The sequence below is a fragment of the Odocoileus virginianus genome, chromosome 17 (genome assembly GCF_023699985.2).
Source record: "Odocoileus virginianus isolate 20LAN1187 ecotype Illinois chromosome 17, Ovbor_1.2, whole genome shotgun sequence".
NCBI classification, from domain to species: Eukaryota; Metazoa; Chordata; class Mammalia; order Artiodactyla; family Cervidae; genus Odocoileus; species Odocoileus virginianus.
Window position 1 is genome coordinate 9,572,785 of NC_069690.1, and position 121,896 is coordinate 9,694,680.

Sequence of the window (121,896 nt, forward strand, 5' to 3'; positions counted from 1 at the left end):
GAGAAATACGTGTGAGCTTTGGGCTTTCATTTACCCAAATATGAGGAATTTATGTGCTCGAGTCAACAGACTGATAGTGGATGGAAAAGATTAGTGCAGGTCCTGTTTGGCAGGCGTCTGGGTAGAAACCCATATGCTCTATGACATTGATTTTAATTATTTTTCCATCATTCCAGGTTACATTCTTAGCAGGAATGTGAGCCAACTCTTTCCCTAGGAAGGCTCCTGCTGTGAAACCATCTTTGGCAATGAATCTTTAACAAAAGATCAGGAACTTGACATTTATTTTTAAGCCTGAGAAGAAAATGTGTGCAGTGCTGGAAGCAAATATAGGGATAGGAAAATCTTCTCAACGGTTGCAGGGAGTTGCAGTGGAACAAGAAGAAATGTTATATGCCATGCCAGTGGCTTTACTTTTGTGAAAGAGCAACTGATGACTAGGTATGGAATCTGTCAACTATGTATATAATGTTAAGCTTTAATGTCTTTTTGAAGTAGAAGATGTGGAAGGCAATGTGTTTAACTGTTCTTTTGGATCAGGTGTGTCTTTATGATTTTATATTCAACTGATCATCAAGGAGATTGTTAGGACACTGGTTGTAACAGAAGTTTAGGATGATATATTAAGAAATCCAACGGACAGAGGAGCCTGGTGGGAAATAGTTCATGGGGTCACAAAGAGTTGGACACAACTGAGCGTCTGAGCAAGTATTAAGAAACAGGAAGAGCAATCATTTTCATTCCAATTGACTAAATTGGAGTGTTTTTTTTTAAATTTTTTTCAGAAAAAGCATGTGCATTCCAATTTGTGAATTCATTCATCTGAGTTGGGGGGTGAGTTCTTGGTGGAAAGGCTAAATAAAGTACGCTGGATGTTCCCATGAGGGGAGAAGCTTTCATCCTCATGCTGCCCACCAACAGTAAGGAAATTTCTTCAAAATTAATTGAAAAAGCAACAGAGGCAGAAAATGGCATGGCTGTCAGAAAATTACCAAGTTAAACATAAAAGAGTGCCAGCTTTCCTCTAAAGGATGGTTATTTCTATCTCATGGCTTACTGCACTGTAATGACTGGTTTCTCCATTAAAATTAAATGCAGAATATAATTAAGTAAATCATTCAGGTTACATGTCTTTTAAAATTCCACTAGCTGAAAGACTCACCAGAGGAAGTAATAAGCACTTTAATAAATGCCCTGTACCATAAATTTAGTTCAGCTGTGACAAAGAATAAACCTCAATCATAGACAAGTTATAGGCACTGGACTGGTAAATTTTTTTTTCTGAGTTAGAATTTTCTAACCTTTTGAATGTAGTTTCTAATGGTATTCTTCTTCCTACCTTTGTGAAAACTTTGGCCCAAATAGATGTACACATGTTTATACATGAGAATAAGGTCAAATGAAAAATTTTGATTTAAAAAGGAAACCACATGTTATTGAAAACTGAAATATATCACAGTAATGGACCTGTGAATGCTACATCCAAACTCATTGCAGGAGGATAAATTACTCACCCTTGTAATAGAGTTTTTAGATACAGAAAATGTGTCGTGTTCCTCATGTTCTAACATGTAGATTTACCTTTGGTTACATAATCACAATTCAGTTTCCATCTCACTTTTGATGGTCATGATCGTATCAATACAAAATCTCATTTCTAGAAACCATTACCATTACTTGTATGTGGGCCCTATTTTTTTTTTTTTTTTTTTGGTCTCCACTAGCTTTATTTTTGTTTTATTTGCTTCTTTTTAGCTGCACTGGGCCTTCTTTTCTATGCTCAGGCTTTCTAGCTGCTGCGGGCAGGCTGGTCTCCACAGGTCTCTCATTGTGGTGGTTTCTGTTGTTGCCGAGCTCGGGCTCTAGGGCGAGCAGGCTTCCGTAGTTGCAGCTTATGGTCTAGAGCACAGGCTCAGAAGTCATGGCACAGCATTTAGTTGCTTTGCGGCGTGTGGGATCTTCCCAGACTAGGGATCAAACTCGTGTCTGCTGAATTGGCAGGTGGACTCCTAACCACTGGGGTCAGTAGGGAAGCCCTGGGCTCTGATTTTTTAAAAACCTTCTTGGCTTAGCATAGGTGAAGATGTTAATGGTATAGGAAATAACAATAACAGTCCTCTCTACTCCTAGGCAAATGAATATATTCCCCCAGGATGGAGGAAAACTAAAGAGTTCCCATTCATAGTCTGCCTTAGCTCTTCATTAGCATAAGAGCTAACATTTACCAAATGTGCCGAGTTGTCTGCTAAACATTTTACATGCATTCTCTCATTTAATTCTCATAAAACTCTTAAATATTTTATATATTTAAGCACCACCCCCCCAACAATGAGAGAGATAATAAAAGCCCCATTTCATGTGAGAAAACTGAAGCTTAGAGAGTTTAAGTTATTTGCCCAAAATCACATAGGGAGGAAGTCATCTCTCACAACCATCTGTGTCAGTCGTGCCTTCTAAGAAGCTAAGAGTACAAGGGTTGGTTTGGGAAAAATGCCTGTGAAATTAAAAAATGGGGAGGAAGCAGGATAAGATAAGCAAAGCCCTTTGGACCATGATTTGAACCTGAAGCTTCTCAAAGAAAAGTGGGGAGAAAAGAAGATGGAACAAGGAGTGACTCAGAACATAATGCAGGTCTGACAGCTTTGACCCACTCAGCGGGAGGCTCCAGAGCAAAGATGGCCAATTAGAGGAGATTCAGGCTGGGGACCAAGAGTTCAGGCTCTAGTCAAACAACCATGTTCAGTTATTGTCTAAGGGGCTGTTCAGCAAGAGTATGGCCTCAGCTCAAAAACTGGGGCTGCAGCTGGAGGTGGTCAAATCAGTCATTCTCCCAGCAGCTGGATGCATGGAAGCTCTTTCTTCATGAGCGATCCAAGTGGCTCATCTTCCTGACTGCCGGAGCCCACCCCCTTGGATTGTGCAGATCCACTTCTTTCCCATCTGGGGATCGGCTCCTCCCGGGTTCTCGTGCACCTTCCTTCTTGTAGAGAAACTTAGAAAAGGATGTTATGGGGTAAACTATAGCCCTCAGCACTGCAGTTGGTCTTGGGGCCACAGCTGGTATTCAGGCTCTCCCCTCTTCACCACCCATTCTAATTTTCCTTGCCCCCGGCCATCATCTCTCTTTGTCTCCATGTCTTCTCTGGTGTTGGAACACAACCTTCCTTTCTCAGGGGTCTGACCCACTGGTAATCATACCTTTCTCAGGCTAAGCATGTTCTACTTGTCCATATACATTCCTGCTTGGGCAAAGGAGTACCATAAAGCACCCAAGTGGGTCACCTGAGCTCCATACATACTCTTCCTCGCCCCTATTTTAGAGCAACAAACACCTCTTCTCCTCCTCCTACTAATCAGAGCTGTTATTATTTTTTTTTTTAATTTTGACTATGCTGGGTCTTCATTGCTGCTCGTGGGCTTTCTCTAGTTTTGGCAAGCAGGGGCTGTTCTCTAGTTGTGGTGCTTGGGCTTCTCATTGGGGCGGCCTCTCTTGTGGTGGTGCATGGGCTTAGTTGCCCCATGGCATGTGGAATCTTCCCAGCCCGGAGGTCGAACCCGTGTCCTTCGTCTGCATTGGCAAGTGGGTTCTTAACCAGTGCACCACCAGCAAAGTCTCAAAGGAGCTCTTGTTGGTTCTCCATCCATGACTTTTTGTTAGGACGACTGATCTCAGCCTCCTGCTTCTCCATTCTTGCTTTCTTCTGATTATATATATTAAGTAATATCCACTTTAGCTGCCCATCTATTTTGCCCCAAGGGATGTCATAATTTTTTTTGGGGGGCGGGCAGGTGGAGAGCATCCCTGAGTGGGCTGGAGGAGGATTTTTCATATCGTATTCACCAAGATTTCCACAACTCTCTTTGGGTCAAGGCCCCTGGCCTGCCATTCCACTTTGCTGGTCATTACAGTAATTTTTGAGCCCCTCGATGCTGGTGGTTAAGTGCTGCCCCCAACCTCTTCAGGGCCCCGTGGGGCCCATTTCTGTCAGTCAGCCAAGCGTGTGCCTCCCGGCAGCCTTTGCTGCTCCTGGATCTCTCACTGATGCCGGTGTCCCTCTCTCTAGCTTAATCCTGACAGCTTTGGCAAATGCAGTGTACTCTGGGCGTGTGTATAGAACATAATCCTTTGGTGGGTCTTTCGGTCTCACTTAAAATATCTATTCCAACGTGCCCGCCTCCCTCAGCTTCTGTATCCCTTCTTGTACCATCTGGCAGGGCAACGCAGACACTTTGACTTCACTGATGGCAGACATGCCTTGAAGAGCCGCCCCAGCAGAGAGTTTTCCCCTTCCCCAGGGTGCTTGTGTGTGTGTTAGCCGCTCAGTCATGTCCGACTCTTTGCAACCCCATGAACTGTGGTTCACCAGGCTCCTCTGTCTAGGAATTCTCCTGGCGAAAATATTGGAGTGGGCTGCCATTCATTCCCTTCTCCAGGGTGTCTTCCCATCCCAGGGATCAAACCTGGGTCTCCTGTACTGCAAGCAGATTCTTTACTGTCTGAGCCACCAGAAAATCCCCTTGTCAGGGGTATAAATCCCATATGCTGGGAGAGCAGGCATATAGGATTTCAAGGAATTTTTTCCTTCAGTGTATCCTGTCCCAGGAATACTCTGGCTCCTTCTGGAACATGCTGGCTTTTTCTTGCAGCTCCACTGCGGGGAGAGTTCCTTTTCTCTCTTCTCAGATCCAGCAGAATTATGCTGAACTCAACATAGTTGTGGACTTGGCAGCCGGGAGAGGAGGTGAGGCAGATGCTGAACAAGATCCCTGTTTTCTTGTGAGGCTGAGGCTTCTACGGTATCTTTTTACCCCCAGGAGTGCTCGCTCTAAGTGGAGAGGGGAGCCCCTCTGTTATCTCTGAGGGTTCAGAGAGGTTGAGGTGGTCAGAATAGTCAGGGGGGTGCACCAGATCCTCTCATCCCACTAGCCAGGGTCCCAGGGGTCATATCCCAGGGTCCTGGCCGTGACTTAACAGATTCAGCTGAGCATTTAATCATGTTCGAGGCTCTTCAACTAGAGAATTCCCTGACAGTTCATTGGTTAGGACTGAGATTCAATCCCTGGTCAGGGAACTAAGATCCTGCAAGTTGCATGGTGCAGCCAGAAAAAAAAAGAAAGAAAACCTCTTCATCTCAGGAAGAGGAAACAATGAATTCAAAGGCCCTGAGGAGGGCATTTGCTTGCAGAGCAGTGAGGCCACTGCTGGGAGTGTGGTGAGCAAGGAGGTGGTCAGAAAAGCAGCTTTGTGGTTCTCCATCATGTGCGATGGGAATCTGTTGGAGGGTCTTAAGAAAAGAAATAACATGGGCTGGCATAGGTCCAAATAATTAATTTGGAGACTTCCCTGGCGGTCCAGCGGCTACGACTCTGCAATATCAAGGCAGGGGGCCTGGGTCCCATCCCTGGTCGGCAAACTAGATCCCACATGCTGCAACTAAGAGTGTCCATGACGCAGCAAAGATCGAAGATCCCGTGTGCCATGCCGCAACTGACTTGGTGCAGACAAATAAATAAATAAAAATAGTTTAAGATATCGTTATTAAAAAGCAATTAATTTGGTTGTTGGACAGAGGGGGCAAAGGCAGAAGGAGGTAATCCAGTTAGGAGACTGCAATAATCTAGATTAGAGATGCTGGCGATTGAGGGAGAGGTAGTCCAGGGGAAGTGGCGACGTGGACAGACATGGGGTGTATTTTGAACGTTAGAGCAGACAGGATTTGTTCATGAATTAGACGTGGGGAGGGAAAAAGGGACAAGTTGAGGATGACTCTAATGTTTATACCTGAGCAACTGGAAGTGTGGAATAAGATTGCAGTCCATTTTTATTAAGTCTGAGATGCTTGCGTTATCTAAGGTTTGCCACCAAAGGTGTTCATGATAGAGACTTGGAGAGAGATAAGTCATCAGTGCATGGGTGGTAATTAAAGCTGTGAAACTGAATGAAATACGAGTATAAACAGAGAAGATTTATGAGGGTTGAGTCGAGGGACACTCCCATGTTCAGAGCTCAGGGACATGAGAAGGAACCAGTAATGAAAACTGAGCAGGAATAGCGATTGTGGCAGCTGCTTTTGTGCATAGGGAAAAAATGCCTTAAGGAGGCTCAGTTGTGATCAGTTAAAGTGACCGGTTGCCTTAAAGGTACAGTTTTGGAAGTGAGGGCAGGAAATTTATGGCTGGATTGAGCAATGTCGAGCTGTTTGCACTTAACTGCTACTTACATACTATCAACTGAACTTTGTTTATTTTCCATCTCCTCCCATTTAGATGTAACCCCTGCAACATTTTGTTTTGTTCACTACTACATTCCTAGTTGCCTAATAGTGCCCAGTATATGGTAAGTGCTCAACAAATATTTCTCAATAAGTATTTCCTGAATGGAAGTTTGTGAAAAACAAGAAAAACTTGCGTTTTATTTCTCTATTCCTCTTTGTACAGAAATAGCTTGCATTTAAATTTCAGTAGAGGAAGTAACGGTGTAGCATTAGATTTTGAATTATGTTGAAAATTTGGCAAGGAATTTGACCTCACTAAGCTTTTGTTTGCTTATTCATAAAAGGAGACAGATGATAATATGTTGAGAATGTACCCCAAAACATGTCCACTACGTAGTTAGTACTGTTAATGCTTTGTAAATATGAAGGGGTCATGGTCCAAAACACAGTGACATGCAAATTTATTTTAGATATATAACTCGTTTGACATGGGAAGTTTCATTTATTTGAGGAACCCAAAAACAGGAAATGTTGCTGGTAGGTTGCATATCCAACAAAAAGCATTTGCATGTGTCTCAGGATGGAATAGAGGTTCCCAGGTGCCTCAGGGAGAAAAGGATCTGCCTGCAATACGGGAAACTCGGGAGGCGTGGGTTCGATTCTTGGGTTGGGAAGATCTCCTGGAGGAGGGCGTGGCAACCCATTCTAATAATCTTTTGCCCATGGACAGAGGAGCCAGGCAGGCTATGGCCCATACGGTTGCAAAGAATCAGACATGATTGAAGCAACTGAACACATAGGCACAGGATGGAATAAGGGTCATAAGACACTAAGATTAGTCTTCTTTTAAAATATAGTTCCTTTTATCCTTTTACTTTCAAATTTATCATGTCCTTACATTTCAAATTTTCCGCTCATCTTCAACTATTTACCTAGCACTCACATTATATTTGGGCTTCCCTTATGTCTCAGACAGTGAAGAATCTGCCTTCAATGCAGGAGACATGTGTTCAATCCCTGGGTTGGGAAGATCCCCTGGAGAGGGAAATGGCACCCCACTCCAGTACTCTTGCCTGGAGAATTCCATGGATGGAGGAGCCTGTCGGGCTGCAGTCCATGGGGTCGCAAACCAGTGTCCCCTGCATTGCAAGACAGGTTCTTAACCACTGAACCACCAGGGAAGTCCTGAGATGAGTCTAATTGTTAATGCTTGTTTAACATGAAAATGTAATAGCTTTGAGGCTTTTTATTTTTTGTTTTTTGTTTTTTTGTCTTACTGTAGATTCTATAGTTCAAGTACCATTACATTGTAGACCCAAGATGGGCAGGTTTTGGTGAGGCCACTTCTCTAGACCTACCTTTCCCTAGATTGACCTGATCTGAATCTTACAGAAGGCTAGGGCAGATGGCAAAGCTTGGAAAAACTGCAAATTCATTGTGATCCAAGCATTCAGCTTAAAAGGTTAACTAGGAAGCTCTTAAAGGATCTTGTAGGTTTAAAATAGGTAAAGATTATATTTTAAACAAGATTGGCCTTTAGCAGGGGGAAAAAATGTGCTGAGTGAGGAGGTGGGATAACCAGCCGCGGTGGAGTTATTCTGGCTTATTGCTTAAGCGGCCTGGGCTAGAAGCCAACTATCGAGGGTTAATATTTGTTTTCCTTTGTTGTTCTGGATTGGGCAACAACATAGCCTCCTGCTATTTTGCGTTTCTTTGCATGTAAAACAAAGTCAACAGGTGATAACCCGAAGTCGCTTTGGGCCCAGAATATTTGGCCGTCACCTTAGTAGATGCCCAGAATGGTATTGGTATTGATGTATTGATATTGGACATCTTGGGGTGGTGATGACCGAAGTTCTGGTTCTTTGAAAATCAGTGCTCATGGGTGGGTACAAGACTTCACGAGGTGCTAATAACTTAAAAAAAAAAAAATTTGGTTGCATTGGGTCTTTGGTGTAGTGCTAGGGCTTAGTTGCCCCATGGCATGTGGGATCTTAGTTCCCTGACCAGGCATCAAACCCACCTCCTCTGCTTTGAAAGATGGATTTTTTTTTTTTTTTTTTAACCACTGGACCACCAGGGAAGTCCCAGAGAATGCTATGTTTAAGCCTTGAAACCATATCCTTATCAAGACTTTTGACTACTCTGAACTGAACTGAAGAATAAATACTTTGTTTCAACAACTTAGAAGGCAGTGTCTGATGTGGTTTAAAAGAATACATAACAACTCCTCTGTTAGTGTGAAATCAGTGCAGTAATCTCAGAACTAGGGTTGGTAAATAGCATTTTTAAGTTACACAGCTCATTGATCACTCATAACATCACATGTGTTTTAAAGTGGACATTTCAAGTCAGAAGTTCTAAATGAAAGAAAAGCAAGAAAATAATGACTGCCCAAGAGAATTTTAACTCACAGTTGTTTTGCTGAGAACAATTTTCATTCAAAACTCATTAGATGATTTTTATGTAACATATATAAAAATTCCAGAACAAAAAAGTGTTATTTTGTACTCCACATGCATCAATTCTCTCATTTCAGATGGGAAACATTTAAAAATGGTTTCCATTTCAATTTTTGTTTAGGCCTAATTCTTTAGGCTGGCTCAACATCCTGTGGTTACTGTATCAAGATGATGAAATACTTCAAAACAAACTTTCTTTTATAAAACAATTAGATTCCTAGAAAAAGAACCCATGCTGTTTTCTTTTGTTGTGTCACTTCAAATATTTATTATTGAAAAATTTCCATTTACTTTTAATGGTTACAAATCTATTACTTTAAAATAAGTTTTTCTAGGAAAAAAACACACAGTTATTCTATAAATACTATTTTAAAAAAGACCTTGAGTTTGAACTTTCTTTGGATATCTGTGACAACTGAAACATAAAACATGTGACATGAAAATGTCAGGCTTCTGAAAAGATGGGCTTTGGTGAAGAGATAGTGTGCTGAATGTAGAAATACGCGTTCTTTGTAAAAATAATTTATAGTAGAATCTACTGTTATCTATACAAATCTTAATTGAGTGGAGACTTGCACAGCTGTCCAATGAAGTTTTGTGAAAAGGTTAATTCATTTTAAAAAAAGAAGTAAAATTATTAAACAGAAAAAAAAATATTTAGGGGGGAAAAAAAACTAAGTCCATTAGTGATTTGGATTCAAGAGAAGCAAAAAGCAAAGGAGAAAAGGAAAGATATACCCATTTGAATGCAGAGTTCCAAAGAATAGCCAGGAGAGATAAGAAAGCCTTCCTCAGAAGAAATAGAGGGAAACAATAGAATGGGAAAGACTAGAGATCTCTTCAAGAAAATTAGAGATAACAAGGGAACATTTCATGCAAAGATGGGCTCAATAAAAGACAGAAATGGTGCGAACCTAACAAAAGCAGAAGATATTAAGAAGAGGTGGCAAAAATACACAGAAGAACTGAACTGTACAAAAAAGATCTTCACGACCCAGATAATCACAATGGTGTGATCACTCACCTAGAGCCAGACATCCTGGAATGTGAAGTCAAGTGGGCCTTAGGAAGCATCACTACGAACGAAGCTAGTGGAGGTGATGGAATTCAGTTGAGCTTTTTCAAATCCTAAAAGATGATGCTGTGAAAGTGCTGCACTCAGTATGCCAGCAAATTTGGAAAACTCAGCAATGGCCACAGGACTGGAAAAGGTCAGTTTTCATTCCAATCCCAAAGAAAGGCAAACCCAAAGAATGCTCAAACTACCACACAATTGCACTCATCTCACACGCTAGTAAAGTAATGCTGAAAATTCTCCAAGCCAGACTTCAGCAATACGTGAACCATGAACTTCGAGATGTTCAAGCTGGTTTTAGAAAAGGCAGAATAACCAGAGATCAAAATGCCAACATCCGCTGGATCATTGAAAAAGCAAGAGAGTTCCAGAAAAGCATGTATTTCTGTTTTATTGACTACTCCAAAGCCTTCGACTGTATGGGTCACAATAAACTGTGGAAAATTCTGAAAGAGATGGGAATACCAGACCCTGACCTGCCTCTTGAGAAACCTGTATGCAGGTCAGAAAGCACAGTTAGAACTGGACATGGAACAACAGACTGGTTCCAAATTGGGAAAGGAGTATGTCAAGGCTGTATATTGTCACCCTGCTTATTTAACTTATAGCAGAGTACATCATGGGAAACACTAGGCTGGAAGAAGCACAAGCTGGAATCAAGACTGCCGGGAGAAATATCAATAACCTCAGATACGCAGATGACACCACCCTTACGGCAGAAAGTGAAGAACTAAAGAGCCTCTTGATGAAAGTGAAAGAGGTAAGTGAAAAAGTTGGCTTAAAGCTCAACATTCAGAAAATTAAGATCATGGCATCTGGTCCCATCACTTCACGGCAAATAGATGGGGAAACAGTGGAAACAGTGGCTGACTTTATTTTTCTGGGCTCCAAAATCACTGGAGATGGTGAATGAGCCATGAAATTAAAAGACACTTACTCTTTGGATGGAAAGTTATGACCAACTTAGACAGCATATTAAAAAGCAGAGACATTACTTTGTCAACAAAGGTCCGTCTAGTCAAGGCTATGGTCTTTCCTGTGGTCATGTATGGCTGTGAGAGATGGACTATAAAGAAAGCTGAGCACAGAAGAATTGATGCTTTTGAACTGTGGTGTTGGAGAAGACTCTTGAGAGTCCCTTGGACTGCAAGGAGATCCAACCAGTCCATCCTAAAGGATATCAGTCCTGGGTGTTCATTGGAAGGACTGATGTTGAAGCTAAAACTCCAATATTTTGGCCACCTGATGGGAAGAGCTGACTCATTTGCAAAGACCCTGATGTTGGGAAAGATTGAAGGCAGGAGGAGAAGGGGATGACAGAGGATGAGACGGTTGGATGGCATCACCAACACAATGGACATGAGTTTGAGTAAACTCCGGGAGTTGGTGATGGACAGGGAGGCCTGGCGTGCTGAGGTTCATGGGGTCGCAAGGAGTTGGACATGACTGAGCAACTAAACTGAACTGAACTGAATTCATCCAAGGAAGTTGTTATTTGCACTTGTGAAATTGGGCCAAAATATTGACAGTTTTCCTTTCCTCTTGTCGGACCATCTTATTTAGAACCATGGATGACTGAAGTAAAATAGAATCTTAGACATCATCTGGGTCCAGGGTTCTCAACTCTCACTGTGCATCAGAATTACCTGAGAAGGAATTCCCTGGTGGTCCAGTGGTTAGGACACTGCGTTTCCATTGCCTGGGACCCTGCTTCAGTCCCTGGTCTGGGAACTAAGATCTCACAAGCCACAGGGCAGCCAAAAGGAAAACAAAAATTTGCCTAAGGAGTTTAAAAAAATACCCATCGGCAGACCCCAACAGTTTGCCACCCATCTCCCACCCATCTAACTCAACTGGTCTGACGTGGGGCACAGCTTCAATATGAGTGTGTCTCTGTGTGTGTTAAATTGTACAAAATATGAAATTCACCATTTTAACAATTTTTAAGAGTACAGTTCAGCATCATTAGGATGTTCACATTGTTATGCAACTAACACCACCATCCACCGCCAGAACTTTTTCATCTTCCCAAACAGAAATTCTGTACCCATTAAAAATAACTCCCGGTTCCATCTTCCTCCCTGTTCCTTATAATCACCAGCCTACTTGCGATCTTTATGAATTTGACTGTGATAGGTATCTCACACAGGTAGAATCATGCAAGATTTAATGTCTTTTAATTTCAAGATTTGTCCTTTTGTATCTGGCTTAGTTCACTTAGCATAATGTCTTCACGTTTCATCCCCCATAGTAGCATGTACCAGAATGCATTCCTTTTCAAGCTGGGAGCATCCGTAGTGTTAAAAATCTCCCCAGGTGATTCTAATGACATGCCACCAGGGCTGAGACCCACTCAGTTTCATCCAACTCCTTTCTTATTTGAGGCTTCCCGGGTGGTGCAGTGGTGAAGAATCCATTGCCAATGCAAAAGACTCAAGAAACTCAAGAGATGAGGGTTCAATGCCTGGGTCAGGAAGATCCCCGGGAGTAGGACATGGCAACCCACTCCAGTATTTTTCCCTGGAAAATTCTACAGACAGAGGCGCCTGCGGGTTGCAGTCTGTGGGGTTGCAAAAGGTCAGACACAACTGAGTACACACACACTTTCTTATGCAGATGAGAAAACGGAGGTTCAGAGAGAGGAAGGGACCTTCACTTATCCTCTCATTCAGCACATACTTACTGCTCATCTACCATTTCCTGAGTAAGTTGGGACTCAGATCTTCCGATCTGAACTCTGAAAAGCTTCACAGGTACGCCCCTTTCCTTGTGTTTGAAAAACTTCAAACTTCAATAGCAGTAAAATAGTACTTTAGACTCTGGGGCTATTTTGGGAACCAATTTTTAATATGTTTTTATTTAGAGTTCTATTTAGAATCATTTTGCTTTCTCTAATTATAATCAAAGTTGAATATAGTAATCACGAATCAAGCCAAACTATTAATTTAGTTGAGAATAGCTGATTTACAGTAACTTTAAGTTTGCCCTCTAAACCAAGAGCTACCTGGTAAATAAAAAAATAAAAGAAAAGCCTTAAGATGCTATTTCTCTAAAAGATGGGTGGGAAAACTCCAGCCTTCAATTTGACTTCATCTGGCCATAGGAAAAATCCAAAGAATTTATGCCTTAGGCCATGAAATTATAACCTTACTTTAAAGGATATAATAGCAATGCCCTTAAAATGTATCTTTGTGTAATGAAAATAATTCAAGAAAGTCCAAAAAAGACGACTTAAAATGCAGACAAAAGGAATGTTTCATATTTGTTTAAAGATAAAATGATGAATTCATTTTACTTATGTAAGTTTTTTATTGTGGTAAAATATGCTTGACATAAAAGTCACCATTTTATCTGTTTTTAACTGTTCAGTTCAGTGGCAATAAGGGACTTCCCTGATGGCCCAGTAGTTAAGACTGTACTCTCAGTGCCGGGGGCATGGGTTTAATCTTGGGGAACTAAGATCCCACACGCTGCACACTGTGGCCTAAAAAAAAAAAATTCATTCGCAATAAGTACATTCACAGTGTTGTATAACCATCACCAGTATCTATTTTCAGAACTTTTCATCACCCTAAATAGAAACTCTATACCCATTATACAATAACTCCCCATTCTCCTCTCCTCCAGTTGCCTGTAACATCTTTTATATTTTCTGTCTCTATGAATTTGTCTATTCTAGGTATCTCTTATAAATGGAACCATATCATATTTTCCTTTGTGTCTGTGTGCCACTTAACATAATGCCCTCAGAATTCACCCATGTTGTAGCTTGTCTCAGAATTTCATTCCTTTTTAAGGTTGAATAGTATTCCATTGCTTGTATATACATTTTGTTTATCCATTTATTTGTTGATAGACATTTGGCTTGTTTCTACTTTTTGGCTATTGTGAATAATGCTACTGTGAATGTGGGTATACAAGTATCTGTTCAAGTTCCAGCTTTCAATTCTTTTGGGTTTGTACCTATAAGTGAAATTGCTGGATCATATGGTAATTCTATGTTTAAGTTTTTGAGGAACTGCCTTTCTATTTTCCACAGTAACTGCACCATTTTACATTCCCACCAGCAATGCACCAGGGTTAAAGTTTCTTAAATCCTCTCCAACTTAAGTAAAATTTTAATCTTTATTTATATAACCCTCGATATTAAAAAGTTTTCTAATCCTCTCGCCTTTAAATAATTATTCTTCATTTCTAGGTGGCATGGCTGTTTTTCAGTCCGATATAAATGTTCAAATTCTTATTATTCTATTCTACACATCTACCTTCTTTGATTATAAAAGAAATATTTACTCATTGAAAACCTACAGCCCATGTAATCCATGTTTCACCTGGAGCTTAGAGTACTGATGTGGTCACATTAACAATAGTATGTGAAATTCTACTGCCTCTTGTTCCCAGGCAGATCTTCCTTCCTCCTGTTCTGCCCTGTCTGAGGTCAGTCCTGAAAGTCCTCGGGAAATCTCTGCGTGAACTGCGGGTGGGGTGGGGGTCTCAGGGTGGGGTCGTGGAGGGTGGGGGACGGTGGTGGAAGCCTTATAGTCACTGATGTAATTCCTGGGGAAGCCACTGGAGGGCAGCAGCTCCCTCCCAGTCTTTACCCTCGCTCTGGTGAGGACACTGCCACCAGGCCAATTCTTTTTTTGAAGCAGCAACTCAGATCATGGCATCCGGTCCCATCACTTCATGGCAAATAGATGTGGAAACAGTGACAGACTTTATTTTGAGGGGCTGATAACAGAAGCAGAAGATATTAAAAGAGGTGGCAAGAATACACAGAAGAACTGACAAAAAACACCTTCATAACCCAGATAATCACAATGGTGTGATCACTCACCTAGAGCCAGACATCCTGGAATGTGAAGTCAGGTGGGCCTTAGGAAGCATCACTACGAACAAAGCTAGTGGAAGTGATGGAATTCCAGTTGAGCTATTTCAAATCCTAAAAGATGATGCTGTGAAAGTGCTGCACTCAACATGCCAGCAAATTTGGAAAACTCAGCAATGGCCACAGGACTGGAAAAGGTCAGTTTTCATTCCAATCCCAAAGAAAGGCAATGCTAAAGAATGCTCAAACTCTGCACAATTGCACTCATCTCACACGCTAGCAAAGTAATGCTCAAAATTCTCCAAGCCAGGCTTCAGCAATACATGAACCGTGAACTTCGAGATGTTCAAGCTGGTTTTAGAAAAGGCAGAATAACCAGAGATCAAATTGCCCACATCCGCTGGATCATAGAAAAAGCAAGAGGTTTCCAGAAAAACATCTATTTCTGCTTTATTGACTATGCCAAAGCCTTTGACTGTGTGGATCACAACAAACTGTGGAAAATCCTGAAAGAGATGGGAATACCAGACCACCTGACCTGCCTCTTGAGAAACCGGTATGCAGGTCAGGAAGCAACAGTTAGAACTGGACATGGAACAACAGACTGGTTCCAAATTGGGAAAGGAGTATGTCAAGGCTGTATATTGTCACCCTGCTTATTTAACTTATATGCAAAGTACATCATGGGAAACGCTGAGCTGGAGGAAGCACAAGCTGGAATCAAGATTGCCGGGAGAAATATCAATAACCTCAGATACGCAGATGACACCACCCTTATGGCAAAAAGTGAAGAAGAACTAAAGAGCCTCTTGATGAAAGTGAAAGAGGAAAGTGAAAAAATCGGCTTAAAGATCAACATTCAGAAAACGAAGATCATGGCATCTGGTCCCATCACTTCATGGCAAATAGATGGGGAAACAGTGGCTGACTTTATTTTTCTGAGCTCCAAAATCACTGCAGATGGTGACTGCAGCCATGAAATTAAAAGACACTTACTCCTTGGACGGAAAGTTATGACCAACCTAGACAGCATATTAAAAAGCAAAGACATTACTTTGCTAGCAAAGGTCCATCTAGTCAAGCCTATGGTTTTTCCAGTGGTCATGTATGGATATGAAAGTTGGACTATAAAGAAAGCTAAATGCCAAAGAATTGATGCTTTTGAACTGTGGTGTTGGAGAAGACTCTTGAGAGTCCCTTGGATTGGGAGGTGATTGAACCAGTCCATCCTAAAGGAAATCAACCCTGAATATTCATTGAAGGGACTGATGCTGAAGCCGAAGCTCCAGTACTTTGGCCGCCTGATGTGAAGAGCTGACTCATTGGAAAAAACCCGGCTGCTGGGAAGGATTGAAGGTGAGAGGAGAAGGGGATGACAGAGGATGAGATGGTTGGATGGCATTACTGACTCAATGGACATGAGTTTGAGTAAACTTCGGGAGTTGGTGATGGACAGGTAGGCCTGGCTGCTGTGGTTCATGGGGTCACAAAAGAATCGGACGCACTGAGAGATTGAACTGAGCTGAACTGAACTCTCAAAGTGCTGCATGGTAATTACTGTACAGAAACAGGGATGTGTCTGTCATATAGTTTCTGATCACACTGTGTCACTTGGGTTTCTAGAGCCCCATGAGGAAACTCAAGCACAGGTCTGAATCCAAAATTAACAATTGATGGAGAAAGTGAAAAAAAAAAAATAATAAAAGCTCTAACAACTGATAGCTGGATGCTCATAGCTGGCGATTCCGTTCCCTCATCGAAAAGGAACAATTTTACAAGAATTTACAATTATCAGACAAAGTCACTCTGATGGTGGAACAAGGCAATAACTAGACCATGCCGTAATCATATGTAAACACAGCTAGAAATAAAGGCATCCAAGCAGCACAGAAATGTCCAAACACCTCCCTTTTCTAGTTGCATGAGTGACTATACCTTCCTAGGGAAAAATTAAAATCCCCAGTCATTGAATTGCTCCTTCAGGACAGCCCTCAATCTAGAAGAAGCCTTTGCCTCCCCGTCAGCCAACCAGCCCAAGTCCAGATGCTAACGAGACCCTCCTAACTTGTTCTTAACCGTGACCCTCCCAGGTCCTGGAGTGTGCATCCCCCCTCTCTGCAGGATTATAAACCTAACTGTATCTGATAACAGTTGCATTTCTAGTGACTTTTTTTTTTTTTTTTTTTTTTTGCGTTGGGTCTTAGTTGGCGCTTGCAGGCTCCTCTCTAGCTGCAGCGCGCGGGCTTCTCGTTGCGGTGGCGTCTCTTGCTGTGGACACACGGGGTTCAGTAATTGCAGCTGGTGGGCTCTAGAGGGCGCAGTCAACAGTTGTGGCACACGGGCTTGGTTGCTCTGCTTCCTGTGGGGTCTTCCAGGACCCCGAGACTGAACCTGTGTACCTTGAATGGGCAGGCGGGTTCTCAACCACTGAACCACCGAGGGAGTCCCTCCAGTGGCCTTTGACTGACAAGCTTTGGCTGGAGATGTTTAAGAGATGTAGGCTGTTGTCACCACTCTGCTTCCTCACTGCCTCACCCCTCTTCCAAACTGATGCCTGCCAAATGACTGGAGTTTTAGGTGAAAAAAATTGTGTGTATTTTCTGAAAACTTACAGTGAACATGGAATACTTTTATAATTTAAAAAAAAATTATACCTTTAAAATAATAGTACCTAAGAGTATATACACTCTTCTGCCCACTACACCACTGGTAAAAAAAGCTTTGAACATCCCTATGATTTTCTCCTAGCTTCACACATCAAAATCATGACCATCCCCTTTCTCTCTCTCTCTTTTTTTAATTGCAATAGAATTACTTTACAGGTTGTATTAGTCTTTGCTGGAGAGTGAAGTGAAGCTGTTGTGTGTATACATATAGCCCCTTCCTCTCGGACCTCCCTCCCCATCTAGGTCATCACAGAGCAAAGAGTTGAGCTTCCTGTGCTTTATAGCAGGCTTCCACTAACTGTCTATGTGTAAAATAGATAGTTTGTGTGTATACATGCCAAGTCACTTCAGCGTCCAACTCTGCGGACTGTAGCCCACCAGGCTCCTCTGTCCATGGGACTCTCTAGGCGGGAATACTGGAGTCGGTTGCTATGCCCTCTTCCAGGGGATCTGCCCTCTTCCAGGGGATCCTCCTGACCCAGGGATCTAATCTGCTGTCTCTTATGTCTCCTGCGATGGCAGGCGGATTCTTTAACACTAGCGCCACTTGGGAAGCTCCGTAGTATATGAAAGTGAAAGTCGCTCAGTCATGTCCGACTCTTTGCGGCCCCATGGACTGTACAGGTCATGGAATTCTCCAGGCCAGAATACTGGAGTGGGAAGCCCATTCGATTCCCAACCCAGGGATCGAACCCAGGTCTCCCACATTGCAGGCAGATTCTTTACCTGCCGAGCTACAAGGGAAGCCGAAGAATACTGCAGTGGGTAGCCTATCCCTTCTCCAGCGGATCTTCCAGACCCAGGAATCAAACCAGGGTTTCCTGCATTGCAAGCGGGTTCTTTCCCAGAGGAGCTAGCATACATCAATCCTAATCTTCCGATTCGTCCCACCCTCCTCTTCACTCTGCTTTTTGTTGGTTTTTCCACTCCTTCAGTGCTCCTCTTTTGTACTTTTGACTCTCTACAAGCTTCTTTTCCTAGCTTATACATATATATTCACTCTTATTCCATTCTTCCCTCCGTGAGCTCTCCAGTGAGTAGTAGCTTCTGGCAGAAGCGGGACCACCTCTTTCTGCCCAGCTTGGGAAAAATCACTGCTTGATCGTGGCTGTCCTTCCTGTTGACCCTGAGTGGGCATTCGAAATGCTGTTCACTGCACTCCGGGTCACTACAGCTGATACACTGGGGCTGGCCTTCCAGATGAAAACGGTTGGTCATCTCCCGACACAGGTAACAATCTTGACAATTAAACTCCCCCTCTTCATAATTTGGGATCTCGTCGCCATCACCTAGAGGCTTCACAAGTGGCGTTAGCGGTAAAGAACCTGCCTTCCAATGCAGGTGACATCAGAGACGTGAGTTTGATCCCTGGGTCGGGAAGATCCCCTGGAGGAGGGCGTGTCAACCCACTCCAGGATTCTTGCCTGGAAAATCCCATGGACAGAGGGATCACAGTCCACAGAGTCACAAAGAGTAGGACATGGCGGAAGTGACTTAGCACACACACACACCATCACCTAGACTGAGATAATACTCTTGAACAGCCTTTAAAGAAAATGATATTGAAAGAGTGATATTTAAACTAATTAGATTAGAAGAAAAAATGCTCATTTTTCTTGCTCTCTAAATTACTCACTGATATGGGGAACATATAAGAAATGCTGTTATTTATTAATAATTAGAAATAGGTCTATCTTATCTGATATGGCAACTTTATGTAATAATAAACTATTTTCCTTTATTAAATCTTTTACTTCCTAAATCTTTACTAAATAAGTTTTTTACTTATTGAGTACCCCAATTCATTCATCTCAATCAATGAGATTTTTAGAGTTCCTGCAACTGCATTTAATATCTCAGAATCATGCATATCCTTTTTTTGTGTTTCTCTAAATAAATCCAAATTGAAGCTTTTATGACTTGTCAGAACTTTGTTCTGAGAAATACATGTCCCAGAACAGCCCAAAGGAGCCATTTTCATTTTTAGTACAGAACTCCATACAATATGACCATCAGAGACAGTTGTACTCTTTATATTTTCACGTTCCTACTGGCACTGTGAATTTTTTATCACTGAAAAACTTACCAATTCTCAGTGTGGGGACCCAGATGAAAATCTTCGCAAGTTCAGAGAAAGCAAAATTATTGTAAATAAAAGACTGCAGACGCAAATGGAAAAATATTAAGATCAGTGTTACCAGTGTGCTGTTGCATTCCTGAGGCATATTTTTACTTTGATCCAAAGGCCTAATGGTTTTTTGAGAGGTGGAGGAAGGTGGGGGAAAAAACCCAGCTTTGCCTTTTATTTAGTCACTAAATAACATATCTGTTAGCACTTAATTTCATATATAATCAAAGTAAACATTTATCTTAGGCTTTCCGTGTTTCACACCCTCTCCTGAGTTTCACGTGTATTAACTTGTTTACTCCTTAAACAACTCCAAGATATCAATACTATTCTTATGCCTATTTTACAAATATCCAAACTGAGCCATAGAGAGATTAATTTTAATAAATTACCAATGTTGTCCACTCATTAAGTGGTAAGGCTAATTTTAAACTTCAGAAGTCTGGGTCTCATAGTTGTAACCTCTTCTCTATTGGATAGAATCCTGAGACAGTGATCAGAACCCCACCCTCATCCCTGGTCCAAGCTGGGCCACCCTAGGCCGGTTGAACACTCTCCCTATAATTCCTGTCCCAAGTCTCAGGGGAAAAGGCTGCAAATGTTTGGAGTCAGTACATCCCAGTCGAAGGGCTATCCTGACAGGCCACCCATCTACCCAACTTTTCTTGAATTCTCGTCCCTGACTCTTCAGATCTGCCTTGTTTCCAACTTGTATCCAAGCCTGCTTTGCCACCTTTCCCGTGGATTCTGTAAGCTTGTCACCTAACTTCCAGGAAATTCCCTTCTGCTTGAGTTGCCAAAGTTACTTTCTGTTTCTCACAACCAAAGAGCAGTAATAGGATAGCCCTGGATGCTAGGGAAGATGCCGATTTCTTTAAATGCTCTCTGCTATACTCATGATGTATACAAAGGAGGTACCCGGTCATTGAGAAGGGCTAGCCCTGCAGGTCAGAGGCCTAAATGCTTTCCTAGCTCTTCCACTTACTAGTCTCTCATCTATAAATGGAGCCAATAGTAGTACCTATCTCAAAGAGTTGCTGTGAAGATTACATGTGAGAAACATATAAAGTGCTTGGAAGGGTATTTGGCATATACATGTGGGTGTTAGTCACTCAGTCGTGTGTGTCTGACTCTTTTCGAACCTGTGGACTGTAGCCTAGCAGGATCCTCTGTCCATGGGATTCTCTAGGAAAGAATACTGGACTGGGATGCCATTCCCTTCTCCAGGGGATCTTTCCAACCCAGGGATCAAAACCAGGTCTCCCGCATTGCAGGCAGATTCTTTACCATCTAAGGCACCAGAGAAGTCCATGTGGCATATACTTAGCATCCAATAAATACTACCTTTTCTATTATCAAATGAAAATCATTCCAATTATAAATGCAATATATAGCAATAACTTAAGTTCAACATTAAAATTTAATCCTTCATCTGTAAGTCCTCACATATCTAAGCAAAGTATTAGTTTAATTAAAAAATCTCCAGAGAGAAAATTTCTGAATAAATCTAAATGTATGAAAAGATGTTCTTTAGGTTCTGTATCACTCTCATTTTAATATATATCTTATCTAGTGAAATATTTCTTCTTATTTTAACTATTCCCTGAGATACAATGCTGTGAATATATTAATTTTTCATATAAGTCAGTGAATGTCTATAATAAAACACCGTGGTGGCGGTTTAGTCGCCAAGTCATGTCCAACTCTTCGACCCCTTGGATCGTAGCCTGCCAGGCTCCTTTGTCCATGGGATTCCCCAGGCAAGGATACTGGAGTGGATTTTCATTTCATCCTCCACTGAAACATTGCAATAAATCTTTATTCTCTCTGAGAAGATCATCTCGCAATGTGTATAGATAAAGCCACTTCAGTTTACTTTGTATAATCAATGAAGTTTCAAAATATGAGTTCTGAGTAAAATTTGTAGCATCTTTTTCTCCAAGGATGTTGCATTTACTCAGGCCTTTTTGGAGGCAGCTATAGTAGGTGAGTGATTGTCAATCTTGTGAAATAGCTAAGTGAGAAACATACATTAAGTTATTTTTTTCCTATTGACCTGAATTATCTTAATTGTCTCCACTGAATTCATTAGATAAATATTCAACCCTCAAATTGTCTTTCCTGTTTAGAAGATCAAAGTATGCACTGAGAATGGCTTCTGATTAAAAATGCGATCCATCTAAAATAGAGGCAGCTAACTATAAAATACCATACCATCAAAGTTAAGCTTTTAAAGTGAAAATCAAAGTTTCAGTTGCAGAACTCAATATGAATAAGTGAGAAAAAAAGTTCTCTTCAGGAAAAACAGACAAAAACACATAAACAAGACAAACACATTTATAGGCATAGAGACAGTTCAAGCAAGGGAAAACATAAAAAATAAAGCTGTTAAAAACATTCTCAGAGAGATAAATAAGGATATGAACTCATGAAATAATAAAGAACCCTTGGAAATGGAAAATACTGTAGCAGAAGCAAAAACTTTAATAAATGATTTGGAAGATACAGTTGAGGAGTCTTCCAGAAAGAAGAAAAAAACCTCAAAAAGATGGAAATTGGAGAGGAAAAAAGTATAGGATCACTGCAAAACATCCAATTTCTATCTAAAACATGACTACCTCTAGGATAAGGATTTTTTTTTGTTTTGTATATTGCCTAGAACAAAACCAGACACATAGCATGTCCTCAATATGTACATTTTTTTTTAAATGAAATGAGTTGAAGACATAAGAACAGGGAAAATAGAAAGGAGCAAATTATCAGATACAAGAAAAATTTCAGCATATTTCCAGAGTGAAAAGATCTTAACATTCAAAAGATTCCTTCACATAAAGAATGGGGAAAGACCCATATCCAGATACATGATTGCAACACTTTAGGAGATCAGAGACAAAGCTTCCAGAGAGGAGGAGAAAATTCATGCATAAGATCAAGAATCAGAGCTGCTTTGAACTTCCCAAGAGCAAAGCAGGAACTGTGTCAGATAGCAGTTAGGAGTTGTCAGCATGTGATTTTATACATTCTTTTATATGTGTTATGATACAGAGAAACCTATTTCATTCATGCACAGAGAACAATCCACTTTAATATCATGTAAAATTAGTACTTATGTGCCACATGTGCGTGTGCGCTAAGTCACTTCAGTCGTGTCTCTTTGCAAACCTATGGACTGTTGCCCACTAGGCTCCTCTGTCCATGGGATTCTCCAGGCAAGAATACTGGAGTGGGTTGCCTTGCCCTCCTCCGGGGATCTTCCCAACACAGGGATCAAACCCACCTCTTTTATGTCTCCTGCATTGGCAAGCAGGTTATTTACAACTAGTGCCACCAGGGAAAGCCTGCCAGCGCCACTAAATTCTTTTGAAATATTGACATCAAATATGAAAAGCAGGTTCATGTCTTAAGTTTCGTAGCTTGATATAGTTCCATGGTGCCAAATTAAAATTAAAACCATTAACTATTCAATCTGTTGAAAGTGCCCTCATTGCATGCAATTCTAACAGGCAGTAGGTGGAGGCAAAAAGTGGACATTATAGGACTTCCTGGTGGTTCAGTGGGTAGGAATCCATCTGCCAATGCAGGGGACAGGAGTGCGATCCCTCATCTAGAAAGACTCCACATGCCTTGGGCAACTAAAACCTGTGTGCCACAACTCCTGAGCCTGTGCCCTAGAGCCCACGAGCTGCCCATGAAGCCCGCCTTCCTGGAGTCTGTGCTCTGCGCCAACGGAAGCCGCCGGAATAAGCAGCCCAAGCGGCACAACCAGAGTGGCCCTTGCCCGCCGCACTACAGGAAGCCCCAGGCAGCAACGAAGACCCAGCACGGCCAAAGAGCAATCATCACAAGTAAATACTGTTTTTAAAAAGTAGAAATTATATAACACAAAATTGATCCTCAGATGTCCGCTAATAGAGACTTCCCTGGTGGTCTAGTGGCTAAGACTCTGCATTCCTAGTGCAGGGGGCCTGGGTTCAATTCCTTATCAGCAAACTAGAGCCCATGTACTGCAGCTAAGACTTGGGGAAGCCAAATAAATAAGCGTTTTTTAAAATGTCCACTAATAAAGTAAAAAAAAAAAAAACATTAAAAATGCTTACCTCTGGCCAGTATTCATGTGGTGACCAGGGCCAGTGATCATAAGGCTCCGTGTATCTGGATTGTTGATGTCCAGGTACTTTCAATCGTAAATGATGGAAACTCAACTCAATCTAATTTTAACAAGAAGAGAATGAAAAGGCTCCAGGAAATGGGAAGTCTGAGGAGTGGGTCCTGCTTCTAGCATAAGTGGATCAAAGGGTGCAAATCACATCATTAGCTCTCTCCTACCTTTCTCTTTGCTTTTCTCCCTCTTGCTTCTACTTTTCTCTGTGTGGCTTTATTTTCAGACAGGTTTTCTCCATATAGAAACAAAATAGCAACCAAACAGCCCAGGCTTACATTAGTCTCACAAGTAGCAATTCCAAAAATAAGAGTGCAACTTTTACTGCCCTAACAATTGCATCAGTCTTTGAAAACAACTTAGATGATATCACTTGCTTCCTCCTCAACTGAGTGTATGTCTAAGGGCAGTAAGTACTCTGATTGGGCAGCCTGGTTCATCAACCCATGTAACTGACATGTCCACCTGAATCCCATGAATTGGGAGGGAGAGAGCTTTCAAAAGGAATGGATGGAAGAAGACTCCTCCATATCCACTACCCCAAAAGTAATAGATGGCCACTCACATGAAATTTTCCCCTAGGAGTCAAAAGTCTTCATGCTATTGGAGACAAAATAAAACTCAGTGGTTCTGTGTTTTTTAAATTAATTTTTATTGAAGTATAATTGCTTTAAAACTCAGTAGTTTATACATGTAAATCCATGGCTAATTCATTTCAATGTATGACAAAAACCACTGCAATGATGTAAAGTAATTAGCCTCCAACTAATAAAAATAAATGGAAAAAAAAATAAAACTCAGTAGTTTAATGAATAGCATACTTGAGAAAATTATCACCTTGACATGATGGATGGCTTAATTAGAATTTTAAAAAGAAAACACGTACAACATTATCCAAATCACTGGAGACAGAACATCCTTGGTTTCTAGGAGATATGTAAATGATTCTATTGTATTTTTAAGTTGTAAATGAATGTTGCCAGGTTGCTTGAAACTGGAGTGTCAGTAGCTGGGTCGTGTCTGACTCTTTGTGACCCTGTGGACTGTAGCCCACCAGGCTTCTCTCTCCATGGAATTCTCTAGGCAACAATACTGAGGTGGGTAGCCATTCCCTTCTCCAGGGTCTCCCGCATTGCAGGCAGATTCTTTACCCTCTGAGCTGCCAGGGAAGCCCAACTTGAAACTGAAGTCACAACTTTATCCATAGGACTTTACACAGAGAGACACATCTTGGGAGATAAATGCAAATCTCGAATTATTTCTATCCACATGTGCCCCCCACATCGTACTAATATTTGGTGGCCATGATATTCTGACAGTCTCTGATTCTTGAAATCAAGTGTGGACTCTTCCTCTTTTTAAAAAAGTATCTCTCTTCTGCCACTTCGTTTTATCATTCTTTTTGGCTGCGCTGGGTCTTCGTTGCTGTGCGCGGGTTTTCTCTGCTTGCGACAAGCAGGGCCTATGCTCTTCAGTGCCGTGTGCAGGCTTCTCGTTGCAGTGGCTTCTTCCGAGGCTGAGAACAAGTAGCAGACACATGGACTTAGCTGCCCCACAGCCTATGGAATCTTCCTGGGCCAGGGATCAAACCCAAGCCAGAGTCTTATCTTATCCTTAACCACCAGGGAACGTCCTCTGCGACTCTAATACAGCTCTGGGACTTGATCTGACCAAAACACATTCTATTCCTTTTGCTTAGTAAATCATCTTTCCTTGAATCTGTCAGAACCTGCCTGACTTCCAGCTTCTCTATCTTCCCTCTCCACACAGACCCCAACCATCTGGCCCCTAAAATAAACCTCGGCATCTGGAAGGCATCCTACCAATGGTCCAGGGACTTGGCACATCAAGTCATACTTACCGTTAGACCAGCTCTGACTTTGTGCTTCAGTAACTGGGCTTCTGACTTCTCCAAGGCCACATTTTCTGGCTATCAGTTCTAGATTGGTTATCAGTTCTACATCTCTGTCTGTTTCCTGGGCCTGAATCCTTGACTTAGAAACTTGTTGGGAACCTCTCTCTAGATCTGGAGACTTTGCTTTGATCTTAAGCACTCCCTCCGCATTCTTCTCATCTCAGGGACTGGGTACTCACTGTTGATCTGAAACAGATTGCCAGATATTTCTCCAGCAAAGATGCGTGTATGTTGGGTCAGCAGAGAATTACAGTTCAGGGTCTACAACCACAGTGAGCCATGTGCAAGTTCCTACGGAGCCAGGGAAGGAGAACACTTTTATAGAGGGAAAAACGGACGGTGAGAGTCAGTTTTCCACAGCCCACAGCTTTTCGTTGGCTGAGTCCTTGCCAGGAAAGAAGTCTTTTTTCTTCCTGTTGGACTCTGCTCTCCGCACAGGATGTGAGAGCTTCCTCATTCTGGCCTCTCAATTTGGTTGAGCTTTCTGTTTATTATTTTTTTTCAGCACCAGGACCTTACCATGAATCCCTGACAGATAGGTGACTCTCAGTATTTGGAGAGCTATATAGAGAAGCATTAAACATCAACCATCTGAGACCTTCCAACTTCTTCATCTTGGGCCCATGCTTTCCTGGACTATAGCCTGCTGTCTCTTACTGAGGCTTCCAGAAAGTTCCAGCCTCTTCTGCTCGTCTGTTGTTCTTCAGTTGCTCAGTTGTATCCAACTCTGCAACCCCATGGACTGCAGCATGCCAGGCTTCCCGGTCCTTCACTGCCTCCTGGAGTTTGCTCAAACTCAAGTCCATTGAGTCAATGGTGCCATCCAACCATCCCATCCTCTGTCGCTCTATCAGTCCCTTTCTATGCCTATTTTACCTCAGCGGGGGGAGCCCACTTACAGCCCTTCTCTACGTCTCTGAGGAGAGCAAGGTGATTTCCTGTCCTGCTGTATTTTCTCAATACCTTAAGTTTCACTTCATGAAAAAGCTACTCGTTAAGAAGAGTAATTTAATTGGGTGCTTGGAGAAGACAGCCAAGCTGGATTGTAGGAATTTTTATACTTCTTTTGTGCTATGTTCATAAAAAGAATTTATCCTTAACTTCCCTTACCATCCTAGATTTTGTTGTTTTTGTCTCTCCATCACCTTTAGTGTTGGGGAACAGACTCTTCCCATTTCTTAGGACTTGAAGTCACGAAATTCTAACAGCCTTTGTCTCAAAGGTTAACCCAGGACCAGGACCTGGCCATGAACTAACCAGGATCACTTTCTTTCCCTGATTGGCCAACCAGAGAGGATGGCCATACCAGAAGGGTTGGCCAGCCTTTTCCCTAGAATTTGATGTGTACAGATTAGTTTTCAAATTATTTAGTATTTGTTTATGGCTCTGCTGGGTCCTCGTTGCTGTGTGGGCTTTTCTCTGGTTGCGGTGCACGGGCTCCTCATCATGGTGGCTTCTCTTGTTTTGGGGCGCAGGATCTAGGAGGGCAGGCTTCAGTGGTTGTGGCACGGGGACGCACGTTGTGCACGGGGAAGCCCTGACGTGTGCAGTTGTGGACAGAAAAGTGGCGGAGTTGTGCTGTGACGTAACCTGGGGCTGCTGGAGCCATCTTCCCCACCACGTGAAGAAAGGCACCCAGAATGAAGGCATGAAACCAAGATGTGAAGATACAAAGTTAGGGAATGGAGCCAAGCCAAGCAGAGATGAGAAACGAGAGAAACTTTTAATCAACACACTCTCTTGTTCTTCCCAAGATGTGAACCAGTGAGCGGCTTTTTATTTTTGTTTTAGCTGGTTTGGGTTGAATTTTTGTCCTTATAGTTAAGAGTCCCCACTAAGAGAAGTTTATTTGAAGATATTCACATATCTAACCAAAATCCATCTGCTGGAGTCCTGGGGGCTAATCTCTCCCCTATCTTCCCCTTCAAGTTCTAACCCAATGGAGAGGAGATGTAGGGAGAATTCTTCCTTATAAACTGTGCCGAGGGTTCCCTGGCAGTCCAGTCATTAGGACTCAGCGCTTTCACTACCACAGGCTTGGGTTTGATCCTTGGCTGGCGAACTAAGATCCCACAAGCTTCGAGGCACAGTTAATAATAACAGTAATATTAATAAACTGTGTTGATATAATGCGGCTTCAGTCTGAGGCTAAATTAGGGCTAATCTCAATTTCCCGAGTTCCTCTAGGCCCGTCAACCCATCTTTAGGGAGAGTGGGTCTGCAAGGAAGACACTCCCTCTACTGGCTTTGGGTCGACGTGCCTCAGAAATCCTGTCACCTGTAAGACAGAAAGTGAGAGTTGCTCAGTCGTGTCCGACTCTTTGCGACTCCATGGACTACAGAGTCCATGGAATTCTCCAGGCCAGACTACTGGAGAGGGTAGCGTATCCCTTCTCCAGGTGATCTTCCCGACCCAGGAATCGAACCGGGGTCTCCTGCGTTGCAGGCGGATTCTCTACCAGCTGAGCTATGTAGAACAGAGAGCATGACAAACACAGCTGATGGTGAAGCCTCTGAACTCCCTATTCAGTGCAGCGCTCCTGTCTCCAGTGGGTTGTCTTGATGTCACTAATTACATCAGTCACTCTTACTTGGTGCAGAAAAGGATGGTGCCCTCAGGGAACCAACCTCTACAGAAATCTTTCTTCCTCTGGAATGTGAAGGCGAGTCAGTCCCCTTCTTGGGTCCTTCTGTCCCTTCCTTAGCATCTCACGCTAGCTCCTCCCACATCATTAGGGCTGTGCCTCAGTCGCTCAGTCATGTCTGGCTTTCTGTGGCCCTCCAGTCTACTCTGTCCATGGAATTTTCCATGCAGGAATACTGGAGTATGACAGAAAACCACAAAATTATGTAAAGCAATTATCTTTCAATTATTAAAAAAAAAAGGAATACTGGAGTGTGTTGCCATTTCCTACTCCAGGGGATCTTCCTGACCCAGGGATTGAACCTTCATCTCTCGCATCTCCTGCATTGGCAGGCAGATTCTTTACCACTAGTGCCAACTGGGAAGCCCATATCATTCAAAGCACCTTTGTTTAAAACAATGTATTTATTTATTTGGTAGCATTGGGTCTTAGTTGTGGCTTGTGGGCTCCAAGGCTCCAGGCTCAGTAGCTGCGGAGCAAGGGCTTACTGGCCTCTCGGCAGTGAGATTCTAGTTTCTTGACCACTGATCAAACCTGTGTCCCCTGCATTGGAAGGTGGATTCTTAACCACGAGACCATCAGGGAAGTACCTCATTCATAGTACTTTACCCTCGGGGATTGGCATAAATCTCAGGATGGAACAGAGTTGGTCTCTGGACTTTCTGAACTGAATGGAACCTTCTATGCCCTCTTCTTCAGATAACACTACCTTCAAAGTCACTCTCCTTTCTCCGGGTCTTCATCCAAGCTCTCCCTTCAAATGGAATGCTTTTCACTGTCATCTCACTTAAATAACCTTTTGTCTTTTTTTGAGGCCTCTGATGAAATAAAAGTCACATTTTAGGACAAGAAAAGAAAAATTTAAACATAAGATTTTTCTCTGACCGTCTGGGCCTCCTCCCTCCCCTTTGTGTATGTTGTGCGTCTGCATTTACCAGATCTCCTGCGGAAATAACATTCCTTCTTCATCTTGTAAAGGGTTGTAATGACCCATGAATTGCTTGGTACCTGCAGATCCAGATTGTGTAAACTGTCAACATGTCTTTTGATGTTTAACTTTTTGTCTCGCAAATGTATAACTGGGTTTTGACCTCTAGTGGGTAAAACAGCCCTCAGAGCTTTCCGAAAGATTGTCTGTCTCCCAGATTGGCTCAAATAAAATTTTCCATTCTTTTCTTAGATTGACTGTTGATTCATTTTTTTCCCTCAACATGTCAAATATGACTTGCTCAACTTAAAGATGAGCTCCTCAAAGAGGTTTTCATGACAGTTCTGTTGAAACTAGCTCTCTCTCAGAAATTCCCTGGCTGTCCAGTGGCTGGGACTCTGTGCTCCCCTTGCCAGGAGCTCAGGTTTGATCCTTGGTCAAGGAACTAAGATCCCACAAGCTGCAAAAAAAAAGCTAGGACTCCCACTGTGAGCTCCATCTCACCTCCAACAACAGCAAAATGGTCACTGTGTTTACGTATAGGCTGATGTCAGAAAATAGAATATATTTACAACTAAAAAATGAGATAAAGACATACGTTGAAATATCTTTTAAAAATACACTATAAGAGAAAAATTGGGGAGGGAGATTCAAGAGGGAGGGCACATATGTATACCTACGGCTGACTCATGTTGATATATGGCAGAAACCAACATGATATTGTAAAGCAATTAACCTTCAATTTAAAATGAATAATTTTTTTTTTAAAAAGAGGGGAAAAATTATCCCAAACCTGGATTGGGGAGATGTTGCATTCCTGATAAAATGCTTAAGGAGTTTTCTGAAATGTAACTGGTTAGGACTTATTCTGGAAAAAACAATCACCTGTCCATTTAACTGAGTAGAGTGACCTAAATGAACATTCTTTTATCCTCAATCTATGGGCTTCCTGGGCTTCCCTTGTGGTTCAGCTGTTAAAGAATACACCTGCAATGTGGGAGACCTGGGTTCAATCCCTGGGTTGGGAAGATCCCCTGGAGAAGGGAAAGGCTACCTACTCCAGTATTCTGGCCTGGAGAATTTCATGCAAAGATTCGGACACGGCTGAGCGAATTTCACACTTCACATGGGCTTCCCAGGAGGAACTAGTGGTAAAAAAAAAAAAAAAAAAAACCCACCTGCCAATGCAGGAGACGATTTAGTACATACACAAAATCAATTAACTGATTTTCCTATAAAACAAATAACATCTTATAGTATCTTTACTTGCTATATTTATTCATAACTTGTTTCTAGTCTTTACCTCGAACTAGACCATAAGGTATTCAACTAAGCTCCAATAGGTCAGGGACCAGACGTATATTACTTATCTCCAGGAACAATTAGCATACTACCAGGCAAATAGTAGGAGCTGCCAGGATATTTGTTAAATATCAGCCATAAGTGAGTGAGTAAAATTTTAATGTGTGCCCATTTACAGACTGGATACATTTAAAGAAAACTTAGTGTGACTCTCCTCTTTTCAAGACAAGTTATCCCAAAATGTGTCCCCTTTGTGGTTGTTTAGTTGCTAAGTCATGTCTGACTGTTCGTGACCCCACAGACGCCCACCAGGCTCCTCCGTCCATGGGATTCTCCAGGCAAGAATACTGGAGTGGGCTGTCATGTCCTCCTCCAGGGGATCTTCCTCCCAACCCAGGGATCAAACCTAGGTCTCTTAGGTCTCCTGCATTGGCAGGCAAGTTCTTTACCACTAGTGCCAACTGGGAAGCCCTTGACATGTTAAATATTTTAAGTTGAAAGAGTTTGAGAAAAACAGCAGAAGCAGGAAGGTCACGCTGACCTTCCTCTTGCCCTTCTCCCCTGAAGTGGGTTATAAAAGCCTCAGGTGAGAGGTGCCTCCTTGTGCCTGGAGGAAAGAAGCATTCTTACCTCTTGAGACAAGTGGATCTGAAGAAGAATCCTGACAGACAGGACTTGCTAAGTTTCCCTCAGTTTACAACACTTGCCTCACACTCCCTATCCTATCATACTTCTTCCTAACTGCCCATCTCTTCCTATTTCTAAAGGGGAACAGGTGGCCCTCTTTTGGCATCTGCAGTTTGCATCCCTATCTCCTCAGTAGGTACTCTAAAGAAAGGCTTTTCATCATTAATAGAAGATGGGAGAAAGGAGGGAATGGCAAATAACTAGACATTTTTCTTTTTCATATTCCTTCTGTTTGAAATCGCACAAGGTGAGGAATTACAGTAAGTATAAAGCCTGCTCCTCAGAGGCCTGCAGGGACAATCCTTTGTGCCCAAACAGATCGTCAATTGGGCACCAAAAGGATTCAGTGATTTGTCTCGGCTTTTGTTCCTCATTAGTGCCAAAGTGGCTAGTTGTAAGTCACTGACACCTCAACAGGAAAGGCTTCTCCATGTAACTGTTAGGAAACCAACAGCCAAAACCTTCTGCCCTGGCCAGGTGTGATAATAATCGCTTGCATGAGCTATCCCACAACGGGATGTCCCGATGAGGAACACGGAATTGACACAAGCTGCTGCCAAGCAGAAGAATTCGGGAGGGTTTGTAAAAAGGAGGGAGGAGATGCCAGCTTATAATATGTCCTGCCAACCTCCCAGAAACCCTCGCGCTGGAAACCATCTTGACTGAGAGAGGTCCTTGCTACCAGGAAGGCCCTGGAATTAGACCAAATATGGGCCCAGGCAAGATGATTGGGCAGAGGTAACTGGAAAGACTAACCTCACCACCAGGAACCCTGAGACTGTGAGCAGGCAGAGCTGTTCCCTGGGCTCCCTTCCCCTGCTGCTCTCCGCTTGAGCACCCCTTTCCAGTAAAGTCTTTTACATTGCCAGTATGTGTGTCTCCTAGGACACACGTTTCTGAGTGTTAGACAAGAGCCCACGCTCAGTAACATAACTTATAAAAGAATGCATTGCAAGTGACCTTTGTATGATTTTTAACTCACTTACTGCTCTCTCATTTAAGATGTCTTTTATTCTCTTCTAGATTGCAGCCATGAAATTAAAAGACACTTACTCCTTGGAAGGAAAGTTATGACCAACCTAGACAGCATATTAAAAAGCAGAGACATTACTTTGTCAGCAAAGGTCCGTCTAGTCAAGGCTATGGTTTTTCCAGTAGTCATGTATGGATGTGAGAGTTGGACTATAAAGAAAGCTGAATGCCGAAGAATTGATGCTTTTGAACTGTGGTGTTGGGGAAGACTCTTGAGAGTCCCTTGGACTGCAAGGAGATCCAACCAGTCCAACCTAAGGGAGATCAGGCCTGAATGTTTATTGGAAGGACTGATGCTGAAGCTGAAACTCCAATACTTTGGCCACCTGATACGAAGAACTGACTCATTGGGAAAGACCCTGATGCTGAGAAAGATTGAGGGCAGAAGGAGAAGGGGACGACAGAGGATGAGATGGTTGGATGGTATCACCGACTCAATGGACATGAGTTTGGGTAAACTCCAGGAGCTGATGAGGACAGGGAGGCCTGGCATGCTGCGGTTCACAGGGTCGCAAAGAGTCGGACACGACTGAGCGACTAAATGGAACTGAGATGCAGCTTTATTAAAAAAAAAAAGTGTTGCTAAATCCTTCATTAGATCTAGTAAGTGAGATGCAATAGGCCTCCTGGCATGTCTTCCTTCCTTTTGCCAATGAGGGTTTCCAATTACACAAATGTAGGTCTAAGGACACTGGAGAAGAGATTTTCAGCCTTGCACAATTCAGGCAAATGTTTAATGTCCAACCAAAGAGCTAATTCTACACAGGACAAAAATAGATGGAAATGGGTTATTTGTGGTTCAGCATGGCTTGCTTTTTGACAGCACAGAACTGATTTCATTTTTATATCCTGCTCTCTTCTGTACAATGACTTAGAAATATAGAAATTTTCAAGAGTATCTGTTATTCTCAGTGGCACAAAATGGATATTTAAAAGAGCCTAAATGGAAAATAGAATGCAATTCACTGTACTGCTGCTTTCAATATAATTTGAATCTTTTTTTTTTAAAGACACATACTTTTTTTTCACCAATCATGAAAGAAATATATATCTATTGTGAATAAATATCTATCTATCTATCTATCTATAAAATATATGAAATAAAAATCATCAGTAATCCCAAACCCCAAAAGTAATGACTATTGACATTTTGGGAGATTTTCTTTCAGTCTTCTTTCTACAGATAAGATCCATGTCAAGGGCATGAGACCTATGCAATCACACAGCACTTGTGTTCAGAAGAACCCTACCTTTGGCTTAAGCCTCGTTGCTACCTTGGAATTATTAATGATTTTTGAACAAGGGTTTCTGCTTTTTCGTTTTGTACTGGGCCCTGCAAATGATGCAGCCTGTCCAGTCTAGAGATGTTCATGCACACACACACACACTGATTATATACATATATATTACATGCATATTGTGTTTCCCTGGTGGCTCAGAAGGTAAAGAATCCACCTACAATGCAGGAGACTCGGGTTTGATCCCTCAGTTGGGAAGATCCCCCGGAGAAGGGAATGGCAACCCACTCCAGTATTCTTGCCTGGAGAATCCCATGGACAGAGGCGCCTGGCGGGCTACAATCCATGGGATCACAAAGGGTCAGACATGACTGAGTGATAAGTACACAACATGCATATATACAATATATTTATTAATCTGTCAAAATATTTATAAACATTTTAAAATATTTGCATAATTCATAATATGGAAACATAATTTCTTATTTAATTATGTTCCTATTTTTGGTACCTAGATTGTATAAATTTTGTACTGTTATAAATAATGATGAGGGACATCTTTTCATATTATTTTAAAATATATTTCTAACTATTTCTTTAAAATAACATCCCAGAAGTAAAACTGAAGATTTGAATATTTTGGAACTTTGTATTTAAATTGCCAAGTAGCTTTCCAGAAAGATTACTATTACTATCCAAGTATAAGCAACTCTCCTTCCTACCCTCAGCAGCAAAAAAAATATTATTATTAAGAAATATTTGGTAATTGAATAAGCTAAAATATTATCCAGTTACCTTAATTTCTATTTCTTTGACTACTAGATAAGGAAGTTTTAAATAGTATATATTAGTCATTTTTATTTATTTTTTTGGAATTGCCCCAGAATGCAAACTTCTCGATGGTTTTTTTAAGGCCCTCATGTCCTCCCACTTCTGCTTTATCTTCCACCTCTCCCTTCCTTCTCATCCCCGCTGTATACTCTCAGCTCCAACTGCACTGAATTTAATTCATTTCCGAGAAGTTGTCATGCTTTCTCTTCCTTCTGCCCCTCTAAACATTCTACATATGATTTCTGGACATCTTTTCCTGTAGTTCTCTTTCTGGTTAGCTTCTATTTGTCTTCAGCTCTCAACTTAAACACAATTTCCCTTGAAAACCTTCCTTGAATCTCTAATGAGATTGGGTACCCCAACTAGAGACCAAACCTGCACTTCTTTCTTTCTTTTAATTTTGGCCAGACAGCTCAGCTTTCAGGATCTTAGTTCCCCAACCAGAGATTGAACCCATGCCCTCTGCAGTGGAAGTGTGCAGTTTTAATCACTGAACCACTAGGTAAGTCCTTTCTTCTAAACTTTTTATATTGGAATAATTTTAAATTTATAGAAGGGCTTGCAAAGCTAGTATAGAGTTCCCATATACTCTTCACCCAGCTTCTCTTAATAATAACATCTGGTATGTCTGGCAAAACTAAAACATGAAAACAGATAAGATATTATTAATTAAACTACAGAGTAATTTTTTCACTAATATTCTTTTTCTGTTCCAGGGTCCAATCTAGGAGACCATATTGCATTTAGTCATCACTTCTTTTTTAGTCTGCTGTACTTCTTACATTATAGCACTTGGTATATTTTATTCCAATTGCTTCCCTTCTAGAATTTACATTCTATGAGAACAGGGACTATGTATCTTTTACCATTGTATCCCCATTTCTTAGTATTCATAGTAAGTAGAATATGACTGAGTATAAAGCAAGACTTTTCTTAGAGAATCTCTCAAAAAAAGGAAAGCACCATCCACTTACGTTCTTACAAAATCTCTCATATTGTGGGACATTTTCTCAATTATTTTACTCAGAACCATAAAACAGGGTTCAAGGAACACACATCAGCCTGAAACGACCTTATTAAATGCTGGAGGCTTAGAGATCTTCTGTTGGGATCAGGAAAAATGAAGGTAAATACATTTAAAAACATTTAGTTATCTGCATTTTGGAGGTTGTGACCTCACTGTTGTGAGGCTGCATGTCCTTATAAACAAGGCTTTTAAAAGGGGGTGGGGTGGGGAGAAAAGGAGATGGAAACTGAGGGACAAAGACTTATCATAAAGTTCACTGTCAAAAGCTATTGCAGCTATTCAAAGGAGGGAGTGGAGCACTGCTCTGATCAGAACTGCTGTCTCAAAACAAAAAAACAAAAAACAAAACCTGCTATCTCGGAGGCTTCCCTGGTGTTCCAGTGGCTAAGATTCCAAGGCAGGGGGCTTGCGTTCAATCCCTGGCCAGGGAACTAGATCCCACATGCTACAAGTAAGAATTTGGATGCTGCAACTAGGGGGCTTGCGTTCAATCCCTGGTCAGGGAACTAGATCCCACATGCTACAAGTGAGAGTTCGGATGCTGCAACTAAAGATCACACATACTGCAATGAAGACTGAAGATTCTGTATGCCTCAACTAAGACCCGGTGCAGCCAAATAAATAAATAATTAATTAATTAAAGAACCAAAACTTACTGTCTCCTGCCTGGAACTGCTACAATAGCCTCCTAAATGATGTCTCCTGAACTCTCTCTGTGCAACCACAACTGGCTCTCCATCAACATCCAGAATGATTTTTTAAAAATTCAAGTCCTGCAATAGTTTTCCAATTGATCTTTGAAGAAAGATCAAAATCCTTAACGATCTGCAAATCCTTGAGCACTCACTCTCCTGCCTCCCTCTAGCCTGCATATCTCAGCTTCAAGCCTCACTTCCTGGATCTTGTCTGTCCTCCAGTATATGCTCTCGGCCTTCAGCTGAGCTTTTCTTAATAGCCCTTGTGAGTTATAGTTGTAAGAATAAACTCTGTGAGAGCAAGACTTGGGTCAATTTTTTCTCACTTTTATATTTCCAGCATCTAGCAAAGTACATGGCATAGGTAATCTGAATCACTTGAAATTAGTTGAAAAAGTGAATGAGCTCCTGTAACAGTGAGTTATCTATACAGAGGTCTAAAAGAGGAACCTTTAATATTTGTACTTTTCAGTTTCTGGGCACCCAGACGTTACTCTGAGTTTTGACATCATAAGAAATGACCATCTAACCTGGTGACAACCTTTCAATTTGATGATTCTGGGATCAAACACCTGTCCGGTTTAAGTAAAATCTTATTTGTAGATCCTCATTTTTAGATGTCTTAGCAGTCAAGATAATAATCAGTAACGGATATATGCTGCCTAATTCTTTGAGAAATCTTTCATCTCTACTTAATTTCAATCTGATATTTACCATATGAGAATTTCCCCCCACCCCCGAGCCCTCTCGGCCAGGGTTGTTTTTTCAGATATTCCAAATTCTTCCCCTGGCTAAGGACTTTTCAGGTGTCCTACGAATGAGGGCTCACTTTCCAGCACTTGTAGCTGACACAGAGAAGGAACATAACTCTGTGCAGCATGCATTTCATGAAATCTCCTCAGAAAGCAGTTCTGCTTCTCCGACTCTGATTCAGTTCCATAACTTATGTACCTCTTGTAAGTTTGAGCAGTAGTCACCAGACAGTTGTGTAGAAGGAACTGTCAACTCTTTGTGCTTCATATAACCTATCTGGGATGTAAAACTGAATTAACAACTCTACCTCCCAGGGGTACAATGCTCTGTGCAATGTGCTTGGAGAAAGTTATCAGAAGTTGTGTCTTGCTCAGAGAAGCCACAATCCTCTATATCCCTCAGGCTATTTCTTTACTCACTGGCCACAGGCTTGACCCAGAGCTCCAGTCCTAAAGAACTCTCCACATTCCCTAAATGCCCCAGGCACATCTTCTTTCTCCTTCTTCCTGAAGGTCATCATAGTCGTCTTTTCAAAAGATCATAGAAATTTTTAAAAAGCCTCCCTTCCAGGGGAATTTACGAGAGAATGGATAGATATATTTGTACGGCTAAGTCTCTTTGCTGTCCAGCTGAAACTATCATAACATTGTTAACTCCAATATAAAAACAAGTGTAAAAAGTAAAGAAATAATTTAAAAACCTTCTCTTTTTTTCCATAACGATTATCATCCTGCAATGTAATAAATATTTTATTTGTTCCCAGAATTTGTCTACTTACTCCCACTAAAATGCATTTTCCTTAAGGCAGGAATTTCTGTTTGCTTTATTCACTATTGTAGTCCTAACACTTAGAAAAGTGCTTAACACACAGTAGGTGCTTAATAAATATCTGCTCATAAAATTGATGATGCCCAATCAATATAATAAAGAACATTTAAGATTAACTAAATCGTGCATAGGGTTTAATGCAGTTGTTCATTTCAAATTGTCAGACAAAATTCTCCAAGTTAAAATATGCACACAACAACAACAGCAGCCCATTACTTTGGGAGAGTATATACACACGTGGAAGAAATGAGGCGCAGAGATAGGGAATTCAGACTAGAAGCGCCACTGAGGAGAGAGAACTTGAGGACAGTCTAGGTATACTTACATATCACACGTGCAGGTGGGGCCTTGGTTGCTAGAAATAATTGCCCTGAATAATTTCTGGAAGTTTCTGCCACTCCTGATCTGCTTATCTCCACTGTCCCCAGGGCTCAGCCACCTGACTTGCTTCCTTGCCAGAGAGGTTAGAAGATGATAGCAGAATCAGTGTTTTGTAACCATGGGAATGGGGCGAGGTAGCTTCCCGGGATGAGGACTGGGTTGCAACAGCGGTTTCAGGAACCTGGTCCCACCTAGTTGGACCTGTGCAGGCTCTGGCTTCCGCAGGGTTTTCTTGGAGAAGCAGGTAACTCAGGAAATGCACGGGATTGTCTGCCCCTCTTTCTTGCCTTCCAACAGATAGTTCTGAGGCCCATACATCCTCTCCAGGGAGGTCCCATGTGACCGAGCAACCAGTTGTGTCTCTATGAGAAGCTACGGCCCTCTGCTCCTTACTCTTCCTTCCCTGGAACTGTATTCATCTTCCCTCTTCACCCATACCCTATGTGCAATAAAAATGAGCTCGCTAAAGCACCTCTTGATGAAGGTGAAAGAGGAGAGTGAAAAGGCTGGCTTAAAACTCAACATTCAGAAAACTGAGATCATGGCATCCGGTCCCTTTACTTCATGGCAAATAGATGGGGAAACAGTGGAAACAGTAAGAGACTTCTTGGGCTCCAAAATCACTGCAGACAGTGACTGCAGCCACAAAATTAAAAGATTCTTGTTCCTTGGAAGAAAAGCTATGACAAATCTAGACATCGAAAGCAGAGATATCACTTTGCCAACAAAGGTCTGTCTAGTCAAAGCTATGGTTTTTGCCGTAGTCATGTACAAATGTGAGACTTGGACCATAAAGAAGGCTGAGCGCCGAAGAATTGATACTTTCGAACTGTGGTGTTGGAGAAGACTCTTGAGAGTCCCTTGGACTGCAAGGAGATCCAACCAGTCCATCCTAAAGGAGATCAGTCCTGAATATTCATTGGAAGGACTGATGCTGAAGCTAAAGCTCCAATACTTTGGCCACCTGATGCGAAGAACAGACTCATTGGAAAAGACCCTGATGCTGGGAAAGATTGAAGGCAGGAGGAGAAGAGGGCGACAGAGGATGAGATGGTTGGATGGTATCATGAACTCAACGGACATGAGTTTGAGCAAACTCCAGGAGATAGTGAAGGACAGGGAAGCCTGGCGTGCTGGAGTCCATGGGGTCTCAAAGAGTCGGCCACGACTGAGCCGCTGAACAACAACAAAGCTTTGTCTCAGGCTAGAAAACCCAGGCTAGGGCAGAAAGAAGAGGGGGCATTTGTCACAACTCAGTTTCAAAAACATTACACAAATCAAGATATATCTTAGCCTTCAAATTCTTCTCTCATGTGTCTTATGGCAAAGAAAGTGTGTTTTTTCTTTAAAATATTGATAGTTAAAATATTACTATCTGGGGGCTTCAATGGTGGTTCAGTGATTAAGAGTCCAAAATTCCACTGCAGGAATATGGGTTCGAACCCCATTTGGGGAAGTTCTGCATGCCATAAGGTACAACCAAGAAAAAAACCCATACATACATATGTGTGTTGTGTGTGTGTGTGTGTGTGTGTAGAGAGAGAGAGAGAGAAAGTGAGATACATGAGAGAATATATTTTTAAAAATTCAATTCAGTTCAGTCTCTCAGTTGTGTCCAACTCTTGCAACCCCATGGAGGGCAGCACACCAGGCTTCCCTGTCCATCACCAACCCCTGGAGCTTACTCAAACTCATGTTCATCAAGTTGGTGATGCCATCCAACCATCTCATCCTCTGTTGTCCCCTTCTCCTCCTGCCTTCAATCTTTCCCAGCATCAGGGTCTTTTCAAATGAGTCGGTTCTTTGCATCAGGTGGCCAAAGTACTGGAGTTTCAACTTCAGCATCAGTCCTTCCAATGAATATTCAGAACTGGTTTCCTTTAGTATGGACTGGTTGGATCTCCTTGCAGTCCAAGGGACTCTCAAGAGTCTTCTTCAACACCACAGTTCGAAAGCATCAATTCTTTGGCACTCAGCTTTCTTTATAGTCCAACTCTTACATCCATACAAGACTACTGGAAAAACCATAGCCTTGACTAGACAGACCTTGGTTGACAAAGTAGTGTCTCTGCTTTTTAATATGCTGTCTTGGTTGGTCATAGCTTTTCTCCAAGGAGCAAGCATCTTTTAATGTCATGGCTGCAGTCACCATCTGCAGTGATTTTGGAGCCCCCCCCAAAAAAACTCTCTCAGTGTTTCCATTGTTTCCCCATCTATTTGCCATGAAGTGATGGAACCAGATGCCAAGATCTTAGTTTTTTTGAACGTTGAGTTTTAAGCCAGTTTTTTCACTTTCCTCTTTCACTTTTATCAAGAGGCTCTTTAGTTCTTCTTTGCTTTCTGCCATAAGGGTGGTGTCATCTGCATATCTGAGGTTATTGATATTTCTCCCGGCAATCTTGATTTCACCTTGTGCTTCATCTAGTCCAGCATTTTTCATGATGTACTCTGCATATAAGTTAAATAAGCAGGGTGACAATATACAGCCTTGACATACTCCTTTCCCTATTTGGAACCAGTCTGTTGTTCCATGTCCAGTTCTAACTGTTGCTTCTTGACCTGCATACATATTTCTCAGGAGGCCGGTAAGGTGGTCTGGTATTCCCATCTTTTAAAGAATTTTCCACAGTTTGTTGTGATCTACACAGTCAAAAGCTTTGGCATAATCAGAAGCAAAAGCAGATGTTTTTCTGGTATTCCTTTGCTTTTTTGATGATCCAGCAGATGTTGGCAATTTGATCTCTGGTTCCTCTGCCTTTTCTAAATCCAGCTTGAACATCTGGAAGTTCATGGTTCACATACTGTTGAAGCCTGGTTTGGAGAATTTTGAGCATTACTTTGCTAGTGTGTGAGATAAGTGAAATTGTGCGGTAGTTTGAACATTCTTTGGCATTGCCTTTCTTTGGGATTGGAATTTAAAAAAAATTTTTAAATTATTATCTAGCAAAAATCAAATAATCATAAAGTAAAAAATTGGTAGAATTTCAAGTGAAGACTGAAAGACATGAAGACGTGTTATTGTAGTCAGAAAAACTTGTCTAAAAATTTATTCATTCACTCAACAGAGTATAAAGCACTAATATAGGTGCTGGAGATAAGAAGTGCTGCAGTATCGAACAAGACATATGGACCCTTTTTCTGAAAGGAGCTTAAATACCTCTGAAAGAGACAAATGACAGACAAATAAGAAATACTTAATATAGTATTTGATGATGCAATGTCAAGTGGTAATAAATGATATGAAGAAAAATAAAGAGCAGAGGACAGATAGAGTGGTGAAATGTTTTTTGGGGGAGCATGGTTAGAGAAAGCCTCTCTGTGAAGGAAACCTAAGCTGAGACTTTCATGAAATCAGAGGAGGATCCTTAGGGAAGTCCCAGGACTAGCACCCAGCTCTGCACACTCATAAGACATTTGTTGGATTAGCATGTTTTTTTTTTTTAATTTTTGGCTGCACTTCGAGGCACGTGGGAGCTTAGCTCTCCGACCAGGGATTGAACCCAAGCCCCCTACATTAGAAGTGCAGAGTCTTAAATCACTGAACCACCAGGGAAGTCTCAAGCTTTGAATTGAGAATAAATAATAGAGTAAGGAAAAGAGAAAAGCTTTTGCCTTTCCTTTTTATCTCAAAATCGTGCAAGTCTGAACCTCTCCTAAATTCCTCTTGGTGGCTGGTGGTATTTTTTAAATTAATCAATATCAAAAATCGAAGCTACATCACTGCAAGATAGGTTCTAATCTATTCTAGCTCCATTATTATGATTTATTTATTCATGTACCTCATATCCATATAAAATGGTATATACTTTGAAAGCAAAGTCTTTATTCTTCCAGCATTACATTCCCTGAAATATCTAGTGTGGTGCCTATCACAGGGTCAGTAAAAACCTATTTGTTGAAGTTAAATTTTTTTTTTATTATCGTAAGTACTTCTGGGGACAAAAGCATCAGACTTCTTGAAATTACTAAATCACAAATAAGTGTTTAGCCTCCTTGAAACTATTTATGCATGCCCTGATTTTAAAAAAAAAAAAATGCCTGGCCTTGGACAGTTTACCTAACCTCTCTGAGCCTCTGTGTGTAGCAAATGGAAATAATAGTTCTTATTTCACAGAACTTGTTCATGCAAGAATTTTAAGATTTTTTTTTAAGGTGGACCATTTTTAAAGTCTTTATTGAATGTGTTATAATATTGCTTCTGTTTTCTGTATTGGTTTTTTGGCTGTGAGGCATGTGGGATCTTGTCTCCCCAATCAGGGATTGAACACGAACTGCCCCCCCATTGAAAGGAAAAGTCTTAACCACTGCACTGCCAGGGAAGTCCTTGGCGCAAGAATTTTAAAAAGAACATAAATCATCTAGTATAGGATCGGACACATGGTAGTATTTAATAAACTGTTGGAAACCAAGAAATAAGGAATTTTCAGGGTTGCTCTGGATCAGGTTATTTGATCATGTAAAGAATGTGCTAGTTTTTTGTTAACAGCATTTATTATTCATTATTTCCAATAATGAAATCGTGATATTCTCACAAGACTTATTCTTCAATCAGCTTTACTGAGGTATAATTTATATACAATAAAATTAATCAATTTTCAGTGTATGTACAGTCTTTAATGAATCAATACAGTTATGTAATCAACCCCACAATTAATATGTAGAATATTAACATCACTGGAAAATGTTCCCTTATACCCCCTTTGCAAGAAGTTCTATCTTTCTAACCCTCAGATCTGGCAACCATGATTTACTTTCATCAAAAGATACTTTCAATTTATTAAGCAAATATTTATGAAGGCTTTCTATTTGGAAGTCCTTGAGCAAAATACTTCATAGAATACAAAGTAAGATAGTTTGTGTCCTTAAATAGCTTAACATCTGGTCTAGTTTTATGCAATTTTGAGATTACTTGTCTACAAATAAGATGATACTAAGTTTCCATATGTATTATGGAACAGGTAACTTCATGAATGCCACTAATTATAATTTCTTTACAAGAGGCACACATTCATGATTGCATGATGACCTAGATTATTATTTAAAAGTAAGCAGTTTTTAAAATTAAATAACATGCACTTTGGAAAAAAGTAGAAAAATCCTAAGTGCACAACTTGATCTTTCCAGGTTATTTAATGTCAGCCTAGACCAGCTCTCTGACCAACACAGTAAAAAGGCAACATCCTGAAGCCTTTCGGTTTAGATAGAATTATTACATCGTTGAAAAAATAGAGAAAGAGATAAGAGAAAAATGTTCTGCAAAGGCTCACAAAGAATTGTGGGGATAAGTAGTGAGAAAATGGATGGCCCATTAAAATTCATGAGGAAATGCCAGTTAAATTCCATGAATAACAAAGTGATTATTATGCAGGATCAGGTTTTCCTTTCATCATTACAGAAAGACACAAAATCATTATTGTGATCTGCCATGTGGTTTTCCTTTGTTGTTAGATGCTGGGACTGGCCTCGTAAATGTTTCCTGTTACCCAGGGGAACGGCCACAGTGGTGAGGAATGGTGGCCGCAATGCACATGGCTTTCTGTGGCTCTAATTGTCCATGCATTTAAACCAAAGGAAAGGAACAAATTAAAATGAGGAGCAGGATGGCTGGGTGGGCATTTTCTTGTGATCACAAGAACTGAGTCTGTCCTCAAACTTAGCGCCCTTTGCTTCACGCTTTACACCTGCCAGTTGCAGAATAGGTGAAGCTGGTGTTTGCGTTTGGAACCTCCTTATAGCCAACACAATGGGGACTGCAGTTAATTTCAGACGTGCTAATACAAGCGAATTGAAGAAGGGTGTTGACATCAGGAGATAAAACAATCTGAAAAATACTCCTTTAAAATGTGTATCAGTTCAGTTCAGTGGCTCAGTCCTGTCTAACTTTTTGCAAAAGATGTGTATAGTGGGGCCAAAAATGTATCCACAATGTAACTCCAACATGCAAAAAAAAAAACCAATGTTGCTCTTTATTTTCTTTGATGGACCGAATTTTCCCTGTAAACTTCTATACTGGGAGGGAGAAAACAACAACAAAAAAAGACCCAAACTTTGAGCTTGTCAATTCAAGGCACCTTCCTTTTTTTTTTTTTCTTCGGTTAAAAAAAAATAGTCACTGTTTGTTTTTGGCCCCGCCACTAGACGTGCAGGATCTTAGTTCTCCAACTGTACCGCCTGCAGTGGAAGCTCTGAGTCTTAACCACTGAACTGCCAAGGAATTCCTATAAATAGTTACTTTTGAATAATACATTTTCTTTTGGGTAGGTGCAAAAATCTTTCACATTTCTTTCCCCTTAACCTTGCTTCTCTTCCAAATAGCATCCAAATTTCTGGATGTACAGAAGGATTTGTGACCTTGTGGTGGGGAGGAGAGGAGAGGCCTCAGATCTCCGTGTGGGCTCAGGATGCAAATTTGTCCCTGGGGCAGAACGGCGCCTCTGTGGACTGGTGGCCATCGAGGGCCCCTTTGAGATGTGGCCGGAATTACATGGTCTTTGGGCAGTGTGCCGGTATCATCACTGGGTCTGTGGTTTAGGCTATTTGCCCTATACACTACAGCCTCTTAATTGTCCTAGACTCGTCCTTATTTCTGTGCTCTCTCACCAGGATCCACTGCAGGTCACATCAGAGCCAGGACCACTGCTTCAGGCTGATCCATCCACCCACTTCTCTGTGTCATTGCTAAAAAATCCACTGTATCAGCTCCTGTGCATTGTTTTAAGTTGCTTCAGTCGTGCCCGACTATGCGCTCTAGCGTGCCAGGCAACTCTGTCCATGGGATTCTCCAGGCAAGAATACTGGAGTGGGTTGCCATATCCTCCTCCAGGTTATCTTCCCAACCCAGGGATCGAATCCAGGTCTCCTGCATTGCAGATGAATTCTTTAGCATCTGAGCCACTGGGGGGAAGCTGAGTCAAACAGAAGCGGGGTATGAGCCTTTCACAAAGCCCTTTCAGCTTTCTCCTCAAGCTGTCTAACATATTATCCTCCTCTATGTGCTCGCGTCAGGAGCACACATACTAACATATCATCCTCCTCTAGAAAGTTGCCCAGCAGAAAACACCAGAACACAGGGGTCTAACTCTCCTTTCCGCTTTCAGAGCCACCACTCACCGTCCACTCCCTCTCTGTCTCTAAACAGACTTTCTCTATATCCTCCTGCTTCACTAGAAGGAGATGGGCACTGAAAGTCTCCATCTTAATGGCAGACAGGGGTGATCCTAACAGTGCAAATGTCTTCCTCTGAAAGACAACCAGGAACTGGGGATTTACAAGATGTTTAATTTCCCCCCAACATTATTCCAATTTCTTTTTGAAGGAGCATGGCAAATGCTCCCTAATTATATAAGCTATCAGTTCAGTTCAGTTCAGTCACTCAGTCATGTCCGACTCTTTGTGACCCCATGGACTGCAGCACGCCAGTCCTCTCTGTCCATCACCAACTCCTGGAGTCCACTCAAATTCATGTCCATCATGTTGGTGATGCCATCCAACCATCTCATCCTCTGTCGTCCCCTTCTCCCACCTTCAATCTTTCCCAGCATCAGGGTCCTTTCCCATGAGTCGGTTCTTCACATCAGGTGGCCAAAGTATTGGAGTTTCAGCTTCAGCATCAGTCCTTGTGATGAATATTCAGGACTGATCTCCTTTAGGACAGACTGGTTGGATCTCCTTGTGGTCCAAGGGACTCTCAAGAGTCTCCTCCAACACCACAGCTCAAAAGCATCAATTATTTGGTGCTCGGCTTTCTTTATGGTCCAACTCTCACATCCATACATGACTACTGGAAAAACATAGCTTTGACTAGACAGACATTTGTTGGTAAAGTAATGCCTCTGCTTTTTAATATGCTGTCTAGGTTGGCCATAGCCTTTCTCCAAAGAGCAAGCGTCTTTTAATTTCATGGCTGCAGTCACCATCTGCAGTGATTTTGGAGCCCAAAAACATAGTCTGCCACTGTTTCCACTGTTTCCCCATCTATTTGCCAGGAAGTGATGGGACTGGATGCCATGATCTTTGTTTTCTGTGTTGAGTTTTAAGCCAACTTTTTCACTCTCCTCCTTCACTTTCATCAAGAGGCTCTTTAGTTCTTCTTCCCTTTCTGCCATAAAGGTGGTGTCCTCTGCGTATCTGAGGTTATTGATATTTCTCCCGGTAATCTTGATTCCAGCTTGTGCTTCATCCAGCCCAGCATTTTGCATGATGTACTCTGCCTATAAGATAAATAAGCAGGGTGATAATATACAGCCTTGATGTACTCCTTTCCCAATTTGGAACCAGTCTGTTGTTCCATGTCCAATTCCAACTGTTGCTTCTTGACCTGCATACAGATTTCTCAGGAGGCCGGTAAGGTGGTCTGGTATTCCCATCTCCTTCAGAATTCCCCAAAGTTTGTTGTGATCCACACAGTCAAAGGCTTTGGCATAGTCAATAAAGCAAAAGTAGATGTTTTTCTGGAACTCTTGCTTTTAAAGATGATGTAGCGAATGTTGGCAATTTGATCTCTGGTGCCGCTGCCTTTTCCAAACCCAGCTAAAACATCTGGAAGTTCACAGTTCATGTACTGTTGAAGCCTGGTTTGGAAAATTTTGAACATTACTTTGCTAGCATGTGAGATGAGTGCAGTTGTGCGGTAGCTTGAATATTCTTTGGCATTGCCTTTCTTTGGGATTGGAATGAAAACTGACCTTTTCCAGTCCTGTGGCCACTGCTGAGTTTTCCAGATGTGTTGGCATATTGAGTGCAGCAGGTTCACAGCATCATCTTTCAGGATTTGAAATAGCTCAACTGGAATTCCATCACCTCCACCAGCTTTGTTCGTTAGTGTTAAAAAATTTTATGACCATGGAAGAGAGAAAAAAGAAATTTGTGATTTCATATTTTAGGCTGTTCATTATTTAGGAACATAGGAAAATGTTCAATAGAACATAGAAAATAGAATTTCAAAAATTTTCCAATTTGAAGCTTGAGATAGGGAGAGTGCATTCTGGTTCTTATTTGCAGAACTTTAACTCCATTTCTTTTTCATGTGGTCCTTTCCTCTCCTCTCTGTCTTTTCCAGATTCATTTAATTCTTCCAACAACAAAAGACTTACAGTTGCCTTGAATCTATGGATAGTTAGAAAAACAAATCACGGACACACCAAAGCTCCCATAGGAAGTGTGTACCTTACCTTTTGTATGCTTCGATTTCTTCTCTTTGAAAACTACTAAACATTGGTGAGAGGACTGTTTGGGATGCTTTGCAATATGTACAGAAATACAGCCTTGGATCTCAAGGATCTTCTGCCTTCAACTTCTCTGCGGTAGAGGGTCAAAGAGATAACCAGGGATGTGATATGGTACATTGTCTTTCCTATAAGCTGTGCTTACAATGATGTGGAAAAGACACTTTTGCAGTCTCCCTCTATGTTCTCATAACCAGTAAGATGTTTATAAATAATTATTTATTTGCACAAATAGGCTTGTTTATGGAGATTTTCCTGAGATGCTCTGAGAGTTTTTAATGTAAACAGTTCAGATACATAGAAAAGCAAGGAAAATAATAAATGTCTATGTTGTTGTTGTTTAGCTGCGAAGTCGTGTCTGACTCTTGAGACCCCATGAACTGTAGCCCGCTAGGCTCCTTCTGTCCATGAGATTTCACAGGTAAGAACACTGGAGTGGGTGGCCACTTCCTTCTCCAGGGGATCTTCCTGACCCAGGGATCGAACTATGTACTTAACAGCAAATCTTAACATGTTGCCATATTAGTTTCAGATTCTTTTAAGAAAAATAAAAATTACTAATATAGTTAAAGCAACCATTTCATCATCTCATTTCCTTCCCTACTTTACCACAGGTAACCAGTGTCCAGAAGTCAGTATGTATCCCTTGTATTTTGTTTAATATTTTACTATACAGGTGTGGGTCCATAAGCAATGTTATTATTTTTGTGTGTTTAAAATGTTATTGAGACGGTATCATGCTGTATTTAAACCTTTTTTTGTATCATGCTATAAGTGTACTTTTGCAACCTCACTAATATAGAGTTTATTTCTACTATCTTATTTTGCATGTTCTATTCGTGTTTTTACTTCCTTTTCTGTACTTACTCGCCTTCTATTAAGTTTTTCTTTTTCCTCCACTTCTACTGGCTTGGACATTGCATATTAAAAAACATTAACCTTTATTTGTTATGGGAATAAAAAGAACTTTCTCTCATAAACAGATAGGATTTCAGACTTATTTACATAATTGTTTATGTGATACAGAAAAAGTATCAGAAAACAAACTGTGCTATTTTCTTAGAGGCTTACACATTTTGAAATCCATCTTTTCTTCACTGTAATTATACAAAAGCTTTAAACTTTTGTTTTGTTTATTTTTTCCTTGGATTCTTTCTCTTTTGGTTAGAAGTTCATGGTTGTCAAGTATATTTTCTTCATAATAGCAAAACTAACAAGAACTTAAGTTTGCTTCTCTTTCATATTTGTATAACAATATATACCTTCTTTTTATTAATTCAGTGTTTACCCTTAAACTTATAACATGCACACTCAACCAGTCTAAGATATTGTCAGCCTCTTTCGAACAATACACAATCTCAGAAGCATCAATTCTCTGATCATTCATGTTATTACAGTAATTTGATTTCACCTTTTCAAAAACCCTCTCAACTTAGAAAGAAGCATCTATATTCCTTTTAAATACTCAATTTAATTTAGATTTACCAGTATGTTTTACTAACTTTTCTGTCCACAGTTAGTACTTATAGCGAATGTCTCTTCCTGGTTTCATTTTCCTTCATACTGAAGTACAGACATGAGCATATTTTAAGCAGCAATGAATTACTGTTAAACTATTTTAATATTTGTCTGAATATACATTAACTTCAGTCTCACTTTCAAATGATACTTTGAGTATAGACTTCTTGACTATTTTTCCTTAACCATGTGGTGATCCCTGCCATTCTAATGTTTTATCTCTATTTTATTGATGAGAAATCTGCTGATAATGTATTATTGTTTCCTTGTAAGAAATGTTTTTTATCTTGTTGCTTTTAAGATTTTCTCTCTTTCAGTTTTGTTCTATGTTTCACTTTGTTTAGGTGAAACATATGATATATGTTTCATATAAAACATGTTTCATAAATATTTATATGTTTCATATGAAAATAAATGATTTTTTTTTCTTGCTTGAGCCTCAGTGATTACCTACTCATATATTGCTTCTTTCTTGTATTTTGTTTATTCTATCACTAGGGAGCTCCTACTCAACAGCTACTGAGCCTTCTTTGGGATTTCCCTTGTGGTCCAGTGGTTAAGAATCTGCCTCCCAAGGCAGGGGATGCAGGTTCCATCCCTGGTTGGGGAACTGAGCCTGCGCATCACAATGAAGAGCTCATACAGGCAAAATTTTAAAAAGCAAATTAAATAAAAATAAATATATAAAAAATTCATAGGGTCTTTTCATTCTAGCCTCGTATCTCTTAATTTCTTTTTCATATTTTCTATCTCTTCATAACTGTGATTTCTTAAGCTCTGTCTTCTTGATTTGCTTAAACTGTCCATGTGCCTTTTAATGTCAAAGAAATACATTTTTAATTTTTTAATGTTCAATTTTAGTATTTTTGCAAATCTACCTGTTTGCTTTTATCCTGTTCTCTTCTTTCATTATGGTTCTATTTTTTAAATCGTTTAAATAATTTAAAACATTTATTTTATACTTTCAGGTTTTCCTGTTATTTCTAGTTCTTGAGACAGTTTTCCTGTTTGTTGGGTTTCCTAATCTCTCTCCTGATGGTGTGTTTCTTCACGTGATGTGTAATTTTTTCTTGTGAGCTCCTCATAGTAGGGGGTGTTTACTCTATGAAAATTCCTTGCACCTGAAAGGGTCCTCACAGAAGACCATCCCCACAGAACAGTTTTTAATTTTCTAGTAGATCTGCATTCCCCATTGGTTTTTGGCATCTAGGGATTTTTCTCTTTCTAATATTTTATCAAGCATCTGTAAGCTTTTTTTCCATAAGGTAAGACTAGATCATTCAGATTTACTGCACTAGGTTGCTGGAAATTCCATATAGTCAAAAAGATGGATATTTTCTTTTTAATTCACAATTATGTAAAAAGAGACATTGCTAACTTAGTGTAAAGTAAAAATTATGCATATGTGCAAAGTCTTATAACTATCAACTAAAATCTCATCATTTCTGTAATCCCTAGATTATTAAATTAGATTTGTTTCCTTTGTCTAGATTGTATATTTATTTTGTGATGAGATTGGTAAAGTCTTAGACAGACCTTGTTGGCAAAGTAATGTCTCTGCTTTTTAGTTGCCTAGGTTGGTCATAGCTTTTCTTCCAAAGAGCAAGCGTCTTTTAATTTCATCGTTGCAATCACCATCTGCAGTGATTTTGGAGCCCAAGAAAAGAAAGTCTATTGCAGCCAATTAAGCCGACTGTGCTCTTTCCCCATGGGCGCCCAGCGTGCAACGGCTGCAAACAGCAGCCTCCTTGGTAGTGTATGCAGCCTGTTGCCGGTACAGGTAGTCTAAGGGACCTTGGAGACAACGCTTCCTAGTGGGCCTTCATGACTGGCCTGCTGTTTCCCAATCTAGACTCCAGACAGGTATGCGTGGTGCCTTTGGAAAGCCCCAGGGCACAGTGGCCAGGGTCCACATTGGCCAGGTCATAATGTCCATCTACACCAAGCTGCAGAACAAGGAGCATGTGATTGAAGCCCTCCACCGGGCCAAGTTCAAGTTCCCTGGCCGTCAGAAGATCCACATCTCCAAGAAGTGGGGATTTACCAAGTTCAACGCGGATGAATTTGAGAACATGGTGGCAGAAAAGCGACTCATCCCGGACGGCTGTGGGGTCAAATACATCCTTAATCGTCGTCCCCTGGACAAATGGCAGGCCCTGCACTCATGAGCATCAGCTCTGTTCCCTCCTTAATCACGCTCACCAATAAATGCTATTTCCTGTCAAACAAAAAAAAAAGTCTGTCACTGTTTCCATTGTTTCCCCATCTATTTGCCATGAAGTGATGGGACCAGATGCCAGGATCTTAACTTTCTGAAAGTTGAGTGTTAAGCCAGCTTTTTCACTCTTCTCTTTCACTTTCATCAAGAGGCTCTTTATTTCCTCTTAGCTTTCTGCCATAAGGGCGGTGTCATCTGCATATCTGAGCTTATTGATATTTCTCCCGACAATCTTAATTCCAGCTTGTGCCCTCCAGCCTAGCATTTCTCATGATGTACTCTGCATACAAGTTAAATAAGCAGTGTGACAATATACAACCTTGATGTACTCCTTTCCCTATTTGGAATCAGTCCATTGTTCCATGTCCAGTTCTAACTGTTGCTTCTTGACCTGCATGCAGATTTCTCAGGAGGCAGGTCAGGTGGTCTAGTATTCCCATCTCTTTAAGAATTTCCCACAGTTTGTTGTGATCCACACAGTCAAAGACTTTGGCGTAGTCAATAAAGCAGAAGTAGACGTTTTTCTGGAACTCTCTCGCTTTTTCTATGATCCAATGGATGTTGGCAATGCAAAAGTAGGAAGTCAAGAGTTACCTGGAGTAACAGGCAAGTTTGACCTTGGAGTAAAAATGAAGCAGGGCCAAGGCACACAGAGTTTTGCCAAGAGAATGCACTGATCATAGCAAACACCTTCTTCCAACAACACGAGAGACTACAAAGGGACATCACCAGATAGTCAATACCGAAATCAGATTGATTATATTCTTTGCAGCCAAAGATGGAGAAGCTCTGTATACAGTCAGAAAAAAACAAGACCAGGATCTGACTGTGGCTCAGATCATGAATTCCTTATTGGAGAATTCAGACTTAAATTGAAGAAAGTAGGGAAAACCACTAGACCATTCAGGTATGACCTAAATCAAATCCCTTAAGATTATACAGTGGAAGTGATAAATAGATTCAAGGGATTAGATCTGATAGAGTGCCTGAAGAACTATGGATGGAGGTTTGTAACATTTAATAGGAGGCGGTGATCAAGACCATCCCCAAGAAAAAGAAATGCAAAAAGGCAAATTTCATGTTGAAAAGCCCTGAAGATGAAGCCTATTGTTACAGCAAATATGTAAATTTAATAAATAGAAACAAAGTTAGTAACATGTTCAATAAAGAGTGCACAAACAGTTGGCCGAAAAAGCAATGGTATGAGATATGCAAAGCTGTGCCCTGGACTTTACACTGCCTCTGTCTAGCTGTGTGGCTGAGGGCAAGTCACTGGAGCTTGTAAGGTCCTGGCCTCCTCATCTCTAAAGGGAGGTAGTGTGGGGCTGGTACCCTCTACATTTAAAAGTCCATACATCTAGATAGTGCAGAGAGAAAATTCTGACACTGCTAAATAGAATGAACTGGGACAGAAACTCCGAGACAGAAACTGCTCTTTTCATTTATTTATTTTTTTCCAGTTTTTCCTTTTTTCATTCATTTAGATTTCACATATAAGGGATATCATACAGTATTTTTCATTCTCTACTTGACTTACCTTATTTAGCCTAATGTCCTCAAGGTCCATCCATGCTGGCAAACATCTTTTTTTTTTTTTTAATTGAAGTATAGTATACAAAGTAGAGTATAACACAAGTATTATAATATTGTGTTAATTACGTTGTACAGCAAAGTGACTCAGTAATCATGTGCTCAGTCGCTCAGTCCTGTCTGACCCTTTGTGACCCCATGCATTGTAGCCTTCCAGGCTCCTCTGTCCGTGGGGATTCTTCAGGCAAAAATACTGGAGTGGGTTGCCATGCCCTCCTCCAGGGGCTCTTCCCAACCCAGGGATCAAACCCAGGTCTCCCGCCTGGCAGATGGATTCTTTACCATCTGAGCCACCAGGGAAGCCCATTCAGTTATACATATACACATACATATATATATATATTCTTTTTCATATTCTTTTCCGTTGTGATTTAACACAGAATTGAGAATACAGTTCCCTGTGCCATGCAGTAGGACCTTGTTGTTTGTCTACATTGCTCTTTCTAGATAGTGTGTAATAATTGGAAAATAAAGTGAAAAAATTGAAAAGCAAAAAGTTGAAAAAATTTCTCAAACGGAACCTATCACGGATTTTAACAGTATAATTTAAAAGTGTCAATCTCTGCTTTTGCCACATTTTTCTCCCATGAAGAAATGATGCTTGAATAATCGGACATCTATATGAAAAAATAGAACCTTGACTTCTCTAGTGTTCCAGTGGTTTAGAATCCACTGGACAAGGGACATGGATTTCATCCCTGGTCTGGGACGATCCCACATGCCACAGGGCAACCAAGTGCCTGCCACAACTACTGAAGCCAGCACCCTCTAGGGCCCATGTGCCACAACTTCTAAGCCCAAGTATCTAGAGTCTGCGCTCTGCAACAAGAAATGCCCCTGCTCACCACAACTAGAGGAAGCCTACTCACAGCAATGAAGACCCAGTGCAACCAAAATTCAATTAATTAATTAATTAAAATTTTAAAAAGAACCTGACCCATATCTTACACAAAGATCAATTCAAAATGGATTATAAACCAAACTACATAACCTACAACGATAAAAACTCTAGAAGAAAACACATGAGAAAATCTTTGTGACCTTGGATGAAGCAAAGATTTCTTAGATACCACACCAAAAGCACACACACAAATTCAGTAAATTGAACTTCATCAAAATTAAACACTTCTCTCTGAAAGATACAATTAACAAAATTAAAAGGCAAGCCAAAGATTAGGTAAAAATGTTTGCAAAGCATATATCTGATAAAGGACTTGAATCCAGAATCCATAAGGAATTCTCAAAACTTAATAATAAAATAAGTAACCTCTCCCTCGCATACACCAGTGGGCAAAAGATTTGAACAGATATTTCACCAAAGAAGATACACAGACTATAAAGAAATACATAAAATATTGTCAATATCATTCCATAGAGATATGCAAGTTACAACCACAATGACATCTGACTACTACCTATTAGAATGGTAAAACAAACAAACAATCAAATTGACGATATCAAGTCCTAGCAAGAATGGAAAGCAACTGGAATTCTCATATATGGCTGGTAGAAGTGCAAAATGGATCAGTCACTTTGGAAAAATGGTTTGGCAGTTTCTTGTAAACATATATTTATCATTTGACCTAGCAATTCCACTCCTATATATTCACTCAAGAAAAACAAAAATATAAGGACACTCAAAAATACGTATGCCAATGTTTATGGTAACTTTGTGCATAATCACCAAAAACTGGAAACAACATAACTTTCCTGTATTAATGAACTGATAAATAAATTGTGATACATCCATAGATCAAAATACTACTCAACAATAAAAAGGATTACATTATTAATACACACTAAAACTGTATTCAACTATAGCTGAATCTTAAGGTAATTATGCTAAATGAAAGAAGCCAGACTAGAAAAGAGTACATAGTGTATGATTCCATTCATATAATATTTTGGAATAGGCAAAACTATAGAGGCAGAAAACAAGTGGTTGCCAGCATCCAGAGGTGAAGGAAGTGACTGACCCACAGATGAGCACAAGGGAATTTCTTAGAATAATGTAACTATCTTATGTCTTTACTATAGTGGTGGTTATATACCATATGACTCATCAAAAAATGCATACAGCTATACACCAAAAGGGTTTACCTGGTGACTCCAAGGTAAAGAATCCATCTGCAATGCAGGAGATGAGGGTTCGATCCCTGGGTGGGGAAGATCCCCTTGAGGAGGGCATGGCAACCCACTCCAGTATTTTTGCCTGGAGAATCCCATGGACAGAGGAGCCTGGCAGGCAACAGTTCACAGGGCTGCAAAGAGTCGGACACGACTAAAGTGACTGAGCATGCGGCATGTATACGCTAAAAATAATACTTTTTAGCATGAAGAAATTAGGGCTCAATAAAATCTACCACATCCCCAAAGTCTTACACACAGGCTCTATCACAGATTTTAATGGTCATGTTTAAAAAGTATAGTTCCTCTCTTTCTCCTATGAAAAAATTGTATCATAACTGAGAAATCAATAAGGACAATAAAATTTAGAATGTAAAATACTTGTGATACAAAATCTCTGTGTTGAAATAAGTAATATTAAATATGTACAGTATTTAAATGTTTACTTATGTTAGCAATTTCAATCTTCTTTACTTTTTGATTTTGTGAGTTGAATGTGAATAAAAGGTTTTGTTTTGTTTTCTTCCTAGAGATATAGTACTGTTTCATTTTTCTCTTCAAATAATGTTGATGCTGGAGTTTCTCAAATAAACCCAGCTTGCCACCTTCAGGCAAGTGAAAGATTTACAGACGATCACCAGAGATAAAATATTAATTTCGCAGATTTTTCAATCATCCACAATTAATAATATCTTGGTCACTCTATTAGTGTCTTTGTGAGATTTCCTCTATCCAAAATCTTTCCCTGGAATTTACTGAAATCTTTCCAACTTTCAAAGCTCAGCTCAAATAGCATTAACTCCAAAAAATTTCTTATCACTCTAGCTAGTTTTTCCTCCTGTAATTATTTATCTCTTATGTGTATTTTAAGAGATTATACACATAATCTCTTATGTGTATTTTATGCCTCTGTATGGCTATTAAGAAGGGTGAATAATACGGTGTGCTTTCTAATACTTATTGAATGAACACACGAATGAATGAACAGAAAGTTAGAGTACTCTTTGAGCTTTTTTAAAAAATATGTTTATTTATTTTTGACTGTGTGGGGTCTCAGTGGTGGCACGCAGGATCTTCATTGTGGTGTGTAGACTCCAGTTGTAGCACACGAACATGTGGGATCTTGGTTCCCCAACCAGGGACTGAACCTCTGTCTCCTGCATTGGAAGGCGGATTCTGAACCACTGGTCCACCAGGGAAGCCCCTCACTGAGCTTTTATTTCAAAGAGTTCCTGTTGTATTGATAGAATAATGGGAATGCCACACACTCATGCACGATTATTACACATATGTGTAAAGTATCAATTTTCATTGACAATGATTAAAAGTGTCACAAGTTTTATTAGCCTCTCTATGAAATAAAATTTAAAACAAATTTCTCTGGCCATACCACACAGCATGTGGGAAGTTAGTTCCCCAACCAGGGATCAAACTCTTAATCCCTGCATTGGAAGCACAAGGTCTTAAAGACTACCAGGGAAGTCCTGCAATTAAATATTATTATTGATGAATGATTAATGACTGCTTGGTAAGTGGCCTCGTGATACTTATCAAATCTTAATATATGCCCACTGAAAAAAGAACAAAGAAAGAGAAGAAAGTAGGATGATGATTTTTTTTACTTTTGAACTGAAGGGTTTGGTTCAGTCAGTTCAGTCGCTCAGCCATGTCTGACTCTTTGCGACCCCATGGACTGCAGCCTGCCAGGCCTCCCTGTCTATCACCAGCTCTTGGAGTTTACTCAGACTCATGTCCATTGAGTCAGTGATGCCATCCAACCATCTCATCCTCTGTCATCCCCTTCTCCTCTCGCCTTCAATCTTTCCGAGCATCTGGGTCTATAAGTTCAATGGTATGGCCGTCTAACTGTTTTCCTCCAAGTGCCTAAAGCAGTAACATCTACAGGAATGTTAATAGAATATATAACAGTGGCATAGGGTCCACTACCTCACTCATAGGAAAATTCTCTACTGTTTCTGTCTAACTCTGCCTGGTTTAGGGAGTGAGGTTCTTCATGTCTCCATTCCCTGCAAAACATACAAGCTTCCCTCTCACTTTCCACGCCTATATGCATCCAGGAGTGCTAAGTGACTAACTGGTCATAGTTTTGGCTTTTAACTTATTTTTAAAAGAGGAATGGTCCAAACTTCAGGTGGCTCATCTTGAATGCCTGTTACTAGGACTTTCTAGTGAAAGATCCTCTTTGTCTTGGTTACTTTGAGGGCTCCTTATTCCTTCAATCAGTTCTTCCTTTCTCCTTGCATTCTCTCTTCTCTCTGCCCTCTTGAGGCTCAGTCTTACCTGCCTGAGAAAAGCAATAACCAGTTCTTCCAGCATGCACAGAAAGCTCCGATCTAGGCCTCTAGGTCAGGTGTGTACTTATATCTTTGTTTCTTCTCTGGTGAGGACTGGAACAGAAGAAAATTCTGGTTTACAAGAAAGACAGAAATAAAGAGAGAGACAGAGAGGAACAATCAGATTCATATTTGGGGATACAAATTTGTCACAAATGCAGATGTATTACACCTACTTTGATTACAAGTTTGTTCTCCCTCTTCTAGTCCTGCCTTCATTCTCAAGATGTGAACGTACTTTTTCTCCCTCATCACGACCTCTGTGTTTCAAGTCTCCTAAAGACACCTTGTAATTATACCCCCAACAATTTCAGTGACCATGAATCATCACACATACACTGTATCAGCAGCATCTTTTTCTGGCTATTTTTCTCTCCTTTCATTTACCTTACTTGATTCTAATCAAACATCTCCAAGTGCATTAAGTACATTTTTCAGTGTTCTCTCTAATTCTTTCCCCAACCACTTACAGTCTGGCTCTTATCTACTTCTCTTTACCAAAACAACTGTTGGTTTGGTCAAATTCATGGATTAAAAAGAAAATCCATGGACTTTGACACTATCGCTTACTTTCTTTCTTAACTTTCTTTTATGATTAACATTCAACATATTGCCATTTGTCTGGTGTTTTTGACTTTCTGGATTTTACTGTATTAATATCTGTGATAATTTTTCTTTCTATACCACTTGTTTCTTTTAAATTATAACCATGGTTCTCTACTCTCCTTTCTTTCTTAAAAGGACTTAAAAATTGTGTGTGTGTGTGTGTGTGTGTGTGTTAGTTGCTCAGTCCTGTCTGACTCTTTGCGACCCCATGGTCTGTAGCCCTCCAGGCTCTTCTGTCCATGGGATTCTCCAGGCAAGAATACTGGGGTGGGCTGCCATTTCCTTCTCCAACTTAAAAATTAGATCCCATTTTTGTAAGTCTTTTTTTCCCCCTGCACTACGGATTGAACCTGAGCGCTCTGCAGTGGAAGTGTGGGGTCTTAACCACTGACCGCCAGGGAAATCCCTGTAAATATTGAATACCGAGACTCCTTCCTGTCCTTTTGAATGCTCAGAAGTACATTGTATGGATTCAAGAACATTTTGACAGACTGCTTATGAATCAATAGCAGCAAGGTGCAAATCACACTTCTCACACTTTTTGGAATATTATTTCCTTCAGGTTTTTCTTGTGAGCCAAAGATAACAGGAAGTAGAGTCAATGTTGTTGGGAACGCTGACTTTTCTTTGCAGATTCAACCCATGTATTTTCTATTTTCAATCTGTACTTGTATCTTACTTGCCATTATAATTTGTAAACTCACTGAGCAGGAAATAACTGTTGATCTTTCAATACAAAATAACCCTGACCACATGGTTATTAATGGTAACATGTTTTAAATGGCCTTGGTTTTAAAATCAATAGTGTTAAACAACATTTGAGCTTTTTTTTTTTTTTTTTAAATTTTTATTAGTTGGAGGCTAATTACTTTACATCATTACAGTAGTTTTTGTTATACATTGATATGAATTAGCCATGGATTTACATGTATTCCCCATCCCAGTCCCCCCTCCCACCTCCCTCTCCACCCAATCCCTCTGGGTCTTCCCAGTGCACCAGGCCCGAGCACTTGTCTCATGTACCCAACCTGGGCTGGTGATCTGTTTCACCCTAGATAATACACATGTTTCAATGCTGTTCTCCTGAAACATCCCACCCTCGCCTTCTCCCAGAGTCCACAAGTCTGTTCCATACATCTGAGTCTCTTTTTCTGTTTTGCATATAGGGTTATCGTTACCATCTTTCTAAAGTCCATATATATGTGTTAGTATACTGTAATGGTCTTTATCTTTCTGGCTTACTTCACTCTGTATAATGGGCTCCAGTTTCATCCATCTCATTAGAACTGATTCAAATGAATTCTTTTTAATGGCTGAGTAATATTCCATGGTGTATATGTACCACAGCTTCCTCATCCATTCGTCTGCTGATGGGCATCTGGGTTGCTTCCATGTCCTGGCTATTATAAACAGTGCTGCGATGAACACTGGGGTGCATGTGGCTCTTTCAGATCTGGTTTCCTTGGTGTGTATGCCCAGAAGTGGGATTGCTGGGTCATATGGCAGTTCTATTTCCAGCTTTTTAAGAAATCTCCACACTGTTTTCCATAGTGGCTGTACTAATTTGCATTCCCACCAACAGTGTAAGAGGGTTCCCTTTTCTCCACACCCTCTCCAGCATTTATTGCTTGTAGACTTTTGGATAGCAGCCATCCTGACTGGCGTATAATGGTACCTCATTGTGGTTTTGATTTGCATTTCTCTGATAATGAGTGATGTTGAGCATCTTTTCATGTGTTTGTTAGCCATCTGTATGTCTTCCTTGGAGAAATGTCTGTTGAGTTCTTTGGCCCATTTTTTGATTGGGTCATTTATTTTTCTGGAGTTGAGCTGGAGGAGTTGCTTGTATATTTTTGAGATTAATCCTTTGTCTGTTGCTTCATTTGCTATTATTTTCTCCCAATCTGAGGGCTGTCTTTTCACCTTGCTTATAGTTTCCTTTGTTGTGCAAAAGCTTTTAAGTTTCATTAGGTCCCATTTGTTTATTTTTGCTTTTATTTCTGAAATTCTGGGATGTGGGTCATAGAGGATCCTGCTGTGATTTATGTCGGAGAGTGTTTTGCCTATGTTCTCCTCTAGGAGTTTGATAGTTTCTGGTCTTACATTTAGATCTTTAATCCATTTTGAGTTTATTTTTGTGTATGGTGTTAGAAAGTGTTCTAGTTTCATTCTTTTACAGGTGGTTGACCAGTTTTCCCAGCACCACTTGTTAAAGAGGTTATCTTTTTTCCACTGTATATCCTTGCCTCCTTTGTCGAAGATAAGGTGACCATAGGTTCGTGGACTTATCTCTGGGCTTTCTATTCTGTTCCATTGATCTATATTTCTGTCTTTGTGCCAGTACCATACTGTCTTGATGACTGTGGCTTTGTAGTAGAGTCTGAAGTCAGGCAGATTGATTCCTCCAGTTCCATTCTTCTTTCTCAGGATTACTTTGGCTATTCGAGGTTTTTTGTATTTCCATACAAATTGTGAAATTATTTGTTCTAGTTCTGTGAAAAATACTGTTGGTAGTTTGATAGGGATTGCATTGAATCTATAGATTACTTTGGGTAGTATAGCCATTTTGACAATATTGATTCTTCCAATCCATGAACATGGTATATTTCTCCATCTATTTGTGTCCTCTTTGATTTCTTTCATCAGTGTTTTATAGTTTTCTATGTATAGGTCTTTTGTTTCTTTAGGTAGATATACTCCTAAGTATTTTATTCTTTTTGTTGCAATGGTGAATGGTATTGTTTCCTTAATTTCTCTTTCTGTTTTCTCATTGTTAGTGTATAGGAATGCAAGAGATTTCTGTGTGTTAATTTTATATCCTGCAACTTGACTGTATTCGTTGATTAGCTCTAGTAATTTTCTGGTAGAGTCTTTAGGGTTTTCTATGTAGAGGATCATGTCATCTGCAAACAGCGAGAGTTTCACTTCTTCTTTTCCTATCTGGATTCCTTTTACTTCTTTTTCTGCCCTGATTGCTGTGGCCAAAACTTCCAAAACTATGTTGAATAGTAGTGGTGAGAGTGGGCACCCTTGTCTTGTTCCTGATTTCAGGGGAAATGCTTTCAATTTTTCACCATTGAGGGTGATGCTTGCTGTGGGTTTGTCATATATAGCTTTTATTATGTTGAGGTATGTTCCTTCTATTCCTGCTTTCTGGAGAGTTTTAATCATAAATGGATGTTGAATTTTGTCAAAGGCTTTTTCTGCATCTATTGAGATAATCATATGGTTTTTATCTTTCAATTTGTTAATGTGGTGTATTACATTGATTGATTTGCGGATATTAAAGAATCCTTGCATTCCTGGGATAAAGCCCACTTGGTCATGATGAATGATTTTTTTAATATGTTGTTGGATTCTGTTTGCTAGAATTTTGTTAAGGATTTTTGCATCTATGTTCATCAGCGATATTGGCCTGTAGTTTTCTTTTTTTGTGGCATCTTTGTCTGGTTTTGGAATTAGGGTGATGGTGGCCTCATAGAATGAGTTTGGAAGTCTACCTTCTTCTGCAATTTTCTGGAAGAGTTTGAGTAAGATAGGTGTTAGCTCTTCTCTAAATTTTTGGTAGAATTCAGCTGTGAAGCCATCTGGTCCTGGGCTTTTGTTTGCTGGAAGATTTCTGATTACAGTTTCGATTTCCTTGCTTGTGATGGTTTTGTTAAGATCTTCTATTTCTTCCTGGTTCAGTTTTGGAAAGTTATACTTCTCTAAGAACTTGTCCATTTCTTCCAAGTTGTCCATTTTATTGGCATAGAGCTGCTGGTAGTAGTCTCTTATGATCCTTTGTATTTCAGTGTTGTCTGTTGTGATCTCTCCATTTTCATTTCTAATTTTGTTAATTTGGTTCTTCTCCCTTTGTTTCTTAATGAGTCTTGCTAATGGTTTGTCAATTTTGTTAATTTTTTCAAAAAACCAGCTTTTAGCTTTGTTAATTTTTGCTATGGTCTCTTTAGTTTCTTTTGCATTTATTTCTGCCCTAATACATTTGAGCTTTTTACTTTTTCTTATTCTTGGCTTGCAGGTTTTATTCTGGATCCTCTTATTAGGTGATTCTCATGTGAGAATGAAATAATTTTATAATAGTTGATTTACAAACATTGGAAGAAAATATTTTAGTCACCAAGATTTAGGTAATTCCACCTTCCATTACAGTATAGTGGTTATTAGTGTGGCTTTGAAACCTAGTCCTATTACTTCTTTGTTTTGTTATCTTGGGCAAATATGTGAGCCTTGATTCCCATATATGAAAATTAGTGATAATTACTTTTATGGGTTTTTGTGAAGAATAAATGAAAAAATTTATATTATATGTTTGACTGCTAAGTGCTCAATAAATGGTAACTGTCATTGGTCTGAGATGATTCTGCTCATTTTCTTAGAAAGTGACTATTTTCTTAAAAAGATTTATTTCCCTATGGCTGCAATGGGTCTTTGTTGCTGCAAGTGGGCTTTCTCTAGCTGCAGTGAGTGAGGGCTACTCTCTAGTTGCTGTATGTGGGCTTCCCGTGGCGGTGGTTTCTCTTACTGTGGAGCATGGGCTCCAGGCTCCTGGGCTTCAGTGGTTGCATCTCACAGGTTCTAGAACACAGGCTCAGTAGTGTGGCATGTGGGCCTAGTTGCCCCAAGGGGTGTGATCCTCCCGAATCAGTGATGGGACCTGTGTCCTGCACTGGCAGGCAGATTCTTTACCACTGAGTCACCAGTGCAACAAACAGAGGTCATTCTGTCCTTTTTGAGATTGCACCTAAGTCAAAATCACTGCAGATGGTGATTGCAGCCATGAAATTAAAAGACACTTACTCCTTGGAAGGAAAGTTATGACCAACCTAGACAGCATATTAAAAAGCAGAGACATTACTTTGCCAACAAAGGTCTGTCTAGTCAAGGCTATGGTTTTTCCAGTGGTCATGTATGGATGTGAGAGTTGGACTGTGAAGAAAGTTGAGCACCAAAAAATTGATGTTTTTGAGCTGTGGTGTTGGAGACTCTTGAGAGTCCCTTGGATTGCAAGGAGATCCAACCAGTCCATCTTAAAGGAGATCAGTCCTGGGTGTTCATTAGAGGGACTGATGCTGAAGCTGAAACTCCAATACTTTGGTCACCTCATGGGAAGAGTTGACTCATTGGAAAAGACCCTGATGCTGGGAGGGATTGGGGGCAGGAGGAGAAGGGGACGACAGAGGATGGGATGGCTGGATGGCATCACCAACTCGATGGACATGAGTTTGAGTAAACTCCGGGAGTTTGTGATGGACAGGGAGGCCTGGTGTGCTGCAATTCATGGGGTCGCAAAGAGTCGGACACGACTGAGTGACTGAACTGAACTGAACTGAACTGCATTTTGTACTCTTTTGTTGACTATGAGTACTACTCCATTTCTTCTAAGGGATTCTTGCCTGCAGTAGTAGACATAATGGTCATCTGAATTAAACTCGCCCAATCCGGGTGAGTCACCATAGAGAAGGCTGAGGACCAAAGAACTGATGCTTTAGAACTATGGTTCTAGAGAAGACTCCTGAGAGTCCCGTGGACTGCAAGGAGATCAAACCAGTCCATCCTAAAGGAAATCAATCCTGAATAATTATTGGAAGGACTGATGCTGAAGCTGAAGTTCCAATACTTTGGCCACCTGATGTGAAGAGCCGACCCATTAGAAAAGACCCTGATGCTGGGAAAGATTAGAAGGCAGGTGGAGAAGGGGACCACAGAGGATGAGATGGTTGGATAGCATCATTGATTCGATAGACATGAGTTTGAGCAAGCTCTGGGAGTTGGTGATGGAGAGGGAGGCCTGGTGTGCTACAGTCCGTGGGGTCTCAGAGAGGCAGACACAACTGAAGGACTTAAAAACACCATCACCAGGGAAGCCCCAAAAGTGACTTATCATGCCCTGTATTCACCAATACCTTGCCTATACTACAAATGTATTTTTGCTTTTTTGTGGTTTCTTTGATTTGTGATAGTTTAAATTTCTAGCAGAATATAGGATGTTAGGAGATTCCTTTAATGGATGAGAGAAACCTGGGATGTCCTTCTACAGATTTATTCCTGTAGAACTCAGGTTTGGAGATACAAAGTTATTAGAAAGTTGCTCTCACTCGAAATCTGATAAACTTGCATTTTAGGAGATGTTTATCAGTCCCATTTAAGAGGAGTTGGTTTACATATATTTTTAATGAGTATAGCAAAATCTTAAGGTCCAATGACATCTTTTGAAACCTAGTCAGATAGGAAAGTAGTGACCTCTAGTTAATGTAAAGTGATAATTTGAGTTGTCTTCAGCAGGAAGTACCGGTTAAGTCTTTTTCCAGTGGTCATGTATGGATGTGAGAGTTGGACTGTGAAAAAAGCTGAGCACCGAAAAATTGACGCTTTTGAACTATGGTGTTGGAGAAGACTCTTGAGAGTCCCTTGGACTGCAAGGAGATCCAACCAGTCCATCCTAAAGGAGATCAGTCCTGGGTGTTCATTGGAGGGACTGATGCTGAAGCTGAAGCTCCAATACTTTGGTCACCTCATGTGAAGAGTTGACTCATTGGAAAAGACCCTGATGCTGGGAGGGGTTGGTGGCAGGAGAAGGGGATGAGAGAGGATGAGATGGCTGGATGGCATCACCGACTCGATGGGCAGGAGTTTAAGTAAACTCTGGGAGTTTGTGATGGACAGGGAGGCCTAGCGTGCTGCGATTCATGGGGTCGCAAAGAGTTGGACACGACTGAGCAACTGAACTGAACTGACTGGTTAAGTCTAACAGCAGGAAGAGTTGGAAAGTCCAAGAAATAATCTTCTTGCACAGCTTTTGTTACAATTGATGCCACTTACAAAATTGCAAGTTTCTATAACAGAAAGACCTGCTTCACAAAGTACCTATGCTGAAAAAGTTACCCCACCTCAATTGCTGTATATGCATTTAACTTTTCAGTTCTTGTGGTTTCCAAGGAATCAACAACCATTCAAATGAGCTCAGGGGACTTCCTTGACAGTCCAGTGGTTAAGACCCCTGGATTCCAGGGCTGGGGGCACCGGTTTCATCCCTGGTTGCTGAACTAAGATCACACAAGATGCCCGTGGTGCAGCAAAATAAATAAATGAGATTAACGTTTCTGGAAATCAAATCATTCATCCAACCATCCAGCAATTTCAAAAAATATTGACAGCCCACTTTGAAACACTTTGCTGGGTCGAGTGTATCACAATTTTCTAAAGCTGCTGCCCTGCGTTTAGCTGGGGGAAAGGAGAAGGAAATACACACGTAAATATAATTTAACATGCGGGGTCCTATGTATGTTCACAGGGTCCCCGATGAACAGCGTGGGGAGCCTAATTTTTGACACTACAGAACAAGAAGTTCAGGCGTGCCACTCATAACCCGTGTGCCTTTGCAAGACATTTCAGAACGAGCAATTGTGGCTCAGCTCGTAAAGGATCCGCCCGCAATGCGGGAGACCTGGGTTCGATCCCTGGGTTGGGAAGATTCCCCTGGAGAAGGGAACGGCTACCCAGTCCAGTATCCTTGCCTGGAGAATTCCATGGCCTGTATAGTCCCTGGGGTCGCAAAGAGTCGGACACCACTGAGCGACTTTCACTGAAGGTGAGAATATTGTGGAACGCCGAACGCTAGGAAAGATTTCAGCTCCTGATAAAGGGCCACATCACGCTAGGTGTGTGAAGGTTGGATGCGTCTGCAGCCACCACTGATTCAAAAAAGGCGTCTCCCGGTCCTTTTGCGCACAAGCGGAGACCCTAGACCGGGCCCTCCCGGACGTCGGGGCTGGCTTTGCGCGCGGAACCGCACCGCACGCCGGCGGCGGGCGGGAAACACCCAGGGGACAGCGCTCCGCTAGGCGCCCGGGCGGGCGGGCTCCTCGCGCCACGTCATCGGGCGGCTCCCCCTCCCCTCGCCCGAGTCGCACGCGCGGAAGTAAACACCGCGACGTCATCAGGGCGCGTCTTCGCCTCTCCCCGCCCATCTCCCCAGGACCGGTGGACGTGCTCACCTCCGCTCGGGGCCAGGTCTATGTCCCGGTTTCCCGCCGTCGCGGGCAGGGCGCCAAGGCGGCAGGAGGAAGGTGAGCGTTCGAGAGACCTCCAGGAAGAGCGGCCTTCGGCAGGTTCCGTCGCGGATAGAGGTGCGGTCCGCGGGACTCCGCGGAGGCCAGCGGGACTGGTAGCATGGGGCTTTGGGGGGGTGGAGGGGATGAAAGTCCGCCTGAGACAGGCGGAGAAGAGGAGGCTGCAGGCTGCAGCCTTCCTGTCACCCTCCACGCCGGAGGCGAACTTTGCGTCCAGAGAGCCACTTTGGACTGGAGAGGGGCGGTCCCAGACCTAAGTTGGGCGAAAACCCTGCTGGGGGGCAAAAAAGTGCACCCCAACGCCGGGACGCGTCCTGCTCTTAAATAGGCTCAGAAAGCCTTTGTTCTCTACCCACCCGTTCCCCCTCCCACCCCTCCGCCCCTCCGCCGGGCCGCCAGCCTGCCTTTGGGTACGGTATGAAGGGAGCCAGTTTCCAGGAGCCAGTTTCCATGGTTACCCACCACTTGGCCTTCTGGGATATCAGTCACTCTGAACGGGGACCTAACTTGAACCGTGAATCAGAAGCAAATACAGGTGGCTTTTCATTCAGCTGAGAGTTTTTCTGCCCTGTTCCAGTTTTGGGGTCTATTATTTAATGAAATTGGGTTTTGTGCTTCTGGATAGGTATACCTGCAAATATATTGCCTTGTGCTAGGCTTACTTTGTCAGATACTTTGAGTTATGCATTAAGAAATGCTCAAGTTGATCTCACTAAAAAGTTGCTCTGAGCTTAGAAACACTCGCTCGCAAATGGGATGTAAGGGGTTTCACCGAGAAGTCATGGGTTGATTCTTTCCAACCCTAAAATTCTATTGTCACTCTCTTTTTCAGTTTTGGGAAATTGAGATATCTTTACAGGCCTTTTAATTGTACATCCCCCCCCACCCCCCCGCCCTGTCATTACAGAAGAGAAAGGATGCACATCACAGGAGGGAGGAACTACTCCAACTTTTCCCATTCAGAAACAAAGAAAAAAGCTTATTCAAGCTGTGAAGGACAATTCATTCCTTATTGTTACTGGAAATACAGGAAGTGGTAAAACAACTCAACTCCCAAAGTATCTGTATGAAGCAGGTAATTTTATTCTGGGATAATATTGGGAGCATTTAAAAAAATATCCTTTTAAAAGCTAATAGGACTTCTGTATTACATAAATGCCTATCATTTGTTTTACAGTCTGATTCTTCTCTTGGCACACTGTCCTTGCATATTTCGCTTTTTTTTATAGTCTTATTTCAGATTCAGGAATTAGTTGAAATGGCATTTTCAGTTACCATAATAATTCCAAATAGAATTATAGGTAGATTCTCTGCTGTAGAGTAGGTTGTCTTGCAGTAGACTGTTGAATGTTGGGTATTGAAATGATTTTCAGGGGAAGGGATATATTGATATCTGTTCCTGACATTAATATTTCTGGGTTCTTTTTACAGAGTGATATCAGATAACTGTCTATTCCTTGATTTTCCCAACACCAAGCCAGCTAACAAATTACCCTTACACTGTCTTTCCTTTCAATATGGTAAAACTTTATATCATTAGGTTGCTATACAGCAAAATTATGTTGGATATTAATAAAAATTTCTTAGCTTACATATTAACTTACTCTGATAAATCAGGTCTTTTAAGATGCTATCTGTTGGGTTTCCCTGGTGGCTCAGTGGTAAAGAAGCTGCCTGCCAAACAAGAGACATGGATTGGATCCCTGGTCTGGGAAGATCCCACATGCCTTGGAACAGCTAAGCCTATGCGCCACAACTATTGAAGCCTTGCCCTAGAGCCCAGGAGCCGCAACTCCTGAAGCCCTCACACCCTAGAGCTTGAAACGAAAAGCCCATATACTGCAACTGGAGAGGAGTCCCTGTCACTGAAACTAGAGAAGAGCCCACGCAGCAATGAAGACTCAGCACAGCCAAAAATAGATAAATAAATCATTTTTTTTAGAAAGATGCTGTTAAGACATACCACTATTTTACATACTATTAGTAAAGGAAAAAATACCATCAGTTATAAGATGCATTTCGCTTTCAGAGATACTAAAATGGTAGAACCTATGAAAAATGGTATATTTAAGCTTCCGTGGAAAAAGTAAATCTATTTTAGGAAGTGTGTGGAATTTTATGTCTTCCTAGGGGTTAAAAATTCTTGGCTTACTCTTTAGAGTAAATCTTAAGACTGAAATTGGAAAAAATCTAATTAAAATATGTACATTTAAATGGTTAATATGTATTCTTATGTATGTGAGAATGGTTATTTATTATATATATGTGTATGGTTGTTCATATATACTCTTATTTTTAATTAATACTTAAATTTCCATGGTGCAAATGTAAGACAATGTGTTGTTAATTTTGCAGAGTTTTCTTTTAGAAACTCTTGAACACTTTGTATCGATTGAGTGGAAACAGTTTAATGGGAATCCCTGGTTAACATTTTTGTGTTTTTTACCTCTGGATTTGGTAGGGTTTTCACAACATGGTATGATTGGTGTGACGCAACCACGAAAAGTAGCTGCCATATCTGTTGCTCAGAGGGTTGCTGAAGAAATGAAATGCACATTGGGATCCAAAGTAGGATACCAAGTTCGTTTTGATGATTGCAGCTCCAAGGTACCAAAGTTCTGTTTGTGTTTAGTTAAGTAATGTAAAGTTATAGAAAGAGTGGGAAAAGTTATGGAAGATTTTGACTTCAAAGTTTCATTTGCATTTTAAAGAAACAAAGCCTCAGATTAGAATTAATTTGTATTGTCCGTTATTAATGTCTTCTCCTGGGTGCCTTCCCTTTTCTCCTTTTCTCCCTTTTCAATTAGTTTTGTGACAGTTATGTTGATTTTTTCATAGGATTCCCTTGCGTATTTTAGCTGTAACAGTTCTTTTTTTTTTTCCTTTGGTAACAGTTCTTGACATGTAACTTACATTTGTGTTCTTTGAAAAGACATTTTATTGTAGTAATATATACATAAAATAAGATTAACCATTTTTAGTATTTTCAGGTCACATTTAGGTAAACATGCCGTGGCATTAAGTACATTCATAGTATTTTGTAACCGTTACCACTCTATATTTTCTGAATATTTTCACCATCCCAAACAACAGTGCTGTATCTCCACATTCCCATCTCCCCCACCTCCAGAAGTCCCTGGTACCATCTATTCTGCTTTACATCTCTATGCATTTCTATATACTTAAAACGTGGGATCATGCAATATTGTGTCCTTTGTGTGGCTTATTTCATTTAGCTAATATTTTCAACATTCATCCATATTGTATGGTTGAATTCTTGAAGTCAGTGGAAAAATGACAGTTAACAAACTTATTGAGCAAATATTTGTTGAGCATCTTCTGTATTCATGGTAATAGTTCATAGCCACAATTTATATCCCCTCAGGATTTCTGAATCCTGAACCAGATGCAAAATAATCCCTGATTTGCTTATGGTCCCTAATAGGAATGGCTAGCAATAGTGGCACAGAATAACTCCCCAAAATACTGTCTCTGCATTCCTGGTGGTCCCTGCTGGGATTTTTGTCTTCTCCTTGCCTTGTTTTACGGATAGCTTGGGTTGTTGACTCCTTTTCTCACCTTCTTTTAATGCTAGTCGGCTGATCCTATTTTTGTAATAGGAAAATGGTCAGGGAGGAGTAGCATAGGAATGGTGCCGCCTTCCTCTTTTTCCTAAGTTCTCTAAAATAGCAGCTGAGACGGGGACGAATCCCATGTCATTATTGTTTCCCACAGCTTGCTCACCAGAGGTCACTGTGTTGTCTTAACCACTTTCCACTGACTTCATTGTATTTCCTTATTGTTGCTTTATCCCAGAACATTCCCTTAGTTTTCCTGCCTGTGTAGGTCACAAGTTTCATAATTTACCATCCTTGTAATTAAAATATATTATTAGGCTATTTTATGTACTCTCTTGTTTAGTCAGATTAATTTGATCCCTTGATGTCTGTACACTTGAGGGGAAAAATTTAATTTGTGAAACAGGAGTGCATTTCTGTGATTTTTCTTTTTATGTGTATGTTAATATACTCTGCTGTTTGAACATTAGGAAACAGCAATCAAATACATGACTGATGGATGTTTACTGAAACATATTCTGGGAGATCCAAATCTTACCAAGTTCAGTGTCATTATTTTGGATGAAGCCCATGAGAGAACTCTAACTACAGTGAGTATTTAACTTTATTGCTTATTTATTAGATAGTTTTATTTCTTTGGGGGTAGCTTTGTACTGTACAGTGAATTGCCTTCCCTTCCTTACATTTTAGTCAATTAAAATATGAATCTTTTGATTAAAGAGAGCAAAATACTTAAAATAAGTTGGTTGTTATGTACACTTGTGACTTATTGGAAATTTACTTTTCTTTCAGGACATCTTATTTGGTTTATTGAAGAAGCTATTTCAGGAGAAGTCTCCCAACAGGAAGGAGCATTTAAAGGTCGTAGTGATGTCAGCAACAATGGAATTAGCCAAGCTCTCTGCATTCTTTGGAAATTGTCCAATATTTGATATACCCGGAAGGCTTTATCCAGTCAGAGAAAAATTCTGCAATTTGATTGGTCCACGAGATAGAGAAAATACTGCATACATTCAAGCGGTATTGCTTGGCATCCTTTTTATGTCTTTTCTGTATCTGTGATTCTACTTGACTGAGTAGTTTGATAATTCATTTTTTCTGTAGTATTTTAGCAGCAGCCTTCATAGGTCCTAGGACTTTTGAAAATCAGATTTAATTTTTCTGTGGAGCTGAGGGACATGGTGGTAGTGGTGGCGGGGACTTCTATCTCCACTAGCATTTTATGCTTGTGTTTCTTGTCCTAGATTGTGAAAGTGACCATGGATATCCATTTGAATGAAATGGCTGGAGACATCTTGGTTTTTCTGACTGGTGAGCATTCAGTCCCAGGTTTAAAAACGAGGGAAATGTGGCACCACACTGCTATGTACTTTTGTTGGAAAATCTAGGCTCTACTCATTTTATCCTAGACTTTTATGGTTATCTGAGTAGTTGTAGATGTTGTATCTATTATAAGATATGTAAGATAATTCTACACTAACCTGAAAACCACAAGTCTCCTTAGTAAACATATGTAAAATACACTGACCTTTTAGTAGGAAGATACTAAATGGTAAAATATTAATACTTTTATTACCGTATGTAGAAATGTTTACCACTAAACAGTCCTGGATCTGAATGACTAATTTCATTATTTCAAAAGACATCCTACTGGCTGCTTTCTTCTTTGAGTGGTGGGATGGTACTGTGTGGTAGCAGTGCATAAGGTGTGGAATCCGTGTCTCATAGGCATGCTTTTTTGGATCAAAAATAGAATAGTTAAATCTCAGACTGGTGTGATTCTTCAAGTAGCAGCATTCTGCTAACAGATCTGAGTCATTTCATGGCTCACCTCCTACACTGCCTGTACTAATGTCAGAAGTGAGACATTGTAACAATCTCTTAGCCTTTTTAAGGAATTTTAAGTATTTTTGACATCAAATGCAGTATCCCCTATGGTAATGATTAACTTTATTGAATCTTCTTCAAATACCATGTTAGCAAGATGAAAGACTTGATGACTGTAAATGTTTTTATTCCTTTAGAGATTTAAATTCCTTGGAAACTGGTATTTCTTGTATTTTTAATTTTATGTTGGGATTGGGTACAACTTGTATTCATCTACTTTAGATCAAATGAGATATTTAAAATATGCAAAACTAACATAAATCTAGAAGGGTTTTTCTTTTTCATTCTTAAATAATTTTGCTGTTCAGTTGCTGACATTATTTTCTCCCCTCATTTCAGGTCAGTTTGAAATCGAAAAAAGTTGTGAGTTACTTTTTCAGATGGCAGAATCTGTTGATTATGATTATGATGTCCAAGATACCACTCTAGATGGCTTGTTAATATTGCCCTGTTATGGATCTATGACAACAGGTAATTCCTCACTAGAACAGAAAATTTGATTTTTAAAGAACTTTATATTGACTAATCTATTGGATAATCACATGTTTACAGATACAGAGTGCAGACAGTAAGTGTTTAGGGCAAAGAATTTCACAAAGTGAACTCACCTTTGTAACCAACAGCCCAGATCAAGAAGTAGTGTTTGGAGAACCATCCTGCATCCCTTGAGAGACATATTGAAGCCTTTTCACATTCACTTTTCCAAGACTTTGATCATTTATCCCCCTTAATGTTGTTAAGAGAGGGCTGTGTCCTCTCCCAGCAAAACAAAAATATTGTTATTAATTTTTTGAAATGAGTACTATAATTCCTCGATAGTAGTACCATAAATCAAATCTAATTTGCCACTGCCACAGAATTTCTAGGAATCTTATATATCCAGACATAACAGAGAAAGTGGATTGTTTTCTTTTTATGTAGCCACGCATACTAGTCTACTTTTCAAGTACGATGTAGTTCTTTTTTAAGTTCAGAGAGCAAATTCTAACTCTGATCATTCTATTTGTTCATAATAAATGTTACGAATGAGGTTTAGAATTTGTTTTGTATAACTATTGCATTATGGAATTTGACTTGTAATATGAAAGGGAAGTTAACCTGTAGTCTCCTATTTGGACTTTGACTGGGATTAGCACTTATGTAATGCAAAAAAGCATTTGAATGTTTTTATATTTTATGTGTAGTTTTGTTTTCATTGAGTAGGTGGTTCTTATCTGTATATTAACAAAAGCAGTTCAGCAGTGTATGTGTTGGTAAATAACCATAGACACACCATTTTAGAAATCCCTTTTGTGATGGTATTGGGCCCTCACACTCAACACTGACATCTATTTTAGATTATTATGTCTTCAAGGGAATTCGTAGGGTCATTGTTAGGTATTTAAGGTTCTCATTTATTTTGGAGATTCTAGCTACTAATTCTTTTATAATTTACTTTGTAATTGATAAGATAATTCAAAACCTGGTATAGTTGCTTTGTGTTAATTGTTAATAATACATACATACATACTTCCGTATAAAGTAAAGTTCATTCTTTCCTTCTTACTGCCACATTGAAAATAATTGTTCTTTATCTGCCATTGCTTCTTGCTTATCTTCTTGAGATTCAGTTTTTATACTATTAAAGCTTGCTAGTGACCTGTTCCTCAAATCTCATGGCATTTTTCTATCAGTTTGAATTTTGATTTTGAGCTAATAATAAGTCTCCTTAAATGCTGTTGTGTAGGATAGTCATTTGGTTCTTCTGACCACTTTTTCCATAAGTCTGTTGCCTTACCACCCTCCCTGGCTTTTGTTCCCCTCTGAATATGACTATTTTCTGAGGTTTCTTCCTTAGCTTGCTATTTTCTTAGAATTCTCTGTTTTGGAGGGGTTGGCTTCTAGGATTCACCTGTCACTTCTTTGTGTTGACTCCTGAAAGCTGTCTGTAGTTCAGTCTCCTGCACTCTAGGCCTCCTGGGTCTCACAACGCTTTCTGATGTGTTCATTATCTCCTAGATCATACAGTCCAAGCACGTGGCAACTCCTACAGGTTTTCTTTTGCCTTTATCTTCTCCAGAGCCTTCGTCTTTCTTCTTTTTTCCCTCATTGTCATTAGAATTGGGATCCTCAGTTTGCTTTCCTGGGTTGTTAACATATCCAGCTAACTGATTTTCCCTGATTTAATTTGCCATCCTGCCTGCTGTGGTAAATATAATCTTCCAAAAGCACAGCTCTGATTGTGTCGGTCTCCTATTCAGTACCTCCAGTCATTTCCTATTGCCAACTGAATTAAAATGCCAGCTTAATAACTCGGTGTTCATTTTCCTTCCAATATGACTTTAGCCAGCTTTCAGCCTTAAATCCCAGTGTATGTGATTTTCTTTGTTGGTGTATATCAGTTCACTTCAGTTGCTTAGTCGTGTCTGACTCTTTGCAACCCTGTGGACTACAGCACTCCAGGCTTCCCTGGCTTTATCACCAACTCCCAGAGCTTACTCAAACTCATGTCCATCGTGTCAGTGATGCCATCCAACCGTCTCATCCTCTGGCGTCCCCGTCTCCTCCTGCCTTCAATCTTCCCCAGCATCAGGGTCTTTTCTAGTGAGTCATTTCTTTCCATCAGGTGGCCAGAGTATTGTAGCTTCAGCATCAGTCCTTCCAATGAACATTCAAGACTGATTTCCTTTAGAAAATCAGTGACTGGTTGGACCTCCTTGCAGTCCAAGGAACTCTCAAGAGTCTTCTCCAACACCACAGTTCAAAAGCATCAGTTCTTCAGCAGTCAGCTTTCTTTATAGTCCAGCTCTCACATCCATACATGACTACTGGAAAAACCATAGCTTTGACTAGACGGACCTTTGTTGGTAAAGTAATGTGTCTGCTTTTTAATGTGCTGTCTAGGTTGGTCAGAGCCTTTCTTCCTAGGAGCAAGCGTCTTTTAATTTCATGGCTGCAGTCACCATCTGCAGTGATTTTGGAGCCCCCAAAAATAAAGTCTCTGTTTCCATTGTTTGCCTATCTATTTCCCATGAAGTGATGGGACCAGATGCCATGATCTTAGTTTTCTGAATACTGAGCTTTTAAGCCAACTTTTTCACTCTCCTCTTTCACTTTCATCATTAGTTCTTAGTTTGCTTTCTTTAGTTCTTTAGTTCTTCTCTGCTTTCTGCTATCAGGGTGGTGTCATCTGCATATCTGAGGTTATTGATATTTCTCTCCTGGCAATCTTGATTCCAGTTGGCGTACATAGGTAAGTGGTAAAGATGTGAAATTGGGTTTGAGTAGAGCCATTACTGAAGGCTTTTGTTTATTTATTTTAGTTCCCCTTCTGGTTCCAGGGGCACTGTAAGGTGAGCTACTGGTGATCCGTTATGATCATAACCATATTTATTGTAGCAGTTTATGACAGTGCAAAGAGGCATTCAGATGGAGCCAGTGAGGTATTGAGTAATGGGTGAGATGGAGTTTGATGAAGTAGAGAGACAGTAGCAGGTTCCTGGGATCTAAGGCTTTCTTTATAAGCCTAGTAAATATAATATAGCGCTTAGTTTCTTTGTTATTGCTACTTTGGGTTGTGGGGAGAGACCTTAATACATTGTTATTTCTTTTATTTCCTATTAGCCTGAGGAACAGAAAGTTTGCATTTGGGAGTGAGGAGAGGGAAGAAGGGTTTCCTGCCTATAGCCTGGAGTGAGGGGTTTCGATAGGTTTAGTGATGAGGTAGACATTATGAGGTGGATATTTTATATGCTGTTAACTTCTGAGCTAGCCATGAGTGTGGCTATTTTAAAGTGACATCTTTAAAAAAAAAAAAAAAGTGACATCTTTAAATATCTCCCTGCTTGACATAAAAAATTCTCATCTGTCAAATGTGAAGAGGTGCTGAGGTGTTCCTTCTACTACCAGGTCATCCGACCCTGCTCACTGGGCTGAACTCCCCCTGACCCCCACCCCTTGTGATGTTCACTCAGGCTCAAAATGTAAGAGCTATTTTTGATCCCTTTTCCTCTGGCAACATTTTTGTGATTCTGTTTGCTCCTTCCTGAACTTTTATTCTCCCCCCCACTGTTCGAAATTCTGCTATTTTGTTTCACAAGTGCAGCCAACTCCATAAAAACCCTTCCTGCTTTCCCTCCTCACAGCTGGCTTTTATCTCTTCTTTGTTTGAACCTCATTGTGCTTTACTGTACCTCTTGTGGCATTTAACACATTTAACTTGTGTTGCGATTGTTTCATCCCCTCTATGAGATTGTGAACTTCCTGAGGACAAGTACTGTGTGTTGAACAAGTCCTAACTAAATGTTTGTTAAATTGAGTTCCAGGTTTTTCACTTTCTGCTTGATATTCTGTTATATTAATGTCTTGTACCAAACTCAAGAATAAGAACCTTATTCTTGTTTCTCTCAAACCTTTTCTCTCTTTTTACTTCTTCCTTTTTGTTCAGGTCTTACACTCCTGCATGTTTGTTGTGTATTTAGGGAAAGCTAAGTGAAGTTGCTCAGTCGTGTCCGACTCTTTGCGACCCCATGGACAATATAGCCCACCAGGCTCCTCAGTCCATGGAATTTTCCAGGCAAGAATACTGGAGTGGGTTGCGATTTCCTTCTCCAGGTAGGGAAAGCTAAACCCCTACTAACATTTATGAACTGAAATATATTTGTTGCTTCATAATTGACAATTATTTGCATTGAATTAGGCATTTTTAGCACTGAAGTAATTCTCTAATTCAGTGCAGAAGCCTTTTGTGGAGGGTGGGAATCTTAGATTTTTTTTAAGTAATAAAAGCCATGGCTGTTTTTCTATAAAAATGCATATATACCCATATATATATATATATATATATATATATATATATGCATAATCAGATTTCTTTATTTTACAGATAGAGGCTAAGTGCTGTTCCTGAGGTCACATGGTGAATCTACATTTGATTACTGGTTATTCATTCAGTAGTGGACGATCTAACAGTACATGTGTTTCTGCAATAGATGAAGAAAAGGAGAGGAGTTTTACCTTGGGGTGGTGTACAACATTTTAAAAGAGGAGAAACTGCTCATTTAGATTATTGCATGCATCCCAAAATAGTTTTTTCTCTTCTGCTTACAAAACAAAGATACTGCTTTCAATATGTCGAGTACCAAGTGTCTAGGATAGTTTCCTTAAATGTTAAGATTAAAGATGTGGGGGAATAAGGCTAGTGAGTTTCACATAAAAGCTTTTAGTCTATGTGTTTTCTCCCCAAATGAAAAATTTTATCTTATCTTAGAAAGAAATACATACTTTTTAAAAAAAATAAAATCATCAAAGCAAGAAAAATAAACTTAGATGCCACCAACATGATTAAGTGATAATCACTATTAATATTTTGAGGTATATTGTTCTGACCTTTTTATTTATACATTTAGATATGTTTTATTGTTTATTTTTTTTTTTTTTAAGAAATATGGGTTGATTTCTCATATGCTCCTTTGTTTTTCTTTTCTGCCCTTTGTAGAAGTTTTAAAAGTACAGAAAAGTACCCAAAAAATGCATTTTCCACTATGCAGAATTAACCTAGATGGTGTCTGTCTTTAAAGAAAAATTACTCAATTGAGGGAAAATGATAAAATTTGATTATAACGAATTCAAGCAGTGTACAAAATTACAAAGGTAAACTTAAAGAAATCACCTCAAACTCCATCCAGAAATAACCATCTTTAACATTAGAAAGAACATTATTCAGATCTCTGTGTATGTGTGTGTGTACGTGTGTACATATAGAAGGATAAGTAAGTAGATAGGCTGAAAGAAATACTTTTCAAGAGTGAGATTATACTATTAGTTGCTTTTTTAGAAAGTAATTTTACTTGAATTTACTTGAATTAATTGTTAGCTTTTAACTTCAAGTAAATCTTTACCATGAGATAATATTTTATAATAAAAGATTGCTCTAAGTTTAAAAAATGAAAAATATTAAGCTGAAGTTAATATCTTCCTTCTAGACTATATTTGGTGCTTACTTTGGCAGCACATATGCTAAAATTAGACAGTATTTGATTGGAGATCTTATGTGTTGCCTGATTTGAAAGATGAAGACTTAAGTACTTATATTCTTCTATATCCTCCCCTTCTGATTTTTGTCAGTTATTTTTACATTGTTCAGATGTATTCAGTGTTTATCATCAATCCTTTTCCCATGATTTTTCCATTCCTAAACTATTTCGATTGATTTTAGATTGGGTAGATTTTAACCTTTTTTTTTTCTTCTTTTTAATAGAAGGGATCCTGGGTGTTTTTGTTTTTGTTTTTTTGTAGTTCTTTTGTTTAAGAATGTCAGGCTTTTGCCATTATACTTGAGCTACATCTTGGCTGGGTTTTATGTTCTTGGGTTACACTTTCTTTTCCTTAGAACTTGGTAGACGTTGTCCAGTTGTCTTCTGACATTGAGTGTTGCTGCGGAGAAGTCTGAGGCCAACCTGATTTTTTTCCCCCTCCTTGTAAGTGATTTGTTTTATCTGTCTGATTGCTTGAAATTTCCTATTTTTATCCTTAAAGTTCAATAGTTTCATTTAGAATATTTTTTGCTGTTGGGTGTTTTATAGTAAAAATTTCCTGGCATTTTATGTGCTTTTTAAAAAAATCAACTTTTCATACAATAAACCATGCCTGTTTTAAGTATATAGTTTCATGAGTTTTGAGAAGTGTACATATCTGTGTAGGAGCTTCCTAGGTGGCTCAGTGGTAAAGAATCCCACCTGCCAGTGCAAAACATGCAGGAGACGGGGGTTCAGCCCTGGGTCGGGAAGATCCCCTGGAGGAGGAAATGGCGCCCGCTCCAGTACTGCTGCCTGGAAAGTCCCGTGGACAGAGGAGCCTGGTGGCTGCAGCTGATGGGGTTGCAAGGAGTCAGACACGACTTAGCGATTGAGTACACACGCACACGTATCTGTGTAACTGCCACCAAAGCCACGATAAATTGGTCGCTCTTTTGATCTGCAATTTTAATTATCATGTTGGATTGCCTCTCTTCCTCTATTTTAGCTTCCTTCCAGTTACTTTATCTTTTCAACTGCATTTACTGATTATCTCAAGCCTTTTCTCTGTGTCAGAAGTTTGATTTTCAGCTGTGTTAGTGAGGGTTCTCAAGATATTTTTGATGCACCCAAAAATGACTTCCAGTGGGGGTAGAGTTGGAGCTGAACAGTGTTGTACTACTTTTATTTTGTTCCAGAATCATTTTAACCCCTTTGATTAACCATTTCTGTTTATAGCTCTGTGTTCCTTTTATACACATTTTCTGTCTGTTTCTCTTATCTCACACACACACACACACACACACACACACACATTCTCTTTCAAACATGTTTCTGCTTTAGGAACAATTTGAAACAAATTTTATGAGGATGTTTCTGTTGGCCTTAACATATAATGTGGAACATACATGTATCTTAGAAATGTTAAAGAGTGTTAAGTGGTCTAGCCTCAGTATCTTTATTTCTTGGTAGATTTTGGAACATCTTTCTGCCTTTTTGCCAATCCTCCCTCCTCACCTGTTAATTTACATCCTGGTACCTTATTAGATGGGCTTACCTGGTGGCTTAATGGTAAATAGCCTGGTGGAGGAGACATGGTAAAGAGCCAGTGTGAGAGGTGCAAGAAATGCAGATTTGATCCCTGGGTCGGAAAGATGCCCTGGAGGAGGGCATGGCAACCCACTCCAGTATTCTTGCCTGGAAAATTCCACGGACAGAGGAGTCTGGTGGGCTACAGTTCATGGGGTAGCAAGGAGTCGGACACTACTGAGGAAGTAAGCTTGCACGCAGTGAAAGTATTGTTTCCCCTTTGTGGAAACTGAGAATGTGCTTTAGGATATATGTATTTAACTTTTCCCCCGAACCTTTACAAAGAGACATAAAATTGGCATATGTGTATACTTATGGAATATGGTGTTAAAGTATATGGGTGAAATGTAAATGTGAAACAAACATGAGTCTTGTCAAAATAGCAGGTTAAGGACTTTTTAATTGACTAGTGAACAGTGATAAACTGAAATCTTGCTTGAATTCAAGACTAAAATTAGGTAATTTTAGAAATGAGTTAATTGAAAAACAGAGTTGATCATAAATATGTTCAGAATGGACATTTCTAATTTATGTAAACTTTTACAGTAATGTGAAATTTTAAAAGTAGAAGAATCTCTATTATTTATACCATGCATTTTAAAGTTTATCAATTCATTGAACTTTATTGAGCACTTTCTGTGGTCCAGGCATTTTAGGTACTGGGCTGGGAGGGGAGTGGTATGTCTTGAATAAGAGAAAGTCCTTGTTCTTACAGAGCACATTATAGTAGAAGAGATAGACAGCAGATGGATGTGTAAACATATAATGTGAAATACTGGGTAGTGTATGACTCGTTTGAACTATCTGGAAGAAATGAGCTACCTAAATCTAAGACACACCTAAAAAATAATTTTTATCATTTATGTGTAAGTTGCCTTTCTAGCACTTTTTTTCCTTAAGTTAATTTCAGGATGATGTAGAAGAGCAGTAATACTTGACTTGGTTTTAAACTTGCCTGTCTATATGTGGATCTTGGGCAAGTCACTTGACTTCTCTGGGCTTTAGTTCTCATCCATAAAATGAGATGGTTGGCCTAGTATATGATTTTAAAACTGCTTGTCTGTGTCATTCCTCTTCTCCTTTGTGAGAGTTCAACTTTGGTCTGTTTTATATATTGGGAATACCTGGATCTTTGTAAGATTTTATTTGTAAACACGTACTTTATTTAAAAATAGGTTTGGTTAAGATTTCCTTGGCTGCTGAGGAGAGAACAACTTGAGGTTCTCAAGTAAAAAAATTTTTCTAAACGAATGTGGGTATATCTTGTGAAAATCAAATGCAACCATGCATTTAAAATTTTTTTTCTTTTTACGTTATATGTATATACTTAACTGTTCAGTATAAATATATATGTTGAAATACATATATACAGATACAAATACAAGTTTATATATACAAATATAAATACATATGCTGATAATTTCTTTTCATATGCCAGTAGACTGACTTGTGTACTCCCTGGAATGGCGACTCCTAATTTGTGGCAATAGCTGAGCTAGACAATCTACCCAAATCTCTTGCTTGACCCCTCGAGCTTTAGTGACCTTTTCCTTCATCCCACCATGACCACTCATTTGAAAACTTAGCATTGTAGGCTTTGTCAGTATCATTATTTCTGACCTCAGTTTTAAACATCTTTCTGATGATTACTTCCTGTTTCTGCCAATTCACTCTTCGAATTTAGCAATTTTCAGAATGCGTCAAGACTTTTCAACAGTTTTCACTTATCTCCTTTTACCTATGCTGTTGTCATTTCCTTGCAAACAGTAACTCTCCTATTCTGTTCTCTGCTTAACCAGGCAGGAGGGCAAGTCTGGCCAAATCCATCTTTCTACTTGTTTTATACCATGTCTCTTAAGCCTTGGAGATTGCCATGCACCCAGAAATATTCTCTTGTGAACTGTTACAGATGATTCATTCTTTCTTCTCTTTAGACTAGCTTTCCTCCATTATAATAGTCACTTCCCTATGGTTCACAAGTTAATTTTTCCTCTTTGCAAGAGACTGGCCTAATCAAATTGAGCATATCTTGGACCTCATTCCAAGAGATTCAAAGGAGAATGAGAACTGGTCCAATTGGAGAGAGGTTTATCCTTGGCACCATAAACTATGGCCAGAGGAGCAAAAGTTACTCTAACCATGACTGCTGGGGCCCACCCTTCAGAATGCATGGGTAGTGAAAATCAGGATGGTGTTACTTGTTTAGAGATGGAGTCATCTGAAAAAGGAGAAGGAAATGGCAACCCACTCCAGTATTCTTGCCTGGAGAATCCCAGGGACGGGAAGCCTGGTGGGCTGCCGTCTATGGGGTTGCATAGAGTCGGACAGACTGAAGCGACTTAGCGACAGCAGCAGCATCTGAAAAAGTAAAAACGGATTAACCTTAGTTAATCAGTCTTTAAAGCATAGAAAGGTTCTTAATCTGTATGGGTGGGTGGGCGTTAGAGAGCCCCCAAGCATCCTGGTATTGTTAGAAAATTTTCATGTATGTGTGCATATGTGACTTTTAATGGAGACGAGGCCCACAGTTTTTAAAGTCTCAAAGGGAGTTATGACCTACATAAAGGACTGCTGTAGGGTTTATTTTAGCAATAATAATCTGGTTCCATGGATCTAGATATCTTAATAGTAAAAGATGAGTAAAGAAGTAGTTCTTGCTATTGTATTTTTAATTCAAGATAATTAAAGAGGTGAAGAAAACAACTTCTAATGGAAAGGAGTTTTTCAGAACTTGAGTTTGACACAGGCATGTTGTGAATTATTCTTTTCTTTTCATATATATTTTAGATCAACAGAGAAGAATATTTTTGCCACCTCCACCTGGAATTAGAAAATGTGTCATATCCACCAATATTTCTGCAACATCTTTGACAATAGATGGAATCAGGTATAGCTTTTAAAATTCCTTTTAAAGCCAAGAAGCCACTTAGTTAATCATAAAATATTAAGTTTGTGTCTCTGTGCCTTCCACCGGTTCCCCTCTCACCTACTTAACCTGTAATCACCCACCATTTTTGGTAATTATTGTTTGCTCTGAATAGGAAATGGAGTAGGAAGTGCATATAGTATTTCTGTTGATACTTTTAAATACTTGTAGTTGGCAACTTGTAGCTTTCTCTTCCCAAATGTAAGATTATGTGTAATGTTTCAAGGGTTTCTTTAAGTGGGAGGCCAAACCTGTTCTGTGTTCCCGTTACCAGCGGATACCTAAGATGATCTGATATCCCCTTCTGATCTGTCAGCTCCACTTCATATAGTTAGCTTTGTAAATCCAAGTGTTTATCTGGAGCTACTATTCCTTGCTTTTCAGCTTTTTGTGAAATGGACTTTATATTTCAGTGTAATCAATGATGCCATCAAATTTTTGAAAAATTTTGTAGAGAAACACTTGGAAATTTTAAGTCTAGACCGATAGCTAAACGAGAAATTCTTTTAGACTTTTGAGCCACATTCCTTCTGGATGCTTATCTTTTAGCCAGTATATTTTATGTCCTTAACTAAGTCTGTTTCTGCCACAGGATGACAACCTGCCCCAAAGATTTCTGTATGTTTCTTTTGGGTAAAATGATCATCTAGATCTAAGAGGAAGTTTAATTTCCTCTGCTTCTCTCCTTAACTTTAAAAATAATGGTTTCACTAAGGGCTTAGGTGAGCAATTCTCTTCAGTAAATTAATCTCTGTAATTTTTTGTTTCCAGCCAAGGCAATAGTCATGAAATAGCGTCTTTCAGAATGTTCCCTTAGTGAATGATAGACTTAGTACTGTTCCTGACTTAGTTTTTTACCTGACTTGTTCTCCATTTAATTGGCTTAAAGTGGTGTTGTTAAAGGGTAAATGGAGTTAATTCTGAACCTGTTAGAATTGATTTAGAGCTGATTTTCAAGTTTTTCATTTGTTGTTGTTGTTTAGTAACTAAATGCGTGTCTGGCTCTTTCAACCCCATGGACTGTAGTTCATCAGGCTCCTCTGTCCATGGGATTTTCCAGGTAAGAATACTGGAGTGAGTTGCCATTTCCTTCTCCAGGGGATCTTCCCCACCCAGGGGCTGAACCTGCATCTCCTGCATTGGCTGGTGGATTCTTTACCACTGAGCCACTAGGGAAGCCCTTGATTCCTATGGGACAACATAAGATTTACATAGAAAAGTGGATAATAAAGTAGTATTTATTCTGTATACAGTGTGGCGCAACCACCACCTCTATCTCATCCTAAACTTTTCATCACCCCCAAATAAAACTATATACTTATTGTCGCCCATTTATGCCTCCACCCTAGCCCTTGGCAGCCACCACTTAATGAATATCCTGTGTTGGATATTTCATATAAATGGAGTCATACAGCATGTGATCTTTTGTGCCTGGCTTCTTCCACTCAGCCTGTTTTTTGAGGTTCATCCGTGATGTAGCATGGATCAGTGCTTCATGCTTTTTTATGGCTGAATAGCATTCTGTTGTATGTGTAGACATAATGTGCTCACCCTTTCATCTCTGAATAGTTAATAGTTAATGCTGTTTCTGCCTTTTGGCTCTCATAGTGCCCCGATAGTGCACTGTGAATATATGTCTGCAAGTGTTTGTTGAGTGGGCTTCATGGGTGGCTCAGTGGTAAAGAATTTGCCTGCCAGTGCAGGATACGTGGGTTTGATCACGGGGTGGGGAAGATCATCCTGGAGGAGGAAATGGCAACCCACTCCAGTGTTCTTACTTGGGAAATCCCATGGACAGAGGAGCCTGGCGGGCTACAATCCACAGGGTCCCAAAGAGTGGGACAGGACTGAGCACACACACATGCAATTTGTTGAGTACTTGTGTTCAGTTCTTCTGAGTGTATTCCTAGGAATGGAGAGTTTGAGTCATATTATAATTCTACATTTAATGTCCTGAGGACCCACCAAACCATTTTCCACATTGGCTGAACCATTTTGCATTTCCAATAGCAGTGGAACCAATAGAGTTCCACTTTATTCACTTTCAGGTTTTACCCTTAACTGAAAAGTTGTTGTGTAGTTTTTAGTTTGATAGAAAAGAAGTACCCAAAGTGGTTAAAATTAGCAAGTCTTTCCATATTTTCTAGAAACTTAACTTTTTTCCATGCTTCTTAGATACGTGGTGGATGGTGGCTTTGTGAAGCAGTTAAATCACAACCCCAGGTTAGGATTGGACATCCTAGAGGTGGTTCCAATTTCAAAGTAAGTCTCTGTGTTAAGCCTTTTTGTTCAAAGAGCAGTTCATTAGATAATTTCTAATTGTTTTGAGAAAGAAAATGAATTACTTAGAAAAAAAATCACAGAACATTTTGGGGACTTTTTGTTGTTTTTTTCCTAAAGGAGTGAGGCGTTACAACGAAGTGGCCGAGCTGGCAGGACTTCCTCAGGAAAATGCTTTCGGATCTATAGTAAAGATTTTTGGAACCAGTGTATGCCTGACCATGTGATCCCTGAGATTAAGAGAACTAGTTTGACATCTGTAGTTCTGACCTTAAAGTGCCTTGCCATACATGATGTAATAAGGTATGTAGACAACTTGAAAAAAAAGAAAAATTTGTTAGGGAGTCAGGTTTTTCCTCTGAAATTTTTTTGAAGTATTTGACACATATGGCCCTCCATTTCAAGGTTTAACTAAACCCAAATAAAAGGTTTCTTTCCCTTGCTTTACCGGGATTTGATCCCTTGCTCATATTTTAACCTTGGCTTAATGGAGTGTTTGTTTCAGGCTGATGTTTATTTGGATCATTTAGTGACCACTGTTTATCTGTAGTGAAAGGTATACAATGACCTTCATTCCACTTAGAAAGTGTTGTGTTTTATTTTTGGAGGGATTAGCGTTTTTTATGTAGCCAGCATGGTACCAAGTACCATGAGAGGGGAATACGCTTTAGTAGGTTTTGCTTTTGCTAAGCTTTAATTCTAATGGGGAAATGAGATTTAGATATGAAGCAAAGAATAGAACAACTGTTAAATTTTAGTTAAATGTTGAACTATATAATTAGTATAGGACAGAATATTGTAGGGCCTTGAAATTTTACCATTATAAAATTTATGGTAGAAGAAATAGTGAAAGAAGAGTATTATCTTTGTCTTAATTTTGTTTTTAATTGTCTGGGGATGTTGAAGTGTCAGGAACCTAGGGAGAAGATGGCTGCATTCTTTTCTGTTTTTCATGCCATCTTTAAATTCATAATAAGAGAAATAGTTACTAGATGCATCCAGATATGTTTTATATACTCTTGGAAAGCCATCTGAGATTGATTTTTTTTTTATAATACTGGAGTTATTGTAACACCAGAGATTTTCTAAATGAGAATAAAGCTCCTAGAAAGAAGAAAGGAGATATATAAAATTGTTTTCATAAATGATACCTATGAGAAAGGCCATTTTAAAGAAATCTAATTGACCAAACAGATGAACTCAGATTGAAAATATTTATAAAGGCTAACAGAGCAGCATATAACCAAGAATAAATATATATTAGAAAAATAGAAACTATAATTACTCAATATCATCTGCATTGAATTATTTTTCCATCTTAAGTTTTAAGACTTAGAAAGTACTGAAAATTCTTAAAATGCTAGAGACCAAAAAAAAAGACTTCTTTCCCCACCCCTCTTTCTTTTTACTTCTAGTTTTATTGAGATATAATTGACATACAGCACTGTGTAAGTTTAAGGTACACAGCATGACTTATATACATTGTGAAATGATTACCACAGTAGGTTTAGTGAACATCCATCATCTCATACAGATAAAACATTAAAGAAATAGAAAAAAAATTTTTTTCCTCATGCTGAGAATTCTTTCATATATAACATACAGCAGTGTTAATTATTTACCATGTTCTATCTCCCTGTAATAGAGAACCGGAATTTGAAATAGATGGTATAGTATTCACAGGTAACAAAAGAAAGTGGAGCTTTTGTTGTTACTGAGCTTCCCCATTCTCTTCCATCACGGATGATTTTAGGGACTTTCCTGGTGGGTAGCACCATGGAGAAGAACCTGCCTGCCAGGTTCAGTCCCTGGTCTGGGAAGATTGCACACGTCATGGCGCACCCAAGCCAACGCGCCACAACTGCTGAGCCCACACGCCTCAGCTGCTGCAGCTGGACACTCTGGGACCTGCGAGCTGCAAGTGCTGAACCTGTGAGCCGCAACCGCCGCGCCTGTGAGCTGCAGCTAGCTGCTGGAGCGCGCAGCCTCGAGCCTGCTCTGTTCAACAAGAGAAGCCCCTGCCGTGAGAAGCCCAGCACGACAGCGAAGAGGAGCCCCTGCTGCGGCAACTGAAGAAAGCCCGAGTGCAGCAACGCAGACAGGACAGCCAAAATAAACAAATAAATGAAAATTTTTAATGAAGAATGATTTTAAAACTGAAGAGAGAAGAACAAGTCTAGACAAGAAGGGATGATGACTAGTATGGATTAGAAAATACGAGAGAAACCCTAACAACCATAGATGAGGCTGTCTTGAGGCTTTAGACATTATTTCCACAGTACTAAAAGGACTTGCAGATATAATGTCAGAGGTACTATAGGTCACCTCTGAGAAACTATGCAGAACAGATTAGCAGAAAATTGTGAGAAACTAAAACAAATTTTCCACTTAAGAAAAGGGCAGGTTATAGAAATAGCTGCCTAGTAAGCTCTACATTGATTCTTAGCAAATTCTACCATTGTTTATTGGAAAATGGTTTAAGAGAATATAATGTTGATTTGTAATCATCAGTGTGAATCAAAATGGATCACAAAGAATATGTCCTCAAACCATTCCCTTTTCAGTTTGAAGACAGGACCATTCACATAACAGATGCAAGAAGTGATTGAATGATAACCTGATGTCTCTTGTTTTCGACACAGTATTTAACAATATTACATTTGACATCTTTGTGAATAAGAATATGACAGTACTGCTGAATTAGGGTATAGTCACCAAATAGCCAAACCCAGAAAGTATTGATTAATTGTTCACCAAGCCTTGATGGGAGTTTTACTGGTAGTATGCTGAATTTCACTTTTTCCTGATAAGCATAAAATATTCAATAATCATATAAAAATCATGATTTCCAGATTTTTGGTAAAAATTTGCATACCTAATAGGTAGATGATTAAAACTGCAACTTAGAATGGTCTCATAGGCCAGAACCTTGGGCAAAAATCACCAAGGTAAAAGTCTGAAAGGATAGATCTAAAATCCTGTGTTTTGATTGCACATTAAAGAAGTTCAGTGTGGAGAAGATCTTAAGTTATCTGATCACCACAAACTTAACATGAGTTTGCAGTTATTCTGTTTAAAAATTTTAAAAAACCCTACTGCATAAACTCTGATTATTAGTAGACTGCAGTGTCCAGATGATTGGGAATTATAGCATTCCTCTTCAGTGTTGGTCACTCTACATTTGGAATTCAGTTTTGCATGTTATCATGTTTTATGACGAGTTTGACAAGCTAGATTGTTTCTAAAAAAAAATGCTAATTATGTATGATGGGTTTCTTAGAAACCAGAGAATACAAGGAGAGTTTGACAGAATTGGTACTTGATATAATCAAGGGGAGAAATAATTGTACTTTTAACAAATCTAAAATGGCTCTTATCTAGATGAGGAAGCTGACTAGTTTGGTATTGTTCTAGGATTGGGGTCACAAAATCTGGTCCAGGCTCACTGATTGTTTTTGTAAATAAAATTTTATTGGAACACAGCCATGCCCTTTCATTTATGTATGGCTGCTTTGGCTTTAGCAGTAGAGTTGAGTGGTTGTGACAGAGACCATATGGCCTGTAAAACCTAAAATATTTACTGTCTTGCCTTTAAAAAGTGGCTTCCCTTATAGCTCAGTTGGCCTTTAGAAAGTTCTTGCTAACTCTTGCTCTAGCAGATAACTGGACTTGTTGATGCAAGTTGTAGGAAAGCTGACTATAGAACAGTCAACCAGATTTTTGTTTATATTGAAATAGAGCTGTCAATCCTGGAATGGACTTTTTTTGTGTAAGATACTGGACCTTTTCCAAAAGTGAGAAATTGGAGTGGATAATTTTATCATCTCAAAACTAATGTTGGGAAAAATAATCCAGTGCAGATAATATTAAGTAATTATTGTCCCGGTGGGCAGGTATATATTCACCTTGGTTATATGTCTCCCTGCTGTCCTTTGTGAATATTATTTTTTTCCATATTTGAAGAAATAATTATCTTCAAGTGTGAAATAGATCCCATGCTCTAGAGGCATCTCTCAATAGTCATACTGACCTTTGTGAATACTGTTGTCTTATGTTACTTAATGATAGTGTGGTATGTAAGACAATGTCCTTACTTTCAGGGGACATACTCTGAAATATTTGGGGGTAAAATGGCATTGTATTTACAATCTGTTTGCAGACAGTTCAAGAGAAAATAAGTCCATACATATCCATGCAGACAAGCAAATTGGTAAAGTTAATTGAAACTATTTATCATTGTATCAAAAACCATTTTGAAGTACTGTTAAATGATTTGTAACTTTTTAGCCACTTTCAGTTAATTCTTCACTGTTTTTAAAATTGTAATAAAAATTACAGACTGCAGAACAGAATAGACGATATTGGCTCTGAAGAACCTTTGTTAAGATAAGTAGAGAGGAATCATGAGAGTATTGCAGCTAAGGGGGAATCAAAAAAAAGGGCTTCTTGAATTAAATAGAAGATTGTGATTCAGAAAAAATTTCCTCCTTTGTCAAATGCTGATTACCATCATAGAATGCTAAAAAGAAAAGAGATAGAAAAGAAAACTTGAAAAACAGAAGGAAAACCTTTTAAAGGAATTTTGAAATCTGTATAAAATCTTGCCATGTTCAAGGAGTGAAGTCTCATTTTATGTATCACTTAAACACACAGGTTCCCCTATTTGGATCCACCTAATGAAAGACTTATTTTGGAAGCTCTTAAACAACTTTACCAGTGTGATGCTATTGACAGGTAAACAAGAAAAACCCTCAAAACAAAACCAACCACAACAGATGTTAATCTCTTTTTTTTTTTAAGGGTTCTTAATACTTTCCTTTATCATTAGAAAGTGATTTGTTTGAATTGAATGGATTGTTTTCCCTGAAATTAGAATTTGTTCTCAGTCTTCCCTCACCACAATTCTGAAGTTATACCATAAACCTGTTTTTGTTTAGTATTGGTAGCATGTAACACATAATTTCTGAGTACCGTTTGCATTGCCAGGCATTGTGCTGGGCACATCAAAATAATAAGTGAGCCAGAGTCCTTGTTCTCATGACTATGTGATGGGAAAAGATGTGGTAATTATCACTGTCTCATTTCCTTAAGGACATTTTCCATGCTTCTGTAGCATTGTGTGCCTGTTACTGTATTACCGTATTCTGCCTTGTTGTTTAGTTTGTTGGCTAGATAGGCCCTTGAGAGCAAGGAATTTTACTATCTTTATGCTTCTTTTATCAATGTCCATCGTGTGTCATATTCCTTATATTTAATTGAATTTCTAGAGGTAATTTAAAGTAGTCTAAATTATATCTGACTTATTCTGAGTGATAAACGTTTCACTTGTACTCTTTGAAGGCAGAAAGACTTAAGAACTTTTTCTTTCCATGAAGGAGTGGCCATGTGACCAGATTGGGTTTGTCTATGGTGGAATTTCCTCTCCCTCCACATCTGACATGTGCAGTAATAAAGGCTGCTTCTCTCGACTGTGAAGATCTACTGCTTCCAATAGCAGCGATGTTGTCTGTGGAAAATGTCTTCATTAGACCTGGTAAGAAATTTATTGATGAATTTTTTAAATTAATAGATTTTATTTTTTAGAGCAATTTTAGGTTTATAGAAAAATTGAGGGAAAGTACAAACACAGAGTTTTCCCTATTATTAACATTTTTTACTAGCTGATACCTTTGTTATAATTAAAGAACCAATATTGATACATTATTATTACTGAGGAGTTCGGTGTTTGTGTTGCAAATTCTGTAGGTTTCGACAGATCTGTTTAATGACACATAGTCACCGTCAGAATATTGTGCAGAAGGGTTGCACTGCCTCAAACGTTTCCTGTGTTCCACCTAGTCGTTCCTGCATCCTTTCCTCCAAGCCCTTAGCAACCCCTGATCTTTTTTTTTGCCTTTTCCAATATAGTCAACTATATATTCTGACTATACAGATTCCTGTATTCCTGTACTGGAATGTATTCCTTCCGATACCTTTTCAGATTGACTTCCTTAACAGTGGGCTTTTGTGGCTCCTCCATGTCTTTTGGTGGCCTGATAGCTCATTTCTGTTTTTGGCGGGAGCACATAGACTTTCTCCAGTCATAGCACATGGGGCTTCTCTAGTTGCAGTGCGTGGACGTGGTCGCCTCGTGGCATGTGGGATCTCAGTTCCCCGACTGGTCTCAAAGCCATGTCCCCAGTGTTGGAAGATGGACTCTTAACCACTGGACCTCCAGGGATGTCCCAGCTCATTTCCTTTCGTTGCTGAATAACATTCCATTGTGTGGAGTTTGTTTATCCATTTTCCTATGGAAAGACATCTTGGTTGCTTTCAAGTTTTAGCAATTACAGATAAAGCTGCTATAAACATTTGTGTGCAGGTTTTTGTGTGAACATTGATTTTCAACTTATTGCCAAATTATATGATAAGAATATGTTTATATTTGTAAGGAAGTGCCAAACTATCTTCCAAAGTGTTTGCCATATTGCACTCCCACCAGCAGCGAGCCTGAGATTCCTATTGCTCTACATTCTCAACAGCTTTTTGTGTTGGCATTGTTTTGGGATTTTGGCCATTCTAATAGGTGTGTAGTGGTATTTCATTGTGGTTTTAATTTGTAGATCCCTGATGACATATGATGTTAGTCATCTTTTCATGTGCTCATTTGCTATTTGTGTATCTTCTTTGGTGAGATATCTGTTCTGGTCTTTTTAAGTCGGATTGTTTGTTATCTTGTGTGTATGTTCAGTTGCTCAATCATGTCCCACTCTTTGCGACCCCATGGACTGTAGTCCACCAGGCTCCTCTGTCCAAGGAATTTTACAGGCAAAATTACTGGAGCAGGTTGTCATTTCCTACTCTAGGGGGTCTTCCCAACCCAGGGATCAAACCTTTGTCTCTTGCATCTCCTGCACTGGCAGGCGGATTCTTTACCACTGAGCCACTTGGGAAGTCCTTTGTTTTCTTATTGTTGAGTTTTAAGAGTTCATTTTATGTTTTGGATAACAGTTCTTTATCAGGTGTATCTTTTGCAAATATTTTTCGCAGTCTATGACTTGATTTCTCATTCTCTTGACTTTGTCTTTCACAGAGCAAAAGTTTTTAATTTTAATGAAGTCTGGTTTATCAGTGGTTTCTTTGATGAGTCATGCCTTTGTGTTATATCTGAAAAATCATCACTGTACCTGAGTTCATGTAGATTTTCTCCTGTGTCATCTTCTAGGAACTGATGTCCTTTTGTTCCAGCCCCATTTGTTCGAAAGACTCCTTTCTCCATTGTAACTCTTTCTCCTTTGTTAGAGGTCATTTAAGTGAATTTGTGTGCGTCTGTTTCTGGGCCATGTCTTCCCTTCCACTGATTTGTTTTTCTGTACTTCTGTGAATAGCACACTGTCTTGATTAGTGAAGCTTATAGTAACTCTTGAACCTCAATAGGGTTATTTCTCCAGCTTTCTTCTTCCCCTTCCTTCAACGTTGTTTTAACTATTCTGGGTCTTTTCCCTTTTCACATAAACTTTAGAACTAGTTTGTTGATGTCCACAAAATAACTTTCTGAGACTTTAATTGAGATTATATTGAGTCTATAGATCAAACTGGAAAGAAGTGATATCTTGACAGTATTGTCTTCCTACCTGTGTATGTGGAATATCTATTTTTTTAGATCTCTGGTAATTCACTGAACTTTTTTTTTTAATTACTGAACATACTTTCATTACCATATATCCAGCCCTACAGGATATGAAACTGAAGATAAACGATTTTTTCATTTTGTTATTCTTTAACTTAGTTTTTTGAAGTATAGGGGGTATATAACGATCCTGGCTGAGAGTTAATTTCCTTTAACTCCTAAAGGAAGATAGTATGGTGAACCTTTGCCTTGTTATAGTACATTAGTAATATATTAACTTTTTTTTCTCCATGATCAAAAGAAATGGTAGTTCAACCCTTATACCCTTAGAGAAAGGATTATTTTGAGGTTTTCAAGTCTTTAGACTTCTGCTTCTTTCCTTTCTTAGCATGTCAATATGGGACACAACTTAGTTCATCATATGTAAGCTTTGCTGTCTTCTACTGTGTGTGGGGGGAGGGGAGGCACAACTTTCTTTTCTTTTCAAGGAGCTTCTGAATTGATAGGGTATCTTGCCTGCAACCAAGACTAACAGTAGTATGCTATCTCACTGGCCATATCACTTTATGGCTTTGAGTGTTGGTTCCAGATTGGTTTATTATTGTGATGATTATAATGGAGGATAAATTTTTGTATGAAAATACTCTGTAGTCCAATCAGTGTTCTACCTATACCAAATAGATTGCAGTGTAGTATTGGTTTTTTTAGGATGAGTTTATATATGTGTGTGTGTGTGTGTGAAGGATAGGGAAGCCTGGTGTGCTGCAGTCCATGGAGCTGCAAAGAGTCAGATGTGACTTAGTGACTGAACAGCATGTATATATATTTATATGTATATATATTATTTGTGCTATTTACATTTATATATACTATGTATACATATATGTGCACACACATGTGTATATTATTTAATTATACTATTAACATTTATGTTATTTACTTGTATATACATATATGTACACACATATTTATATATGTATCATACTATTTACATTTATATGTATGTATTTGTATATACATATATGTGTACATCTATATTTTATATATATTTATTTGTGTATACATACGTGCACACAGACACATATCTATATTTATTTTATATATATATTATTTGTGTATATATATATTCACACACACACACACACACACACACACACACACACACACACATTGTTTATTTGGCTGTCCCGAATCTTAGTTGTGGCACATGGGATCTTTTAGTTGCAGAGTGTGGGATCTAGTTCCCTGAGCAAGGATCAAACCTGGATCCTTTGCATTGGGAGTGTGGCATCTTAGCCACTGGACCACGGGAAAAGTCCCTGCAGTGTAGTTTTTTTAAGTATCAGAATTTTGACTCTAATAGTATCCTAATTGCAGTTTGTTTTTTTTCCCTAGTGAAATACTATATGCAGTAAATAAGGTTGGCTGGCTTTCCTTAGGAGTATCAGAGCTAATAATACTCTTTTTAAAAACTATTACAGAGTATTGAAGTGGGAGTCAAGAGATCAGGATTCTAGACTGTAGGTCTGGTTTTTCTGGATTTCATTTTTCATTTGGAAAACCAGGGAGTTAGGTTGAGGTGATCCAACTCTAACAGAAATGGTACCTTTTATCTAGTTTTTATCTAGTTTCAGCAAGTTTTTAACATTCTGCATTTGCTTTATTATTCTCTTTCTTTCTCTGTGCATGTGTGGAGTGAAAGTCACTCGGTCCTGTCTGACTCTTGCGACACCATGGACTATGCCCATGGAATTCTCCAGGCCAGAATACTGGAGTGGGTAGCCTATCCCTTCTCCAGCGGGGTCTCCTGCATTGCAGGCAGATTCTTTACCAACTGAGCGAGCAGGGAAGCCCTTAAAAGTGAAAGTTTCTGAGTCGCAACTCTCTGTGGCCCCATGGCCTACACAGTCATGGAATTCTCCAGGCCAAGAATACTAGAGTGGGTAGCCGTTCCCTTCTTCAGGGCGTCTTCCCAACTCAGGGATCAAACCCAGGGATCGAACCCAGGTCTCCCGCACTGCAGGCGGATTCTTTACCAGCTGAGCCACCAGGGAAGCCCTGCTTGTGTACATATATATATTTATAAGTATTTATAGATATGCATTTTATTTCTTTTTCTGAATCATTTGAGAGTAAATTGGAAACATTGTGCTCCCTTACCACGAAATATTTACATGTAATTTACTAAGAACACAGGCAAACTCTTATTTAACCACAACACATTTATCAAAATTAGGAAAATTAACATTGATACCGGATGCAATACTATTATCTATCCCAGAGTTCATATTCAAATTGTTCATTGTCCCTAGAATATACAGAAGTGGTTTTAGAATCACTAAGCTATACCACGGTGAAAGGCAGTCCTATATAACTAGAGTTCAATATTTGCTTATAGTTTTTCACTTCTTTTTAAAATTTTTATTGTTTATTGTTTTTCTTTTTTTTTTTTTTTTGTTTTATTTTTCTCTCTATTCTTCTTTCCTTTTTTTTTATTTTGAGGTAAAATTTGCATGTAGTGAAAAGTATAAGTGCTATGTCTGTAATTCAGTGGATTTGTGAAATCCGTTTACTAATGTAACCCACACTCCTGTCAAGATCTGGTTTTATCACTCCAGAAAATTCTCTCAGTGCTCCTTATCAGATTCTATCCCACCTTCTTGCAGCCAGCCACTTTTCTGATTTTTTTCAGGTTACTTTTGCCTTTTCTGAAACTTCATGTAAATAAAATTATATAATATGTGCTTTTTTGTGTTTGACTTTTTTTTGGTCAACATATATGTGAGATTCATCCATATTGTATATGCCTTTTGTATCAGTGCTTTTTTTTTATTGTTGACTAGTATCCTGTTGCATACTACAGTTGGTTTATCCATTATCCTGTTGATGGACGTTTGAATTGTTTCTTGTTTGGTGCTATTTATGAAAGCAGCTATATTGAAAATTCTTATGCAAGTATTTTGTAGATATATATATTTTTTTATCTTAGGTAAACACCTAAGAAATTGCCAACTCTTTTCCTGGAGTGGCTATACCATTTAAAAATCATATCAGTAGTGTTTGAAAGTGCAGCCTTTACTACATGTCCCCTTAACATTTTGTTCCCAGTTGGTTTTTTTTTTTGCATTGTTATATATTAGTGATACCTCTTTGTGGTTTTAGTTTGTATCTTCCTAATGACTAATATCTTGAGCACTTTTCCATGTGAGTATTTATCTCTCTTTTGAAGTCTCTACTATGGTCTTTTGCCCATGTTTTAAACTTTTTAAAATGTATTGAATCTGGGAGTTCTTTATTCTAGACTCAAGTTATTTGTTAGGTATGAGTTTGTACATGTTTTTTTCCCAGTCTGTGGGTTTTTTGTTTCATTTTTCTTTTTTTTAACTTTTTATTTTGTATTGGGGTATAGCTGATTAACAAATGTGATAGCTACAGGTGAACGGTGAAGGGACTCAGTCTTCCATACACATGTATCCATTCTCCTGCAGTCTGTTTGCTTTCTTAACAGTGTCTTTTGATGAGAGGTTTTGAATTTTGATAAAGTCTTAGTACATCAGTTTTTATGTGTGGTTATTGCTTTCTGCATGGTAAGAAATGTTTTCCTATCCTAAGATAGTAAAAGTATGCTTCTCTCTCATATCTCTATTGATTATTTGATCTAGAAGCTTTTTAGTGTCTAGCCATTAAGTTTAGGACAGTGATCCATCTGAAATTAAGTTTTGTATATGGTATGAGGTAGGGGTCTAGATTACTTTTTTCCTGTGACTATCCACTTGTTCCAGAACATTTGTTGAAAAGATTTACCTTCCCCCATTGAATTGCTTTAGCACCTTTGTTAAAAAATCTGTGGAAGGTGTATGTGTGGTAGTCTATTTCTGGACTTTATTTTATTCCATTACCTATTGTCAATCTTTATGTCATTTTTCAACACTGTATAATTACATAGCTTGTGGTAAATTTTGAAATCACTATTGTTTTGGTCATTCTATATTTTTTTGCATCTCCGTATAAGTTTTAAAAATCAGCACATTAGTTTCTTCAGCATAAGCCTGCTAAGAATTTTGATAGGGATTGTGTTGAACCCTTTGCTGGCTTTTTGCTGTTTCTTAATATATTCTTGCTCTAGGGGTTATAATACACATTTTTATTACTCAAAGTTAATATTTTATTGCTTCATGTGAAATATAAGAAACCTTGGGATTGTTTAGTTCCACTTATTCCTCCATCATTTGTGCTATTGTTGTCATATATATTATATTTACATGCATTATAAACCTCACAATACAGTAGTATAACTTTTCCCTTAAGTCTTCATATATCTTTGAAAGAAGTCAAGAGAAGAAGAGAAAAGTTGTTTCCATAGCTAGAAGTAAAATTCTGGGTTTTTAAATTCTTATTTAGAACCTCTATCTGTGATAGACTGTTGATTCTTAGTTTTGTAGCCCTTCAGGTTGTTCAGGTCTTAGGTTTGATTATATGTTCTTTGTTTTTTCTTTTTTATTAAGTCCTTGAGGTGGATTTTGGTATCTTGAAGGCTTTTAGTTGGGTTTAGCAACAACTTTATTACAGTTTAGTAACTTCAGGAAAGGAGGGCCTTCCCTTTGCTTGCCTAATATTTGACCTTAGATATCTATGAACATAGGACAGTCTAATTCTTTAGAATATTGAGATAATAGCCAGTAGGAATGTCTTGTATTCTGTGCTTTGATGGGAAATTCTTGAGTAAGTTTTGCTTTTATGAAGCACTTGATGTCGGTGATGTTAATGGATATAAAGAATGAATTACCTAGAAAGCACTCAAATAACACAAGAGATTTATCAGTGTTTTTAAATTCCAAACAATGAAAATATAACTGTAAAGCAGTGGCCTTGTCTATTATCTTTTCAGACTCAGGATTAGGTTTTATTAGGTTTAGCTGGGCATCTGCACAGTCTTCCAGAACATCAGGACAACCTCTGGTTTTTTGGTAGATTTCTCTGATCTTTCTGTTAAACATTTGGGTGATCTCATATATGACAATTCCATAAGTAATATCATATTCAGTGGTGAAAAGCTGAAAGCATTCCTCTAAAACAGGTGCAAAACATGGATGCTCACTCTAGCCACTTCTGTTTAACATAGTACTGAAAGTCTGAGCCACAGCAGTCAGACACAAAAAAGAAATAAAAGGTATCCAAATTGGAAAGAAGAAGTAAAACTTAATCACTGTAGATGACATGATACTATACACAGAAAACTCTAAAATCTCTGCCAAAAAATTATTAGAACTAATAGTGAATTCAGTAAAGTTGCAGGATATATCATTAATATTCAGAAATCTGTTGATTTACTATGCACTAATACATGAACTATCAGAGAAAGCAAGAAAGTAATTTATTTTGAATTACATCAAAAAGAATAAAATATCTGTTAATAAATTTAATCAAAGAAATGAAAGACTTATACTCTGAAGACTTTAAATTATTGAGGAAGGAAATTAAAGATGATATAAAGAAAGGGGATGGTATTTCATGTTCCTGGGTTAGAAGAATTAGTATTGTTAAAAAGTACACACTACTCAAAGCAATCTATGGATTTAATATAAGCCCTTTTAAAATACCTGTGACACTTCACAGAACTAGAGCAAATAATCCTAAAATTCATATGGAATCATGAAAGACCCTGTATTGCCAAAGCAGTCTTAAGAAAAAAGAACAGAGCTAAAGATGTCACACTCCTTGACTTCAGAGTGTACTACAAAGCTGCGGTAATCAAACATCCTGGTATTGGCACACACACACAAAAACCAGACACTTAGATCAGTGAAACAGAGAGCCCAGAAATAAACCTATATACTTACGGTTCATTAATCTGTGACAAAGGAGGCAAGAATATGCAACGGAGAAAAGACAGTCTCTTCAGTAAATGGTGCTGGGAAAACTAGACAGCTACATACATACATGTGGACTGTATGAAAAAGAATGTATAAAGAAATGAAACTAGAATGTTTTCTCACTCCATGTATAAAAATAAAGTCAAAATGGATTAAAGACCTGAAAGGAAGACCTGAAACCAAGCAGAGCACTCTTTAACATATATTGTAGCAATATTTTTTTGGATCTGTCTCCTATGGCAAAGAAAAAATACACACACACACACACACAATAGAATATATTTATCTTGGGCATAAAACAGAGTGAAATTCTGCCATTTGCAATAATGTGGATGAAGTCAGATAGCGAAAGGCAGATGCTCTATTATCACTTATATGTGGAACCTAAAAAAAGAAAATAGTGTGTTATTTGTGCTGTTGTGTCCAACTCTTTGTGACCCTGTAGCCTGCTTGCCAGGCTCCTCTGTCCGTGGGATTCTCCAGGCAAGAATCCTGGAGTGGGTTGCCATCGACTTCTCCTGGGGGTCATCATGACTCAGGGATCGAACACAGGTCTCCTGCATTGTAGGCAGATTCTTTACCATCTGAGTTACCACATATGCATTTATGTAAATAACAGAAACAGGCTTACAGAGATAGAGAAAGAAATAATGATTACCAGTGTGGAGAGGGAAGCAGGGGCAGGTAAGTTTGGGATATAGGAGTAAGAGATCCAGACTACTATGTTTAAAATAAACAAGCAAAAATGGTATATTTTATTGCACAGGGAAATATAGCCATTATTTTGTAATAGCTTTAAATGAAGTATTTGTTGTTCAGTTACTCAGTCATGTCCGACTCTGCGACCCCACGGACTGTAGCACACCAGGCTTCCCTGTCCTTCACCATCTCCTGGAGCTTACTCAAACTCATGTCCATCGAGTCAGTGATGCCATCCAACCATCTCATCCTCTGTCGTCCCCTTCTCCTCCTGCCTTCTATCTTTCTCAGCATCAGGGTCTTTTCCAGTGAGCCAGCTCTTCGCATCAGGTGGCCACACTATTGGAGCTTCAGCTTCAGCATCAGTCCTTCCAGTGAATATTCAGGATTGATTTCCTTGAGCATTGATTGGTTTGATCTCCTTGCAGTCCAAGGGACTCTCAACAGTCTTTTTTTTTTTTTTCACATTTTTCAAAAGCATTTATTAAAAAATGGGGAGGGGGGGTGGAAAAAAGGTATAAAGTACACAAAGGAATGAAAGCATTTACAACATAGCTCCTTCAGGCCAGTGGCAACTAAGAAATATTTGCTGGGCCGACACCAAGAGTATGGAGGCCCCAATTCCATTTTCAATCCCATTTCTCTTGGCTGCTAACCCAGCCAGCTCAAAACACCCTCTGAAGAGAAGTCAGATTGCCTTCCAAAACCTCCCCAAACTACTTCCCAGTTGCCTTTACGGCCCTTCTCTGCCTGGCCCCAGATTCCTTCCCTAGGCTTCGGGTGAGGTCAGCCAGACCCTGCTGAGCACTCTCTCCTCTTCCAATCACTGTGTGGTCCCTTCATCTATTTCTGTTCCCATCCGGATTCATTAAACTACATTCGTGAACCAATTGGGCTGGCTTGATCTGCTGCCTTGGGTCAAGTTGCCTGTTTTTCTAAGCCTACATCTGAACTTGCTCTTTCTCCTGTTGGGAACGACTTCTTGAGCAGTGTCTCTGGCAGCTCCCTGCCCCCTTCAGTCCAAGGCTACTGTCTCCCTCAGACAGAACTTGGCACCCCCGTCCAACTTCCCACTTAACTTCCAGGTGGCTCCAGTTCTCAGCTAACCCGTCTAGGTGGGGGTTTAGTCACTAAGTTGTGTCTTGACTCTTGAGGCCTCATGGTCTGTAGCCCACCAGGCTCCTCTGTCCATGGGATTCTCCGGGCAAGAACACTGGAGTGGGTTGCCGTTGCCTTCTCCAGGGACTCTCAACAGTCTTATCCAACATTATATTATTAACATAAAGTATAATAGTAAGACTGTACTTAAATGAAGTATAATCTGTAAAAATATTGAATCACTATACTATTGTTCATCTGAAACTGATATAATATTGTAAATTAACTATACTTCAATAAAAGCCATTTTTAAAGTCTGGCTGCTCTGCTTCAATTTTTGCTGACCTGCCTCTGTTGGTATTACACCAAGCTGTTAGTCTCCCCAGATTGCTAGCTGATTGATCTGTTGTTTTTGACAGTGTCCTGGAGCACAAATTGCTACATAGGCTGATCTAAATAAAGTTAGATACCTATCTCATTCCTTGAGGCAACAATTGCTATCAGTTTCTTATTCATGCTTAGAGAGACACTCTTCTTATATGCACATATGTGGCTTAGGCTTAATTTTTAAACTTAGATCATCAAGAAGTTCAGGTGCTACAAAATGCAGCTTCAGTTTTTGAGCATGTGACTTGCTGTGATCTTGTAACATCCCAAAATATGTATTTGTCATATTTGTCATATTTGCTTTCAAGTGCATATGTAGTCTTTATAGGTTAAGCAGTTCTTTCTGGCTTGGGTCTTAGTCTTTGTAGATCACCTAATTTAGTTTATTGTGTCTGCTCTGCTTAGACGCTCAGTTGTGTCTGACTCCTTGCGACCCCATGGACTGCAGCCCACCAGGCTCTTCTGTCCGTGGGATTCTTCTGGCAAGAATACTGGAATAGGGTGCCATTTCCTCCTTCTGGCCCAGGGATCAAACCCACGTCTCTTCCATCTCCTACATTGGCAGGCAGATTCTTTACCACTAGTACCACCTGGGAAGCCCAGTTTATTATACTTACTGGTAAAACTGGCTAGTATTTTCAGATCTTACGTTGAATGAAGATTTTTAAACATCAAAATGATGATGCCGTCAACATTTTTAGTAATCTCTCTCTTGCTATAGTAAGCTGTGTACACAATGTCTGCTAGTATAGATATTGCTTTAGAAGTCAAACAGTGGAGTGAGGGCTCTTAAATGTTTTTAAGATGGTAAACAGCATTCCCTTAAAATGGAACAAATTTAAAATAACATTGTGTTGGTTTTAAATTTTTAAAAAATATTTTAACTGTGATATATTTAGAGATAAGTGGTACTTTATTACAGCCTCACTGCCCTGCTTCTGCCCTGAGGATTGTTGTTACTGAAACTTTCCTTGTAATAGTTTTGTTTTCTGGTTGATTGTATGTAGAAAAGTATTGAATTATCTTCCCAAAGGAAGAAGTTAAGCTGACACAGTCTACAGTCTTGTTTTGCTGCTTCAGTTCCTTGTTGATGGTTTTTACTTCAGAGCATTATTTGTCTGAGGTAAAACTGATAATAGAATTTCATCTGGGGAAAGATAAAAAATTAAAGGAAATGACAAGTCTACTGGGAAAGTAATTAAAGTTAGATAGTCAAACTATTGTTCAGTCAGAGGATGAACTGGCTGAGATTGTCGGAACTGTGTGTGATAATGGTATTTTTACTTTTCTACATTTCCTGAGTTTACTTTGGGACTTCTGTCAGTTTTAATTTTAATTAATTAGGTTGTTTCTGAGGGAAGAGTTGAGGAAAAGAAAGAAAAATATGCTCTATATTTTCTCTTGGCTTTGAGAATAACGGGGGAGAGAGAGAGAGAGAGAAGGTAGTAGCTGTGTGGGAAGGACAGCCCGGAAAGCAGGGGGCTCTGTACATGTTTTCAAGTGTGAGCAGGCAGCCACCATGAGCAACAGAGATCCAGCACTGACCGTGCAGAGTTAATCATCACAAAGTATAAACTGAATTTAGAATTGTAACCACTAAAATTGATTGTCCAACTTGTTTTGACCCCAAGAACTGTAACCTCCTCTGTCCATGGGATTCTCCAGGCAAGAATACTAGAGTGGATAGCCATGCCCTTCTCCAGGGGATCTTCCTGACCCCTGATCAAACCGGGGTCTACTGCATTGCAGGCAGAATCTTTATCATCTGACCCATTTGGGAAGCCCTTCCTGTAGTTACTCTGACATTTTAATAAGAAATGGTAAGCCGTTTGTGTGAATAGTGATAGGTGTTGCAGCCAAACTGAATGTTTCTAGGGTCAGGTGAAGTCAGAGAAGGGAAGAACTGAGCCATAAAGAGGCTTCTCTGAGGCTTCATAGCGCAGAAGTCCGAGACAGCAGGGACTCTATGTTTATGTAGCAGGGGGTACCACCATTCGAGGATGTCGGAGCCCCTGGTTGATAGATAAGCTTGTCTCTTAGTGCTGGAGCCAGCACATAGTTAATGCTTTACTTTAGTGCATTTTGTCCTTTGGCATAGTACCTTTAGATACTGTTAGATAAATTAGATACTATTAGATAATTAGACAAAATTAGATATTTCAGCTTAAAAAATCAATACTCATGACCGATTGAAGAGATGAGCGTTGTGTCTTTACCTTGACAGGACCATTTGTGTGGTCTGTGATAAATCATATTTGCTCTCCTTTTGTCTCTAGCTGCTTCCTTCAGTTGTTACCCAGGTTACTTAGGTGGAAACTACTTAAAGCCTGGGATGGAAGACTTTATATTTCGTGAGTGTTTTGTTTAATCAGATTGCATTCTTCCTAATACCAGGAACTGATGCTTTGCAGATTCACATTGTAGTCTGTGTAAGTGCTGCTCCCTCGAATTCGGCGACATGGGGCCTCTGTTCAGTCTAGCTGTGGTGGGTATAATAGGAGCTGTGGCTTGATGTTGTGCAGTGAAGGAAGAAGCCCTAGGAAATTTTGAGGAAAAAAAATTGTGGCCAGGGGACTCCGAAAGAAGATTAGCCTGGGTAAAGTACTATGTGGGGAATTTGGGCAATCAGAGAACATATAATTCCTGAGTGGGATTGGGTCAAAGTCAGTAACAGATAAATCTCAGAAACATAAGGGTGAGCAAAAGAAACCAGACACATAAAGTAAATTTATATAAAGTTTAAAAACAAATAAACCCTTTCATTGGGTTAAAAGTCTGAATATGGTTGTCCTTGTGGAGGGGACTGAGTAGTTATTGAAAGGAGAGTGAAGAAGGGGCTCTGGGATGCTGGTAATATTCTGCTTGTTGATCTGTCTGTTGAGTACATTCATTCGTATGTTGGATTTGTGAATATTCATTGAGCAGTACACTTAGAACCTGTGTAGTTTTCTGTATGCATGATATTTTTCAGTATAAAATTAAAAGAGAAAAGTTTGTAGTATTTCAGTTTTACATATGTGATGGTTCTGTCTAATTGTCTATAATTAGGAATTGGATAAATAGGGGCGGGTTAAATTGTGTTATATCCTTACACCCCTGAGAAACACAATGTAGGTATGTTTGAGAATGAATAGTTCTATACATGCTTATTTACTTTTATTAAATAAATAAAAGAAGTTTTCAGAAGAAACTTAAGAAGGAAATAAACCATCATACACAATGCTTGTATGTATATATGTAGAAAATATCTTAAAGGACACATACTAAATAGTTAACAGTGGTTAGCCCTGAGGATTGACTTGTGGATAATGCGACAAAGTGGGGAACATTAAACTTCTGCTTTTTTTTTTTTTTAATGTGAACATGGGTTACTCTTACGGTAAAAACAAATAGTAAATTCTAAATACTCTTTTAAAGGTAAATCGATTAAGAGAAGTAATGTTGGTGTTCTAGCAAAAATCTCCAAAGTGTGATTAAGGAGGAAAAGGAATTGTGGGAGTAGTTAGAGGTTCACACTCCCCCACCGAAGACTTAATGTCATTCTCCTTTACTCCACCTCAGAGGGTGAGGCAGATTTCAATAAGCTTGAATAAACTAAGTGAAGAAAGAGACTTGATGTAAAGTGGAACTAAACCGCCTTTCCAACTGTCGTTTTAGTTGATCCAGAGTACCAGAAGGAAGCAGAGCAGAGACACCGAGAGTTGGCAGCTAAAGCTGGAGGATTTAATGACTTTGCAACTTTAGCCGTCATCTTTGAGCAGTGCAAATCAAGGTATGTGAGATAGTTCTTTGAACTGGAGAGGCTTAGTTTGAAATATAGCTTCAGTAAGAATATGACTTCAGACAGTAAGTTTCAGTGGGGATTATACTGACCTCAGTGTATTTTTGTGAACATTAGTGAGATTTCTCTGTGAGGTGACTGTGACCGTCATTTATTGTGTTTTCTCTCCTTAACCTTTCCTGAAAACTGATCTCATGGAATTTTGGTTCTGTATAACTAGCTTAGATGAGAAAATTATTGGATATTTGTTAAAGCATATATGTATAAAAAGAAATCTATTTACAAGTTATTTTAATTCACTTAGAGGTGTATTAATTTGTTTTTTCATATTCCTTAAAGTGTTTTCTTATTAATTGGACAGGTCTCATAAAAGAGCGGAGAAAGCAATGGCAACCCACTCCAGTACTCTTGCCTGGAAAATCCCACGGGCAGAGGAGCCTGGTGGGCTGCAGTCCATGGGGTCGCGAAGAGTCGGACATGACTGAGCGACTTCACTTTCACTTTTCACTTTCATGCATTGGAGAAGGAAATGGCAACCCACTCCAGTGTTCTTGCCTGGAGAATCCCAGGGATGGTGGAGCCTGGAGGGCTGCCGTCTATGGGGTCGCAGAGAGTCAGACACGACTGAAGCGACTTAGCAGCAGCAGCAGCAGCATAAGAGAGCTGACAGTTGCTTATCTGTTTCTAGTTGTATAATAGAAATGAGAATGTTAGACTGTCTTTCCCTTATGAAAGATACTTCTGATACACCAGTATTTTTGTGTTGCAGTGGAGCTCCAGCTTCATGGTGCCAGAAACATTGGATTCATTGGAGGTGCTTATTTTCTGCATTTCGTGTTGAAGCTCAACTCAGAGAACTGATCAGGAAGCTTAAACAGGTGATTGCTTGGTTTTTTTTTCTCTTGCCTGGAGTTTTGGCAAGGCCTTCTGAGTTCTCTCCCTAAAACCACGTGTATTATAAGGTGTAGGAACAGGCACTGACCCTGTGCACACAACTCTGTTGTCCCTTATCCTTTTGGGAGGCTCTTTTCCTGGCCTTGGGTAATTTCCTCACATTCATGTGCTTGTCAGTTCTCAGCTGAACTCTTGAAGCCCTCCTGTAGATCTCCGGGGTCCTCTGCAGATCACTTCTCTCCTGAACTCTGGCTGGGAATTCTAGCCATCCTGGTCTCTCTGGATTCTCAGCTCTGTCTGTTTAACTCAGGGAGTTCTCCAGGTTTCACTCCAGTGTTTCCTTTCCTCCACCTTGGTCCAGAATCTCTCTCAAGGTTGACTGTAGGCTGGAACAGTTGTTGGAGTTAATTCATTTTTTTCCTTCGTTTATTTCTCAGACACCATTGCCCTTCATATAGTGCTTTGGAAATCATTATTTCATTTGTTTTGTCCATTTTTTTTGGTTGTTTCAAGCAGAAGGGTAAATCTGGTCCCTCATATTCCATATCGGCCAGAAACAGAAGTCTTTAGAAATTTGGAGTTTTCAAACCAAAAGATTGTTTCAAATTGTTCTGTGAGACTTACCACTATACATTTATTCTGTCAATAGCAAAGTGATTTCCCAAGAGAGACCTTTGAAGGCCCTAAACATGAAGTCCTGCGAAGATGTCTTTGTGCGGGTTATTTCAAAAATGTAGCTCGAAGGTAAGCACTAGGAGCTTGAGAGACAGATAGAGAAATATAACTGTATTTGATGACCATATTGAACTATTTAATATTAAAGACAGTTTGATTTAAGCTCTGTGCTTCCGATGACATCAGTTACAGTGAGCCTTCTCATAACTGTCAGCTCTGCAGGGGGAGCTGTGGTGGCTGAGAGTGGGATATTGAAACTCACGTGGGGAGGAGGGGAGTCTCTAGGACCGCTGTCCAGCTTGGGGTATTAGTGCCCAAGTTGGGGGACAGTGGTGTTCTTGCAGAGGAGTGACTCTGTGGAGTGTGAAAGCCAAATAGGTCAAGGGTGGCGTCCCTGATGAAGGATGGTTTGGTGTGGGCTGTCAGTTCTGGAGCAGGATTGGGCGAGGTAGTCACATGGGAGTTGTCTGGTTGTGTGAACGTCAGAGTCTGAGCAGAGGAAGGGCATCTTTGTGGGGAAAGGGGTAAGAGTGGTGGTGATGGGAGATTCGTTATATACAGAGGAGTTGATCACATACCTGAATACATTAAAGTAAATGGTGAAGGGAGTTAGAAATACTAAAAGAAAGCAGGAAGGAGCCCTGTGGTATTGATTGAAATTTTAGATATTACAGTTTTTTTTTCCCCCCACCCCGCACCCCCACACCGATATCACAGTTTTTAATACAGTTAAGTGGATGGATAGGTAGATACTGTAATAAAAAATAGGTGTTACTCTGTGTGTGAGTGTGTATGATATGTATTTGTGTGTCTGTAAATATTTATGTAAGCTAACTATGAGAAGGACTAGGAGCAATAACTATAATAGCAATGAATATACTTTGTGCCCAGATGTTTTCTTTTTATTTTTGGCTGTGTCAGGTCTTAGATTCGGCACTTATGATCTTTGTTGGATCATGCAGGATCCTTCATCGTGGCACGTGGACAGACTCTCTAGTTGTGGCATTCAGGCCCAGCAGTTGCAGCCCGTGGGCTCAGTTGCTCCACAGGAATATATGTAAAGTTTTATAGGAAACCAGTTGTAACGATTAAGCTAAGGCTTTATTCTCATGAGTTTTTGGAATAACCTTTATGTAGGGAAGTACAGAAGAGGATAAGAATTTAATGTTAATAGGAATTAGGAAAATTATAGATGAACTGTTCTAATTATCATACAATAGTGAAAATTATTTATACCTTTGAAAGGAGATGTAATATAATAAATGTAAAGAATGCTGTATTTAAGTCTAAAGACCTATGTTTGGGACTTGCTTTCACCATATATTAGCTCTTTGATCTTGAGAAAGCTACCTTGAGAAATGTGGTATCTCAGTTCCCCTGACAGGGATCAGACCCGTGTCCCCTTCACTGCATGGCTGATTCTTAGCCGCTGGACCACCAGGGAAGTCCCTCTGCATAGATTTTGACTTGGAACAACCATCTGCCACATAAAGGACCTTTGGAGAAATAGGTCTGGGAAAGTACACAGTAAGCCCAAAACATCTTATTTTACCTGTAAGCAAAGTGGTCATCAGTGAAGGCGGAGGCCATGTGACCAAGTACAGAGGAGCCAGTTTGAATAGGCCCAGACTGATCAAAGATGGGATATTTTGACATGCGTAATACTGATAGTAATGGATTGGATAAAATGTGAAATCCTGGGCCTATAATCATATAAATGAATGAATGAATAAATTAGAAGTTTAATGACAAATGGAATTATTTACAGAGTTGAGCACCTCTTCAGAAAATTCTTGTTAATTACAAAAGGAAAAAGTTAACTTCTCAGTGAAGAAGCCTGGCAGATATTACCTAAATCAGACAATTAAAGTGAACATCAGAAATGAAGTAAATCAAAATCTTGTTCCTTCTGATAGGATGTAATGAAAACAGAGCATCTCTTCTGTGATATTCCTGCCACAGATCTGTAACCTGAGTATAATCGTCTTAAAACAGACAAAATCAAATTGAGGAACATACTGCAAAATAACTAGCCTATAAATCCTTAAAGGTGTCAAGATTTTGAAGGTCAAAGCTAGACTGGGGGATGTTTTCCAGAATGAAGGAGACTAAAGGACCATAAAAAGTAAAGGCAATACATGATTTCTGAACTGGGTCCTTTTGCTATAAAGGATATTGTTAGGACATTTGATAAAACTTCAGTGGGTCCTGAGAATTAGATCCTAGTAATGTATCAGTGGAGATCCAACCAGTCCACCCTAAAGGAGGTTAGTTCTGGGTGTTCATTGGAAGGACTGATGCTGAAGCTGAAACTCCAGTACTTTGGCCACCTCATGCGAAGAGTTGACTCATTGGGAAAGACCCTGATGCTGGGAGGGATTGGGGGCAGGAGGAGGAGGGGATGACAGAGGATGAGATGGCTGGATGGCATCACTGACTTGATGGGCATGAGTTTGAGTCAACTCCAGGAGTTGGTGATGGACAGGGAGGCTTGGCGTGCTGCAATTCATGGGGTCGCAAAGAGTTGGACACGACTGAGCGACTGAACTGAACTGAATGTATCAGTGTTAATTCTTGGTTTTGATGGTTTTATGACGGTTATGTAGGAGAATATTCTTGATTATAGGAAATGCACACTTAGGTATTTGGGGATGATGGAGCATAAGATTGGTGACTAACTTTCAAATTATTCAAGTGAAAAGATTTTTGTACTGTCCAAATATGGACTGTGTAGATATATATACAAATAATTATAATACAGTCTGACCTGGGTTATAATAGGAATATATATGTAAAGTTTTATAGGCAATCAGTTGTGTGATTAAGCTGAGGTTTTATTCTGATAAGCTTTTGGAATAACCTTTATGTAGGAAGTATAGAAGAGGGTAAGAATTTATAAAGTTAATAGGAATTAGAAAAATTATATAAAGAAAAGAAAAATTATATAGATGAACTGTTCTAATTCTCTATTTTAGAATGGTGAAAATGATTTATACATTTGAAAGGAGATGTAGTATAATACAATGTAAAGAATACTGTATTTATGTCCAAAGACCTATGTTTGGGGCTTGCTTTCACCATACATTAGCTCTTTGACCTTGAGAAAGCTATCTAATTTATTTGAATCTCAGTTTTGATCTTTTAATAAAGTATCTGGCTGTCAAAACTAGTAGGTTTATTTGATGCTTCATTGTGAAAGCATTTTGGAAATTCTAAAGCACAAATACAATATTATTGTTAATATTACTACTTACCAACCAGAAAGTTTTGTACTTAAGTAAAATGACTATAATAAGTTGTCTCATTAGTTTTTTTTTTTTTTTTGGCTGCACTGCATTGCTTCAGGGATTTTAGTGCCCTGACCAGGGATCAAATGCAGGCCCTCGGCAGTGAGATCAGAGAGTCTTTACCACTGGACCACCAGGGAATTCCCTGAATCATTAGTTTTAAGATGAATTGGTAGAGAAGTTACAGGGACAGTTAAATATAAACCTCTCCATATAGTACTCCTTGTAGTAGGACATATACTTTTTCATTGGTAGTGCTCTACTTATTTAATTGTTTTTACTGTTCTTGTCTTTGTTCCTTTGGTTTTTCGGTTCTTAGGTCTGTTGGGAGAACATTTTGCACAATGGATGGGCGTGGAAGCCCAGTTCATATTCATCCTTCCTCAGCAGTAAGTATCTTAATTTTTACTAATAGGAAGAAATTTCTTCCTTTTGTAAAGGAAGCTGTATAAATTTCTTCCTTTTGTAAAGATGTAGAAATAAGTAACATACAGATGTCTTCTACTTTTTTTCTGAAAAAGATGTGAGTATATGTTTAGCATATATCTATATTACATAGAGGTGTTGGTCACTGTGTGCCTCTTGTTTGACTGAAGAATATAGAAATTAACTCAGAAAACTTTAGGCTGTTAATGTTTGGTTGGTCTAATCTGGAATAAGGCAGGTTATTGAGTTGTCATCCTTAAACAAATTCTTTTGTGTAGCTTCATGAACAGGAAACCAAACTTGAATGGATCATTTTTCATGAGGTATTAGTTACCACCAAAGTCTATGCAAGAATTGTGTGTCCAATTCGTTATGAATGGGTGAGAGACTTGCTGCCCAAGTTGCATGAATTTAATGCACATGATTTGAGCAGTGTGGCCCGACGAGAAGTGAGAGAAGATGCACGAAGGAGATGGACCAATAAGGAAAATGTAAAGCACCGGAAGGGTGAGTGAATCACTTGTTCTAGAGCATAGGTGTCCAGATTCTCATATAGTTGCAGAAATGCTGTCACAGAGCTTAGGTTCTGGCTCTGCCTCCTCAGAAAAGCAAACAGTTGTCATGAGCATCAGATGTACTTTGACATTCTTCTTTCCTTCCAGTTAGTCATGTTTTTCTTAACCCCTTTGTCCAGCAGCATTATTAATAATATCTATTGAACTTTTGCCATGTGCTAACAACTTATATAAACCCATTAAATTTCCACAATAACTATATGAAGTAACTACATATCCCTACTGTATGGCTGAGGAAATACTTAGCAGTGTACAATAATTTGCTGAAAATCTCAAAGCTAATATTTGGTGAATCTGGATTTTGAGTCCAGGAAATTTGATTCTGTGGCCTCTACTCAACCATTGTGCCATACTGCTTGCCAGTAGTGCTTTACTATTTTTATTTCATTTAAAAATTTTGTGAAATATTACCTCAGAACATTTTTTTTCCCCCAAGAGATTTTTTTTTTTTCTTGAAATGTTAGGCCCCTAATTGCAGTAGTTAATATTACTACTCAGCAACCAGAAAGTTTTGTACTTAACTATAAAATGACTAAGTTGTCTCATTAGTTTTTGATTTTTTGGACCATTTCCTTCAGGAGGCATAAACAGTTGTGGTAGTGAACTAGGACAGAAAGGTTAATTCTCAGCTCACATGTAAAAAAGGCTTTTCAGCAAAACTTTTTGAGGCTGATGGAACAAATAGCATCATCCTTATTTAACATCAGTGGGAAATAGAATGGGGGGAATTTTGCCCAAGATGACAGAAGTGTCACTGGCAGTGCTAACTGCTCGGTGCTTTGTCGCAGTGTATAACTGGACTGTGGGCTCACTCATGGCTCAGTGCTGAAGAACCTGCCTGCCAATGCAGGAGACGGGGGTTTGATCCCTGGGTCAGGAAGATCCTCCTGGAAAAGGAAATGGCAACCCACGCCAGTATTCTTGCCTGGGAAATCCCATGGACAGAGGAGCCTGCCTGGTGGGGTTGCAAGAGAGTCAGACATGACTTAGCAACTTAAACAACAGCAACCGTAATAACTGCACCACTTGTTTGAATTAGGGTCAATTTTTCTGACTTCTCAGGCCTCTATACTCTTATTTTTAACCAGAGACTTTGTATCATTTCTTTTTTCTTTTTTTTTTTTTAAATAAAAAGTTTTATTGGAGAAAAATAGAACCACCACGTACACAGGGAAAAGAGCACAAAAATTCAACTGATACAGAACTGAAAGTCACAACTACCCAATGTTGTTTGCGATTACTTTTCAATTTCTTAAATGGCTTCCATCAATTTTTTAAATAGCTTTGCCAATTTTCAGCTGAAATAGAATCAAGTTTTCAGAAAATTAAGAGCCTCAGCGAAGGGACCAGCTTTTAAGATAACAAAGGTGACACCAAGAGTCTCCCAATAGGACCAATTCTACCGAAAAATTCCTGAAGCACATAACTACTGAGTCTGGTAGAACAGTAGCTCAGAGACCATCAGGGATTAGTTAGAACACTGACTCAGATGGTCCAGTATGCAGAGAGGGCAAACAAAAAAGCTGCATTTCCCTGTCAGATGAGTTCACATAAGAAAACCAAGGAGGTGCTAAGAAAATACAGGCAATGGCTGCTCAAAATAATTAAGAAGGCATTCTAAATACCACATATTATTAGACAACAGTGTGTAAAGTGATGCAATTAGAAAACAGGCAACTTAAAAAAATTATGGTCACAGGTCTTTGAGAACTCAAGAAAACAATCAATAGCAAACACAAGAGCTGAAAGTCTCAGCTGAGGGTTGAAAGTGAAAGTGAAGTCGCTCAGTCATATCCGACTCTTTGCGACCCCATGGACTGTAGCCCACCAGGCTCCTCCGTCCATGGAATTCTCCAGGCAAGAATACTGGAGTGGGTTGCCATTTCCTTCTCCTGTATCATTTCTTTTTAAAGGGCAAAATTTAATTTCCTCTTTCCCCCAGCTAAACATTAAAAAACCAGAGCATCTCTTTCTCTTAACATTTGTAATACCGAACTCAAAACTAAAATTTTATTGGATTAATTTTTAATGTTTTCAGATGGAATATCCAAAGAAGTCCTAAAGAAAATGCAAAGAAGAAATGATGATAAATCCATATCAGACGCACGTGCTCGCTTCCTGGAGCGGAAGCAGCAGAGGTCCCAGGATCACAGTGACACATTGAAGGAAACAGGCTAAGCCCTGAGCCCTCCAATTCAGGAAGCAGGAAAAACAGCCAGAAACGTGTTTCTTCTCTGCCGTTTATGCCAGACAGCACCACCAAGAGGAAGTGGCCAGCAGCCCTTTTTAAGCATACTAGTTAAAAGCAAATCAGAGCTCATCGGTACCAATAAATGGAATTTTCAAAGAAAAAATTGAGTTGCCATTGTCATAGGCAATTATATATGAAACCAATGAAAGACAATATATGTGGTATTTTCCTCACTTCAGTTTTGCTGGCCTTAACTGGTATCAAATGCTGTCAATGAGATATTTTCAAAGAACATTGAATTGTATTTAATCAGTGTGTATTCCATTTGCATTGAAGCATTAAAAATTATTTTCCTTAAATCTCTTTAAGGCCTTCTTGTTGCTAATAGAGTAGTATTATATCAGGTTATCAGATTTGTGACCATTTCTTTCCGAAGGCTAAACATAAGAGGTTTTTACTCAGCAATACTTAGATGTCTAACCGTTTAATTGCTACAGAGCTTTATAGATATTTAGAGAAAATACTTAATCAATTAGTAAATAAGAAAATTGCCTATGGCAAGATTCTTTGTTGAATTAATATTAATCCTTAAGTTGACTTTTCTGGAATTATACAAATTCCTTTTTATATAAAAGTATATTGTTTAAAACAGTAGCTATAGCCATTAACCAAAGGACAGATGATATATACGGTCTTTTTTAGCTGTCCCTGCATACTTGTGTCAGCACCACATATGTAAATGTGACAGTCTTTCAAACAGCCCTTCCACCTGGCCTATTGTCTTGCCTCCAGCTGCTTGGATAGGACCATTTAAACATTTATTATGCTGATCTTGAAATGAGATTTTCAAAGCAGCTAACTCTACATCACCAGTGTTTCAAATTGGAACCTTGAGGCTAGTTATTGCCACACTCAGCACTTGTCCACTGTTGTTCACTGCCTTGTATTCTCGTTATTTGTGTATTTGTCGGTCTCCCCACTAGATTATACGCTCCTGTGGGCAGGGACTGTGTCTTTTTCATCTTTGTATCTTTCATGGCACCTAACACAGTGCTTTGCACATAGTAGTCATTCAATGTCTGTTAAATAAAGGTATTAGTGTTCAAATTCAAAAGGTATCATAATGTGTGTTTTTAGTTATCTTTCGGTAAAATTTAAGAATGTAAAATTTTTATAGATAACAGTCTTTTGCAATTCTTTCCTTTGGCATCTAAACTTCTTCTGTTCAGTATTAGAATCTTGAAGCCTTTATTGAAAAATCACATGAGGACCCAAATCCATGTTTGTTCTTGAAGTAAGGTGAGTGGTAATGGTTTCGTGGAACATTATCAGCACTGTTAATTGGTCGTTTTGAATCTGCAGTGCTGAAGACACTGTTTCAGCATATTAGCCCTGTCATTTTCTTTTCCCAGGCAAATGTATCAGTGTATTCCTTTGATGTGGTGGGGATGTATGTGGATTCTTGGAATGAAAGCTCTTTACTTCAGTAAATTATTACTAAGCACACATTCTAAATCTGTAGTCCACATCTATAATTTCATCAGTTTTCCCAGTAATGTTCTTTATCGCATTTTCCCCTAGTTCAGGATCCAGTCAAGAAGCATGTATTGTATTTAATATTCTTTAATATGGAAAAGGTGTCTTCTGTTTTTCTTCATCGTTCACATTTAACCTTTTTAAAAATTGAAGTGTAGAGAACTTGGGATTAAGAGATATACACTACTATATATAAGAGATAAACAATAAGGACATGCTGTATAGCTCAGGGAACTATATTCAGTACCTTACAATAACCTATAACAACTGTACTCAGCATCTTATAATAACCTATAATGGAAAAGAATCTTAAAAAGTACATATATGTGTATGTATATATAACTTAGTTACACCTGAAATATTATAAATCAACTACAGTTTAAAAAATAATTGAGAAAATAAACTGAAGTACAGTTAACCTATAACCCTGTTATTTCCAGGTGTATAATATAGTGATTTGATATTTCTGTACATTACAAAATGATCATCACAATAAGTCTAGTTACCATCTGTCAGCATACACAGATATTACAATATTATTGACTATATTCCCCATGCTGTACATTTCATCCCCAAGACTCATTTATTTTTTACCTGTGAAGGTAACAAACCTGAAGATTGTATCTTTTCATCTCTGTCACCTATTTCACTCATCCCCCTACTCCTTCTCCTCTGCCAACCACCTGTTTATTCTCTGTATCTATGACTGTTATGTTTATTTTTTTGAGATTCCCCATAGAAGTAAAATCATATAATATTTGTTGATCTCTGACTTATTTACCTAATACCCTCTAGATCCATTCATGTTATTGCAAATGGCAAGGTTTCATTTTTTTTTATGACTAATACACCATTGTAAATATTTGAATCACATCTTGATCCGTTCATCCATCAGTGGATGTTTAGGTTGCTTCCGTATCCTGGCTGTTGTGAACCATGCTGTGGTGAGCATAGGGACGCCTGTATCTTTTAGAATTAGTGTCTTTGTTTTCTTCAGACAGTACCCAGAAGTGAAATTGCCAGGTCTTATGGCAGTTCTATTTTTAATTTTTGAGGAAACTCTTTACTGTTTTCCGTAATGGCTGTGCCAACTTACATTCCCGCCAACATTGTAAGAGGGTTCCCTTTTCTCTGTGTCCTTTCCTACATGTATTTGTTGTCTTTCACATTTAACATATTTGAATAACATTTTGGACACTTTTTAATAATACAGGTTGTTTTATATGATAGAATGCCCTCAGTTTGGATTTCCCTAATGTTTCCTCATGGTTTTGCATTTGTTACTGGAATTCTACATAGGTGATACAGTATCTTTCCAAGGCATCAAATCTGGAGGTATATGGTATTTGCCCCTTATTGGTGATACTAATTTTGATTAATTGGTTAGAGTGGTTTTTTTATTTCTTCAGGCTAGTTACTCTTATAATTAATAAGTAGTTTGTGGGAATAATACTTTAAAATTACATGAAATGGCCTGTTCCTCATAAATTATTAACCCTCTGAATTTATCAGCTGATGATTCTTGCCTGAATCAGTTGTATTCTTATGGTTGCAAAATGGTGCTTTTTTTCCTAACTGCTTCATATACAAATGGTCCTTGAACAACATGGGTTTGAAATGCGTGGGTTCTGTTATACACTGTGCTTAGTCACTCAATCATGTCCAACTCTTTCTGACCCCAGGGACTGTAGCCTGCCAGAATCCTCTGTCCATGGGATTCTCCAGGAAAGAATATTGGAGTGGGTTGCCATGCCCTCCTCCAGGGGATCTTTCCAACCCAGGAATTGAACTGGGGTCTTCTGCATTGCAGGTGGCTTCTTTACCAGCTGAGCTACCAGGGAACCTGTTATACACAAGGTTTTTTTGTTTTTTCCAATTAATACCTAGTAGAGCCATGGAATTAAAAGACGCTTACTCCTTGGAAGGAAAGTTATGACCAACCTAGATAGCATATTAAAAAGCAGAGACAAAAAAAAAAAAAAAGCAGAGACATTACTTTGCCAACAAAGGTCCATCTAGTCAAGGCTGTGGTTTTTCCAGTGGTCATGTATGGATGTGAGAGTTGGACTGTGAAAAAAGCTGAGCACCGAAGAATTGATGCTTTTGAACTGTGGTGTTGGAGAAGACTCTTGAGAGTCCCTTGGACTGCAAGGAGATCCAGCCAGTCCATCCTAAAGGAGATCAGTCCTGGGTGTTCATTGGAAGGACTGATGCTGAAGCTGAAACTCCAATACTTTGGCCATCTCATGCAAAGAGTTGACTCATTGGAAAAGACCCTGATGCTGGGAGGGATTGGGGGCAGGAGGAGAAGGGGATGACAGAGGATGAGATGGCTGGATGGCATCACCGACTCCATGGACATGAGTTTGAGTAATTTCCGGGAGTTGGTGATGGACAGGGAGGCCTGGCGTGCTGACATTCATGGGGTCGCAAAGAGTTGGACATGACTGAGCGACTGAACTGAATTGAACTGAGTATTGAATACTACATGTGTTCACTGAATCTGAGCATGTGGAACCGCTGATACGGAGAGCTGACTGTAAAGTTATATGAGGATTTTCAACTGCAGGGAGGGTGGGCACCCCAGATCACAGAGGTCTTGAAGGGTCAACTGTATTTATTTAATGGCATTACTTTGTAAGGAAGAACTTTCCTTGAGGTAAGAATTTCCAATAAACACTTGGGTGCCAAAAACAGCATAAATCAAGACAGAATTAGAAAACTCAGGAGATATCTGAGAGGGGTGGCAAACAGTCTTACTTTATTTGGTACATTGAGTATGTGTGTGCATATGTGTATGTGTGTGTGTATATATATGAGTAATAGGCTGAAAATAATGAAGACAGATTATGGAAGGCTTTGGAAGCCAAATTATGGAATTTGGACTTACTTGGTACTATATGGGCTTCCCTGGTGACTCAGCTGGTAAAGAATCCACCTGCAGTGTGGGAGACCTGGGTTCAGTCCCTGGGTTGGGAAGATCCCCTGGAGAAGGGAACAGCTACCCACTTCAGTTCTGGCCTGGAGTATTCCATGGACTACATACAGTCCGTAGGGGTCACAAAGAGTCAGACATGACTGAGCAGCTTTCACTTTGGTACTGTATATGAATTTATTGGCAGGGAATGACATAATTACATCTTTGAGGTAATTGTGACAATGGTATTGATAAGAAAAACATTTCTACTGAGAGGGCTGTGAGAGAAGTATGAGAGGAATTTTGAATCTAGTTAACGTGTAAAGAGTCTTGGAGAAAAGCTTGTGGTTACGGAAAAATTTGTTCTTGAAAGAGGAACAGACATTTCTCTAAAGAACACATACAGATGGCTAGCACACACATGAAAAGATGCTCAGCATTGCTCATTATTAGAGAAATGCAAATCAAAACTACAATGAGATATCAACTCATACCAGTCAGAATGGCCATCATCAAAAAGTCTACAAACAAATGCTGGAGAGAGTGTGGATAAAAGGGAATGTTCTTGCACTGTTGGTGGGAATATAAATTGATAATAGCCACTATGGAAGACGGTATGGAGATTCCTTAAAAAACTAGGAATAAAACCACCATATGACCCGGCAATCCCACTCCTAGGCATATACCCTGAGGAAACCAAAACTGAAAAAGACATGTATCCCATTGTTCATTGCAGCACTATTTACAATAGCTAGAATATGGAAGCAACCTAGATGTCCATCCACAGATGAATGGATAAAGAAGTTGTACATATACACAATGGAATATTACTCAGCCATAAAAAGGAACACATTTGAGTTGGTTTTAATGAGGTGGATGAACCTAGAGCCTATTGTACAGGGTGAAATAAGTCAGAAAGAGAAGGATGAATATCATATACTAACGCTTATATATGGAATCTAGAAAGATGGTACCAAAGAATTTATTTGCAGAGGCCTCAAACAGGCTCTGTATCAACCTATAGGGGTGCGACTGGGAGGGAAGTTCAAGCGGGAGGGGATATATGTATACCTGTGGCTGACTCATGTTAAGGTTTGACAGAAAACAAAATTCTGTAAAGCAATTATCTTTCCATTAAAAAATTTTAAAAATGAGGATTCACCTTTAAATTACTGGATAAAGTAAATGAAGATGAATGTTATAAAAATATGGGCAAAGAAGATGGTCAGTCATTTTGTAAAAGGAAACATGGTCAATAAATCAAACACTGAGTCTTACTAGAAATTCGAGAAATGCAGTTGAAAATAAGTGAGATCTCATTCTTTTCCATCATATTGGCAACAATTAATATGCCTGAAAAATGTTGGCATAGGATAAATTGCTCTTAATTTAGAGGACATATTAGCAATATTTAGTAAAATTGAAGATGTGCACAACCTGTGATGCAGCAAGCCCAACTTTATATCCTAGGAACTCTCTGAGAGTATAAAACATAATTATGTTTCTAGTAAAATTTGACTCCTATAGATTTACAATCAGTTTGATGATTTATGTTACATACAGTAGTTATTAAAATATTTCTAGCGTGCACCCCAGTGTTCATCGCAGCACTGTTTATAATAGCCAGGACATGGAAGCAACCTAGATGCCCATCAGCAGATGAATGGATAAGGAAGCTATGGTACATATACACCATGGAATATTAATCAGCCATTAAAAAGAATTCATTTGAATCAGTTCTAATGAGATGGATGAAACTGGAGCCCATTATACAGACTGAAGTAAGCCAGAAAGATAAAGACCATTACACTATACTAACACATATCTATGGAATTTAGAAAGATGGTAATGATAACCCTATATGCAAAACAGAAAAAGACACACAGATGTATAGAACAGACTTCTGGACTCTGGGAGAAGGCGAGGGTGGGATGTTTCGAGAGAACAGCATCGAAATATGTATATTATCTATGGTGAAACAGATCACCAGCCCAGGTTGGATGCATGAGACAAGTGCTCGGGCCTGGTGCACTGGGAAGACCCAGAGGGATCGGGTGGAGAGGGAGGTGGGAGGGGGGATCGGGATGGGGAATACATGTAAATCCATGGCTGATTCATGTCAATGTATGACAAAAACCACTACAATATTGTAAAGTAATTAGCCTCCAACTAATAAAAATAAATGAAAAAAAATATTTCTAGTAGTAAAAAGTTGAAAATTACATACATAGCTATCAATAGGGAAATGTTTAAGTAACTGTGATATGTTCTTATGGTCGAATTCCTTACATCACTGGAAGTGATTTTTGAGACTCTTGTTGCCTAACAGGTGTTACCTAAAGTGTTGCCTAACACTTTACATTCCTAATAGCAATGTAGTGAAGTACCTTTCTTACTGCACTGTATGAATGTGGTCCCTCAAAAATATCCTTGTAAAACAGACAAGAAAGTGCCTCATTATTATGTTAATTTACACATTTAGATATTCTGCTCTTTTTTCTTATTTTAAATTGTCTACAAGAAATGAAATTAATAAAATTAACCAATATAAATTTGATAGGGCCAGATAAGGTGAGTATTTAACTTCCAAGGCATACAGTCTGTTGCAGCGACTATGCTGTTGTAATATACCAGCAGCCATGGACAGCACATAAACAGACATGGCTGTGTTCCAGTAAAGCTGTATGGACAATGAAATTTGAATTTCATGTAATTTTTGCATATCAGGAAATAGTCTTTTGATTTCATTTTTTTACCACTTGCACTTTATTCCAGAAAAGCTGCTTTTCACAAGCCCATTCTGATTCAAATTATTTTAATTGAAAGAAAAGAACTTAATCTCATGAAATACTAAGGGGTTTTTTGGTTTTCACTTTTTAAAAAATTTATTTTTGGCCATGCCATGCAGCTTGTGGGATCTTAGTTTCCTGACCAGGGATCAAACCTGGGCCATAGCAGTGAAAGCGCCAAGTTCTAACCACGGGACCACCAAGGAATTCCCAATTTTTCTTTATAGCAGACCTGACAGGATTGAATGCAGCAGGAATTTAGTTTGTTACAAAAACTTTGTTATCTTTATTCTCCCAAAGATTTTCAAAGTAACCTGTAGTACTTTAAAGGAAACCTGAAAATACAAATAATACAGAACTCTAATGAAGCTTTGAAGATTTTCCAAAATAATTATTTTACTTGTCCAGATAAATTCTAACATATGTTTCTTAATCTAATATTCCTTGGTGCTCAGCTAAATCATAAGTAAGATGGGATAACCCAGAATATAACCTAACACCCAATGTGGTGCTTTTTGTATGTGGTTGATATTTATAAATGATGTGCTAACTCCAAGGTAAGTTGGCCTGGGCTTCAAATTAAATAGGTATTACAGTCGATAAATGCTATAGTAGCTTAAGAAGTAAGGCAAATAGATTTTAAGGTGCATTTTTAAGTAAGGGTTGGAGTTGGACTAGAACAAAAAAGGAGACAGAATTTGTGTGGTTGGAGAGAGGAATAAGGGATAAACAATGGCAAGATTATCAGTGTCACCTTGAGAAGGGCTTTTTTGAAGGGTTTTGAGGTTTCCAATTCTGCAACTTGGGTTAAGATTAGATAGGTCATATGAATGATAATTTGAGTGCTACTCATTCTTACAGATAGGAAAACCTGAAAGTCAGCTTAGCCTGGAGTTTTCTTTTTACAGCATGCAGCACTTACAGACTGCTGTTTTGTGCTAGTTTGCTACTCCATCTAGTTCCCATTCAAGAAATGGAATTTTTAAGGCCTTTGCAGTAATGAGTATAATCTCATCTCTACATCTGATCTGATGGCTTAGCTTGATAGTCCCCAAATATGGAGACATAAAGGACTGTTCATCTGGTTAGTTTTCATTCTCACCCTGTGGAAGGCTTTATTTGAGTGACCAACTTTATATATTGATTTAGTTCAGTCTCTCAGTCGTGTCTGACTCTTTGCGACCCCATGAACCCCAGCACGCCAGGCCTCCCTGTCCATCACCAGCTCCTGGAGTCCACCCAAACCCATGACTGGCCTAACCCAAAGAGACTGTTTTCATGCCTTTTGGTGCTAATAGGATTGGCTTAGAAAAGAAAAATAAAATTTAAATCAGTAAATATGATGTAGGAAAAAAATTTAAGTTGGCATATTTTTCATTATTGGAGTGTTGCAGAATGAATAATAATTATATGGGTGTATACTGTACAACATTCATTTATTTGGAATATGAGCAACAAAAGGAGTAAACAAGTTTTGGATTTATTTTACCTAATGCATTTTTACCACCATGACACATTGAGGTTTAAGGCATTTAGAACAGTAATTTCTAGTGTGTTCTACATTTGGTACATATTCAGATCAGGCTACATTTGCAAGAGTACTATATCACTTCACAGTGATGAACCTGAGCTCTTTAACCTTCAGAATTTATTTCCCCATTTAAAAAAAGGTTTTTAATTTTAAAGGCTTTTAAAAGGTTTAAACCTTTTCAGGGTCTTCCCTGGTGGTCCAGTGGCTAAGACTCTGCGCTCCCAATCTATGGGGCTCAGGTTTGATCCCTGGTCAGGGAACAAGATACCACATGCTGCAACTAAAGGTCCCGTATGCCTGAACTAAAAAAAGATCCCATGTGCTGCAACTAAGACCCAGTGCAGCCAAATAAATAAAGCCTTTTCAAAAGATTTTAGCATTTTTTAAAAATTTTTTTTGACTGTGCTGGGTCTTCTTTGCCATGCAGACTTTTCCCTAGTTGCAGCAAGCAGGGGCGCACACCTAGTTGTGGTGTGCAGGGCTCTCATTGCGCTGGGTTTTCTTGTGGTGCGTGGGCTCAGGAAGCAATTGCAGTTCCCTAGCTCTAGAGCACAAGCTCGATGTTGTGGCTCATGGGCTTAGTCTCTCCATGGCATGTGGGATCCTCCATGTCTTCTGCATGAGCAGGTGGATTCTCTATCACTGAGCCACCAGGGAAGCCCCTTAACATTATTTTTCATTGTTACATACTGAAGGGTTTGGTAACCAAGTAAATCCTGTTTCCTTGACTTTTCCTTGACTTTGAGTTAGCCAAAACTTTACCAAATGTCAGTCCTTAATATTCTCTTCTGAGGAGGAGTTTATTATAATACCATAACAAGGCTGCAAGGCTGGGAAAGTTCAGTTTTCATGCCAATCCCAAAGAAGGGCAATGTCAAAGAATGTTCAAATTACAATTGTGCTCATTTCACATGCTAGCAAGGTAATGCTCAAAATCCTTCAAGCTCAACTTCAACAGTACATGAACCAAGAACTTCCAGATGTACAAACTGGATTTAGAAAATGCACAGGAACCAGCTGTAAAAATTGCCAGCATCTGTCAGATCATAGAGAAAGCAAGAGAATTCCAGAAAAACATCTGCTTCATTGACTACACTAAAGCCTCTGACTCTGCTTTAGTGTGTTAGTCATTCAGTTGTGTCCAGCTCTCTGTGACCCCATGGACTGTAGCCCGCCAGGCTCCTTTATCCCTGGAATTCTCCAGGCAAGAATACTAGAGTGGGTAACCATTCCTTTCTCCAGGGGGTCTTCCCAACCCACAGATCAAACCCAGGTCTCCTACATTTGCAGGCAGATTCTTTACCATCTGAGCCTGTGTGGATCACAAAAAATTGTGGGAAATTCTTACAGAGATGAGAATATCAGATTACTTATCTCCTGAGAAACCTGTATGCAGGGCAAGAAACAAGTTAGAACTGGACATGGAACAACAGACTGGTTCAAAATTGGGAAAGGAGTACTTCAAAGCTGTATATTGTCACCCTGCTTATTTAACTTCTATGCAGGGTACATCATGCGAAAGCCCAGGCTGGATGAATCACATTGCCATGAGAAATATCAACAACCTCAGATATACAGATGACACCACTCTAATGGCAGAAAGCAAAGAGGAAATAAAGAGCCTCTTGATGAAAGAAGAGAGTGGAAAAGTGGCTTAAAACTCAACATTCTGGCATAGGGTCCCATCACTTCATGGCAAACAGATGGGAAAAAAGTGGCAACAGTGACAGATTTTATTTTCTTGGGCTCCAAAATCACTGCAGATGGAGACTGCAGCCATGAAATTTTAAAAGACATTGCTCCTTGAAAGAAAAGCTATGACAAACCTAGATAGCATATTAAAAAGCAGAGACATCACTTTGCCTACAAA

The 121,896-nt window shown here is 39.4% G+C and overlaps 1 protein-coding gene, 1 long non-coding RNA gene and 1 other non-coding gene across 4 annotated transcripts; 2 read left to right on the plus strand and 1 right to left on the minus strand.

The window, feature by feature from the left end:
• The first annotated feature begins 50,211 nt into the window (after positions 1 to 50,211).
• LOC139039277 (small nucleolar RNA SNORA70) lies at positions 50,212 to 50,344 on the plus strand. Its single transcript, XR_011492598.1, has one exon. It is a non-coding gene; the product is annotated as a small nucleolar RNA SNORA70 (small nucleolar RNA).
• Positions 50,345 to 55,475: 5,131 nt separating this feature from the next.
• LOC139039002 (uncharacterized) lies at positions 55,476 to 65,518 on the minus strand. The gene is made up of 2 exons (XR_011492100.1): positions 65,430 to 65,518; positions 55,476 to 56,898 (listed from the first exon to the last, which is right to left on the minus strand). It is a non-coding gene; the product is annotated as an uncharacterized lncRNA (long non-coding RNA).
• Positions 65,377 to 112,371, plus strand: DHX40 (DEAH-box helicase 40). 2 transcript variants are annotated; one of them, XM_070478564.1, is made up of 18 exons: positions 65,377 to 65,561; positions 66,412 to 66,579; positions 67,966 to 68,111; positions 69,553 to 69,672; positions 69,875 to 70,102; positions 70,327 to 70,393; positions 71,309 to 71,440; positions 81,340 to 81,439; positions 83,654 to 83,740; positions 83,879 to 84,061; positions 88,412 to 88,492; positions 89,134 to 89,291; positions 103,082 to 103,196; positions 103,975 to 104,083; positions 104,749 to 104,843; positions 108,381 to 108,450; positions 108,766 to 108,994; positions 111,101 to 112,371. In XM_070478564.1, exons 1-18 carry the CDS (start codon positions 65,450 to 65,452, stop codon positions 111,238 to 111,240), a joined length of 2,340 nt encoding a protein of 779 aa, XP_070334665.1. In that variant the 5' UTR covers positions 65,377 to 65,449; the 3' UTR covers positions 111,241 to 112,371. The 2 variants fall into 2 exon arrangements, with proteins under 2 accessions (XP_070334665.1, XP_070334666.1); XM_070478565.1 differs by having other exon boundaries at positions 65,377 to 65,501.
• Positions 112,372 to 121,896: the final 9,525 nt, after the last annotated feature.

Coding starts and splice junctions, on each gene's coding strand:
- DHX40 (XM_070478564.1), top strand. CDS start 65,450: ATGTCCCGGTTTCCCGCCGTCGCGGGCAGGGCGCCAAGGCGGCAGGAG. Junction 69,673..69,874: donor ATGAGAGAACTCTAACTACA/GTGAGTATTTAA, acceptor CTTTTCTTTCAG/GACATCTTATTTGGTTTATT. Junction 89,292..103,081: donor AAATGTCTTCATTAGACCTG/GTAAGAAATTTA, acceptor CTGTCGTTTTAG/TTGATCCAGAGTACCAGAAG.